At 49.0% G+C, this 140,254-nt stretch overlaps 4 protein-coding genes, 1 long non-coding RNA gene and 1 pseudogene across 14 annotated transcripts in view; 2 read left to right on the top strand and 4 right to left on the bottom strand.

The window, feature by feature from the left end:
- Nucleotides 1–39,761, bottom strand: part of ADGRA2 (adhesion G protein-coupled receptor A2) — a 46,364-nt gene extending 6,603 nt beyond the window's left edge. For 2 of the 3 annotated variants that reach the window (XM_015145160.3, XM_077943435.1), the window contains exons 1-13: nucleotides 38,796–39,761; nucleotides 22,193–22,264; nucleotides 8,557–8,628; nucleotides 8,205–8,276; nucleotides 7,979–8,050; nucleotides 7,525–7,688; nucleotides 6,640–6,853; nucleotides 6,020–6,184; nucleotides 4,082–4,280; nucleotides 3,450–3,599; nucleotides 3,159–3,320; nucleotides 1,855–2,079; nucleotides 1,486–1,702 (exon numbers count right to left, since the gene is read on the bottom strand). In XM_015145160.3, the coding sequence (XP_015000646.3) occupies nucleotides 1,486–1,702; nucleotides 1,855–2,079; nucleotides 3,159–3,320; nucleotides 3,450–3,599; nucleotides 4,082–4,280; nucleotides 6,020–6,184; nucleotides 6,640–6,853; nucleotides 7,525–7,688; nucleotides 7,979–8,050; nucleotides 8,205–8,276; nucleotides 8,557–8,628; nucleotides 22,193–22,264; nucleotides 38,796–39,061 (2,050 nt within the window). In that variant the 5' untranslated portion in view covers nucleotides 39,062–39,761. The remainder of the gene's footprint in view (nucleotides 1–1,485; nucleotides 1,703–1,854; nucleotides 2,080–3,158; nucleotides 3,321–3,449; nucleotides 3,600–4,081; nucleotides 4,281–6,019; nucleotides 6,185–6,639; nucleotides 6,854–7,524; nucleotides 7,689–7,978; nucleotides 8,051–8,204; nucleotides 8,277–8,556; nucleotides 8,629–22,192; nucleotides 22,265–38,795) is intronic. The other variant, XM_077943436.1, reaches the window with a different exon arrangement.
- A 17,320-nt stretch (nucleotides 39,762–57,081) lies between these two features.
- On the bottom strand, nucleotides 57,082–79,257 carry PLPBP (pyridoxal phosphate binding protein). 4 transcript variants are annotated; one of them, XM_077943432.1, is made up of 9 exons: nucleotides 79,039–79,257; nucleotides 76,373–76,480; nucleotides 76,260–76,295; nucleotides 75,651–75,726; nucleotides 66,740–66,856; nucleotides 64,548–64,682; nucleotides 61,677–61,819; nucleotides 60,808–60,906; nucleotides 57,082–59,184 (listed from the first exon to the last, which is right to left on the bottom strand). In XM_077943432.1, the coding sequence occupies exons 1-9, from the start codon at nucleotides 79,240–79,242 to the stop codon at nucleotides 59,053–59,055; spliced, it is 1,050 nt and encodes a 349-aa protein (XP_077799558.1). In that variant the 5' UTR covers nucleotides 79,243–79,257; the 3' UTR covers nucleotides 57,082–59,052. The 4 variants fall into 4 exon arrangements, with proteins under 4 accessions (XP_077799558.1, XP_077799559.1, XP_001089087.4 ...); XM_077943433.1 differs by having other exon boundaries at nucleotides 78,789–79,152; XM_001089087.5 differs by lacking the exon at nucleotides 66,740–66,856.
- Nucleotides 79,258–84,717: 5,460 nt separating this feature from the next.
- On the bottom strand, nucleotides 84,718–106,382 carry ERLIN2 (ER lipid raft associated 2). Of its 4 annotated transcripts, none has more exons than XM_015145058.3 (12): nucleotides 105,547–106,382; nucleotides 104,946–105,067; nucleotides 102,261–102,342; nucleotides 100,899–100,945; nucleotides 98,316–98,377; nucleotides 98,036–98,161; nucleotides 92,506–92,579; nucleotides 92,285–92,343; nucleotides 91,633–91,724; nucleotides 90,384–90,473; nucleotides 88,579–88,658; nucleotides 84,718–88,179 (listed from the first exon to the last, which is right to left on the bottom strand). In XM_015145058.3, the coding sequence occupies exons 2-12, from the start codon at nucleotides 105,050–105,052 to the stop codon at nucleotides 87,979–87,981; spliced, it is 1,020 nt and encodes a 339-aa protein (XP_015000544.1). In that variant the 5' UTR covers nucleotides 105,053–105,067; nucleotides 105,547–106,382; the 3' UTR covers nucleotides 84,718–87,978.
- LOC698255 (STING ER exit protein pseudogene) lies at nucleotides 93,427–95,587 on the top strand (annotated as a pseudogene). The gene has a single exon (XR_001446635.3). The product of XR_001446635.3 is annotated as an STING ER exit protein pseudogene (transcript).
- Nucleotides 105,439–108,203, top strand: LOC114680229 (uncharacterized). The gene is made up of 2 exons (XM_028852564.2): nucleotides 105,439–105,596; nucleotides 106,179–108,203. The coding sequence occupies exons 1-2, from the start codon at nucleotides 105,556–105,558 to the stop codon at nucleotides 106,681–106,683; spliced, it is 546 nt and encodes a 181-aa protein (XP_028708397.2). The 5' UTR covers nucleotides 105,439–105,555; the 3' UTR covers nucleotides 106,684–108,203.
- Nucleotides 108,204–109,474: 1,271 nt separating this feature from the next.
- On the bottom strand, nucleotides 109,475–125,452 carry LOC106999727 (uncharacterized). Its single transcript, XR_001446623.3, has 3 exons — nucleotides 125,034–125,452; nucleotides 115,667–115,797; nucleotides 109,475–109,898 (listed from the first exon to the last, which is right to left on the bottom strand). It is a non-coding gene; the product is annotated as an uncharacterized LOC106999727 (long non-coding RNA).
- Nucleotides 125,453–140,254: the final 14,802 nt, after the last annotated feature.

The following is a 140,254-nucleotide window of genomic DNA, read 5'->3' as shown; positions in this document are numbered from 1 at the left end:
CGGGATGGAGGGAGGACTAGGAGGAGGCGTTCCCAGTGGGAGAGGGGCTCCCGGAGCAGGCCCTGGACTCCACGGACCCCTCACCTACCCACCTCTCCCCACACACTCCCACAGCCCACGCGGCTGCAGACACAGGGCTTTCACCTTCCTCAGGCCACCTTACTTGTCCTTTAAGTCTTAGTGGTTTTCGGGAAAGGCCTCCCTGGCCTCCAACTAGGTTGGACAGTCCCTCATCCTGTGCCCTCCAAAACACTTCATGCAGCTGCTCACTTATAATGAGCTGCACTTACAATGACTTGTCCACTGCCTGTGCTCTCTGCTGAAGGGTGTGTTCCTCAAGGACACAGCCATAGCTGTCTGTGCACAGGTGTGTCCCAGCTCAGGCACAGTCTGGCACATACCAGATACTCAGTGAGGATGCATGACCTGACAGCAAGAGTCTGCACTAGGAACAGGACGGAACCCAGGGTGGGGCGGCAGCGCCTTCTGGGTGGGCAAAGGGGGTACAGCTGCATCGCTAGGACCCTAGAGGGCTCATGGAGGGAGGCAGACGTCCTGATGATGGGAAATGGCCCAAGACTTTGAAGGGGCTCTCTGATGTGCAAAGTGCAGTTTGCGGAAGGTGAATCTGGTGACGGCATGAGGGATGGACTGAAGGTGGAGGTGCGGGGGCCAGAGATGGGCTGGTGTCAGCGTGGATGGTGAGAGCAACAGTGGAATCACCAACAGAAAGAAGGCAGGTGTGGAGGTTGCTGGTCCCGGGGGAAAGATGGAACGATAAATGGGGGACTGCAGGTGATCTATCTGCTTTCTGGGTGCCAGGCCCCCAGCTGGGTGGTGAGTCAGACACTCAGTGTCTGCTCATGTTGTTATTCCTCTGCCCTGGTCTCCGCCCTTCCTTGGTGTCTCTGGAACTCCTGATCATCCCTCAAGGCCCATCTGTGTCAGTCCCACCTCCGCCACGACAGCTGGAGCCATGTTGCCTTTTCAGAATGCTGCTCACCTGGGCTGCCTGTGCAGCAGCCGCCTGGAACCTCTCCTGTGGCTGCCCTGGGAGGTTACTTCACCCTCTACTGCTTAGGTGGCCTCTGGGAGCAGGGACCATGGCCTAGATGTTTTTATTCCTTCCAGCACCAACGACAGCGCTGTTTCTAGCAGGCGCCCATTCAGCATTACTTGTCTGCGCATTGGGCCCGTGGGGTGTGTGTGTGTGTGTGTTGGAGACGGCTGTGCTCATAGCCCTCTTGAAATTGAACAAATCTGGGATATAGAAGGCAATGTCTTCCTGAACTTTTCTCCTCCAAACCCTTTCTTTATGGGGTATCTCTGCCCTCTGCCCTGTTGGGAAAAGGTGAGGGCCGCAACATCCTGTCTCAGTTCCACTAGGGCACTGGGGGGCTGTGGGCCAGGGAAGGGCAGGATGAAGGGGTACAGGGCAGACACACGAGAGGCAACCTGGGCAGGGCGGGGAGTTCAGTCCCTTACTGGTTCCTGCGAAGATGACGGGGGTGGCCACGCCACGCCTCTTGCCAGGCCCAGGAGCTCCAGGGCGGGAGGCGTTGCTGTGGCTGCGGAACAGGCGGCCATTTCGGAAGACGAGCAGTTGTAGGGTGCAGTCTGGAGGCACCGGGGGAGCCAGGGCAGCCGGAAGGGATGAGAACAGACTCGGGGGCAGCTGGATGGAGGCCAGGGCCACGCTATTCTGGGGGGACATAGGAGCTCCTCAGAGACACCAGGACCCCCTAGAGCACTGATGTCTTGCAGCCCCCTCCTCCCATTCCTCTCACTGCCCCCACCAGGTACCTGCATCTGGGTGCCTCCCGTCTCCCACCCCCACCCTCCCCCAGCGCCCACCTTGATGTGGAAGGACGACAGAGAAACATTGGGCCTCCCGGTGGTGCAGCGGAAGCGGAGCTGCTGGTCAGCTGGGGGCTCGGGCTCAGGTCGGGGGTTCTGGCCAGGGCTCCCTGGCTGTGCGCCCGGCACCCCTCCCTCCCTCCTCTGGAAGGCTGTGCAGGTCAGGCCCACGTAGCTGTGCGGCTTGATGAGGTAGGCCTCCAATGCCACGTTCCTCGCATTCTGGGGACAGGGACCTTGTCATCCCACCATGGCCTTCTGCTTGGGACTGCACATTCCCTCTCAATGGACCTGCTCAGGCTGTAGTCCTCCCCTTCAATCCTCAGTCTTTTCAAAGCCACCTCTCTCTCTCTCTGTCTTTTTTTTTTTTTTTAGAGGAACAGGTTCTTACTGTGTCACCCAGGCTGGAGTGCAGTGTCACAACCATAGCTCACTGCAGCCCACAAATCCTGGGCTGAAGTGATCCTGCTACCTCAGCCTCCTGAGTATCTGGGACTACAGGCATGCTACCATGCCCATCTAATTAAAAACATTTTTTTTTTTAGAGATAGGGTTTCACCATGTTGCCCAGACTAGTCTCAAACTCCAGGCCTTAAGTGATCCTCCCACCTTGGCCCCCAGAGTAGCTGGGACCACAGGCGCATGCCAACACTCCTGGGTAATTTTTGTATTTTTTATAGAGACCAGGTCTCTCTTTGTTGCCCAGGCTGGTCTCCAACTCCTGGCCTCGGGAGATCCTCCCGCCTCGGCCTCCCAAAGTGCTGGGATTACAGGTGGAGCCACTGCACCCAGCCTCTTGCTCACCTCTTAACTATGCCAGTTCCGTTGCCCGACTCAGCTGTAGAGCAGGCTCCATGTCTCGCCCCTTTGCATCGCCCCAAGGGCCTAGCACAGTATCTTGCACATACAGGCATACAGGATGCTCTACTGTGGTTATCGGATTGGAGCCCTCGCCTTCTCTCAGGGAACTTCCATTACTCTTCACTCAATCCCGAGTGCTGTCTGCCCTGCCACCAAGCCCTGCTCCCATCCCTTCTAATCCTTTCACACTTCCTCCTGCTTATTCCCGTCAGGCTGGCCCTTTGGCTCAGTTCCCCACCACGGAGTCTGGCATCACTTTTCCAGGGTCATCGGCCACCTCTCCTAAGCACTGCCCCTGACAACTTGGAAGTGAACCCCACGGCTCAGAACTTTGTCACGTCTGCTGCTCTTGCTAGCTGGGGCACAGCAGGTGCACGCCTGAGAGGGAGCGCCTCCCTCCTCTGTATGCCAGGGTCACCCCCAACGCTGACCCCCATTACCACCGAGATGTGCTGGGCATGAGGACTGAGGGCGGCACCCCCAATGCGCTCCAGGGCGCCCACGATGCGGCTGCAGGCCTTGTCCTCGCGCTGGGCCAGCCACAGCAGGTGCTCATCCACCAGCATCAGGTTGCTGGCCATGTCCACCATCACCTCTACCAGCTGGGGGGACAGGGGAGTTGCTGAGGGCAGGGGCGGGGCTTGGGAGCCAGGGGCTGGAGTGAGAGACAGGCTTGAGCAAATGAGGGATGGGGGCATTTTGCGAGTTCCCGAGGTCCAGCTGAGTCTCACCTCTTTGATCTGGTCGACATAACCCAAAAATTTCTGGATCATCTGAGCCACATAGACTACATCCATCATGTCTGAAAAGCTGGCAGCCTCAGCTGTGTACACGCGCAGCTGGTGAGCCAGCGTCAGCGCATTGGAAGCATTGATGGGCATCTGGAGATTGGGGGAAGACAGAGGATCATCCCGCCTGTTCCTTCTGCCCCTGAACTGCCCCTGGGGACCCTCTGCTCTGTACCAGTGCTCAGTGCCTGGGGACAGGAGTCCAGCCTACTTGCTGGGTCTCATCAAGCTAGGAGGGCCGGGGAGGCTGAGACCATCACTGCCCAAGGCCACCACTGCCAGCACCCCTGGTGTAAGGATAGTGGGACTCTGCTTTTGGTGGTGGTGAGTAAAGGGGCGTGAGGTGTCCGGATGGGGACAGAGGACTTGTGCCCTTCCGCACTGTGGCCTCTGTGTCTGAATCCCTCGGCAGAGGGTGGCTAGAGGAGAGGAGCCGGCTCCTGGCTCTGCATAGGCAGGGACGAGAGGCATAGCCCAGCGGCCCAGAGACCAGGTTCTCCTTGCTCATTAGGTTGGTTTCTCCCTTCCCTGTGCCCCCGAAGCAGAGCTGGTGGGGTGCCCCAGCCCCTCCTCACCAGCACGAAGGTGTACAGCACCCTGGTGATGTCGTTGGTGTAGAGACAGTGGGAGTAGTCCCCAGGCTCCCAGCGGCCAGCACGGTCACACCGGCGGGAGGCTCGGGTGCCCGGGGCACCTCCGCCCAGGGGCACTGAAGTGAAGGGATACTGCAGGCAGGACTGGTAGGCTGTGATGCCAGCCAGAGTTCGGGGCCACCTGGGGGCAGAGGCAGGAAGTTGCCGATGAACCAGACTTCTCAGAACAACAGCCCTTCTCCTGCCTTTAGAACTGTGAGGCCGGACTCCTGGGGGCCTTGGGGAGGGATCCAGGAGCGGGGTTCAGATCAGCCTTCCAGGGGTTCCCAAGTTCCACTCTCTTTGTTCTGACCGGGCTGTCTCAGGTGATAGGGGGCTGGACTTTAGAGTTCTGAGTTTAAATTCAAGTTCTGCCACTTATTTGCTATGGCTTAAGGCAAGGCATTTATCCTTTCTCGGAGTCAATGTTCTCAGCTGTACAGTGGGGAGAATAATAGCTTCCCTGCATAACAGAGAGGGTCACTGGGATCTTAAAAGGTGATACTCTTGGCCGGGCGCGGTGGCTCAAGCCTGTAATCCCAGCACTTTGGGAGGCCGAGACGGGCGGATTACGAGGTCAGGAGATCAAGACCATCCTGGCTAACACGGTGAAACCCCGTCTCTACCAAAAAAGACAAAAAACTAGCCTGGCAAGGTGGCGGGCGCCTGTAGTCCCAGCTACCCGGGAGGCTGAGGCAGGAGAATGGCGGGAACCCGGGAGGCGGAGCTTGCAGTGAGCTGAGGTCCGGCCACTGCACTCCAGCCTGGGCGACAGAGCAAGACTCCGTCTCAAAAAAAAAAAAAAGAAAAAAGGTGATACTCTTTGTGGACGAGCTTTTGCAAACTCTGAATGTAAGGAAGCAAATAAAAGCCTTTTTGTGGCCAGGCACAGTGCTTGAGCCCAGGGGTTTGAGACCAGCCTGGGCAACAAAGTGAGACCTTGTCTCTACAGAAAGTAACACAATAAACTAGGCATAGTGGCTGCGCCTGTAGTCCCAGCTCCTCAGGAGGTGGAGGTGGGAGGATCGCTTGAGCCCAGGAATTCGAGACTGCAGTGAGATACGATTGTGCCACTGCACCGGAGCCTGGATGAAAGAGCAAGACCTTGTCTAAAAAAAAGTCACAGTGGCTCAAGCCTGTAATCCCAGAACTTTGGGAGGCCAAGGCAGGTGGATCACTTGAGGCCAGGAGTTCGAGACCAGCCTGGCCAATATAGTGAAACCCCATCTCTACTGAAAGTACAAAAATTAGCTGGGCGTGGCGGCACAGGCCTGAAACCCCGGCTACCGGGGAGGCTGAGGCAGCAAGATCATGCCATTGCACTTCAGTGTGAGACTCTGTCTCAAAAAAAAAAAAAAAGTCTTTTTGTGCAGCACATCTCAGATGGTAATTTTGTTTGTTTGTTTTTGAGATTGAGTCTCGCTCTTGTCGCCCAGGCTGGAGTGCAATGGTGCAATCTCAGCTCACTGCAACCTCTGCCTCCCAGGTTCAAGGGATTCTCCTGCCTTAGGCTCCTGAGTAGTTGGGATTACAGGCGCCCACCACCATGCCTGGCTAGTTTTTGTACTTTTTGGTAGAGACGGGGTTTTGCCATGTTGGTCAGGCTGGTCTCCTGACCTCAGGTGATCCGCCTGCCTTGGCCTCCCAAAGTGCTGGGATTGCAGGCATGAGCCACTGCGCCCCACCTCAGATGTAAGTTTATACATAAAGCCTATCTATTTGATAGCAAGGCTTCAGGCTGAATGACAAAAGGAAGACTTTTCTCCATCTTTAGGACCCAATGGAGACAGCGGATGGGGAAACTCTGGCCACCTGTGATGTCAGGGTGCAAGGGTGGGGTTGGGGGCTGGGCAGCCCTCTACAGGGCGGAGCAGGCCAAACCTGAAGTCCCCGCGGTTGTTGGCGACACGCTCGGCCGGGCAGTAGGAGGCAGAGGTCTCCAGCACCACGATCTCCACCTTCTTGCTGGCGTTGCCCTGGGCCGTGGACACGGTGCACTCCCACTCGCCTGAGGCCCACACGCCGATGTGAGACAGTGTCAGCTCACTGCGGATGGCAGGCGGAGCTGGCTCGTGAGTCATCCTTGGGCCCAGCCACGTCGCCCTCCCTCAGCACCATCTACGACACTAGCTGCAGGTCCTTTTTTCTTTGATGAAACAAGGGATGCAAGTACACACTCCTTTTATTCTGCTTGGCCTTATGATACTGTTTTTTTGAGCTTCGATTTTCCCCTCCTTATCATGGAGCCGAGAATATCTCTCACAGATGGGAGCCACTCTATACAGTGTAAGAGCCCTAAAGAGATATCAAGTATCATCATTTTGTTCTATCAGATATTTATTTCTAGCCTCTATCCAGAACATTGATAACTTAGTCCAAGCTTTCCATAAATATACATGCACATTCTCCCGGGAACACATCTGGGTGCAGCTGTTTTGTGGGGTACAGCAGGCCCCCCCATCCCCATGCTGAGGCCTGAGGAGGGGCAGAGCGGCTCCTACCTGGTGATGAAGGTGCAGTCGTGGATGAGGCTCTCGGTCAGGAGGATGCCCGCCTGCTCGTCACCCTCCACAGGGGCTCGGTTGTGGTACCAGCGGATGCGGGTGTCATTGCCCAGGTAGCTGGCAGAGCACTGGAAGGGCAGCCGATCCCCCTGGAACACCACTTGGCGTAGGGATGGGATGAGATGGTGTGTGTGCAGCTCCAGGGCCCCCTCTGTGGGAGGAGACACCAGGCGTGAGGCCCGAGTGCACACGCGTGTGAGGCTGCATGTGTGAGCGAGAGTCCAGCAGGATGGGGTGGGACGGGGCGGGGCCTTCAGCCTGTAGCCTGCTCCAGCTGGGAAGGGAAAGGGGTCAAGAGAAAGTCTCCAGGGATAAGGGTAAAGGGGAGGGACAGGCAGTTTTTGGACAAAGAATGCTCCTTTCTTAGTACACATGTTACCCCAAGAGGTGGGGCCAGATGAAAACATGAACAAGCAGCCTCAAGGGGGCTTAGAAAAGCTGATGGAAGACTGACCCCGAGACACTGAAGGAAAAGGGATGCCCTGGAGAACACGCCCAGCACACAGTCACAGGCGGAGTGGGGAGAATAACACCGGCCCCGCCTCACGGGGAGGGTCACTGGGATAGTAAATGTGATTCTTTTTGTGGGAGAGCTGTTGCAAACCAGTCCCTTTTTGTGCTGGGCAGCACATCTCAGATAGTGATTTATACATAAAAATAGGGTATCCCTAAATGCCAGAGCAGGACTCAGCGCTGTGGTCTTTTGCAAACTGCAGTACAGAGGTAAAAATCTGTGGGTCTGAGGGGAGGCTCGTGTCTGGGCCCTGGGTTGGTGGAGAGGCAGGGTCCCTGGTAGATGTGTAGTCGGGGGAACTTGCTCACCGCAGCAGAGCTGGGCCTCCTGGAGGCTGCCCAGGGCCTGGGCATGCAGGGCGCTGGGGTAAGCACAGAGTGTGCGCTCCGACAGCTGCAGGGAGCGATTCTGGGCCCAGGGCAGCAGCCAGCGCAGGCGGCAGTCGCAGGTCAAGAACTCGGTGCCCAAGTCCCTGCAGGGTAGGCAGAGGGGTCACAGAGCAGAGCAGAGGGGGCGTGGGCTCATGAGTGGCCTGGGGCCCCAGGGAGGGACAGGGCTGGAGGGGTAGGAGGGGCAATCTCGGGTCTATGTGCGCCGTCTCTGCCCCGGGCCATCGCAGGAAGGTGATCATGGGGGCATTTCAGGCACTGTCTGCTGTGCCCACTCGTGAGGCCAGTCACAGTGGTCACGATGCTTATACATCCCTCCTGGGCAGAGGAAGGGACAGGGGTCTGGGTCCTTGCGCTAGGAAGAGATACTCACACAACCTTAAGGGCTGGCAGCTCATCAAAGACCCCAGGTTGCAGACTGGAGAAGATGTTTCCAGATATGTTTCTGCAGGAGACAGGGGACAACTGAGATGGGGTCTTAGGGTCTCCATGGGCTGGCGGAGGGGAGCAGGTGCGATGTGGAAGGGTTGGGGGCCACCTTTTACTTCCTATGTGCTTCCTCCTTCTCCTCCCTCCCCACTTCTCATCCCATCACTTACAGTCGGAGAAGCCTGGGGAGGCCCCGGAAGGTCTCGGAGGTGAGACAGCCAATCCGGTTGTTGGAGAGATCTCTAGAGAGACACAGGCAACCTCAGCGAGTCGGCCACGCGGCAGCACGCGGGTCCACTTGTGAGGAACACATGGGTGGGGCCAGGGCTTGTGTGGGGGGCGGGATGAGAAAAGAGATGAGGTTGGGGCCAGGGCCGCAGCTGGACTGGAAATGGCGGCTCCTTGGACCCCAGCCAAGGCACCTGAGTGGAAAAGAGGGGCAGGTGTGGGTGGGTGAGAGGAAGGGGGTGGGCATGGAGCAGGAGGGGTGACTTTCTCCCTCGGGAGGGGCATGCCACTCACAAGCGCTTCAGTTCCCCCAGGCCCAGGAAGGCGCCCGGCTGCACTGTGCTGATGATGTTGTTCCTCAGGTCCCTGCGGAGGCAAGCAGGCAAGCACAGAGCCCTCACACCTCTCCCCGCTGGGGCCGCCCTGCTCCCCTCCCCAGGAGGGGTCCTCACTGCCACCGCGGTGCTGTTGCTGGGTTTCTCAGGGACTTGACTTCCTGCTAAACCTCTGCTCTCCTCAGCACTGGGTGGGAAGTGGGATTAAAGAACCACTCCCGATCAAGGCCATCCAGGCCAACATGGTGAAACCTCGTCTCTACTAAAAATACAAAAAAATAAAAAAGAAAAGAAAAAATAAATGAGCCGGGTGTGGCAGTGCGCACCTGTAGTCCCAGCGCACCTGTAGTCGCAGCTACTCGGAAGGCTGAGGCAGGAGAATTGCTTGAATCTGGGAGGCAGAGGCTGCAGGGAGCCAGGATTGCACCACTGCACTCCAGCCTGGGCGACACCTGTAGTCCCAGCTACTCGGGAGGCTGGTCAGAACGGAAGGAGGACGAAGAAGCCAAGAGATGGGATCAGAAGGGCCTCGGACAACATGGAGAACGCCCTGGATTGGGAGTTAGGAGGCCTCCTTTCCCACCCTGCCCCACCTCCAGGCTGCCCTGCGGGTTACCGGGGTTGCCCTGGGAAGCATTTGAAAATAGGCGTCATAGTCTTTTGTAAATTGCTATATAAAGGGAGAAGCTTCTTGAGCCTGGCCTTTGTGGGCAGGGGAGGGGGCGCATGGGAGGGTAGTTTTTTGTTTTGTTTTGATTTTGAGGCAGGGTCTCTCTGTCACCCAGGCTGGAGTGCAGTGGTGTGATCATGGGCCATTGTAACCTCAAATTCCTGGGCCCAAGCCATCTTCCAACCTCTGCCTCCCAAGCAACTGGCACCACAGGTGTGCACCACCACACCCTGCTAATTAAAAAAATTTTTTTTGTAGAGACAGGGTTCCACTATGTTACTCAGGCTGGTCTTGAACTCCTGGGCTCAAGTGATCCTCCCGCCTTGGCCTCCCAAAGTGCTGGGGTTACAGATGTGAGCCACCACGCTCGGCCAAGGGGGGGATTTTTTATGGCTATTTTATCCCTGCGCCCATCTCTGTCTGACAGGCGAGGAAACAGGTCAGGGGTGTAAGTCCTGTCCATCCTCCTCCTTCAGATGAGGAAGCCAGTGAGGTGACAGCTTGTTCAAGGTCCTCAGTCTTGTCTTCTCCATGGGTCTCCGCAGGAGCCCGCAGTGCTGAGAGACAGGATAGAAGGGGGCTCTGACCCCCCAGGGATCCCAGGGGCCACGCCTGGCCTGGAGGAGTGAGCTGCAGGTGAGCCCACAGGCTTCCAGCCCCGAGTCTGTGGCTCAAACTCCATGACGGCCATGGCACAACTCTCTGCCCCCTTCGTCACCTGCCCCCGGGGCTGCAGGGACAGTGCTGAGGAGACAGTACCCACCCACAGGGGACCTGCCTGCCCTAACCCCAAACCTGCCAGGGCAGCCTCCTGGGCTCTTGGGCCAGGCAGGACCACAGAAGACCAAGGTGGGTGCCTGCTCAGTGGCCTTCTCCCTCACCCTGCACAGCCAGGGACAGGTGCCTAGAAGGCAGGGTGGGCGGGGCCAGTTGCCCACCTACTCAAAGGCCAGCCGGCTCTTTCCTAAGCTAAACCAGGACGGGCTTCAGGCCCCATAGAGCTCACGAGGCTCACAGCCCAGCCGGCCTCCCTGTCCTGGGTCTGAGATGGAGGCAGTGGCCTCTTGGCTCCCACCCAGTGGCAGGAGATTGTGAGGCAGCAGGCAAGGCTGGGTGGACCCCCGGAGCAGGCAAGGGTGAGGGACTCCTGTCTGAAGGTCTGTGGCGGGAAGACAGGAGATCCACAGAGATGTCTGGGGCCCACCTGCTTTCCCAGGCCCTGCTACCCCTCAGCCCAGATGGAGGAGGGGGTCGGGGTTGGGGCTGAGGGGACTCTTGGCCCTGCCACCCCTCAGCCCAGACGGAGGAGGGGGTCAGGGGTAGGGGGCTGAGGAGAATCTTGGCGCTGCCCACCACAGCCTCATCGATGTCTCTGGGCAGGAGGGGGTTAACCAAGCCGGCTACCCGATGGGAGGAGAGGAAATGGGTGTTCTGGACGGGGAGATACTGTCCCACCAGGGGGCCTGTTTGTGCACTGAGGGACAGAAACACCGTGCACAGCCCTTCCCACGGCCAGGGGAGCCCTCACCCTTAGCTCCTTCCCACAAGAAGGACTTGAAGGACTCAGACGGCCTCCATGACCCCAAGTCCCTGGAGAAGGAAGGGAAGGGGCCACCAGAAGGGGCCAGTTCCCTAGAGGAGGGATGGCCTCCACGCTGGGGTGTGCTGGGAGGTGCCCCCAGTGGGGCGCATGTAGGGATTGTGCCAGGACACTGACCCTAGGCCCCTGGCCGAGGGAGAGGGATACAGGATAAGAATCCTGGCTGCCAAGGGGTGCCTCTCCGGCCCAGCCCCCACCGTTTGCCGCCAGACCCCATCCTCACCGCCGGCCCCACTCCGGGGCTGTCCCAGCATGTGCCCTCTGGCCCCTGTTGGGGTCTGGCCATTCTCAGGGCTCAGCCTCCCACCCCCACGTGGGGGACGGGCAGAGGGAAACACATTCCTCATTGTGTCACTTCCCTTCATGGGCTGCCAAGGGGCTTAGGCACAGCCCCCCTTCCCTCCCCGCTCACTTGTGTTTATTCTCATTTCCTCCTTGGCCCCCCTTGAAAGCCCCCACCCGCCTGCCCCACTGATGCTCTGCAGATGGGAGCAAGGCGGCGCCCAGGCCCCAGCCCCTCTTCCTGCCCTCGATTTCCTGCAGCCCAGCCATGCTGGGGCCTTGGAGAGGGCACCTCCATCTCCACGGAGGGTGGGCATGCCTTCTCCCTTGCCTTGAGCCTGCCTGGGGAGGAGCCTCGGGGTGACCAAGGCAGGCCCCAGGAGTGCCCTTGGGAGCTGGCCTGTCTCGGCTCCCTGGGCTGAGCGCTAAGAGCCTGAAGGACCCATGGGAAACCGATGCTGCCTGGTCCCTCTGGGTAAGAAGCTGTGTCTTCCCTCGGGGCGGAAGAAATGCTACCACAAGACTTGGACATTTTTGGGACCTGCAAGGTTCCTATAGATTGATTGTTTTGAGCCTTTCTTGCTTAGCACATCCCTTTGAAGATCTGTGAAGGCCATGAACTTCTACCCAAGAAAAACTCACCATACCCATCACTGTGCATACAATTTCCAGAGGGGTGTAGAGCCCAGGTTAAGAAGCCCCGGCTGGGCGTGGTGGCTCACGCCTGTAATCCCAGCACTTTGGGATTTAAATATTTATTTATTTATTTATTTATTTATTTATTTATTTTGAGACGGAGTCTCGCTCTGTCGCCCAGGCTGGAGTGCAGTGGCGCGATCTCGGCTCACTGCAAGCTCCGCCTCCTGGGTTCACGCCATTCTCCTGCCTCAGCCTCCCGAGTAGCTGGGACTACAGGCGCCCGCCACCGCGCCCAGCTAGTTTTTTGTATTTTTAGTAGAGACGGGGTTTCACCGTGTTAGCCAGGATGGTCTCGATCTCCTGACCTCGTGATCCACCCGTCTCGGCCTCCCAAAGTGCTGGGATTACAGGCTTGAGCCACCGCGCCCGGCCTAGACGCAGGGTGTTGATGGCACTTCCCCTCCCTGCTACCCACTGCCCCTTGACTCCAGGCCACCCCCTCCCTGTATCTCTGTCAATATGCAGGAGGAGGATTCCCCTAAGGCTGATGTGGAGGGAGGATTCCTGAGAGTAAATCATGCCCCATGCCCTTGTTGGGAAAACAGAGGCTTTGGGAGCTGAGTGTGTAAGAGTGAGTTTGTGAGCAGAAGCAATGAAAGGAGGAGGAGTAACGGATGAATAAAAGTTCAGAAAAAGCAAAACGGGGTGAAATAGGAAACAAAGCAAAGATTGTTAAGTTGGACTTAATAACAACTTAAACATTTTACACCTTTGGCCAGGTGCGGTGGCTCATGCCTGTAATCCCAGTACTTTGGGAGGCGGAGGCAGGTGGATCACCTAAGGTCAGGAGTTCAAGACCAGGCTGGCTAACATGTTGAAACCCTGTCTTTATTAAAAATACAAAAAAATTAGCCTGGCATGGTGGCGGAAGCCTTGTAAACTCAGCTACTCAGGAGGCTGAGGCAGGAGAATTGCTTGAACCCGGGAGGTGGAGGTTACAATGAGCCAAGATCACACCATTGCACTCCAGTCTGGGCAAAAGGAGCAAAACTCCACTCAAAAAAAAAAAAAAAAAAAAAAAAAATTGCATCTTAAAGGATACCATCAAGAAAGTGAAAGAGAACACAGAATGAGAGAAAATATTTGCAAATCAGATCTGATAAGGGATGTCTATCTAGAATACATACAGGATTTGTACAACTCAATAGCAAAAAGACAAATAACCCAGTTGAAGAAAATGGGCAAAGGATCTGAATAGACATTTTATCCAAGAAGACACACAAATGGCCAATAAGGCCATGCAAAGATGCTCAACATCACCAGCAGTAAGGGAAATGCAAATCAAAGCCACTTTACACCTACTAAGACAGCTATAATAAAAAAGAGGGACTCCAGCAAATGTTGATGACAATGTGGAGAAACTGGAACCCTTGCAAATTATTGGTGGGAATGTAAAATGGTGCAGACACTTTGGAAAACAGTTTCACATTTGGGTTACCATATGACCCAGAAATTCCACTCCTAGGTATATCTCCAAGAGAAATACACAAACATCCACACAATAACCCATAGCTGAATGCTCACAGCAGCATTGTGCATAGTGGCAAAAAGTAGAAACTGGCCACATGTGGTAGCTCAAGCCAGTAATCCCAGCACTTTGGGAGGCTAAGGCAGGAGGATCACTTGAGACCAGGAGTTCGAGACCAGCCTGAGCAACACAGTGAGACTCCTATCTCTACCAAAACAAATTGGCCAGGCATGGTAGTGCATGCCTGTAGTCCCAGCTACTCAGGAGGCTGAAGCAGGAGAATTGTTTGAGCCCAGGAAGTCAAGGCTGCAGTTAGCCATGATCATGCCACTGCACTCTAGCACTCTAGCCTAGGTGCCAGAGTGAGATCCTGTCTGTCCAAAAAAAAAAAAAAAAAAAAAAAGGCTGGGTGCGGTGGCTCACATATGTAATCCCAGCACTTTGGGAGGCCAAGGCGGGCGGATCATGAGGTCAGGAGTTCGAGACCAACATGGTGAAATCCCATCTGTACTAAAAAATACAAAAATTAGCTGGGCCTGGTGGTGTGCGCCTGTAATCCCAGCTACTCAGGCGTCTGAGGCAGGAGAATTGCTTGAACTCGGGAGGAGGAGGTTGCAGCAAGCTGAGATCGTGCTGCTGCACTTCAGACTGGGCAACAGAGTGAGACTCCATCTCAAAAAAAAAAGTAGTATTCACCCAAATATTCAAGAGATGAAGGGATAAACAAAATGTGGTGTAGTCGTACAATGGAATATTATCTGGCCATTAAAAGGAATGAAGTACTGATACGTGCTATAACATGGGTGAACCCTGAAAGTACCATGCTGAAAGAATCGAGTTATGAAAGATCACCTATTGCATGATTTCATTTATCTAAAATGTCCAGAACAGGCAGATTTGGAGATCTATAGACAGAAAGCAGATTAGTGGTTGCTTGGGCCTGGGGAAGAGCGGGTGGAGGAATAAGGAGTGACTGTTAATGATTCAAGGTTTCTTTTGTGGATGATGAAAATGTTCTAAAATTAGATTATGGTGATTACACAATTCTGTAAAATATACTAGAAACCACTGGATTGCACACTTTTTTTAAACGGGTGAACTTTTATGGCACATAAATTATATCTCACTAGAGCCATTAAAGAGCATGTGAGTTTTTATGACCGTGTCTGTGTGTGTGTGTGTGTGTGTGTGTGTGTGTGTGTGTGTGTGTGCGCGCGCGCGCGCCCACATACAGGCAGGGTGGGGTGGTAGAGAGTCAGCTCCCTCTGGCCCTCACAGACCTCCCTGCTTGTGGGTTTGAAAACCAAATTATAGGTTTGGAGGCCACAAAGCAGCCTTCCCTGGGCCTACAAGACTTCCAGGGTTCACTAGAAAGTGGGGGCTGGCTGAGAAGTGGGCCAGGACACCCTGCAGGTATAGAAGTGTCTAGGGGAGGAAGGGAGAGGTTCTGGTCCCATCCTCCAGGTCCCTCTTGTCTCTGATCCAATCCACAGGTTATTTATTGAGCACGTACCCCATGCCAGGCACGGGGGCTACTATGGCCAACAAGCGGGCTGTCCCTGAACCTATCAGCCTCCCCTCCTGGGCCTCAGTGGTGCCGGAGTCCAGGCAGCTTCTCTGCGGCATTCCTCCCCGGTGTTGTTGGGGATGGGAAGAGGGGGGAGGGACAGAGCCCCGCAGCCTTACCCTTGGCCCCGCCCATAGATTAATGGAAGCCACCTGGCGTGGGGCGAGCCGCACTCCACCCCCAGGCCCCCACTTTCGTTCGTTCCCATGAGCATCTGCTTCTAATGAGCGCCTCAGCACCCCTGCATACCAGCCCCCGGGGCTCATTAATCTCATTAAGTAATGACAAATCATCCCAGGGCTGACCGGGCTCCCCTCCCCAGCCTCTTTCCTTTAGCCATGCACAAGCCTCTGGGGGCCGGTGTCCACACCGACCCACACGCTGGCAGGCATGCAGTCTCACTCCCTTGGCTCTCTTGGGGCTGTCTGCCCTGGGGCCGGCTTGGTCCCTGGTCTAGAGGCATCTTACTGTGACTGACACCCTCAGTCCAGAAAAGTCTTCCTGCGGCCTGCTCCCCATTGCATGTGCTTGGTGGGGGATCCCGGGGAATGAATCACCAGCTGTACTTGGAGCACGTATATTTTTCAGCTACACAATTGCCTGCTCAAGGCCGGGAACTCTAGGCAAATCTATGCAAATGACAGGCAGCCAGGGTAACATCTAGCAACTGGGAACTCTGCAGAGGGGAAGGGAACTGCCTGCCATGTACTGGAAGCCTGTGCTGCCGTGTGTTCTGTGTAAGGAACTCCTCCTCTGTTCCTGTACAACTCCTCATAGCCCCATTTTCCAGGTGAGCAACCCGGGGCTGGGAGAGGCACTGGAAGGTAAAAGAAGGAGGGATGATTCCACTCCAAGCTGCTTTTCACACCAAATGGAGTCCAGTGCTCTTTCATCAGCTCCTCTCTGCCCCAAAATTCTTTCCTTTAAGAAACAGGCTTGGCCGTGCTGGAGGGTGGTGGGAGAGAGAGAGGGCTCAGAGGTGCAAGGCGGGGCTTCTGTACACTCCCTGGGCGGCCCAGGAGGTGTTTCTGCAGGGCTCTGTTTCCTGTCTTTTTTTCTTTTGGAGACGGCGTCTCACTCTGTCGCCCAGGCTGGAGTGTAGTGGTATGATCTCGGGCTCACTGCAACCTCCGCTCCCAGATTCAAGTGAGTCTCCTGCCTCAGCCTCCCAAGTAGCTGGAGTTACAGGCACTCGCCACAATGCCCTGCTAATTTTTTGTATTTTTAATAGAGATGGGGTTTTACCGTGTTAACCAGGAGTGTCTCGATCTCCTGACCTCATGATCCACCTGCCTTGGCCTCCCAAAGTGTTGGGATTACAGGCGTGAGCCACCGTGGCCAGCTCAGGTCTTCCTGTCTGTCCTACCTGGCTGATAAAGGTGTGTGCCCCCCATCTCCACCCCTACCCCCAACCTCTCTGGACCCAAGTCCTCCATACGATCATGTCTGACACATTCCCACTGGGCATCCGCTCTGTGGCCCCTTCCTTGCCCACCCTGCCCACGCTGGCCTCAGGATCCTGCACCACACAGATCTACTCCCAGCTCCTGTCTAACAAGGTGACCCCCTCACATACACACAGCCCATTTGCAAAGGCCCAAGGGGCTCTCAGCCAAGGAAGCCATGCAGGCACATTCTGCAACAGCCTGGACCTTCCGTTTCAGTTGACAGACTGGGCCCCAACCCTCCCACGGGACGTGCTGCTCATAGACTGTGGGATGTTAAGTTGCCATGGCCTCAGCCGCCCAAGCCTAGACATCTGAGTTTGACAGGACAGAGGGATCAGTGTTTCCTGAGCACCAACTACATGCCAGCCTGCACAGTCTTATTCCTGATGAATAGGCCCTCAGTCTAGGGGTCATCTTGCCCACTGGCACCTAACCCTGGATGAGCATGAGAATTGCCTGTATAGCGTGTAAAAAATTCCCAGGCCCCATGGGATAGATGAATTAGAATCTCCAGGAGGGAGGCCCAGCATCTATATTACCCAAGGGCCCTCTCCTTCTGGGGGATAGTGGTTGTGATGGTTAGTTTTGTGTCAACTTGGCCAAGGCTATAATACCCAGTGGTTTAATCATACATGAATCTAGATGTCACTGTGCAGGTATTTTGTAGATGTGGTTGACATCTTCCATCAGCTGACCTCATATGAAGGAGATGCTCCTGTATGATGTGGGTGGGCCTCATCCAATCAGCTGAAGGCCTTAAGAGCAGACATTGAGGCTTCCTAGAGAAGAAATTCTGCCCCAAGACTGTAGTGTCTGATCCTGCCTGACTTCTCAGACTGCTGGCCTGCCCTACTGATTTGGGGTCTGCCAGCCCCCATAACCATGTCAATCAATTCCTTTTTTTAAAAATGTCTTCGTGGCCAGATGCGGAGGCTCATGCCTGTAATTCCAGCACTTTGGGAGGCAGGCGGATCACTTGAGGTCAGGAGTTCGAGACCAGCCTGGCCAACATGGTGAAATCCCGGCTACTAAAAATACAAAAATTAGCCAGGTGTGGTGGCACGTGCCTGTAATCCCAGCTACTTGGGAGTCTGAGGCAGGAGAATTGCTTGAACCTGGGAGGTGGAGGTTGCAGTGAGCCAAGATCATGCCACTGCACTCCAGACTGGGCAACAGAGCGAGATTCTGTCTCAAAAAAGAAAAAGGCCAGGCGCGGTGGCTCACACCTGTAATCCCAGCACTTTGGAAGGCCAAGGTGGGTGGATCACAAGGTCAAGAGATTGAGACCATCCTCATCCTAGCCAACATGGTGAAACACTGTCTCTACTAAATACAAAATACAAAAATTAGCTGGGCGTGGTGGCATGTGCCTGTAGTCCCAGCTACTTGGGAGGCTGAGGCAGGAGAATCGCTTAAACCTGGGAGATGGAGGTTGCACTGAGCCAAGATCATGCCACTGTACTCCAGCCTGGTGACAGAGTGAGACTCCATCTCAAAAAAAAAAAAAAAAAAAAAGAAGTATTTGTATATATAAATACAGCAGTGATCAGTGACCATGTTGGAGACCCTGAGCTCCTCCAGCCCTGAACAAGCACCATCCCTGTCCTGCTGCCCACGGTGCACCCTTCTGCCTAGATGGCCCCTCCTCTGGAAAGCCTGGCCCTGTCACTGGGTTCTGTGATCATCTTCTCCCTATGGGCGCTGTGGGTGTCCCACACACATCCAAGGATCATAGAATTTTAGATCCATAATGCACATCCCGAATCACCCCGTATACCCCAGCTCTTCTGACAATGAGGAATCGAAGGCCACCCCGGTGGCCACCCCGGCATCACACCCTACTTGTCTCCTGCCACATCCCCCTGGCTCGCTCTGCCAGCTCACACTGCCCTTCTGTTTCTCAGACTCCCCAGGCATTCCCTGAACCCAGGGGTCTTGGCAAGGCCTGCTCTCTTCATCCTTCCTGAGAGCTCCAGGCTTCCTTTCTCGTCCCTTCAGGTCTCAGGCCCAGGCATGTCATCAGCAAGGCCTTCCTGACCTCACTACATAAAATAGCACCCCTGGCCCTCTGGCTTTCTCTCCTCCTTACCCTGTCTTGTTTTTCTCTGCTGCGTTTCGGCCTCCAGACACACCACACATCTATTTGCTATTTTCTGGGTCCTATCAGTAGAGGTAAGGGCCAGGAGGGCAGGCACCTGGTCTCCTGTGCTCACTCCCAATGCCTAGAACAGAGCCTGGTACATAGAAGGGCTCAGTGAGCACCTACAGAATGAATGGTTGGGGTGACTAGCACAGAGCAGGAGCTGGGACTCAGCGTTTAGAATTCCCATTCTAGCGCTGCTCCTACATCGCACGACTTGGCATCAAGCCAGATGCCGCCCCTTGTGAGCTGCTGTTGCCCTCGTTCTTCTGATTGCCTGCCATGCTGAGGGTGTACTTGCTATGCAGCCTCTGGAGCCTTGGTGCTGGAGAAGGACAGGCCACCTTTTCATCTTCATCAGAAAAATGTGCTCTCATAAGACTGAAGGATGAGGAGACAGGAGCAAGGCTGAAGAAGGGGAGATGTCAGTGAGGCCACCAGGGGCTCTGAACAGCACCTTCTTGCTTGTGCTAAGGAGGAGGAGGAAGAGCCACTGCGGGAGATGCCAGCCTGGGAGGGGCAGGGCAGGGGCTGAAGAGGCCACTGAGGCTTGCCTTCCTCCAAAGACCCCTGGAAGGACATCTGGTTTCCTGTGACTCAGCCCTCCAAGACCAAGCCTGGGCTAAGCAGAGGATGCAGAGCTCTCGAATGCTTCGCCACTTTCCCTCTTTGTTGACACCCAAGAGAACTTTTATTTTTATTTATTTATTTATTTAGAGACGGAGTCTTGCTCTGTCGCCCAGGCTGGAGTACAATGGCACAATCTCAGCTCACTGCAACCTCTGCCTCCCAGGTTCAAGCAATTCTCCCTGCCTCAGCCTCCTGAATAGCTGGGATTACAGGCACCCACCACCACGCCTGGCTAATTTTTGTATTTTTAGTAGAGAGAGGGTTTCACCATGTTGGCCGGACTGGTCTCGAACTCCTGACCTCAGGTGATCCGCTGGCCTCGGCCTCCCAAAGTGCTGGGATTACAGGTGTGAGCCACCACGCCTGACCTATTTATTTATTTATTTAGAGAGACAGAGTCTCACTCTTTCGCCCAAGCTGGAGTGCAGTGGCACAATTATGGCTCACTGTAGCCTCAACTTCCCCAGCTCAAGCGATTCTCACCTCAGCCTCCCGAGTAGCTGGAACTACGGGTGCATACCACCATGCCTGACTAATTAAAAAATTTTTTTTCCTAGAGACCAGGTCTCATTATGTTGCCCAGACTGGTTTTGATCTCCTGAGCTCAAGCAATCTGCCTGCCTCCCACAGCTTTGGAATTACTGGCATGAGCCACCATGCCTGGCACCAAGGAGACTTTTAGGTAGCAGCTTGGTGGCAGCCCTTTCTCTGCATCAGGACCACTGTCTGTGAGCCACAGAGAAGATGGTCAGAGGGACCTGGGCATGGAGCCGTGTGCGACTCCACTCACTGTCACCATCCCAGGTCCCCTGCTATCCCCAGCTTGTCCCAGATTGGTAGACAGCCTGCTCTGCTTTTCTGCCCAAATATGGGATTTGTGCCTTCCCACTCCCAGGAGCCCAGCCAGGCCATCACTCTTTCCTCACAGCTTCAGGGGTTCGGGGCCAGAGGCTTTCCCTTCCACAGTGGAATGGGTGTCATGGAGGCTCCGTCACAAGACTGCTGTCATGGTGAGAGATCTCAATACCATGTCACATCCATACTGTGTCTCCATTACCTGTGAACACTTCTTTGGACTTTGCTGACACCTCCTTTGAACTTGACAGGAGCCCTAATCTATGTGTGTGTGTGTGTTTTGCTTTTTTTTTTGAGACAGAGTCTTGCTTGGTCGCCCAGGCTGGAGTGCAGTGGTACGATCTCGGCTCACTGCAACCTCCACCTCCCGGGTTCAAGCGATTCTTCTGCCTCAGCCTCCTGAGCAGCTGGGACTACAGGCACGCACCACCATGCCCAGCTAATTTTTGTATTTTTAGTAGAGACGGGGTTTTACCATGTTGGCCAGGCTGGTCTCAAACTCCTGACCTTGTGATCCGCCCACTTTGGCCTCCCAAAGTACTGGGATTACGGGTATGAGCCACCGTGCCCGGCCGTGTATGTGTGTGTGTGTGTGTGTGTGTGTGTGTGTGTGTGTGTGTTTGAGATGGAGTCTCGCTGTGTCACCCAGGCTGGAGCGCAGTGGTGCAATCTCAGCTTACTGCAACCTTGGCTTCCCAGGTTCAAGAGATTCTGGTGCCTCAGCCCTCCGAATAGCTGGGATTATAGGCATGCAGCACCATGCCCAGCTAGTTTTTGTATTTTTAGTAGAGGCGGGGTTTCACCATGTTGGCCAGGCTGGTCTCGAACTCCTGGCCTCAAATGATCCACCCACCTCGGCCTCCCAAAGTGCTGGGATTACAGGTGTGAGCCACTGCGCCTGGCCTGAGTGTGTGTGTTTTTAAGAGACAGGGCCTTACTCTGTTACCCAGGCTGGAGTGCAGTGGCACAATCATAGCTCAACCCCACTCCTACTGTAGTCTTGAACCCCTGGGCTCAAGCTGTCCTCCAGCCTCGGCCTCCCAAAAGTGCTGGGATTTACAGAACCACCACACCCAGCCCCCAATATACTTAATTCTAATATACATAGCATTGTTTGTGGTCTCCCCTGGACTGCAATCGCCTGGGCTCTTTTTGAGTAGGCGTCACACCTAACTCTTTTGTGTCTCCCACTGCACTGACCCAAAGCTTTTGGGCAAAATGGTGCTAGAGGGGCCAAGGGCCCTCCCTGTCGGAGAAACTAGGAAAGCCTAGCAGGATGGGAGCAGAGATGGGAGAGGGGATGGGGCCGTGAGAGAGAAAGCAAGAGTCAGGCTCTAGGAAAGGTGGGAGGCCCAGGCTTCCTCTTTGGAGGGGCAAGGACCCAGAGCTGTGGTCCAGGCTGTGGTCCCTGGAGTGTACCAACGGAGCAGGGAACTTAGACAGAGGGTGGTTCCATTCTCGAGTCTGGCAGCTTCAGTGACTAGCCCGAGTGGCTGAGTGAGGTCTCTCACCCAGAGCTTACCCTACCTCTCCACCAGCTCCCCATGCGGAGAGGGCAGGCCTTCTGTGTCCCCCTATTTCCCTAACAACTCACAGCCACCAGCTCCTCCTTGATAACCCTCTTCCCCACTCTGGCCCCACCAGACACAAGGGCCCCAGCTCTGGGAATGAGGTTCCAGCCGGCTAGCAGGGCCCTGGCAGCCCCAGGGCCAAGGCCAGCCTGAAGGCTGCAGCTGCCCAGGTGGCTCTGAACCAGGGTTGGGTGGGCTGGAGTGGGGGAGAGGCTTGGAAACGATCAGCCTTCCCCACCCTCAGCCCCCTTGGGGCTTTGTTTGTTGATTTGTTTGTAGGAAAGGCGGAAAAGGGCCGCAGTCAGTCGCTTTAAGCCGCCTTCAGCCCTTTTATGCTGGGCCCCCAGTTGGGAGGGGGAGGCCAGCTGAGGGCTCGGCCCTCACAGCTTATTGCTCATTAAAGAGCGTTAATGAGCTTCTCAGAGCCCCTCCCCTCTTCTCTCGCCCTGTCGGGCCGAGGAGCTGGCCTCTCGTTCCATACCAGCTTCTCTGGCTTCTCCTTGTTGGCCAAGCCCTGGGCAGGGTCCCATTGGGTCGAACTCCCGGCCCTGCTCGGCCGGCAGGTTCTAAAGTCACTCAGTGACCAGCATTCCTCCTCCTCCCCGGGGTGACCCCTTGCCGTCATGGCCAGCCCGCTCCTCCGCCCCACCTTCCCCAGCACTTACAGCTTCTCCAGCAGCGACAGTCCCAAGAAGGAGCCATTGCGGAGCCCCGTGATCTTGTTGTTGCTTAAGAGCCTGAAGGGACAGAGAGAACACAGACAGGAGAAGGTGCTGTTACGTGCTGGGCATCCGCTTTCACCACTGGTGGGGCCAGCCTGCATCTGTGTCAACGGCGCCCCCTGGAGTTGTGCGAGGCAGCAGCCCCACCCTCTACTCCCGGAGATTATAGGGAGAAGCCGGCCAACGGTCCACCTAGCCCCAAGTCAGACCTTTCTGCCCTGAGTCTCCCCCAAGCCGGGCTCCGACGTGGGGCTCTGTGTGCAAGTGGGAGGTGGGCTGAGCAGGTGGAGGTGATGCTGTGATGCCCCGTTTCCATTCTGGAACCACAGGGTTGACCCTCAGTGCCCCGTCATGCCCTTCACAGTTTCATCTTTGCTCAAGCCCTTCACCCAACATCCCAAGAAGAGTGGTGGGGAGAATGGCTTGAACGGGGCCAGGATGCCCAGCAGGTCTGGAGGCAGGCGGGAGCTGCCCTTCCTCAGAGCTTTGCGCACTCTTACCTGTGAGCTGAGGACCTCACAGGCCCCCATCTCAAAGGGCCTGCGTGCACAATGGCCGCACCCTGGCCTCCCAATCCTTCTGAAGCCTTGGCAGAAAGCTGATGGAGCCCCGAGTGTAGGGGAAGCCAGGCCTCAGCCTCAGTCACTGTGCCCTCCGGGTTCCATTTATTTATTTGTTTGTATTTAGGGGAGGAGGAAAGGGGCCCCAAGCGACTGAGAGAGACCGAATGTCTCATCTCCGCCCACCCACTCAGCCTTTCTCTGCCAAGCTCCCTGCTGGGAGGAGGGAGATCCAGGCCAGCCAAAGGGCTCATCCCCCAGTTAATTGCTTATTAGAAAGCTTTAATGAGCCTCTCCGCCCAAACTCTTGCCTGCCCTGGGCTGAGGCAAAGGGTCTCCCTTCTTTGGTCTTAAGGGTAGAGAACTGACCTGGGAAGGCCGGAGGTGCAGGCCCTGGGCCTTTCCTTGAGCGAGCAGCCTCCAAGCTGGACTGGAAGGGAGAGGGAAGTGGGAAGGAACAAGCCCCAAGAGGAGCTGGCAAAGAGATGAGCCTCGAAGCTTCCTAGAAGTGGTGGGTGAACAGATCAGGGGCAGTGGGGAGACCCCTGATGGCTGACATTCCAGCTGCTCCATCTTCCATTGGCTTGTGGAGAAGACAGTGGCCAGGATGGAGGGAAGCATGGAAAAGTGTGGAAGGGGCTTTCTAGGGCCATGGGAGGGGTGGAGACCTCATCTCCTTCCTTCCTTCTCCCCACTCCATAGATCCCTCCCACCCATCCAGTGCCTGCCTAACGGTCCCTCTAATGGTGACATTTCCTGGTGGGAAGTGATAGGTAGCGGGGTAGGTTGGCGGGGTTTCCAAAATGCTTACACACACACAAACACACACACACATGCACAATGTTGATATGTCAAAAAGTACATCACAGTATTCATTATATGGGATATTAGACCTTCTACTAACTCATTTTATTATTGTATTTATTATTCTCATTTTACGGGTTAGGATAGTTTTATTTTCACTTCATACATGGGGTGTTCGTGGTAATCATAATCTTGACCATTCTTAGGGCCTCTAAGAGGCCTTTAAAGATCTCATCAGGCGCTGGTGGGGCTGGGGTGGCCTCTGAGCGGTGACAGGCTCTTTAAAAAATTAAAAAAAAACTTTTTTAGAGACGCGGTCTTGCTCTGTCACCCAGGCTAGAGTGCAGTGGCACAGTTAGAGCTCACTGCAGCCTCACTCCTGGGCTCAAGGGATCTTCCTGCCTCTGCCTGAGTAGCTGGGACTACAGGTGTGAGCCATCATGCCTGGCAGGTAACAGGCTCTGACTTTAAAGTCAAAGCCTGCCTCACTCCACCCCCAGTTCATGCCCTTCCTATACCCTAGAGTTTACATTAAATGTTGGACAAGGGGCTGGGTGCAGTGGCTCATATCTGTAACCCAGCACTTTGGGAGGCTGAGATGGGCAGATCACTTGAGGCCAGGAGTTCAAGACCAGCCTGGGCAACATAGTGAAACTCTGTCTCTACAAAATAAATAAATAAATAAAAATAAAAAAAATTAGTTGGGCCTGGTGGCATGGTACCTATAGTCCCAGCTACTCAGGAGCCTAAGGGAGGAGGATTGTATCGCTTGAGCCCAGGAGTTCGAGGCTGCAGTGAGCTATGATGGCACCATTGCACTACAGCCTGGACAACAGAGTGAGACCCAGTCTCAAAAAAAAAATAAAATAAAATAAAAATTCTGCAACTCCCAATCCTCAATATTAAAACCTGAGATCTCAATTTGAGAGCTCTGCCCAGCCTGGGACAGAGGTGGTGTTGGTGGGGGTGGTTCCTCACATTTTCCCAACTCTTTAGCCTTTAACCCACTTCAAATACCCCAGATTCTTTAACAGAGAGCTGACAACAACAACAACAACAACAAACTATTGCAAGTGCATGTCATTTTCAGTTTTCTTTTTTCTTTTTCTTTTTTTTTCTGAAACACAGTCTCGCTCTGTGGCCCAGACTGGAGTGCAATGGCGTGATCTCAGCTCACTGCAATCTCCGCCTCCTGGGTTCAGGTGATTCTCCTGCCTCAGCCTCGAGAGTAGCTGGGATTACAGGTGCCCATCACCATGCCTGGCTAATTTTTGTATTTTTAGTAGAAACAGGGTTTCACCATGTTGGCCAGGCTGGTCTCAAACTCCTGACCTCAGGTGATCCGCCTGCCTTGGCCTCCCAGAGTGCTGGAATTACAGGTATGAGCCACTGCGCCCGGCCCATTTTAAATTTTCTAGTAGCCACATTTAAAAAGTTTAAAAGTTGGACGGTGCGGTGGACTCACGGCTATAATCCCAGCACTCTGGGAGGCTGAGGTGGGCAGATCACCTGAGGTCAGGAGTTTGAGACCAGCCTGGCCAACATGGCGAAACCCCGTCTCTACTAAAAATACAAAATTAGCTGGGCGTGGTGGCGCATGCCTGTAATCCCAGCTACTCGGTAGGCTGAGGCAGGAGAATCACTTGAATCTGGGAGGCGGAGGTTGCAATGAGCCGAGATTGCACCATTGCACTCCAGCCTGGGCAACAAGAGCGAAACTCTGTTGCAAAAAAAAAAAAAAAAAGTTGGCTGGGCGCAATGGCTTACATCTGTAATCCCAGCACTTTGGGAGGCTGAGGCAGGCAGATCACCTGAGGTCAGGAGGTCAAGACCAGCCTGGCCAACATGGTGAAACCCCATCTGTATTAAAAATACAAAAAACTTAGTCGAGTGTGGTGGCACATGCCTGTAATCCCAGCTACTTGGGAGTCTGAGGCAGGAGAATCTATTGAACCCAAGAGGGGGAGGTTGCAGTGAGCCAAGAACGCGCTATTGCACTCTAGCCTGTGTGACGAGAGTGAAATTCCGTCTCAAACAACAACAACAATAACAACAAAACAAACAAAAACACACACACACACAGTATGAAAGTTTTTTGTTTTTTTTTTTTTGAGACGGAGTCTTGCTCTGTCGCCCAGGCTGGAGCGCAGTGGCATGATCTCAGCTCACTGCAAGCTCCGCCTCCCAGGTTCACGCCATTCTCCTCCCTCAGCCTCTTGAGTAGCTGGGACTACAGATGCCCGCCACCACACCCGGCTAATTTTTTTGTGTTTTTTAGTAGAGATGGGGTTTCACCGTGTTAGCCAGGATGGTCTCGATCTCCTGACCTCGTGATCCACCCACCTTGGCCTCCCAAAGTGCTGGTATTACAGGCATGAGCCACTGAGTCTGGCCTAAAAGTTCATTTTGAGAATATATGTTATTTAGGCCTGGTGCAGTGGCTCATGCTTGTAATCCCAGTGCTTTGAAAGGCTGAGGCAGGAGAATTGCTTGAAGCCAGGGGTTCAAGACCAGTCTGGGCAACATAGCAAGACCCTATCTCTATAAAAAATGTTTTAAAAAGTAGTCAGACGTGGTGGCCTGCCTGTAGTCCTAGCTACTTGGGAAGATGAGGAAAGAGGATCGCTTAAACCCAGGAGTTTGAGGCTGCAGTGAGCTGTGATTACACCACTGCACTCCAGCCTGAGTTCGTTCGTTCGTTCTTTCTTTCTTTCTTTCTTTCTTTCTTTCTTTCTTTCTTTCTTTCTTTCTTTCTTTCTTTCTTTCTTTCTTCCTTTCTTTCCTTCCTTTCCTTCCTTTCCTTTCTCTCTTTCTCTCTTTCTTTCTCTCTTTCTTTCTTTTTAGAGAGTCTTGCTCTGTCGCCAGGCTGGAGTGCAGTGGTGCGCTCTCAGCTCACTACAACCTCCTCCTCCTGGGTTCAAGCGATTCTCCTGCCGCCACCTCCCAAGTAGCTGGGACTACAGGTGCACTCCACCACGCCCAGCTAATTTTTGTATTTTCATTTCAATATATAATCAATATAAAATTATTAATGAGATACTTTCGTTTTGATTTTGGTAGAAAGTCTCAGGACTCTGGAATGTCCTACTACTCTATTCTCTGCCAACACATCTCAATTCAGACCAGCTGCGGGCCAAGTGCACTCGTGTCCGACTGCAGGGCGGAAGCACAACGACAGATCAGCAGATCAGGACCTGCCCCAGAGGAGAGCAAGGAAGAGCCTCTGGCCCTGAATATCTTAACTCTGGGACCGGCTCCCATCCTTCCCCAGGCCGCCCTGAGCCCAGACTTCATGCAGGTTGGGTCTCTCTCTCTCTCTGTCTTCCCTCCACCCCACCCTTCTCTCTCTGAGGCAGCCTCTGTGTGTGCTGGGAGGCAAGGGCTGGGTTGAGTGGGGGGCAGCTGCAACCCACGCTTCCGGTTTGGCTAGCCCAGCACCAACTGCAGCCCTGAAAGTCTTGAAATGAGATATTTTCTTGCTGCAGAGAACATGGTCCTGATGCCCCACCCTCTGACCCACTCGCAGACGCAGGCACCAGGCAAAGGCCTTTCTCATCCTTCTCCTCCAAGGGCCCCCCTTCTTGCCGAATTTCCAGCTCTTGAAAAGACCTCAGGCAGATCACTGTGTGATTTGAGTCCTCAGATCCAGCACTGGATCTTTTGGCCTTAACCTGGAGAGGTCTGAGGAAGTTTACTCTAGACCTAGATTATCCAGAGAGGGGCCTCCACTGACATTGAGCTTGATGGTTCTGTTCTCCACAGGGTGCCTTGTGGTGGGTCTATCTGGGGAGAGGAGGGAAGGCAGTTTTAGACAGACAGTGCACGGTTTTTTTGTTTTGTTTTGTTTTTTAAGAGAGACAAGTCTTGCTCTGTTTCCCAGGCTGGAATGCAGTGGCATGATCACAAATCACTGCAGCCTCCACCTCTTGAGCTCAAGCAATCCTCTCACCTTGGCCTCCCCAGGAGCTAGGACTACAGGCATGCGCCACCATGACTAACTAATTAAAAAAAAAATGTTTTTGTAGAGGCTGGGTACAGTGGCTAAATGCCTATAATCGCAGCAGTTTGGGAGGCCAAGGTGGGTGGATCACTTGAGGCCAGGAGTTCAAGACCAGCCTAGCCAACATGGTAAAATCCCATCTCTACTAACAACAAAACTTAGCCAGGTGTGGTGGCACGCACCTGTAATCCCAGCTACTCTGGAAGCTGAGGCAGGAGAATTGCTTGAACCCAGGAGGTGGAGGTTGCAGTGAGCCAAGATCATGCCACTGTACTCCAGTTTGGGCAGCAGAGCAAGACTCTGTCTCAAAAAAAAAAAAAAAAAAAGAGAAGTTTTTCTAGAGATGGGATCTCACTGTGTTACCCAGGCTAGTCTTGAACTTCTAAACACAAGAAATCTACTTGCCTCAGCCTCCCAAAGTGCTGGGATTATAGGGATGAACCACTGTGTCTGGCTGGGTCTGGCATTTTTATGGGCAGGTAGGAAGCTGGGCATTACAGCACTGCTGATAGGGATGAACATGCGCGCACGCGCATGCACACACACACACACACACACACAGAGCTTCATCCAATGGGCAGAAAAATGTTCCCACCACTCTAGGCTGTCCCCTGGGAGGCAGGCAGGCAAAGTGGCCGCAATTGGGCAGAGAAGGAGGGAGCCGTGGACCCACAGCTCCATCCAGCACAGACACAGGGTCAGCCTCAGCCTTCTTCAACCCCCCCAAGACAGACACCTCCTCAACCTGCTCCATCCTCTGGCCCTAAAACCTCACGGGGGCCAGCCAGGTGGATTTCCTGCCCAACCACACTAGCTCTGCCCCAGAGCCCTGGCTGGCCTGGCCAGGCATCTTCAGCTTCTTTCTTCCCTCCCTCCCACGCCCTTCTCCCACTCCTAATGTCAAGCTTTTCACAGGAAGGAGGGCCAGTCCCTGGAGTCTCCTGTTCTCTACTTCAGAGTTTGAAATCTGGCCAGAGAGAGGGGGCACACCAAGTCCATACCAGAACTCTCTCCCAGCTGGGGTACTATTTTGGGGGAGAGAAGCAAGTCGAGTTCCCACTAATGAGGCTGGAGGCCAAGGGAGCTAGCGGCTGGCGTCTACAGAGAGGCTCTGTGGGCTCTGGGCAGCCGCAGGAACATACCAGATACCACCCCGACATCAAAGATGACCCTGCAGGAGTCACGTGGGCACATAGCACATGCCTGAACTAAATGTTTCTCACATGTGCAGGAAGAGTCATGCGTGTCAGCCCCCTGCCAACCACTCAGACCCAATGAGCTCCTCTCTGTACCTGGGGAATCCATACTCCCTAGGGAGTCTGATCCTGGGGCCTCCATCAGTTCAGGCCGTCACTAGGTTCCTAGAGGTTCCTAGAGTCTGGGAGGCCCCGTCTCCAACACCTCCCACTGGCGGCTTGGCCCTGTCTTAGGGAAACCATCATAGAGCAGGTAGGGGGCGGTCTGCTTGCTGATGCCAAAAAGCCCTGGGGCTCGAACCCCTACCGAAATCAGAGCTCTCAGCCTCCCCTGCAGGCGCTGTGCCTTTGAGCATTTCCAGGGCCCAAAGAGATGCCTAAAACCTAAAAAAGAAGCATTGCCTCTAAAATATAGATGCCACAAAGACGGAAATTAACAAATGCTTAATGACATAATTACCCAATGTCATACTATGTCATTAGCAATAATTATTATGTTCGATGACGGATGTGGGTACATTTTAGTATGGTTGATACGACAGTAAGACCTCCAAAAGTGAGGATGCTCGCCGTGCACAGGCCCTGCTTCAACACACAACCTCAGGCGAAAGGCTGGCCTGTGGCTTCTCGTCCCTCCGTGGCTGCCTTCACATGCATTTAGCCTGACTGCAAGAGACATAAATGTTGGTGAGGACATGTAAGGTGTCCTGCCCGCTCCTGCACTTCCCTGCCACCCTTCCCTGGGCTGGATGCCTGTCCGGTCAGCCTTGAACACCGACTGGCAATAGAAGGAGGCCTAGGGAAGGGCTTTAGGGGGTTGGGTCCTAAGACCGCCCCTGAACCCAGCCTGGAAGCTGGGTTGTCCAGGCAGGGCTGGAGGCCCAAGCCATGAGAGAAAACAGAGCTGCAGTGAGTCCTGCTCCACCCTGCCTTCTCTCATAGGTCTGGTCTCCTTTCTCTAACCTACCCTTGCTACAAGGGCACCCCAACTTTGTGGTGAGCAGGGGAACCAAGAAACTGGGGCTTGGATGGGAAGGGAATCTGTGGCTTCGGGACATAATCTGGAGGCAGAAGCCTAAGAAAATGGACTACGTGCCAGGCACAGTGGCTCACATCTGTAATCCCAGCACTTTGGGGGATGAGGCGGGTGGATCACTTGAGGTCAGGAGTTCGAGACCAGCCTGGCCAACATGGTGAAACCCCGTCTCTTTTAAAAAATACAAAAATTAGCCGGACTAGGTGATAGGCATCTGTAGTCCCAGCTACTAGGGAGGCTGAGGCAGGAGAATCACTTGAACACAGGAGGTAGAGGTTGCAGAGAGCCAATATTGTGCCGCTGCACTCCAGCCTGGGTGACAGAGTGAGACTCGACTCTGTCTCAAAAAAAAGAAAGAAAAAAGAAAAAGAAAATGGGCTGCGGGTATTTATTGGGGGTAATCAGTATGCCTTGATGGGGATTTGGGGTTACAGCATCCTGACTTGAGCACAAGGAATGTAGTCTGCTGTAATTACCCACACTTATGTATTCATTCATTCATCCATTCATTGCTCAGAGCTACCTAACAGTCACTGTGCACTCAGCCTTGTGTGACAAGGCTAGTCCTACAAACATAAATCATATATCGCATATCTACAAACTTCCACTCATAGGAGGTGGAGGGAGATGTGTCCAACAGGAAGATGGAATGTTCATCTACGTGTGTTGTGTCCCCCTGATTTGTGCAGGCTGGGATATTACCCCCAATTGACCTTAAACATTTCCTCCATGCACAACCTAAAAGCCCCCCAGCGGGGATCCAAGCTTCTAGGTGAAGAAAGCAGACCTCTTTGAGGGATGGATGGTGATGGAGGTCTCACTGTGTTGCCCAGGTTGGTCTTGAACTCCTCTTGCCTCAGTCTCTGGAACAGCTAGCATGCCATCATGCCCGGCTAACAAAAAAAATTTATTTATTTTATTTTATTTATTTATTTATTTTGAGATGGAGTCTCTCTCTGTTGCCCAGGCTGGAGTGCAGTAGCACGATCTCGGCTCACTGCAACCTCCGCCTCCCAGGTCCAAGCAACCCACCTTCCTCAGCCTCACGAGTAGCTGGGATTACAGGTGCGTGCCACCAGACCCAGCTAATTTTTTGTATTTTTAGTAGAGATGGGGGTTTCATCATGTTAGCCAGGATGGTCTTGAACTCCTGACCTCGTGATCCACCCCGCCTCGGCCTCCCAAAGTGTTGGGATTACAGGTGTGAGCCACCCCGCCCGGCCAAAAAAAGAAAAAAGAAAAAAAAGAAAATTTAGACACGGATCTCTCTGTGCCCAGACAGGTTTTGAACCCCAGTCACGCTATGTTGCCCAGACTGGTTTTGAACCCCTGGCCTCAAGTGATCCTCCTGCCTCAGCCTGCAGAGTAGCTGGGATTACAGGGAAGCGCCAACACACATGGCGCAGACCTCTTTTAAAATACAAACAAACCCAAAAGGATTGAAGTTATCAGTCTTTTCTACCTAAGTAGATACTCATCCTTGACCTTTCCTCCCTAGAAGCTGTATTTGCTGCCCTGATCCTGTCTGGCATTGTGAGCTGGTACCTGTCTCCAGGAGACTGTAAGGACAGAAGGGCAGAGCCTGGGTCTTTTGCCTCCTCCCATGGGGCGAGGATACACTGTAGGCATTGGCTGAGTGACAGGGGCAGAGTTCCAGGATGGAGGGGCTGTTTGGTCAACAGAGTTCACTGCTGAGCCCTGGGTTTCCCCAAGGCAAATGGCAGTTTTTTTCTATCTCCAATTCCCTCTCTCTCCCCAACACCTAGGAGATAGCATCCATCCTTCTCTGAGTGAGCCTGGCTCCACAGTACAGCCTTTCTGGGACGCCACACCCATAGGGGTCACATTGTCTGAAGCTACCCAAGGTGGTGCCAGAGAGGAAGAGGAAACAGTTGGAAGGGCGTTTTAGAGACCATGGGTTGTACATTTGCTGGGTTAGACTGATTTCAAATACTCCATGCGGTGCTTCTGGACAGGGACCCCGTGAGTACGCTTGTACTTGTTAGGCCATTATGGGATCGGGGGAGCCCCTTTTCCCTGGCTCATGTATCCATGTGGAGGAAAACGGATTACGGCATCTGCCCTGTCCCATCTCCAGGGATGGCTCCTCTGATTGGTGAGTGTGCAAAGAGGCCCCTGCAGAGCTGTTTAATGTGGGGGCTCTCCCTCAGCGGGGCTGGGAGTGGGACTCAGATGTCCCCTGGGTGGGCAGCTCTGACTAAACTCATTGCTGCTGAACCTCTAAGCTAGGTCTTCCAATCTAGCTTTTATCAACAATAAACTTGTATTTTGATCTCCTATCTGCTAACCTATTCTATAGCTCAGCAACCCTCCTCAAGTGAAGACAGGAAGTACTATTTTCGGGGTCAGGCCCCTTAAACTCCCAGTCCCACGTGCCCGCATTTTCATCAGAAAACACCCTTGCCATCAGCAGAGTGGGCAGGTGTGGCCTCCAGGGCCCCTGCTGCCTGGGGCAGTGTCACTGTTTGAGACTGAGGGTGGTGAAGCTTTCAAGAGGTCTGAGAAGCTTCAGAGTCCCCAGATCTCTCTGTCCTGCTTCCTCTCCCTTTCTCCTGTAGATGCAGCTGCCCTTGGTGGCATCGTCTCTGGGTTCCCACCTGCACAGACTAACAGCAGAGGGGATGGGAGGCAGGAGCCCTGGGGTCTAGTTAGAGCTGCCTGGCTAAGAGCAGCGTGTGTGTGTGTCTCACCGTGGGCAGGTTGGCCCCTCCCTGGGGGCAGACCGGAGACCCCACACCTTATCTTTGATGGCCTTTCCCATCCTGGACGCTGAGTCCCCCGAAGCCTGAAGTCATAGTTTCTGCCTCGATACACAATTCCCCACAAGGCTAGGAGCCCTGGCAGGGGAAGAGAGGAGGAGAGGGAGGAGCAGAGGCGGTAGAGGGGGCCCTGAGACTTTCTCTTCCCTTCCCAGCTGGGAGATGTCTGGCCCCTCGGTTGAGGCTGGAACTCCCTCCCCAGGACTCGCTCTCCCACTCTGTCCATTGCCTGCTCCTCTGTGACGGATGGGGCTCCCGCGCCTCACCTGGCCCCATCCATCCTGCACACCTCCCTGGCTCCCAGGAAAGGGGTGGGAGAGCTGGGAACTCTCCTGGGAGGCTGCTGGAGTGACCTACACTCCACAGCTTCTCTACCCCCTCCCCCCATTACCCAGTCCTGAAAGCAAAGGAATGTTCTGGAGTTTGGGAAGGATGGGGGCCCCCGGAGGAGGGAGGAAGGGGAGGAGGCAGCTTCGTCCTGTCAGTGTCTGAGCTGTAAATAGAACAGAGCGGCTGGGCTGGGGGAATGAAAATAAACAGCCCCTCTGAGCAGCCCTTCCCAGCGGTTACCGGATCTTCCTTCTGGTCCCCCAGTCCGGGGCCATTTCCCTCCTCTCCCCACCCTTGCTCTCTGGCTGCTGCCAGGGAGGCTGGGGCAGCCTCTACCTCTGGGGTGATAGGGAAGCTAGCGGTGTCTGGGTCCAGCCTGTGTGGCGTCCGGGAACTCTCCTCCCCTCTCTGGGCTTTGCTGAGGGGAGCAGCCTGTGCCTCCATGGAGTGGAAGGACAGTGATCAACTCAGAGGTGGCTGGAACTTACTCTCCATCAGGAAAGGGTTCTTCTCTCAATGACTCCCATGTGGGATAAACTTAGAAACACTCTTTCTCTAAAAACATGACCCCGCATTGAAGGGTCAATTTATGGTCAGGTTCAAATTACATTGGTTTGCTGTGCCTTTGGGGGAAATTCTCAGACTCCCCCCCAGGACGAGGGGTTGCCAATCCCCCCCGCCCTAATCACAGAGAGGAGAGCCGTGGTAGCCAGCAGGAGGGGACTTCGCTGGCTTCAGGGGTGGCTGGGTTCATGCACATGCAGGAGTAACTCTGGCCAAATAACACATTCGGGGTCTTGGACCCACTGGGGGCGGAGTCACAAGTGCCCCCTTAGGAGCCAGCATGATGGCCTCTGCAGTGTCTTTCATTCAACCAGTGAGCCCCAGAGCGCTCTGAGCTCTGCCCAGGGTTCTCCCTAGGATGGGACCCTGACTCTAACATTCTGCAGCAGCGGGAGCCCTCAGGGGAGCGGCTTCCAGGCCCCAGAGGACAGATGCGTGGAATCCCTGGATCCTGAGCTAGCGACCTCCAGCTTCTCCAGTGGGTGGTGGGGAAGAGTCCAGGAGAGCCTGAGGTTTCTGCTGGGCCCCTCCCTTTGAGAAGGCAAGGTCCCAGAGCCCAGGTGGGGGTGCCGCAGCTGAGACCTGCACCCCTCGGTCGGGAGGGGAGTGGGTGCTGGAGTCTCCGGGCTTGCCGTTGCCTTCTCTGTCTCTGGCCTCTTCCCTCTCTTCTTTCCTTCTTTTTCTTCGCTCTTTCCCCCTCCCCCTCTTCTCTCACAAAAGCTCTCTGTACACAGCCACTTCCTCTGGCTGCTGTCTCTGCGCCCAGACCTTATGAGAACCATATGGGGGAAAGCTGGTGGAAGAGAAGGGGGTGGGGGCGCCGGCCTGGGCCTGTCCCTCCACCAGCATCCTTGTCCTGCCCTCGGGCCATGTGCACAACGCTTGGCACGCTTTGCTCAAATACCCCTAACTGGATCCCGGTGGCTGTAACAAGGGGCCCTGAAGGGAGCCCCAGCCAGCAGCTGGAGGTCCAGAGGGAGACCTGTGCTCAAGAACTACTTCCCTGAGGCCCATCTTTCTCAACTTCTCCCACCAAGACCACTGAACTCCCAGCAGAAGAACCCAGCCCGTGCTGGGCACACCTGCGGCAGACAGCCTCTTCCCTAGGTGGGCAGCCTGCGTGGTGGGCACTCCCGCCTTCCAGAATGGTAGGCCGAGCAGGTTGAGGGTTTGCCTATTCTGGAGAAATTCAAAGTGACCTCTCCTTGCCCAGCCTGGAATGTTCTCAGGTCAAAAGGGCTCAGATCCTGCTGGGAAGGAACCGGGTTTTTTAAAGCATCTTTTGTGTCTAATGGGTCCCAAGTCCAGCCAGGTGAGCAGCGAGGCCCTCACCTGGCAGGAATGCAGTGCCTATCCTGGCGCCAGCCCGGATGTCAGCGAGGCACCCTTCCTCTCCTGGCCTCAGTTTGCTCAGCTGTAAGATGTGGGACTGGACTTCCTTATCGCTAAGATCCTTTGGAGCCCAGGCTGTCTGGGAATTTATGACACTGGCTGGTATCCTCGGAGTGTCTGCTCAGATGTCCTAGGAGGTCTTTATAGATTTCCTTCTGGAGTTATCTACAAACAGTCCTTTCCTGGAATTCCTTATCCTCATCCCCCTTCCCCCTCACTCACTCCCAGAGCTGAGAACCTCAGCCTTCAGCTGCTGCCGAGTAATAGTGGGGCTCACAGTGGTCTGCACCTTCCTCCCACACCCAGGTTCTCCCTGTCATAAGCTGCCCCCTGTGGGATCTTTTCCCTCGGGGAGGCCCACAAAGGCTTCTGCTCTCTGTTCAGAAGCATGGGTGCCCACAGCTGCCCTGCAGACTGGGCCGGGAGCCTGGTGGGGGGGTGGGGTGGGACAGAGGGATCAGGAAGGAAGCCAAGAGCTCAGCTTTCCTGGAAAACTGCGAATGAAAATCCACTAGAGAAAAAAATGCAAAGGATGGGGGAGAGGGAGGATGCAAAAACAGAAGGCAGAGTTGAGATAATGGGTGGAGGTGGCGGGAGGGCTTTCCATGGGGTAAACAGGACTGTGAATGGGGTGGCCTCTGACTGCAGGAAGGCTTTCTCAGAGCGCAGGAGGAGGCTCTCCGCAGACAGGGACCCCGCCTTCATGCCTGAACAGTCCCCAGCACTCGGGCTCCCCAAGGATCAATCCTGAGTGCCCCAGGGCCCCATCTTGGAGGGAAAAAAGGGTCTTCCATGGGAATGTTGGGGAGATGGGGAGGGAGGATAAAGCCAAAATGCAAAAATGAATGGCTCCAGTTTTATTTGCACCAGGTGACAAGCTAAAAGGTGAAAAGGAAAATGTTCATGGCAGAAAAAAAAAATACACGAAGCACGAAGGAGGAGTTTGGAAGTGAGTCTGGCCATTTGCGTGCGGCGGCTCTCAGCTCTTGTCGTCTGGCTTTGCTGCTGGGCAAAAGAAGCGGCAGCCCCCTCCTTCCCAGACGCAGGGGCTCAGAGGGTGATACCCCAAAGACCAGGCACTTTGACACACCGAGAGACTTTAGGGGCCTCAGAACTTGGAGCTCAGAACCAAGATCCTGCTAATTTATCTTGTCCCCTGTTCCCCCAGCGCAGGGACGGGGCACTCTCCCTGGAATTCCCTTACCTGATGGAGTAAAACGTCTCCCTGAAAGAAAGGCAATGGTCTTAATACCTCCTCCCTAGAGATCTCAGCAAATAACCAAGAAAGAGCAGGAGAAGAGTCTGGGAGTCATCATGGCACCCAAACAGATTTCTCATCTACTCAGAAAGCTCTGAGAGATCACCCGAGAGGCGTGATCCGCATAAATCCGCATAATGAAACCACCTTTGCTTCTGTGCAGCTCACCTTCTCTGGAGTCCCATCACCTGCCAGCCACCTCCCACCTCCCGGTCCATACGTCTCTCCCCTGTGGAGAGAGCATTTCAGCCTTACTGACTCCCGTGCACACGTGTGTGCATAACAGTAATACATGAGTTACGCTTTTCTCTTGTTAACCTGGGGTTTTTGTTGTTGTTAGAGGGCTGTTGGCTGTAACCCTTCTCCATGGGGAGGAGACAGATCATCCCCTTTCAGCCCCTACACACACCTTCTCCTGCTCCTTCCCTCAGGATGTATCCTGGGGTGGGTGTGGGGGTGCTTGAGAGACTGAGCCTCAGAGGAAGGAACCCTTGCCCAGCTTCTGCCGAAGGAGAGCCTGGGTTCTTTTTCCTTCTGAAGCCAGCTGGTGGGGATTAGGGGGTGCCATGAGGATGAGGATTATGCAGAGTCTGGCAGGAGAGCTAAGCAGTAGGTCTGTGGCTGGGGATTCCATTACCCTCCAGGCTGAAGGACCCATGGGCTCTCCAGGGCATTCCTGGCCTGCCCTGTCTGTGTCCCTGTGGGGACGTCCAGAGCCAGGCTCGGGGGCTGCTCCTTAAAGGGTAGCCCATCCCAAGCCTGATGGGTCAGTGGCCTGAGAGGATTCGGGATGGGAGGGTGAGCTAGGGGTCACCTTTGCTGCCACCCGATTCTAATGTATTCTTACCAAGAGTTGGCCCAACTTTCTCCGTGGAGTGGTGCGAATAGGAATTAACCATGGCCTGATCATTCTAAGATGTACTGCAAAACTGCCTTTCTATCCACTGCCTCCCCCACTTCTTTCTGCCTTTGATATGTTAGGATTCCCTAACCCTGACACAGAGACACGCAGAGAACACACATCCCACATATGTGCATGAGTAGACACAAGAGCACACACAGCTCTCAGCTCTGATTATTATGCAGCTGAGACTCATGCAGATGCTACCGACTATTCCGCAGAGCAAGCATTTTTCTCCTCCAGAACTAAGTGAGCTGGGGAATGCCCAGGCCTGCCTGGACCCTCAAACCCCAGGGGACACTCAGAGAGAGCTGCCCTGAACAGCCACAGGTGCCTTCCCTGGCCACGGCCTTAGCCCTGAGCAGCAGGGAGGCAGCAGCCAGCAGACACACCGCCTCCACCCCCAAGGCTTACACATGCACATACACACACACCCGGGCCGGGGAAAATGCCGGCCGGGCGGCCAGCGTCAGAGGCTGACCAGTTGTGTCCTGTCAGGAAGCGGGCAGCCTCTGAACTCACCCAACCAGAGGCGTTACTGTATTGTTCTGGACACAATCGAAAAGACTGGGCCAGCCCCGACTCCGGGCAAGGGGCGGTGGAGAAACGGTTGCCACTGGGGTCAGGAGGACAGGGAAAGGGAAGCGGCTCTTAGGCTGGATTTGGGACAGGAAAGGAAGCAGCGGTCGCGGGGGCCCGACCCTCGAGTCCACGGCGTGCGTGGAGCTGCGAGCACGTGGTCGGCGCAGGAAATCTCTGCGGTGGGGAGGGGTCGCCAATGCTCGCGCGGCTGCTGGGACTTGCGACCCCCTGTAGGAGGCTTGGGGTCGGGTTGCGGCGCTGCCGCGCTCGCTGCCAGCAAAGCAAGGGCGTACTGAGGCCCTGACTGAGAGGGAAGTCGCCGAAGGAGGCCGGGGTGGGCTGCGGTGAGGGAACCCCGCTTCCCCAGCCACGTTTCTTTATTCGCAATCTGCGCGAAGTCAGTGGAGAAACAGCCAAAGCTCGAGTTACTTCCAGGGGAGGCAAAGGAGAGGCAAGGACGCGGGACCCAGCACAGAGCTCACTGCACAAACTGCGCTGCGGGAGAGGGGCCTCTAGAGGGATAGGGACGCCAGGGTCTCCTGCAGCCCAGAAGCGCCCGCATTCCAAGGGCCGACTTTTCCGAGCCCAGCCTCCCCTTGCCCTAAGGAGACGGACTGGAAGCGGCGCTGGCAGGCCAGGGGGTATGGATGGGATGACCCCAATTGAGGGACAAGGCCAGCCAGGTAAATCCGGAGACTCCTCCAGCCCGGTCCGGGACGCGTCCGCAGTGGTTAGGACCACAGCCCCCTCCTGGGCCACTGGCGTCGATCTTTCCTGAGCATTCCCCGCTCTCACCCTTCTCAGGTCCCCCAGAGTCCGCAACCATAGTCCAGGCTGGAAATCTGGGGCGTGGGTGCCCTGCAGGCGTGCGCTCCACTTCACCTGGGCAGGTGAGTGGGCGCCTGCGGTGCCTTTCTCTGGGGTGCGCCTGACCCCCGCAGCCCCTTCCCGCCTCCGCGCTCCTGGAGCCCCAGTCTCTCTCCTGCTCCTCCAATCTTCCCCTGTGGGCGCCTGGACTCAGGCCTGTCCAGGAATCTCTGAAGTGGGGGGATAACCCCCTTCCCCCTGCTCCCACCCCTCCCGTCTCGCTTCCCTTCGTGCCCCGTCCCAGATCCGGCGGAGCTGGCCTGGTAGGGTACTCACAGGGTAACGGTGCCATTAGGCAGAAGGCCGGGCTCAGGAGGCTCCGGGAGGTCTCCGCCGCCGCACACCACCCTCCGGCGAGCCGGGCCAGGGACGCCACCGCTCAGCCCCTTGGGCCGCTCCCCCGAACACTTGCAGCTGCGGATGGGTAGCGGGCAGCCGGGCGAGCCCCGAGCCTCGGGCGCCAGGAGCAGCAGGAGCCACAGCAGCAGCGGCAGCAGCAGGCGCGCGGGCGCCCCCCGCATCCTGCGTTCCCTGGCGCCCATCAACCCATCGCCCCGCGGGGACCCACAGCGCTGGGGCCGGGCTGCGCTCCGGCCGGAGGAACCCAGGCGTGCGGGAGGAGTGCTCAGCGGGGGCCCGGGGCGCCCGAGGGCGTGGAGGGGGGCCCTGGGCGGAGGCGAGCCCCGGGGTCCCCGCCGCCGCGCCCCGGGGGCATGTCCGGCAAGCGCCCCGGCGGGGAGGACGCGGGCGCGGCTGTCAGCGCAGCGCGGGCAGCCCCCGGCGGCGCGACCAGAGTCTCAGCACCCGGCCCTCGGGCCAGTGGAGGCCCGGCCCCTCCGCGTCGCCTGCTCGCTGGGCGCTGGGCTGGGACCTAGCGGATCGCGCCGGGCTCCTGCTGCCGCCACCGCCGCCGCTCCGTGCCATGGATGGAGGCAGCTCCGCGCCGCGCAGCTCCCGCCGCCGGTCCCCGCCCGCCCGGGCCTTCCGCGGGGCCCTAGCGCCGCCCGACGCGCGGCCAGGCCGAGGCCCTCAGCCGAGTGGGGGCGAGCCAGCTGGCTCGAGGACCCTGCATCTCCGCGCCCGCCCTGCACCAACACTCCTTTCCCGATCGTCCCCGTCCCCTGGGCCAGGACCCTTCCTTTCCGCAACCCATCTCAGACCTCTGAGCCGACCACCACCACCTTCCACAAAATTTCCCTCGCCCGTGCTGGTGCAGCTTGCACCTCCAGGCTGCTGGGGCCCTCCTGGACCCGCGGGCTTGGACAGAGATGTCTAGGTCGCCCTGTTTTGGAATGAACTTGGTGGACGGCTCTGAGGTTTCCCTTGGCCCCTGACACGATGATCAGTCTGGAAGTCGGCTCTCACTCTCCCTCCAGCTCCGGTGGAGGCCGCCGCAGGAGGATGGCAGCCGAGACGAGGAGGCAGCAGACCCTCCTCCGCTGCGGTGACCTCGCTCAGCGGGGGGTGCATGTCATTCGGCCAAGGAGAGGTCAAAGGCCAAGGCAGACAAGGCTAGACTGGGCCTCTTACATTTTCCACAACGCTGTGTGTGTGTGTGTGTGTGTGTGTGTGTGTGTGTGTGTGTGTGTTTCAGGGACGGTGAGTGGGAACAAGGGAAAAGTAGATGAGCAGGCTTTGCAGCAGGGTGTGGAAAGAGCCCTGAGCAGTGAGTCTGGAGACCCCTACTCCAGACTGGGCTCTGCCTCTTATTACTTTCTGAGCTTGGACACAGCCCCTAGCTTGCTGGGGTAGCTGATCTCTGGGGTTGAAATGGGGCTCTGCCTGCTCCCCAGTTTATAGATGTAAATCGTGGCATTAGAATGAGAGAGTGTGGTGGGGGGGGAGGGGCACGTGGTTTCCAAAGGCAGAGGACTGGTGGTGGCAGGGGTGACCTTGACAACTAGTGGTGGGTATAAAGCTGCCTGCAGGCTGGGCACGGTGGCTGACACCTGTAATCCCAGAACTTTTTGAGGCCGAGATGGGCAGATCACTTGAGGTGAGGAGTTTGAGATCCACCTGGCCAACATGATGAAACCCTGTCTCTACTAAAAATACAAAAATTATCTGGGCGTAGTGGTGGGCGCCTGTAATCCCAGCTACTTGGGAGGCTGAGGCATGAGAATGGCTTGTACCCAGAAGGCGGAGATTGCAGTGAGCTGAGATCGTGCCACTGTACTGCAGCCTGGTGACAAAGTGAGACTCCATCCCAATAAATAAATAAATAAATAAATAAATAAATAAATAAATAAATTTTTAAAAAACTGCCTGTAGTACACTGGAACCAGGACTGGAGACAGGCAATAAGTAGTGCAGCCCAGGGGTCTGCTTTCTCTGTTTCCCTATAGAGGCTCACCTTTCTGCTGCTTAATAGAGCTGCCAGGATGGGGCAGGACTCCTTTTTCCCCTCCTTCACTCTATGACCCAAGTGATCCCCAAGGTGAGCGCCACCTTCTTTTGTGAGCTTAGCCCTGCTGGTGTGTGCGGTGCCTTTTCCAGGGCCCCTGTGCCTGTCAGCCAAGCCTACCCTGACTATGCAGGTAAGTCTTTCTTGCCGGCTGGCGTTGGCAGCAGGCAGAGGCCTAGACGTTGGCCTCTTCACTTTCCCTCTCTGGCTCCACAGATCTCCCCCAGTTGCAGGCTCTCTGTTTCCTTGAACTTCCAAAGATAAATAAATAGTGATTGCAAATGGAGAAAGGGAGAAGGGGAATGGACTCCCCCAGCAGGAGCCCTCGCAGGCAGCAGCCCAGGCTGCATTCCTCAGGAAAGAGCTGACAGCAGAGCCACAGCCCATAGGCAGGGCTGTGCAGCCCTCCTGTTCACAGGCGAGGAAGACTCCGAGATCTCTGGCCTGGGTCATATAGCTTTTCTGTGATTTCCTTTTGCTAAATGAAGACACTCAAAGTCTAAAGAGGAATTCTACTGGAACACCCACTCCTGAAGGCTGAACAGAGGCCAAAGGCCATTTAATGAGGCGAGGCTTCCCCACCGCTAGGAATGAAATGTCTGGCGGAGACATTTATAAAACACTGGCCTGTCTTGAGGGTCACCACATTTGACTTCTTACCCACCCAGGGAGGTGATGAAGTGGAGGTTACTTTCTTATTTTGCAAGTACTGATGAAGAAACGGATTCACTGAGACTAACGTCCAAGGGTAGGAACTTACTTTCTGATTCCTTTTTTTTGTGTATGTGTGAGACAAGGTCTCACTCTGTCACCCAGGCTGGAGTGCAGTAGCAAGAACACTGCAGCCTCAATCTCCTGGGTTCAATTCTCCCACTTCTGCCTCCCAAGTAGCTGGAACTACAGGTGTGTTATTGTACTTGGCTAATTTTTAAAAATGTTTTGTAAAGATGGGGTCTCACCATGTTGCCCAGGCTGGTCGCAAACTCCTGGACTCCAGCAATCTGCCGGGCTTGGCCTTCCAAAGTGCTGGGATTACAGGCGTGAGCCACTACTCCTGGCCATGAGCATGTTCATCTGTTTGTTTGTTTGTTTGTGACGGAGTCTCTCTCTGTCGCCCATGCTGGAGTGCAGTGGCGCAATCTCAGCTCGCTGCAACCTCTACCTCCTGGGTTCAAGTGATTCTCCTGCCACAGCCTCCCAAGTAGCTGGGATTACAGGCGCCTGCCACCACGCCTGGCTGATTTTTGTATTTTTAGTAGAGACGGGGTTTCACCATGTTGGCCAGGCTGGTCTCGAACTCCTGACCTCAGGTGATCCACCCGCCTTGACCTCCCAAAGTTCTGGGATTACAGGAGTGAGCCACCGCGCCCTGCCATGAGCATGTTTTAATCCTTTTTTGTGCATATTTCTAGTATACTGTGCCCAGCCATGGTTCCTTTTTAAGTGCTTTCTTCTCTGAGCCACAGAGAGCCTTTCCCCAGGGAAGCTTCCTACAGACCTCTTTTCAGAGATGCAGGGAGGAGTGAATGAATTGCTCACATCAAAATATTTTTGTTTTGAGGTTTGTTTGAGATAGGAGAATTACTCAAATTTAGTTCCAGACCTCAAAAAATCTGCTAGGAAGCCTGACCAATTAAACACACCTTGATCGGAGGTGATAAGCTCTTCAGTGGCGATCACAGAGACAAGGCTGAATTAATTCCGACCAGAGCAAGGGAGAGAGGACTTGCCGAAAGAGTCTGTTTAATCTGGGTAAGAATGTAATCTACCAGACTCTCTGAGACCTTATTCCCAGAAGAGTCTAGGGGCTCATATCTGCCATCTCCCTCTCGAAAGAAGTTTGCTTTTGCTGGGAGCTAGCTTTTAGCTGATCTCTCTGAGACTGAGCGGATTGGAGCTACCATGGGAGGTACATAAGGAAAGCAGACATCCACTGAGTGCTTATTATGTGCCAGGCACTTGTTGAGTACATTTCGTAAGAATTAGCTCATTTAGTCAGGCATGGTGGCTCACGCCTATAATCCCAGCACTTTGGAAGGCTGAGGCAGGCAGATCACCTGAGGCCAGGAGTTCAAGACCAGCCTGGCCAACAGGGCAAAACCTCGTCTCTACTAAAAATACGAAAATTAGCCGGGCATGGTGGCGGTGCCTGTAAATCCAGCTATTCGGGAAGCTGAGGCAGGAGAATCACTTGAACCTGGGAGGCAGAGGTTGCAGTGAGTCGAAATTGCACCACTGCACTCCAGGCTGGGGGACAGAGTGAGACTCCATTTCAAAAAAAAAGAATTAACTCATTTAGTTATCAAAACAGAGTGAGGACCTTTTTTTTTTTTTTTTTTGAGTCAGAGGTTTCCCTCTTGTTGCCCAGGCTGGAGTGCAATGGCATGGTCTCAGTTCACTGGAACCTCTGTCTCCTGGGTTCAAGCGATTCTCCTGCCTCAGCCTCCCAAGTAACTGGGATTACAGGCACCCGCCACCATGCCCAGCTAATTTTTTTTGTATTTTTATTAGAGACGGGGTTCACCATGTTGGCCAGGCTGGTCTCAAACTCCTGACCTCAAGTGATCCGCCTGTCTCAGCCTCCCAAAGTGTTGGGATCACAGGCGTGAGCCACTGCGCCCAGTGGTCAGGACAATTTTCTTTTTTTTAACAGACAGGGAACCCAAAGAGTACCTCATCCAAAAATACATAGCTAGTAAGTAACAGAACCAAGATATGGACTCCTGGAGCCAGAGTCGAAAATTTTTTTGAGATAGGGTCTCTGTTGCCCAGGCTGGAGTGCAATGGTACAATCATAGCTCACTGCAGCCTTGAACTTCCAGGCTCAAGCAATCCTCCCACCTTAGCCTTCTGAGTAATTGGGACCACAGGCATGTGCCACCATGCCCGACTAATTTTTTAATTTTTTGTAGAGATGGCATCTCGCTATGTTGCCCAGGCTGGTCTCAAACTCGCAGCCTCAAGTGATCCTCCCGCCTTAGGCCCCACTAAGTACTGGGATTACAAGCATGAGCCATGGCGCCTGACCAAGAGTCCAAATTTTTAACTGCTGTACTGTGTCATTTCTAGGGAGGAGAAGAGCTCACAAGAAATCTCCCAAGAGTTTTACTTCTCCTTGTGGGTTTTTCTTGACAAAGTCTCGCTCTGTCACCCAGGCTGGAGTGCAGTGGCATGATCTCAGCTCACTGTAACCTGCACCTCCCGGGTTCAAGCGATTCTCCTGCCTCAGCCTCCCGAGTAGCTGGGATTACAGGTGCCCGCCACCATGCACGGCTAATTTTTTTGTATTTTTAGTAGAGATGGGATTTCACCATGTTAGCCAGGATGGTCTCGATCTCCTGACCTCAGGTGGTCCACCCGCCTCAGCCTCCCAAAGTGCTGGGATTACAGGTGTGAGCCACCACGCCTGGCCCCTCTTGTTGTTTTTTTTATTTTGATTCTCTGGCCTTCTCTGAGCCAAACCTTTAGAGATGTCCACTCTTAACCCATAGCTGGTAGTAGAACCAAGACACACTTGACTTTTTCTCTAATAGAGTCCAGAAATGGAGAAACTTCCTCAAGGAACTTCACTACTAAGCTGGGAGAAAGTAATGGGTGGATAAAGAATATACACAGACTTCCAGGCGCAGTGGCTCACGCCTGTAATCCCAGCACTTTGGGAGGCCTAGGTGGGCAGATCACGAGGTCAGGGGATCCAGACCATCCTGGCCAACATGATGAAACCCCATCTCTACTAAAATACAAAAATTAGCCGGGCAAGGTGGTGCATGCCTGTAATCCCAGCTACTTGGGAGGCAGAGGCAGGAGAATCCCTTGAACCAGGGAGTTGGAGGTTGCAGTGAGCCGAGATTGCGCTGAGGCAGGAGAATTGCTTGAACCCGGGAGGTGGAGGTTGCAGTGAGCCGAGATCGTGCCATTGCACTCCAGCCTGTGCAACAAGAGTGAAACTCTGTCTAAAAAAAGAAAAAGAAAAGAAAAGAAAGAAAGAAAAAAAAAAAGAATATACAGACTCTAAGCGTGCAGAGGTGTCAGGGGTGACAACAGCTAACAAGCTCCCAGCACCAGGCCCTCTTCTCTTCTGCTGTGTGTTAGAGGGCCCCACCCAGGCTGTTCACCCTTTTTTTTTTTTTTTGAGAGAGGGTCTCGCTCTGTCACTCAGGGTGCAGTGCAGTGCTGTGACCATAGCTCACATCAGCCCTGAACTCCTGGGCTCCAGCAATCCGTCTACCTCAGCCTCTCAAAATGCTGGGATTGCAGGCATGAGCCACCATGCATGGCCTTACCTTTTAATGCTAAGGTTTTCTAATTTCCTTCTGTGTCTTGTTGTCTTCCAGATTTTAACAACCAGACTCAGGTCAACAGTGGTTGAGATAATGGCCCATAATTGGCTGGAGAATGCAAACGTGGCATTTCTCCAGGGTTCCATTAGCTCAGAATGACAAGGTGACCCCTGCCCTCACCTCCCTCGCAAGATGGCTCCCCAGGGCTTCCTCTGAGCTCTCGTCCCTGTCCTGCACCTCCCTGTGGGGACAGCTGAGCTGCTGGTCCTGTTGGAGCAGCATGAACACCTTGCTGGTGTCCATGATGGAGAACAGCTCATGAAGGAATGAATCAGAACCGTTGGATGCTATGCAGATAAATATTTAGGCCTGTGAGGGCTTCTCTTTGGTGATCTGATTCCACCACATACAAGGTACCTAAGCATAATTCAGACATTCCTGCAGGAAAGGGTCATAATCTCTGTCGCTATTAAAGTCCAATCTATCCTTTAAATGAAATCTACTCACAGTCCTGCAGATGAGGACTACTTCCTGCATGATGACCACAGTGGCTAAGAGACTGAGGCAGGAGAACCGCTTGAACCAAGAAGGGGGAGGTTGCGGTGAGCGGAGATTGTGCCGTTGCATTCCAGCCTGGGTGGCAGAGCGAGTCCGTCTCAAATAAATACACAAATAAATGGCCCCTGTGCTGTCTCTGTGGAGGATCAAGAGTGGTGGGACCAGTGGGGGAACAGGAGACAGTGAGGAGGCCAGGCCCACAGGCCGTGGAGGCCTCTTGGACAAAGGGGATGAGGAAGGAGGTGAAAAGGGGCTGGATCCTGGTGTAGTCTGCAGGCGGAGTCCCATAGGATTTTCCAACACATGGGAAGAGGGGTGTCAGAAGCATTGGTCAAGAATGTCCTCTTGTGGTCGGGCGCGGTGGCTCAAGCCTGTAATCCCAGCACTTTGGGAGGCTGAGACGGGTGGATCACGAGGTCAGGAGATCGAGACCATACTGGTTAACACGGTGAAACCCCGTCTCTACTAAAAAATACAAAAAACTAGCCGGGTGAGGTGGCGGGCACCTGTAGTCCCAGCTACTCGGGAGGCTGAGGCAGGAGAATGGCGTAAACCCGGGAGGCGGAGCTTGCAGTGAGCTGAGATCCGGCCACTGCACTCCAGCCTGGGCGACAGAGCGAGACTCCGTCTCAAAAAAAAAAAAAAAAAAAAAAAAAAAAGGAATGTCCTCTTAGGTGTTTGCCGTGAGCCATGAGAAGAATGGAATGACCTCTTCCTAAGCTGGAGAAGACTCAGGAAGGATAAGATTTGGGGAGGAAATCAAAGAGTTTGACTTGTCCTTCTTCTAGGTGCTGCGGATTTCATGGTAAACAAGAAAGACAGAGTCACTGCCCTCGTGGAGTTGACAATCCAGGAGAGGCAGCTATTATTGATACTTTTTTTAGAGACAAGGTCTTGCTCTGTCTCATAGGCTAGAGTGCAGTGGTGTGATCATGGCTCACTGTAACCTCAAACTCCTGGGCTCAAGTGATCCTCCTGCCTCAGCCTCCTAAGTAGCTGGAGTATAAGCACACCCTACCACACCCAGTTAATTTAAAAATTTGTGTGTGTGGAAATGGGGTCTCGCTATGTTGCCCAGGCTGGTCTCAAACTCCTGGCCTCAAGCAATCCTCCCACCTCGGCCTCTCAAACTGTTGGTATTACAGGCATGAGCCACTGCGCCTGGCCCTGAAAGGCAGTTATTGAGCAAACACAGACACACATGATTATAATTCGACATTGTGTCAGTGCTGTGAAGGGGAAGGGGGCATTAGAGAGGATCGGGGCAGAAGCCCTCAGTTTCCATGAGGATCAGGAAAGGCCTCTCTGAGGATGTAATGGCTAAGTTGACCTGAAGGATCAACAGGTGTTAGCCAGGTAAAGAAGGCAGCGGGGAGCCTTCCCTAATTCCAGGCAGGGAAGAGCTTGGCACCTTAGACAGAGGTGAGATCTGCCTTGCTGGAGGGAGCAGAGGGGAGAAGGAGGAAGAGAGCCAGTGAGGGCTATAGGCCTGGCCTCCACCCTCCCCTCCTCCTCCTGTTCCTCCCCAGTAGCTCCCAGGCTCCTTGGAGCTCAGGGGAAAGTGTGGCTTTCTCTTGCCCAGGGTCTTATGGATGGATCAGGACTTGGGACGCTTTCCCATCCGCAGCCTTACCAGGCCACAACAGGGAGGGTCTTTTCGGGGGGTTGGGGGGGCCGTGCCCATCCAGGCCTGGCTTCCCATCTGATTTCAGGGCTCCTGGGGGCATGGTCTGTAACCTGTTCCAGGCCCATGCAAAGGGCTACTCCATCACCAGCCTTTTTTCCCCAGAGGCAGCCAAGATGATGAAGCCCTGCCGCAGGCCAGCACCCCTTTCCCTGAGCCCCATGGGGTTAGACATTCAGGTCTCAGAAGGATGGAGGCAGCTCTGGCCAAGAGAAGGGTACGTGCGAGCACGGGGGGGGGGGCGGGGTGGAGAGAGGGGGGCGACAGAGGGGCGAGAAGGGGTTACGAGGCCAGCATTTTTGCACAGGTTAGTGGACATGTGGCTTTCACTTTGTAGAAAACAAAATAGAAGATGAGGGGGAGGCACTAAGGCCCGTCACGTGCGGTGTCTGGTTTAACCCTCACACCATGCCATATGTGGTTATTGCCTTTCACAGATGAGGACGTTGGCACTCAGAGAGGGTGTGTGCATCTGTGCGTGTGTGCACGTGTGTTAGGGTGGGGAGAGAGGGTGTGTGCATGTGTGCGTGCGTGCACGTGTGTTGGGGTGGGGAGAGAGGGTGTGTGTGTGTGTGCGTGTGCATGTGTTGGGGTGAGAGAGGGTGTGTGCATGTGTGCGTGTGCATGTGTTGGGGTGGGGAGAGAGGGTGTGTGCATGTGTGCCTGTGTGCGTGCACATGTGTTGGGGTGGGGGCTTTATTTGGTCTCGCTCCTTTCTGTGATGGAATGGGGTCACTTGATGGAGGAGCTGGGGTGGAGCCTGGGCTCCCTGATGGCTGCTGCTCCCTAATGACCGTGCTCACAGCCCCTGCTGTGGTGCCCTGCGGAGGGTGAGTGTTGGCAGGTGCAGATCTCTGCTCCCCTGACCCGTCTGGACCCCCATACCCTGCAGGAGGCCTGAACCACCATGGAAGGGAATCGGAGAGGAGCGCAGAGCCGGCTGGTGGAGAAAGTTGCAGGCATTCTTCCAGGCAGGAGGAGGGGTAGGGAACACCCCGGGCAGCTTGGAGCGTTTGGGGTCATCCCCAGGGCACTGGGCCAGGTGGGGGCTGGTGCGAGTGAAGGGTGGGAGCCCCCTCCCGGGCATGTGGCGGGGAGCCTGAGGTTGAGGCCAACCTCAAAAGTGTGCCTGCCTCCAGCTCTCACCACTGTTTAAGAAACTCATTTTTATCGAAGCGACACACACATGTGGCTAAGAAGTGGACCAGCCTGGAAGAGCTTGTGATGAAAAGGCCGCGGGCCCTCCCAGTCCTGCTCCCCAGAGGCGTGGAGTTGGACAGTTTCTGCTTTGAGTTCTCTGCTCTTTGTTGAAGCAGTCACGGAACGGGCTTAGTGCCCTGAGAGATCGACCCTGTCTGTGGGTGGGTTTTCCAATCCAGCATTTAGGAGCTGCCCACCAGGCCTCCTGGTTTTCAGAGCTGTGGCTGTCCGCAGATTTGCCACCAGCTTCTCGGAGTCACCGTTGTCTTCTTTCCACAGACCACTCCACCCACCCCGGAGCACTCGGACCCCAACCCCCGTCACGCTGCAGCCTGAGAAGTGCCCTCATTAGCACACAACCCCGGCCAATGGCAGCTTGGATTTTTAATTTGCTGGAAAAGTCCATCTACGCATGGAACCTCAATTCCTAGCAGCAGCTGGACTCTTGATGGCTTGCTGGGGCTGACTTTTTTTTTGTTTTTTAGGGACAGGGTCTCATTCTGTCACCTAGTCTGCAGTGCAGTGGCACCATCATAGCTCACTACAGCCTCCAATTCCTGGACTAAAGCGATCCTCCTGCCTTAGCCTCTAGAGTAGCTGGGATTACAGGCATGTGCCACCAATCCTGGCTAATTTTTAAATTTGTGTAGAGACAGGGGTCTTACTACGTTCCCCAGGCTGGTCTTGAACTCCTGGGCTCAAGCAATCCTCCTGCCTCAGCCTCCCAAACACTGGAATGACAGGTGTAAGCCACCGTGTGGGACACGCTGGTCCTTTTGTGTGTGTCTCTCTTGTCATCTCTTTCCCTTTCTCCTCCACCTTTTTTTTTTTTTTTTTGAGACAGAGTCTCGCTCTGTCACAAGGCTGGAGTGCAGTGGCGCTATCTAGGCTCACTGCAACCTCCACCTCCTGGGTTCAAGCAATTCTCCTGCCTCTGCCTCCCCAGTAGCTGGGATTACACGTGCCCGCTACCATGCCCGGCTAATTATTTGTATTTTTAGTAGAGACAGGGTTTCATCATGTTGGCCAGGCTGTTGTCAAACTCCTGACCTCAGGTGATCCGCCCACCTCAGCCTCCCAAGGTGCTGGGATTGCAGGCCTGAGACACCACGCCCGGCTCCTCCACCTTGCTCGGTGCTTTCCTTCGTCCTTTCCTCTCCTGCCCTCTCTCTCTCACTCTCTCTCTCTGGCCTCAGGGGGCCCTGGGTCTTCACCCGGATGGAGAAGGCCAGGCTTCTGTGCAGGCAGTTGTGGGCTCTATTTCCTAAGCCCTGTCAGCTGCCCTGTGCCCCTGGAAGGCCTGGGTTGAGGTCAGCAGAGATGTGGGAAGAGGAGCCCCTCTGTCTAGGCCCCTGTCCTGTGCCTGCACTTTGAGGAGTTTGGGTGTGTACTGGAGTTTGGATGCCCAGGGCTTGTGAGCCAGAGTATTTGGTTTTGGTTTCACTCTGGGCTGATTTTGCTGCTTTTAGGCCTCAGTCTTTAGTTCGGTCTTTAGTTGAAAGCTGGGGAACACTCGGGAAGGCTTGGATGTCCATGTTTGGGTAGCATTAAGGGGAAGCGGGGCCTTTCCCCCTCTCCGCGTCCAGGCTGGTTGTGTCAGCTGGGCTCTGTGAGTGCCATGAAGGGAGCTTGGCTTGAGGACTTGGAGTTTCATTTGCCTCGTGGAGGGTCCTCCTTCCTTCCCAGCCTTAGAAGATCAGGTTTCATGTCTGTAGGCCCAACAGTGTTTCCGACAGTCCTTATCTGTTTGGGCCATCAGAGCTCCACCCCATTTCTCCAGGGAGGTTCAAGCTGACTGCAAAGCCCAACACAGCTAGAGCCAGCAGAACAGCCGACCTGAACTTTCACCAGTGCCAGGCTTTGTGTGAGGCACTTTACACATATGGCCACATTTAGTCTTCACAGTGATGCCATGAGTAGTTACCCTTAAGATCACTCCCATTCACAAAGGAGGAAACTGAGGCACCAAAGGGGCTAAGTATTTGACCTAAGATAATTTGATAAAGAACAGATTTGAGATTCAAAGCCGGACAAACCAGTGCCAGAGTCTTAGAGCAACTACTGTGTCTGTGTGTGTCTGTGCGTGTGGATATGTGTGTATATGTTTGCATGTATATGTGTGCCTGTGTGTATGTGTGTGGCTGTATGTGTCTCTGTGTGTATATGTGTGCCTACATGTATATGTGTGTATACATGTATATATTTGTGTATGTGTGTGGCTGTATGTGTATTTGTGTACATGTGTGTATATGTGTGAGTGTGTATATAGGTGTCTGTGTAAGTGTGTTTGTCTCTGTGTGTATATTTGTGTATGTGTGTGTATATGTATATGTGTATGTGTAGGTATGTGTGTGTGTATGTGTATATATGTGCTTTTGTGAGTATATGTGTCTCTGTGTATATATGTATCTGTGTGTATATCTGTGTCTGTGTGTCTGTATCTCTGTGTATCTCTGTGTGTGTATCTGGATCTGTGTATATCTGTGTGTGTCTGTGTATCGTGTATCTGTATCTGTGTATATCTGTGTGTATCTGTGTATCGTGTATCTGTATCTGTGTATATCTGTGTGTATCTGTGTATCGTGTATCTGTATCTGTGTATATCTGTGTGTGTCTGTGTATATCTGTGTGTGTCTGTGTATATCTGTGTATATCTGTATATCTCTGTGTGTGTATCTGTATCTGTGTATATCTGTGTGTGTCTGTGTATCGTGTATCTGTATCTGTGTATATCTGTGTGTATCTGTGTATCGTGTATCTGTATCTGTGTATATCTGTGTGTGTCTGTGTATATCTGTGTATATCTGTGTGTATCTGTGTATCGTGTATCCGGATCTGTGTATCTCTGTGTATCTGTGTGTGTGTCTGTATCTGTGTGTGTATATCTGTATCTGTGTATCTGTGTGTGTGTCTGTATCTGTGTGTGTGTATCTGTATCTGTGTATCTGTGTGTGTGTGTGTATCTCTGTGCATGTATCTGTAGCTGTGTATGTGTGTGTGTATCTCTGTGTATCTGGATCTTTGTATCTGTGTGTGTGTATTTGTGTGTGTACCTCCGTGTGTGTATCTGTATCTGTGTGTGTATCTGTATCTGTGTATATGTGTGTGTGTATCTGGATCTTTGTATCTGTGTGTATCTGTATCTGTGTGTATCTGTATCTATGTGTATATCTGTGTGTGTGTGTGTGTGTGTGTGGCAGCTCCCCACACCTCTCACAGGCTACCTCCTTACTCCTGCAGCCCTTATCCTTGTAAACGTGTTCTCCAAGTGACTGCATAAAGCCCTTTTGACGACCGGTTCCTTGACACGGACACAGTGAGAGCCCTGTTCCCCATCCCCACCCCTGCCCCAGGCCCTGGGCCTCAGCTCAGAGGCCCAACCAGCACCCTGGCTGCCAGCATGGGCCTGGGCCTCACGGTTGAGCCCAGCCCTGCTGGGGATAGCACACTCCGCTGCTGGGGCCTGTGCACAGTCTTGGAGACGGGCCCATGATCGGTCATGACGGGGCACACAGAGCCTCCTGCGAAGCCCCACACCCTGGGAGGGGAAGAGGTGTTTCTTTCAGGCCTGGCCTCCCAATCACCAACCTGGAGCAGGACGAGAGCTGTACGCAGGCAGCACTGTCCCCCACCAGAGGGTTCTGCAAGGGGCTGCCCTCTACAATGGCACCGGCCCCGAAGTCCCAGTCCCTTGTCCTGGCCGCCTTAGGGTACAGGCAGCTCCTGCCTCACACTCCTGGCTGGCCACAGCAGTAAAGCAAGGCAGGGCCACCTAGAGTTCTTTGGTTTGGGGATCTTCCTTTCACCAGTGGTTTGTGGGAGATGGATGAGAAGGGTGATGAGAGCGAAAGTAGACAGAGACAGGATACAAAGAGGAAAAAAGAGAGAATGAGATAGAGGCTCACCCAAGGTGTCCCAAATAGGAGGACACCTTCCCCTTTCCTCCATGCAGGAGATGCTCCCGGGGAACACGCAGCCGAGGGAGAGATGGGCTGGCCGGGGTTCCAGGCCCTGCACAGCGGCTATCTCTGCACGATGGTGTGTGTGGGGGCCCTGCAGGATCAGCTGCAGTTCTGTGAGCCAGTGGCCCAGCTGCTCACCCCTCCCCAGAGCCCTCGCCCCTCCCAGCTGAGGAGCGCTGCTGTCAGAGGCTGACCCTGCGCATCTCTGGCTTTATCCTCCCCGCACATTGAAACTATGAGGCTTCGGCCCTGTGACTGCAGCTTGCCTAGCTCCACGGGTCAGAGACAAGTCTGGAACATGGCGCTTTCATGCAAACCAGACCTGGCCTCCCCCAGCCCCTTACTCCCGGGGAAGGGGGGTGGGCCAGGGCCCTTGCTGAGGCTCTAGTTTCAGAACTTTGCAACTACTGTCCTTCATTCTGATCTCTCTGAAACGTTTACGAGGCTGCCTTCCACTCTTGCCGCTTGCTCCACCCTCAGCCTCCAGCGGGACTTTGAGTCAGTGCTGCAGAAAACAGGGAATTTGAGGGGCCCCAAAGTCCTGGGCTGCTCCATCAAAGCAGCGAGCACCCTTCAGTACCTCATGTTCTAGGGAAGCCAAATCAAAGGCAAACCATGAATTCCTCTTGCTCACGGCCAATAAAAACCTTGCTCCAGTGCCGGTTTCCTTTGCTGAAATCAGATATCTTGGTAATAAACAAGTCCGAAAGGCAGGGAAAAGCTCTTGCTTGCTTCTTTCTTCTGATTAGTTTTTCTTCCTTAAAAAAAAAAAAAAAAAAAAAAAGTTTCTCCTATAACAGGATGCCTGCCCCAGAAACTTGAGCACAGAAGGCCGCCCTCTCCTGCCCTGCTTCCCTCACTCCTCCAGAACCTTCCCCACTGGGCTCCTGTGGGGTGGGGGTTGGGGCTTGGCTTCCCCAGGACTAGACTGCTTAGCTCAAAGGCAGGTCAAAGGGGCTGGGGAGAAGAGGCCTTTGCTGCCTGGGGAGTTGGCTGCTGGCTCACAGTCTTACAGCAATAGCTGACTTCTCAGCCTCTGGCTGGTGGCCGGCAGCAGTGGGAAGGCGGAGTTTTGACGAAGTGGAACTCCCCCTTTTTTTTCTTTTTCTTCCTTTCTTTCTTTTTTTTTTTTTAAGAGACAGTCTCCCTCTGTCACCCAAGCTAGAGTGCATCACAGCTGGTGTGATCACAGTCACTGCAGCCTCACTCTCCTGTGCTCAAGCGATCCTCCCGCCTCTGCCTCCTGAGTCACTGGGACTGCAGGTGTGCACCACCATACCCAGCTAATTTTTAAATTGTTTTTAGAGACAGGGTCTTGCTACGTTTCCTGGGTTGGTCTTGAACTACTGACCTCAAGCAATCCTCCTGCCTCAGCCTCCCAAAATGCTGGGATTATAGGTGTGGAGCCACCATGTCTGGCCAAGGAACCCCTTTTCTCTAAGGCAGTTCTTCTGAATTCCTCTGAGTGTGCCATGGGGCTGTGGAAAGCCCCGCACTGCGGGATTTAGTGTGGTGTCCACAGAGAGGTAGATCTTGGGCATCAGAGGCGCTGGGAGGGCAGAGGCCTTGGGCTTTTGCTTCCTGGGACTGCCTTGCCCTCACGCATCAACCCTCTCCTGGGCCCCTGCCTGTCCTTGTCCAATCCCAGGGCAAATGTAACTCCACATGTGGCCTGCTGCGAAGGAGTGCCCTCCCCTGAGGTGCTGACATCTCTCTTCTTCCCTCCCAAATAGGTTTTTAAGTGACTTTGCTGTCAGAAGATGCTATTCTGTTTGTTTTTCCTCTGACACTATCTCTCCAGAGAGTTTCTGGTCAAGAGAATTATGTGGAGGCTGCAGATTGCGAGAGAATTGCGCCTAATAGGGAACAGACAGACAAGACAGCTTTCATGTCTAGCCAAGTTTCTTTCCCCTCCTCTTTCTCTCTCTCCCCCACTTCTCATCTTCCCTTTTTGGCTTCAAAGTTGGCCTTCATTTGGGCTTGTTTCTTCGGTACATCTGGTGAATAAGGTCACACATTGATTTTATTTTGGAGATTGGCAGCCGGGTCAGGCTTAGCTCTGAGGCTGGAGAGCGGCAGGGCTGCTGGGAGGGCGGGTGCTGGAGACGCTAGCCGTGGATAGCACAGAGCTAGCAGGCGGTGTCTCCAGGCAGCTGGTGCAGATGGGACCATTCGAGAAGGCACCCCGGCACTCAGAGTGGCCTCTGCTCCCTGTGATCTCAAGGCTCAGGAGTGTGGGCTTGTAAAATTTATTTTAAATACAAGAAAAGTGCCAAAAGCCCCTCCTGCTGTCCCCACCGTGTGCCGTTTCAGCTGATCTGTGCTGGACTTTAGAGGAAAAAAAATGTGTTAGCTCTGCGGTCCCTTGAGGCTTCAATGTGATTATAGAAGAGGAACTTAAGTTTAAGGACCCTTACCTTGTAAGTAGCTGCTCAACCACACAGAGCCATAGTTTACACATGTTGGTGCAAACTGGGTGGAAAAGGAAGCCCTTTTCTTTACCTATATGTTCCGTAAGGGGAGGGAGGACAGATTAGTAAAACATTTTGGTAGACGGTCTGGATTCTTTTGTCCTTAGTCATGAGGCTGATGTAATAGCATTCAACTGATTTCATGGTAAAGACAGTCACAGTTCCCAGAAAAATCCTTTCCCCTTGCACCACTGAAGACATTCCACTCCTACTGCAGCCCTTCAGGAAATGGTAAGCGAGTCCTTCCTCCTTCAAAGCTTTGGTGGAATGCACAGGGCCACTTGTTTTCTGAAGGATGAAGATGTCCTGGATTTTAAGAATGTCCTGTCTGACCTCATTCCTGTGTGTCCAGCCTTAAGGAACAGAATTCACTGCTGGTCCAGCTTCAGGGGGAAGGCACAGGGTTGCACACTCTGAGCCCTGCAGCCTGTGAGATTAGCTTGAATCATGAGGAATGAGCTTGGGAGGGAGATGGGATGATGAGAGGGGAGGCCAATCCCACTCATGGCTGGGTTTAATGATCTCCTTCCTTCTCACCCCCACTGGCTGTGGTTTCAAAGTTTGTTCTGCATTAAGATGCATCAATTCTCAACTGTTCCAATGGAATAGAAACACACACTTATTTTATGGTAATAAGGCTCATTTAAATGAAAGCTGCACATCTAAGAATATGCCACTTATCAATTATTAAAGGTAGAGATAGAAGATACCAGTGTGGAGTAGTGACCATGTTCTGGGCCAGAAAGTCAAGTCCTGAGTTTATTTCTTGTCCGGCCACCAACTCACTCTGACCTCAGACCAGGAGAACACAGAACCTTCTCTGGGCCCCAGTTCCCCATCCACAAAGGGACATTGCCTATCAGCCTACACAAGTGTACCAGCTGTTGTGATGGTGAAATGAGAGAATATAGAGAATAGTGCTACATATGCCATCAATGTTAAACAAAAGGGAGGGGGGGTACCATTTGAGTATTAAGAGGTTGCTTTGAGAACTGTGACAGATTCTGTGAGGAGCTCCCCAAGAGATCAAAGCCTTGATGGACTGTTGGGAGGTTTTGTGGCATCTCAAGCCTTCTGAGGCTGGCTTCAGGGCAGACAAGGGCCCGGCGCCCTCAGAGACTGCAAGGCTGCACAGGTGGGTCCATTCCAGGAGAGCAAGCCGTCCAAACTCCAGGAACTGGCTGTCATGAAAATCTGGAAGAAACCCAACCTCCCACCCATCATGTGTTAACGAAAGACAAACTCACAACCTGCCTCAATTTTCTCTCTGCAAAAGATCCCATCCTGCTGGGGTCACTCTGGACACACTTTGGTGTCCTTCCCTTATCTAGAGCTGATTGAGCCTTCCCTGGCTTTCCTCCTTATTCGCTGTTTTGGTTTTTTTTTTTTTTTTTTTTGAGATGGGGTCTCACCTTGTCGCCCAGGCTGGAGTGCAGTGGTGCGATCTCAGCTTACTGTGACTTCTGTCTCCCAGGCTCAACTGATCCTCCCACCTCGGCCCCTGGAGTAGCTGGGACCACAGGCATGCGCCACCATGCCCAGCTAATTTTGGGGGAGGGTATTTTTGGTACAGACAGGATTTCACCATTTTGCCCAGGCTGGCTGGTATTGAACCCCTGAGGCTCTGCAAGTCACCCTATCACTTGAGTCATGTCCTCTCTGGCCTCTACGAGACTGAGTAAACCAGGAGTCCCTCTCAGGGTAAATTGCTGACAGTGGAGAGCCAGTGCTTGTCCCTCCGGTTAGCCAATGTCGCCATCTAGAGGCAATTCAAAAGTCTCTTGAAGCAAGGGGTAACGTCTATTTCTGTAATTCCTGAAATGTCTTTTTTCTTGCCCTTAGAAGTTCAGAATCCCTCTCACCCACGGTGTAGCATTGGCTGCGTCTGTAACCGTGGGGAAGCCCTCCTCCAAAGCCCAGCTGGCACGATGCCAAGGCACCAGCACAGCTGCTTCCTGTGGGTTCCAATGCCCCCTCCTGTTACATTCACTCACTACACCACATCATAAAAAATAAATCTTTTAATTGCTTTGTAATTGGCACAGATGGTATAATTCAAACTCACATTTTTTATTTAATAGACTCTGAAATATCACACTGTAGCTCTCACTGAAATAATACAGGAATCATAATCTTTAAGTTTACAAAAGTACATTCGGCAGCAGCATCATGTTTGAAAGTTACTTGTAAAATCAGACTGGGGCTTGAAAAAATAAGAGAAAAAGCCATCTGGAAAATAAAAAACAAGCCATACTGAAGCCATCTGTCATGACTATTGGAGAATGGTGTTTTTGGGTTTTTTAAAGATCTTGTTACTTTATTAAATGATCCAGAAGAGTTGCACAATTTTGGCTTGTAAATACAGCGGGGAAGCTGTAACTGTGCCTGGAAAGTGCTCCTCAGGACAAGGAACGTCAAAGTCAGGCTTTGTTGAAACCATGTGCCTGAACAGGCTTTGAAGGAATCTTTCGTTTCTTAGGAGTAATGATATTCCCTGGTTTTTGATTAAAAAAATCATCCTAAAGAGATTATAGTGGAGGAGATAATCATTAAACGCTCATCACTGTAGGTCCCAGAGGAAAAACTCAAAAAGTCCTGTCTCTTAAGGACGATGTCAGAAAGGCCCAATTCCTGCTTATGTTATCCCTTAATTTCAGGGATACCACAGACTGGCAGTGACACAAGCTCTCACTACCAAATTAATTTTTTTTTAAAGAGACAGGCTGTCTCTAAAAAAGGTGTGTGGGGGGGTATTATCTGTATATTAAAAGGTTGCTTTAAGAAATGTGACAGCATCTACGAAGAACTCCCCAAGTGATCAAAGCCTTGATGGACTATTGGGACATTTTATTTATGTTTTATTTTTTTAGGCAGGAGTACAGTGGTGCAATCATACCTCACTGCAGCCTCAAACTCCTGGGCTCAAGTGATTCTTCCACCTCAGCCACCATGCCCAGTTAATTTTTAAATTTTTTGTAGAGATGGGGTCTCCTGATGTTGCTGAGGCTGGTCTTGAACTCCTAGGCTCAGGCGATCCTTCCACCTCTGCCTCCCAAATTGCTGAGATTACAGGCATGAGTCACCGTGCCTGGCCAGCAACAATTTGTGTTTTGAGAATTAACCCGAGCCATTTCCTGAAGTTACCTGTACTGCCATTCCACAGTTGGGAGTATCTTCACATATCTATCGGCTAGGGAAGAATCTGGGGGCAGAAATCACCTTATTCCAGAGCAGCAATCTATACAATGTAGTAGGAGTTTGTAGGGAGTAGTTAACCATAAGGAATTTCCTATTAAAATGAGATGAAAAAGGGGAATCCCTCTGAATTCCACGATTAGAGGCATCAGTGACCAAATTTTAACCTGGAAAAGGCATTCATGGATCAGTTCATGCTCCTGGGCAGAATTCAATATTGGACACGATTCCTAGCTATTGATTTGGTATCTGTTCTGCAGAAATGTTTGAATTTCTCAAACTCAATCCAAAGTCACTGCTTGAAGCAAGCTTCCTATGTCAGAGACTAAGCACAGATGGTTTCCATCAACACACGTGATCATTAGTGCTCTCCACAGGTCACAGGAGAGCAGGACTGTGCTGGGACACAGGGAATATCGAAATGAAAATCTAGGTTAGCCGGGCGCGGTGGCTCAAGCCTGTAATCCCAGCACTTTGGGAGGCCGAGACGGGTGGATCACGAGGTCAGGAGATCAAGACCATCCTGGCTAACACAGTGAAACCCCGTCTCTACTAAAAAATACAAAAAACTAGCCGGGCGAGGTGGCGGGCGCCTGTAGTCCCAGCTACACGGGAGGCTGAGGCAGGAGAATGGCGTGAACCCGGGAGGCGGAGCTTGCAGTGAGCCGAGATCCCGCCACTGCACTCCAGCCCGGGCGACAGAGCGAGACTCCGTCTCACAAAAAAAAAAAAAGAAAATCTAGGTTAGTGCATAGTTAGTACTCTCAGTATTCCCTGGCTCAGTGCTCCTGTGCCACCTCCAGCGGCGCCTTCACATCTGCTGCGCACTTGTCCGGGGTGGGTTTCTTTGAGTAATCCCGCTCTCCAAAAATGATGCTTCCTATTCGGACATTTGTAGATCCTACTTCAATCTGTAGGAAAGAAGAGAAGGTATCGAGGATCAGGTTTAAAATAATAAAATGGAGCCAGTGCTGAAGCTGTGCCCCCATTCTGGCTCTCAAGAGCCGTCTATGAAGAATAATAACAGCCAAAGATGGCTTCGGGGTGATGGTTCTCCTCAGAGATTTGACCTCTGAGGGCGTATACAGGAAACAAGTTGGGTTTCTCTAGATTTCCAGTGGTTGGGGAGTGTGGCTGGCACTCAGCTAGGTGCAGGTCAAGGACATTAGACGTCCAGTGTGGGATGCAGCCGCACAGCACAGCACACCCACCTTTCCAATGTGCCACGGTCAGTAGATGAAAAAAAATCCTTATAATTATCTGATCAAATTCCATTTTACTTACCAATGCAATGTATTTTTGCACTGTTTTAAGAAATACAATTTTCCAGGAATGCAAATTTATATTTTGATTTTTGAAACTTTATCAAGTTATTTGCTATTTCAGAAAATCATGTATTTGCATTGCCAATCTAGCACACTTGTATCAGTTGATATTTACAGCTGTTGATGTACACATAAGATTGTTGGTGAATCTACACGTAAGAGTAAGCCTCGGATGGGTGTGGTGGCTCATGCCTGTAATCCCATCACTTTGGGAGGCTGAGGTGGGTGGGTTACCTGAGGTCAGGAGTTCAAGAACAGCCTGGCCAGCATGGTGAAACCCCATCTCAACTAAAAATACAAAAATTAGCCGGGCATGGTGGCAGGCGCCTGCAATCCCAGCTACTTCAGAGGCTGAGGCAGGAGAATCGCTTGAACCTGGGAGGTGGAAGTTGCAGTGAGCTGAGATTGCGCCACTACACTCCAGCCTGGACAATAGAGCAAGACTCAGTTTCCAAAAAAAAAAAAAAAAAGATGAAGCCTTAGGCTGCTTCATTGTGATTTGCTGTGATACAGCCAGGCCCACGCACTTATGTAATGATATGCCTTTCCAAAAATTATAGCTTAATTTCTTATTTTCCTTTAGACTACAATTATGGAATTATGTTTATAATTTATGGAATTATATTTATAATTAATTTCTTATTTCCTTTAGATTATACTTATGGAATTATATTTTGTTTTAAAAGTTCAGATGTCAGGCTATAATTTCTATACATTTCTTTTACTTTTATTTTATTTTTTATTTTTTTTGAGACGGAGTCTCGCTCTGTCAGCCAGGCTGGAGTGCAGTGGTGCGACCTTGGCTCACTGCAATCTCCGCCTCCCGGGTTCAAGCAATCCTCCTGCCTCAGCCTCCCGAGTAGCTTGGATTACAGGTGTGCGTCACCATGTCCAGCTAATTTTTGTAGTTTTAGTAGAGAGGGGGTTTCGCCATGTTAGTCAGGCTGGTTTCGAACTCCTGACCTTGTGATCCACCCGGCTTGGCCTCCCACAGTGCATGGATTACAGGCGTGCGCCTACCTCTTTTCAAAAAAGAAAGGGCATGGGGAATGGGAGATGCTGGAATAGCTGAGACCCTGAGACTGGGTACCCTATTACCATCCCAAGGCATTTCTGAGGCTTCTATAGCAAAGATCTGCTCCTGTGTCAGCCTCTCAGACACCCTACTCCCACCCCTCGAGGCAGACAGGGCACTGGCTGAACACTTACCGCGTGCTGGAAATCCACGGACATGCCCATGCTTAGCTCAACCTGGTCAGCAGGGATGTTCAGCTTTTTACACAGCTCCTCCCGGAGGGACAGTAACAGCTGACAGAAAGAGACGACACCTATTTTACTCCTGCCTTCTCTAATGATGCCCAAAAGTGGCTGAATCTGAACTTCTCTGACAATGGTTATGTATTCCTTTTTTATTTTTTATTTTTTTTTATTTTTTGAGACAGAGTCTTGCTCTGTCTCCCAGGCTGGAGTACAGTGGCGTGATCTCGGCTCACTGCAAGCTCTGCATTCCGGGTTCATGCCATTCTCCTGCCTCAGCCTCCCGAGTAGCTGGGACTACAGGCGCCTGCCAGCACGCCTGGCTAATTTTTTGTATTTTTTTTTTTTTTGCAGTAGAGATGGGGTTTCACCGTGTTGGCCAGGATGACCTCAATCTCCTGACCTCGTGATCCACCCGCCTTGGCCTCACAAAGTGCTGGGATTACAGGCGTGAGCCACCGCGCCCGGCCGGTTATGTATTCCTTATGATTTCAAGGCCTGTCAAAATTGTCAGAAGTTACTGAAAGGGATTTTTGCAAACTATCCCACTTTTGAGAAAACTATTAGTCACTGGAGAGGAAGAAAGCTCATATTCTCTAAAGACTATGTTTTAGCCAAGTTCAAGTTGAGTTGAGAAAGGTTTGCAGGGCTTTGGGAACCTGTTCTTCCCTTTTCCTTCTGAGAAGAGTTCTGAAGAGGGCTAGAACACTCGACAGGCAGTGTTTGGGATTTCTCTGCAGTCCCCACTGCAGCCAGCCCTGCAAAAGCACTCCAGCCCCTGCTTCTTCAGCACATGAGCAATCTCCCCGACCCCCCAGTACCTGGAAGTCTGGATTTGGTCCTTGACTAAGATCATGCCCAAAGCTTCCTATGGTCATCAGTCCCACAAACTCCAGGCTAGGACACTTGGCATTTATGTGCTCCACGACGGCTATGGTCTCTGAAGGTGGGAGGCCATGTTTACCTTCACGAAAAGAAACGGAAAACAGGTATACTGCAAGGGTAAATGGCCAGAGGAAGGCTCCATTTTCCTCCCTTCTTTATGACAGAAGAGGTGACCCCCAACAAGAGAATCTCTTGAAAGAGCCTCAAGTCCTAAAGAGTAACTTTATACTTGGGGTTTTCTATGCTGCTCTGCTTCTGGTCAGGTTCCAGATGTCTCAAGAAGAGCTATCAGTTGGATTATCTTTCCTCCATCTCAGGATTTCAGCTGAAAACAGCTAGGAGACATGGAAAAGAAAAAACCTTGCTTTTTTGGGATACCAGGAAGATTTGCATTGCCAAAATGCCATTTGAACCTGAGAATTACTTTTCTAAATCAAGAATTTTTATAGTTTTATTAATTTAATGGAGTTGCAAAAAATTTAAAATAAAGTACATGTTAAACATTTTTGGCTATATATTTGCAAAGTTTAACTGAACTTTCTAATTAACAACTGGAGGAGAAATCTGCAGCAAGCAATTATTTGTTACACAGTTATAAGAGCAATTGAGGCCGGGCACGGTGGCTCACGCCTGTAATCCTAGCACTTTGGGAGGCCAAGGCGGGCAGATCACAAGGTCAGGAGATCAAGACCATCCTGGCTAACGTGGTGAAATCCCGTTTCTACTAAAAAAAAAAAAAAAAAAAAAAAATTAGCCAGGTGTGGTGGTGGGTGCATGTAGTCCCAGCTACTCAGGAGGCTGAGGCAGGAGAATGGTGTGAACCCGGGAGGCAGAGCTTGCAGTGAGCCGAGATTGCACCACTGTACTCCAGCCTGGCTGACAGAGCGAGACTCCGTCTCGAAAAAAAAAAAAAAAAAAGAGCTATTGATATTGTCTTGCTCCCATTTATTAGGTGAAGATGCCAGTAACATTTACTTCAGTCTTTAACTAGGGCATATTATAGCTAATTATCAAGAAATGATACAATAAATACCTGATCTATAGTTGATTTCGGATTTCTATTGATAATTGGGATTTAAACCCAGGCAGTCTGACTCTAGTACATTATCTAGAAAACAGATGCCTCCACTGTGTTCCTGCATACTAAGATTTGGTGAATACTGGTGCTTTGATGGTTGCAATCGAATACCTGATCTGTATACATTTATTCTTAACGAATAGCTAACAACATGTGTAGGGCTCCGGGCTAACAGTGTTGCCTGGATTATCACATTCAATCCTAACCACACCCTCTGAAGTAAGCATTATGATATCACTGCCAGAAAAGGAAACTGAGGTACAGAGAGATTGGGTAACTTATCCAAGGTTACAATACTGGAAAGCAGTGTAGCTCAAACCCAAGGTCTGTCTGATTTCAAAGTCCATGCTTCTATTCACACTATGTTACATTGTTAATCCAAGCCCCATAAAGATATTCATTGACTGGTGCTCACAGTAATTTTTTTTTTTGAGATGGAGTCTCATTCTGTCACCCAGGCTGGAGTGCAGTGGCGTGATCTCGGATCACTGCAATCTTCACCTCCGGGGTTCAAGGGATCCTCCTGCCCTCAGCATCCCGAGCAGCTGGGACTATGGGCACACACCACCATGCCTGGCTAATTTTCGTATGTATAGTAGAGATGAAGTTTCACCATGTTGGCTAGGCTGGTCTCGAATTTCTGACCTTAGGTGATCCACCTGCCTCATCCTTCTCGAGTGCTGGGATTACAGGTGTTAGCCACCGCACCCGGCCCACTCATGGTAATTATCTTCCATTCTTTCTTAATGCAACATTAAGTAATTTTTTTAAGATCTAAGAGTATTTATATACTCTTAGGTCTTAAAAATTTAAAATACTCCTTGCAGGAGTGATGGTGACCTTTGGGGATTTTCAGATGAAAGTCACAATCCCAGGCCAGGCGCAGTGGCTCATGTCTTTAACTTCAGTACTTTGGGAGGCTGAGGTGGGTGGATCACCTGAGGTCAGGAGTTCAAGACCAGCCTGGCCAATATGGCGAAACTCCATCTCTACTAAAAATACAAATATTAGCTGGGTGTGGTAGCGTGTGCCTGTAATCCCAGCTACTCGGGAGGCTGAGGCAGGAGAACTGCTTGAACCCAGGAGGTGGAGGTTGCAGTGAGCTGAGATCGCGCCACTGCACTCCAGCCTGAGCGACAGAGCGAGGCTCCATCTCAAAAAAAAAAAAAAAAAAAAAAGGCCTATTGCAGTGGCTCACGGATCACTTGAGAGGTCATGAGTTCAAGAGCAGTCTGGCCAATGTGGTGAAACCCTGTCTCTACTACAAATACAAACATTAGCCAGGTGTGGTGGCGCATGCCTGTAGTCCTAGCTACTTGGGAAGCTGAGGTGGGAGAATTGCTTCAACCTGGGAGGCAGAGGTTGCAGTAAGCTGAGATCACGCCATTGCACTCCAGCCTGGGCGACAGAGCGAGACCCCATCTCAAAAAAAAATCAGAAAAAAACAAAATGCAAAACAAAGTCACAATCTCCTTCTTGACTCCCCATCCATTCTTCTTCCCCTAAAATTAAGATATAATGAACCATGATGTAGTAAAGAATGATATACAGACTGGTTTGCATGTCATTATGCTACCTAGATCACACATAAAACAGCCTACTTAGAGGCCTGTGATCCTGTGATTTGTTTCCATAACCTTATCCATCGGACACTTGGGGCCACCCATTCTCCCTGAGCTTCAACCATCCTAAGGGAAGAAAAATCTACAATTCAGGTCTGGTCACTTACTCTCTTCTCCGCTGGTGTTAATCTGGACCATAACCTTTAACCTTTCAGGAGAACCTTTTTTCTGCCAGGAACTGTTCACTTTGTCTGCCAACTTCAGAGAATCCACTGTTTCCAGCATGAAGAGATTGGGGACAGCTGTAATGAGACAGAGGCAAGGTAGTATTCCTTATTTGCTCTATTGCAGCAAGTAACATGCAACAAATCTCTGACTTGTTAGAGGAAGAAATATGCCAGGCAAAGAAAAACACAGTGAAATCTCAGTTCCTCTAAGAAGACAAATGTGACAGTTTTACTAGATACAAGTTCAAATGTCAGACCATCCCTGGCTAATCAGCAAAGGTAAATAAGGGGAACACTGACATACATGATCAGGCAGCATATATATCCATATGCTTCAAGAAGCTGGTAACAGACAGATTCCTAGTAAAAGGCTTGATCTATGTCTCAGTTCAAACTGAGAAAAACAGGTCAGGATGACAGTGAAGAAAGGATAACCAGTGGAAGCCAAGATGCGTCCCCAGCATATCACCACATTCTTCAACTTTCTGGGATGAGGGTATTCTTATCCAACAAAGACATCACAATGACCCCAACACTGGCCGGGTGCAGTGGCTCACACTTGTAATCCCAGGTGGGTGGATCACCTGAGGTCAGGAGTTTGAGACCAGTCTGGCCAACATGGTGAAACCCCATCTCTACTAAAAAACTGCAGCAATCCACAGGACAGATTACCACAGTTTACATAACTATTCCTCTTGTTAATGGACGTTAGATTGTTTCTTATTTTTTATTACAAAAACAAAGCTTGGATATAGAAGTTGGTGCTATGTACAGGTATTTCAGATGGGTAGTTTGCAAATATTTTCTCCCATTCTGAGTTGTCTCTTCACTTTGTTGTTTCCTTTGCTCTGCAAGAGCTTTTTTTCTTTCTTTCTTTTTTTTTTTTTGAGACAGAGTCTTGCTGTGTTGCCCAGGCTAGAGTGCAGTAGCACAATCTTGGCTCACTGCAACCTCTGCCTCCCGGGTTCAAATGATTCTTCTGCCTCAGCCTCCCAAGTAGCTGAGATTACAGGTGCCCACCACTACACCTGGCTAATTTTTGTATTTTTAGTAGAGATGGGGTTTTGCCATGTTGGCCAGGCTGTTCTTGAACTCCTGACCTCGTGATCTGCTGGCCTTGGCCTCCCAAAGTGCTGGGATTGCAGGCGTGAGCCACTGCACCCAGCCTGCACGAGCTTTTTAACTCGATGTGATCCCATTTGTCCATTTTTGTGCTGGTTGCCTGTGCTTTTGGAGTATTTACTCAATACATCTTTGTCAAGGTCGGGCGTGATGGCTCATACCTGTAATCCCCATGCTTTGGGAGGCTGAGGAGGGCAAATCACTTGAGGCCAGGAGTTCGAGATCAGCCTGACACAGTGAAGCCCTGTCTCTACCAAAAAATACAAAAATTAGTCAATGTGGCTGGGCATTGTGGCTCACGCCTGTAATCCCAGCACTTAGGGAGGCCGAGGCGGTCGAATCACTTGAGGCCAGGAGTTTGAGATCTGTTTGGCCAACATGGTGAAACCCTGTCTCTATTAAAAATACAAAAAAAAATTAGCCAGGCATGGTGGCACATGCCTGTAATCCCAGCTACTCGAGGCTGAGGCAGAATTCCTTGAACCTGAGAGGCAGAGGTTGCAGTAAGCCGGGATCATGCCACTGCACTCCAGCCTGGGTGACAAAGCAAGACTAGAAAGACTAAAAAAGAAAGAAAGAAAATATACGTATATATTTGGCTTCAAGTGATCCTCCCACCTTGGCCTCCTAAAGTGTTGGGATTACTGGTGTGAATCACTGCATCTGGCCTCAAGAAGCCTTTATGGAAATGAATTGAGCCGTGAGGTTGAACGAGTAAAATGGATCATCCAGAAAGGAAAATAGCACTAAAACAACAGTTCTGTTAGGCTTTCCTGCCCCTTCTATGCCTGCTGGCTCCTTCCCCCCTCCCTCTTCCCCTCCCTCCTCCCATCACCTTTACTTATTTCCAACATGGTCGGGTGCAGTGGCTCACACCTGTGATCCCAGCACCTTGGGAGGCTTAGGCGGGTGGATCACCTGATGTCAGGAGTTCAAGACCAGCCTGGCCAACATAGTGAAACCCCATCTCTACTAAAAACACAAAAATTAGTCAGCATGGTGGGGCGCACCTGTAATCCTAGCTACTTGGGAAGCTGAGGCAGGAGAATTGCTTGAACCCAGGAGGTGCAGGTTGCAGTGAGCCGAGATCACGCCACTGCATTCTAGCCTGGGTGCAGAGTGAGAGCCTGTCTCAAAAAACAAAAAAAAACAAAACAAATTTGTCCAGACTAATGTCTTGGAGAGTTTCCCCAATGTTTTCTTTTAGTAGTTTCAGGTCTTAGATTTAGATTTAAGTCTTTAATCCATTTTGATTTGATTTTTGTACATGGTGAAAGACAGGAGTCTAGTTTTATTCTTCTTCATATGCATATCCAGTTTTCCCAGCAGCATTTATTGAAGAGATTGTCCTTTCCCTAATGTATGTTCTTGGCACCTGTGTTAAAAATAAGTTCTCTGTAGATGTACACATTTATTTTTGGGTTCTCTATTCTGTTTCACTGGTCTATGTGTCTGTTTTTATGCCAGTATCATACTGTTTTGGTTACTATAGCTCTGCAGTATAATTTGAAGTCAGGTAATGTGATTCCTCCAGTTCTGTTCTTTTTGCTCAGGATGGCTTTGGCTATTATGGGTCTTTTATGGTTCCATATAAATTTCAGGATTATGATTTTCTATTTCTGTGAAGAATGTCACTGGTATTCTGATAGGAACTGCACTGAATCTGCAGACTGCTTTGGGTAATGAGGTCATTTTGAGAATAGTGATTTTTTCCAATTCATAAACCTGGAATATCTTTCCATTTTTTCATGTCCTCTTCAAATTCTTGCATCAATGTTTTATAGTTTTCATTGTAGAAATCTTTCACTTCTTTGGTTAAGTTTATTCTTAGGTATTTCATTTGTAGCCACTGTAAATGGGATTACTTTCTTGATTTCTTTTTTTTTTTTAACTTTTTTTTTTTTTTTGAGATGGAGTCTCGCTCTGTCGCCCGGGCTGGAGTGCAGTGGTGCGATCTCGGCTCACTGCAAGCTCCACTTCCCAGGTTCACGCCATTCTCCTGCCTCAGTCTCCCGAATAGCTGGGACTACAGGCGCTTGCCACCACGCCCGGCTAATTTTTTGTATTTTTAGTAGAGACGGGGTTTCACAGTGTTAGCCAGGATGGTCTCGATCTCCTGACCTCGTGATCCGCCCGCCTCGGCCTCCCAAAGTGCTGGGATTACAGGCGTGAGGCACTGTGCCCGGCTACTTTCTTGATTTCTTTTCCAGATCATTCACTGTTGGCATACAGAAATGCTACTGATTTTTGTATATTTATTTTGTATCCTGTAATGTTACTGTTCAGTTATAATAGTTTTTTGGTGGAATCTTTAGGTTTTTCCAAGACTCTACAGTTTTAGAATCTCCTGGTAAGATGAAGGAGTACTCATTTACTTACTCCCTCAAATCACTGGATCTTAGCAGTCTTTAGTGATTTTGTATTTCTCTGTTTGAGGATGAATATTTTTCATTCGATTACTGGCCTTTTGTATTTTTACCCCTTGTAAACTGCCTCAATTTTTGCCTATTTTTTTTCCTATAGATTAAACAAAAAGATTTGTAGCTCTTTATGTATTCTGGATATTAACCTCTTCCCTCTTCAAAAATATTATTTTTCTCCCACTCTGTGCCTCCCTTTTGCTTTGACATGCAGAAAGCTTTACTTTTTGTGTGATCAAATCTGCTAGTTCTTCCTTTTGAATTTTTTATCATTATTATTATTAGATAGGGTCTCCTCTGTCACCCAGGCTGGAGTGCAGTGGCACAATCACAGCTCACTGCAGGCCTTAACCTCTCGGCTCAGGTGATCCTCCTACCTCAGCCTCCCAGGTAGCTGGGACTACAGGCACACACCACCATGCCCAGCTAATTTTTTATATTTTTAGTAGAGACAGGGTTTTGCCACATTGCCCAGGCTGGTCTTAAACTCTTGGGCTCAAGTGATCTGCCTGCCTTGGCCTCCCGAAGTGCTAGATTTACAGGCATGAGCCACTGCACCTGGCCTAGTTGTTTTTTATGGTTTCCAGATTTTATGTCTTGCTTAGAAAAGCCCAAGAAAATAAAAGTATTTTCCTGTATTTTATCTTAATATTTTTATAGCTTTATTTTCAAGTTAGATTATTTAATCTAGGTGGAATTTACAACTCAATAATGAAAAGACAACTCAATTTAAAAAACATGCAGAGAACTGACTAGACATTTTTCCAAAGAAGACATAAAAATGGCCAATAAGCCTATGAAGAGATGCGCAACGTCATTTGTTATTAATGAAAATCAAAACCGCCAGGCGCGGTGGCTCACGCCTGTAATACCAGCACTTTGGAAGGCCAAGGCTGGTGGATCATGAGGTCAGGAGTTTGAGACCAGCCTAGCCAAGATGGTGAAACCCTGTCTCTACTAAAAATACAAAAACATTAGCTGTGCGTGGTGGTACATGCCCGTAGTCCCAGCTACTTGGGAGGCTGAAGCAGAAGACTCGCATGAATCTGGGAAGCGGAGGTTGCAGAGAGCCAAGATCGCACCACTGCCCTCCAGCCTGGGCAACAGAGTGAGACTCCGTCTCAAAAAAAGACAAAAAAAAAAAAAAAAAGAAAATCAAGGAGATACCATTTCACATATTTTTTGAATCCAACATATCTCCTTTGTTGACTTATTAGCTATAACTCCTTACTGTGTTATTTTATTGGTTGCTTTGGGGTTTAACTTACAACAGTCCACCTTCAAGGTGTGTTATACTACTTTACACAGTTTAAGAACTTTACACTAGTGTGCTTCTGTTTATCCCCTTCTTTCTGTTATCGGTGTCATGCATTTTGCTTTTACATAGTTATAAATCCCATAACACAGTATTTTGTTTATATAACATGTAATAAGATAACAGAGACCCAGCCTTCAGGTAGGATTTATCCTAGGAATGCAGGGTTGGTTTAACATTTGAAAATCAATAGGCTGGGGCACGGTGGCTTACGCCTGTAATCCTAGCACTTTGGGAGGCTGAGGCCAGCAGATCACAAGGTCAGGAGTTCGCGACCAGCCTGGCCAATATGGTGAAACCCTGTCTCTACTAAAAATGTAAAACATTAGCCAGGTGTGGTGGCACGTGCCTGTAATCCTAGCTACTTGGGAGGCTGAGGCAGGAGAATCGCTTGAACTCGGGAGGTGGAGTTTGCAGTGAGCCAAGATCACGCCACTGTACTCCAGCCTGGGTGACAGAGTGAGACTCCATCTCAAAAAAAAAAGAATATCAATAAATGTGATTCAACATGTTAACAAACTAAAAAACCGTATGATCACTTTGATACATTAAATGCAACTGACAAAATTCAACATCTATTCTTGACAAAATCTCTCAGCAAACTAAAATTAGAAGGGAAATTCCTCCTTATGTGCCCACTCTCAGCACTTCTATTCATAAAGAAGTAAATAGGGAAATATACAAAGAAGTAAACTGTCTTTACTCATAGATGACATGATTATTTATGTGGAAAATTCAATGGAATCTACAGAAAAGCAACTAGAACATAAGTAATTTTAGCAAGGTTACAGGATACAAGATCAACATACAAAAATCAAGTATATTTCTATATACAGGTAGAGTATCCCTTATGTGAAATGCTTGGGACCAGAAATGTTTCAGTTTCAGATTTAGGATTTTTTCAGACTTTGAAATATTTGCATATACTTAACAAGTTTAGCATCTCTAATCTGAAAAATCTGAAATCCAAAATCTTTTTTTTTTTTTTTTGAGACAGGGTCTCACTCTGTCATCCAGGTTGGTGTGCAGTGGTGCAATCACGGCTCACTGCAGCCTTGACCTCCCAGGCTCAAACTATCCTTCCACCTCAGCCTCCTATTTGGGACTACAGGTTCGAGCCATCATATCTGACTAATTTTATTATTTTTTGTAGAGATGGGGTTTTGACATGTTGCTCAGGCTGGTCTTCAACTCCTGGGCTCCAATGATCCTCCTGCCTTGGCCTCCTAAAGTGCTGGGCTTACAGGCATGAGGAACTGCATCTGGCCCAATGAACTTTTCTTTTCTTTTTTGTTTTTGTTTTGAGACAAGGTATCATTCTGTTGCCCAGGGCTGGAGTGCAGTGGTGAGATCTTGGCTCATTGCAGCCTCAACCTCCTGGGCTCAAGCGAGCCTGCCACCTTGGCCTTCCAAGTAGCTGGGACCACAGGTGCGTGCCAGCACACCCAGCTAATTTTTTGGTATTATTTGTAGAGACAGGGTCTTGCTATGTTGCCCAGGCTGGTCTCTAACTCTTGGGCTCAAAAGATCTGCTTGCCTCAGCCTCCCAAAGTGCTGGGATTACAGGCATGAACCATCATGCTTGGCTCCAATGAGCATTTCTTTTTTTTTTTTTTTTTTTTTTGAGACGGAGTCTCGCTGTGTCGCCCAGGCTGGAGTGCAGTGGCTGGATCTCAGCTCACTGCAAGCTCTGCCTCCCGGGTTTTTACGCCATTCTCCTGCCTCAGCCTCCCGAGTAGCCGGGACTACAGGCGCCCGCCACCTCGCCCGGCTAGTTTTTTGTATTTTTTAGTAGAGACGGGGTTTCACCGTGTTAGCCAGGATGGTCTCGAACTCCTGACCTCGTGATCTGCCCGTCTCGGCCTCCCAAAGTGCTGGGATTACAGGCTTGAGCCACCGCGCCCGGCCGAGCATTTCTTTTAAGTGTCATGTCAGTGCTTAAAAGTTTCAGACTTTGGAGCATTTTGATTTTCAGAAATTTGAAATTAGGATGCTTATAACCTGTACTAGCAACTATCAGAAGTTGAAATAGAAAAATACATTTACAATAGCATAAAAAATATACACACTTCGGAATAAATCTGAGAAAAGATGTGGAAAATCTATACAATGAAAACTATAAAATATTACTGAGAGAAATTAAAGATATAAATAAGTACTAAGGTATACCTTGTTAATGTGTTAAGAGAGTCAATTTTTTTAGTGTGTCAAAATGTTCCCCAGTTGATCTAAGATCCAATACGATCCAGCAGGCTTTTCTTTTTTTCTTGTAGAAATTGAAAAGCTGGTTTATATGGAAATGTAGAAGACCCACAATAGCTAAAATAACTTTGAAAAAGAACAAAGTTGGAGGTTAACAGTACCTAATTTCGATAATTATTTTAAAGCTCCAGTAAATCAAAGTAGCAAGCTACTGGTATAAAGGTAGACAAATAGATCACTCATTAACAGAGGAGATCAACATCAACAGACAGTCCAGAAATACATCAAAGGATATCTGATTTTTGACAAAAATGCAAAGGCAATGCTATGGAAAAAGGATAGCCTTTCTAACAAACAGTTCTGGAACAACTGGATATTCATGTGCAAAAAAATGAACTTGGATCCATATGTTGTACCATATACAAAAATTAACTCAAAATGGATCATGAACCCTAATAAGACCTAAGACTATAAAGCTGCCAGGAGAAAACATAGGAGAAAATCTTTGTGACTTTAAGATAGGCAAAGATTTCTTAGACATGATGGCAAAAGCACATTCTTTAAAACAAAAACAAAAACAAAAACAACTGATAAATTGGGCTATTCCAATTAAAAACTTTCACTTTTCAAAAGACAAGCCATAGACTGAGGAAAAATATGTGCAAAGCACCTATCTGATAAAGAACTCATATCATATCTGATAAAGATGGGCCGGGTGCGGTGGCTCACGCCTGTAATCCCAGCACTTTGGGAGGCCGAGGCGGGTGGATCATGAGGTCAGGGGACTGAGACCACCCTGGCTAACACGGTGAAACCCCATCTGTACTAAAAATACAAAAAATTAGCCGGGTGTGAATTGTAAATTGAATATGTAAAGAACTCCCTTGTCTCAACAGTAAGAAAATAATCCAATTAGAAAATGGGCAAAATACTTTTAATATATACTTCACCAAAGAAGATATACAGATGGCAAACATGAAAAGTTCAACATTACTAGGCATTAGGGAAATGCAAAGACACTACTATATACCTATTAGAATGGCTAAAATTGGGCCGGATGCAGTGGCTCACACCTGTAATCCCAGCACTTTGGGAGACTGAGGCAGCCAGATTGTCTGAGCTCAGGAGTTCAACACCAGCCTGGGCAACACGGTGAAACCCCATCTCTACTAAAATACAAAAAAAATTAGCCGAGTGTGGTGGTGTGTGCCTGTAATCCCAGCTTCTTGGGAGGCTGAGGCAGGAGAATCACTTGAACCTGGGAGGCGGAGGTTGCAGTGAACCAAGATTGCACCATTGCACTATAGCTTGGGCGACAGAGTGAGACTCCATCTCAAAAAAAAAAAAAAAAAAAAAAATAGAATGGCTACAATTTTAAAAGACTGACCACACTAAGTGTTGACAAGGATGTGGAGGAACTTGAACACTACAAGTAGAAATGTAAAATGGCACAATCACTTTGGAAAAGTTTGGTAGTTTCTTAAAAAATTAAGCATACATAATGGGTACACAGTTTCAGTTTTGCAAGATGAAAAGAATTCTGTGGATAGATGGTGGTGATGGTCACACAACAACGTGACTACAAAATGCCACTGAACTGTATGCTTAAAATCATCAAGACGGGGCGGGCGCGGTGGCTCACGCCTGTAATCCCAGCACTTTGGGAGGCTGAGGCGGGTGGATCACAAGGTCAGGAGATTGAGACTACCCCGGCTAACACGGTGAAACCCTGTCTCTACTAAAAATACAAAAAATTAGCTGGGCGTGGTGGTGGGCACCTGTAGTCCCAGCTACTCGGGAGGCTGAGGCAGAAGAAAGGCGTGAAACCGGGAGGCGGAGCTTGCAGTGAGCCAAGATCGCGCCACTGCACTCCAGCCTGGGTGACACAGCGAGACTCTGTCTCAATAAATAAATAAATAAAAATTAAAAAAAAACTCAAGACAGTAAATTTTATGTTTGTTATTGCAGTTATAAAAAGTTAAACACTTAACTTGTGACTCAGCCATTCTATTCCTATGTATTTATTCCAAGAAAAAGGGAAATATGTCCATACAAAGACCTGTACACAAATATTCATGGCAACTTATTTGCAACAGTCAAAAATGAGAAGCAATCCAAACGTTCATCAACAGGTGAATGGATAAACAAATTGTGATATATTTATACAATGGAATACTACTGAATGATAAAAAGAAATGAACCTTTGATACAGGTATGAACATGATGAATCTCTACACTGAATGAAAAAAGTCAGACAAAAAGAGTTATATACTTCACGATTCCCTTTGGATAAAACTCTAAAAAATGTAAACTAATATACATTAACAGTGACAGAACGCAGGTAAGTGGTTCTTGAGGAAGAGAAGTGGGACGGGTAAGAGAGGGATTACCAAGGGACAGGAGGAAACTTTTGGGGGTGATAGATATACTCACTGTTTGTCGTGATGGTTTCACAGGTGCAAACATACATCACAACTTGTTGAATTCTATACTTTAAATATGTGCAATTTATTGTAAGTCAATTACCCCCAATAAAACTGTTACAAAATAAATACAGGTTATTTAAATTTTGATACCTTCAGGGAAATCAGTTCAGTTACTAAAGATCTCCATGTCTTTCTTAATTTTATTTTACTATGATTCTTGTTTTTTTTTTTGAGACGGAGTCTTGCTCTGTCACCTAGTCTGGAGCACAGTGGCGTGATCTCAGATCACTGCAACCTCTGCCTCCTGGGTTCATGCAATTCTCCTGCCTCAGCCTCCTGAGTAGCTGGGACTACAGGCATGCGCCACCACGCCCTGCTACTTTTTGCATTTTTAATAGAGTTGAGGTTTCACCATGTTGGCCAGGCTGGTCTTGAACTCCTGACCTCAGGTGATCCGCCCACCTCGGCCTCCCAAGGTGCTGGGATTATAAGCGTGAGCCACTGTGCCTGGCCTACTTTACTATAATTCTTTTTTTTTTTTTTTTTTGAGACGGAGTCTCGCTCTGCCGCCCAGGTTGGAGTACAGTGGCTGGATCTCAGCTCACTGCAAGCTCCGCCTCCCAGGTTTATGCCATTCTCCTGCCTCAGTCTCCCGAGTAGCTGGGACTACAGGCGCCCGCCACCTCGCCCGGCTAGTTTTTTGTATTTTTAGTAGAGACGGGGTTTCACCGTGTTAGCCAGGATGGTCTTGATCTCCTGACCTCGTGATCCGCCCGTCTCGGCCTCCCAAAGTGCTGGGATTACAGGCTTGAGCCACCGCGCCCGGCCTTTACTATAATTCTTAATTTTACTTTATTATATTTACTTTACTGTATTGTATTTTATTTGCTGTAGCCTTTTATTTAAAGGAAAAAGAACAGAAACGTCTCTTTTGCTAGTTAAAAAAATTTATGGGCTACGATTCTTTGTAATTTTTCAGAAAGACCACCAAATAATAATAAACATGACGTTGGGTAGGTTTCCAAGTATATATAACCCAGACAATTGTGAATTCATTCTGTTCTTGGCATGATGTTTTCTCTTTTTATTAATAACTCAGATTTTCGGCCGGGCGTGGTGGCTCACGCCTGTAATCCCAAGCACTTTGGGAGGCTGAGATGGGCGGATCACGAGGTCAGGAGATCGAGACCATCCTGGCTAACACGGTGAAACCCCGTCTCTATGAAAAATACAAAAAAAAATTAGCCAGGCACGGTGGCGGGCGCCTGTAGTCCCAGCTACATGGGAGGCTGAGGCAGGAGAATGGCATCAACCCGGGAGGCAGAGCCTGCAGTGACTGGAGATCACGCCACTGCACTCCAGCCTGGGCGACAGAGTGAGACTCTGTCTCAAAAAAAAAAAAAAAACCAAAAACCAAAAAACTCAGATTTTCCTAAAGAAATTCCAAAAACAAATGGTGAATTGGGGCTATTCTAAAAGTTGCTTTCTCTTCCACAAAGGGTAGTATAAGCAATACAATGACAGAGCAATTTTGTCTTCATATTTAGTTTTATCTTACCCATCAGTTTATTGACATTTTGTTTCTGTAGATGGCCAATGAAGTGCCATTTGATCTCAGGACACAAAGACAGAATCTGAGGAGAAAAAGGTAACCATGTGTAACTCAGATTTTACAGAGGCCTTGCAGGCTCAAATGCCTCGTGCATTCCCTGTCACCTTTCACATTCACTCTCTGTTCCTTAAATGTAATAAACTATCACAATCTTCACCTGGCCTCCTAACGAGGTAAAAGGATAGAGAAAAATCTAAGGCTTCTGTTTTGTCTTCCTTCCTTGTTCCCATCAATTCCCTCCACCTTTCAGATATCGCCCATCAGGGATGAACTGATTTAAGCTTCCAAATCTTGAAAAGATCCAAGATTACAGCAAGCTCCTGAAACCACCATTTCCAAACAGCCACCAAGGAGAAAACGATAGTCTGAACAAAGAGAAAAATCTAGCTGAGAATTACTTGGGGCTCAAGGTGAAAGTTGACATTTCTATCCCTGGCCCAATCTAAAGTCAGCCATCCTAAAATTGCCATACAACTCAAACACCAAGATGGGTCTAATTTTCAACTAACGAGCCAAGATTTAGATATAAATTAAAGAATTCAGCTATCTACTTACTTTAGGATTTGATGCTTTTTCTAGCAGTTCCTGAACCTAAAAGGTCAAAACAGAACAAGTCAGAAGCCTGGCAATCATGATGCTTCCAAAGGGCTTCAGGAAAGGGCTCTTACGTAGTTCTCGCCGAAAGTGCGCTGCCCATGTCCATAGGCCTCGACCACCATGTCTGCAGGTTTGGTTTTGCTGACTGCCACTAGCCGGGGCTGGATGGCTGGAAGATCCTGCCAAGAGGGAAAGAGCCATATGAGTGAATGTTTGGGAACAGTATCCCAATGAATCCCATAGGACAGATCCTGTAGGATAGATGGGCATTGATCTCAACTTGGCATTAGGCAAGATCTATTTTTTCAACACTGTAGGCAGATCAATATCAAATAGTGGTGATCAAATGTTTTTTAGGGGCATGGCATCTCAATCTAATATGTTAGCGATGTCAATATATACCAGAAGAAATTTCTCTCTCAGGAGAGCTGGGCAAGTTAAAGCAGTATTTCCTATAAGCGTGGTCTTTGATCAACTGCATCGGCATCACCTGGGTGAGAATTTCCTTTTTTTTTTTTCTTTGAGACAGAGTTTCGCTCTTGTTGCCCAGGCTGGAGGAAAATGGTGCCATCTCAGCTCACTGCAACCTCTGCCTCCAGGGTTCAAGCGATTATCCTGCCTCAGCGTCCTGAGTAGCTGGGATTACAGGCATGCAACACCACGCCTGACTAATTTTGTATTTTTAGTAAAGACAGGGTTGCTCCATGTTGGTCAGGCTGGTCTGGAACTCCCAACCTCAGGTGATCTGCCTGCCTTGGCCTCCTGAAGTGCTGGGATTACAGCGGTGAGCTACCGCGCCCAGCGGAGAATTTCCTTTTTAACAATCTCTCCAGATGACTCTAAGACATACTAATGTTGGAGGCTTAAGAATCACTTCATTAATAGAAGGCTGCACTCTGAGTAAAAGAGAGGTCACTTCTGGCTTCTGAAACCCAAACATTAGCAGTTCTGGGGACTCATTCTGGTCCTGGTGTATCATTACACAATAATAACACTGCCCCATTTACTCTAAAAGTGGCCCACTTAGGTAACTAAGTAATTGATTGTTCAATCTGTGAATTAAGAACCGGCGGCACAGCCAGGTGAGCCACACACCTGTAATCCCTGTACTTTGGGAGGCTGAGGTGGGTGGATCACCTGAAGTTAGGAGTTCGAGGCCAGTCTGGCCAAAATGGTGAAACCCCATCTCTATTAAAATACAAAAACTTAGCTAGGTGTGGTGCCGGGCATCTGTAATCCGAGCTATCTGGGAAGCTGAGGCAGGAGAATCGCTAGAACCCGGGAGGCGGAGGTTGCAGTGAGCTGAGGTTGCACCACTGCACTCCAGCCTGGGTGACAGTGAGACTCCGTCTCAAAATAAAACAAAAAACAAAACAAAACAAAACAACAACAACAACAACAAAAAAAAACAAGAAAGAAAAGAAAAGAAAAGAACCAGTGGCAGAACTAACACTGTGACATAAAAAATTCTGGATTCAGGATTAGATCTATGTGACATCCTCTCATGAACACTACACAAAGAGTAGGGGTTCTACGCGTTTTGCTGCCACCCAATCCACATAGAAACAGTAAGAGAAGAGATTCATTTATCCTTGCACGATTCAGTCTTCTTGTATCCATCACCCCCTGAAGTTTTCACAGAATCACAGTGTTCTCAAGGACATGAAGGAGTCAGATCAATTAGAAAAATGTCTCCTTTTCCTTCCTTCCACAGGGATGCGTAATTAGCCTCTTCTGAGTCCAAGTCGTGACTACTGGGATTATGCTGATGATTGACGTTTTCCAGAGAGTTACCCGAACAGGCAGCCCATCTGCCTGAGAGTTCTCCTGAGAGAACCTCCAGGGTGATGTTTATTAGGGGAAGCCCTAGATTTTTCTTGGAGAATCACAGAGAATCACAGAATAGTAACATCTGAAGAGAGCTCAGAGCTTTCAGAGCTGAGGGCCGGAGTAGTTACCTGACTTGTTCAAGGTAAGGTCTAAGGAACAGTGAAGGAAAGACTATAATACAGGTCTTGTCTTCAGCCAGCATAAATGCTCGATCAGAGAAACCCGTGAACTCTTTGTTAAAGGTCAGTCTCATTCCACCACCATTCAGCTTAAACTTGCACTGAGGTGGGCAGATTGTGATTCTTGGTCTAATCAAAGTCCAAGAGGAGGTAAAATATATACATACAAAAGACGAAATCTGCCCTTAACCAGCTTGGGATTGGACTGCCCCCTCCTGCCCCCAAAACAAGTGCCGCTCTGGTGCCAGCGAAGTCCGGCCAGTCCACCCTCACCTCGGCCTCCGGGCGGCACTGGCATTTCTTGGGCACTTAGCAGGTGAGACGCTGCCACACACGCGATCTCGGGCGTGTCTGGCCTCCGCGGGGTGCTCTTGTACCCCCGTCTCCCCTAACGGTCCGTGGGCACAGGCCTGGCCCCCCTCGCATCCGCCAAGGCTGTCGACCCCGAAACGACGCGGTGCCCAAGTGGCCACGATACCTGGACAATAAGTCATTTTCCCGAGGTAGCGGTACCCCCTGCTCCAACGAAGCCAATCTCCAGAAAACCTAAGAGACTCTGGGTAAGGAGGCTGGGAAAACCGTTCGCTAGCCTTTCCGTGGCCCTAGGCGGCCGACCGGACCCGCCTCTCCCGGAGACCCCTCTGCGTCACCGTGACGACCCATTCCCACGCAGGTGTCCCTCTTCTCAAGGCGGCCGCCCACCGTCCCCACGCAGCCTCCTTCCTCACCCGCGGCCGCCGCGCCACCGCCTGCTGCACGCGCTCGTTCACCGCCCGCAATGCGCATCCGACTCCCAGCTCAGCAGACATGCTGCCAGCTCTCCACATCCCCCGGGAAACGACGCCGAGCCCCAGGCCCCTGGCAGCCCTTGGCACACACCATCTTCCGGTTCCGCCCAGCTCGCGCCGTGTAAACCAATCATTGCGCACCATCGAGTCGTCTCACCCAATCAACACCCATGCAGCGTAGCGGCCCGCCCCCAGGCGGCGGCCATCTTGAGGAGGTCACTCCCGAACCTGGAAATGGGAGCCTGGGGGCCGAGGTTTTGCGTACCTGATTCCAAGGGCCGCTCGCCGTGTGCTCTCCTCTTTCCTGCCCCTCAGCCGCTGCCGTCCCCCCACCTCCAAGGGACTTTTGTGAGGCAAAAACGCATCCTATACTCGGGGGGTCCTGTTCCCTTTCAAAACGCCTTGCCAGGCTTGCCCGTTCCCGGCTTTCTGGGCGCGAGGACACCAGGATTAGAAGCCACTGGGGCGGGAGCCAGGGCTTTTCTCTGTCAGATGATGCTTGCGAGGAACCCCTAAGGGACACGAAAGGAAACTCTTCTTTCTTCTTTTCCCTAAAGACACGGCGTGATTCAAACGTATCGTTATTTTTGTCATCCTTCAGACCAGTGCTGTCCAAGAGAAATAGAACGCGATCCACCTGTGTAATTTGGAGGTTTCTCATAGGCACATAAGTTTAGAAATTTTAATGATATACTTTATTTAACCCAATATATCCAAAGTAAGATTTCAACATGCAATCAATAGATAAACTAAATGCAATATTTTGATTCTTTTGAAAATCGTACGTGTTTCTGAAACCCGGTGTAGTGTTGACTTGCATGTGCCTTAATTCGGACCATCCCTATTTCAAGAGGTTAGCGGCCACCTGCGGCCAGTGCTGCCTCATCAGGGGACACAGGCAGCATGATTATTACTATTATTATTATTATTGAGACAGTCTCGCTCTGTCACCTAGGCTGGAGTGCGGTGGCCCGAGTCTGGGCTTACTGCAACCTCCGCCTCCTGGGTTCAAACGATTCTCCTGCCTCAGCCTCCCGAGTAGCTGGGACTAAAGGTGGGAGCCACCGCGCCCAGCCCACAGGCAGCTTTAGATGCTCTAGCAGGAGCTCAGCACATTCAGTGGATTCTTTTTTTGAGATGAGGTCTCACTATGTTACCCAGACTAGTCTGGGACTCCTGGGCCCAAGCAATCCTCCCACCTCCGCCTCCAGGGTAGCTGGGACTACAGATGCAGGCCACAACGCCCTGAGTTTCATTCTTGAGTTCCCTTCTGTGGACAATATGGTTATAAACTTGATGAGGAGTCAGACCATAAAAAGATTAACACAGAATGCTACATAGTCAGGTGGTGAAATAGTAGGTGCTATGGGGAAGGAGAAGGAGATCAATTTGGTTAAGGAAAGCACTCTTACCTGCAATTTCTGTTGAAAGATTCTCAAACATTAATTCAACTTAATGAAGTGGGATGCTGTTGTATTAGAGAAATGGCTAATGTTTTTTCTTCAGGTGGTCTTGTCTTGAGGTGATGGGGTTTATTAGAGCTTTCCGGAAAGAAGGGGCAATATTCTTACTCTCTCCTCTCACATTTTTTCACCAGACTCCCAGGAACAGAGATAGAATTTCACATCTTCTGCTCTGGGAAAATCACAATAGGCAGAACCTCAGGTCCTTAAAATAAGGGACTTCTTTTTGGATGTCTCTGGTCATTTACCCTGGTAGACATTAACTGGGTTATCTTCAAACTAGGACTGCCGACATTAGGAGTAGTTGTGTTCAAATAAAATGTCTCTGGACTTGATACATTTGCAGTCCAACCAAAATGATAAAAAATTTGAAATGACCAGAATGGCCCTTTGTGGTGTGAGCATAATAGATACTTGCTGTAGAGACACAGGTGGGAAGGAGCGAGTCAGCAGTGAGTGATGGGGAGGACAGGGGATCACAGTGACGGGATGTGTAGAGGAAGGATTGGGTGAGATGAAACACTTCAAATGATGCGCTATTTGGAAAACATTTTAAAACCACAAATACCTCACAGATCTAGGGAATGTATAATCCAGGTGTTAGGTCACTATGACAAGTAGTCGTAGCTTCATTTACTAGATTGGGCCTCTATTCTATTTATTTATTTATTTATTTTTTTTTTGAGATGAAGTCTTGCTGTGTTGCTCAAACTGGAGTGCAGTGGCGCCATCTTAGCTCACTGCAACCTCTGCCTCCTGGGTGCAAGCGATTCTCCTGCCTCAGCCTCCTGAGTAGCTGGGACTACAGGTGTGCACCACCATGCCTGGCTAATTTTTGTATTTTTAGTAGAGAGGGGGTTTCACTATGTTGGGCAGGCTGGTCTTGAACTCCTGACCTCATGATCCACCCGCCTCGGCCTCCCAAAGTGCTGGGATTACAGTCGTGGGCCACTGTGCCCTGCCAAAGGCCTCTATTCTTTGAATTACAAGGCAAGGTCATCCTCCCACCCCCTTATCCATTCAGTGAACATTTATTGAGGCATTACTCTGTGAAGGAACCCTAAGAGAGACCAGGCTGAGTAAGACAGGCTTTATTGCCGATTTACTTCCAATATGCTTTTCATCTCTGACATTTGTGATCTTATGAAAATGGAAATGGAGACAAAAAGATCATGGTGCCCCCAGTCCCATGGTCGTTTCACATTCCAATTTCTTTTTAGTTGTACTTTTGAATTAATTTCATTTCACTTTTTCCCGTTTTTTCCTTATTTTCTTTTTTAGTTTCTTCTCTTCCTCCTCCTGGGACATCAACCATCCAAGTTAACCTTTCATCCTCCCCTACAACCTAATCCTTGAAAAATACAAGTCCAAAATCATTTCATCACCAGTAATTGTCTTTAAATTGCTCCAATAATTTGCGAGGATAAAGGGGAAAAGAGAAAGATTAAAAAGCCAAATGCCCAGAGAAATAGATTTTATAAACAATCTAAAATCCAGTATACTTATTCACCATCAATGCCATCAAGCTTTTAAAACACCCTCATAGTCTAGAATAAAACCAAATTACGAGAAAAACATATATGGATTTAAAAATTATTTCCTTCTGAGCCTACTGTGATTCTTTTGGGGGGATAAAAAAGTAAAATGGAAAATTGCTGTTGCCTGGTTACTTAGCTCTAAAGAGAAATGGAGAAATAATGCCCATGTCCCATCCCAGTTTAAATGAATTCAGGTAGAGTAGCCCATGACAACAAGCCCTTGGCAAACATGCCATCACATCTGGCCTTTGAAATGTCTATATAGATAGTAGAACCCTAGATCTAGGGAAGACTTAGGGAGGTTTCATACAGAAAGAATGACATTTAAACCATCCCAAACAGCACAGAGTCTGCACAATTTCTGAAGACCATCAGAGAAGAATATTTATTTTCTATTTGCAGGTAACTACTCCTCCCCATGTGAAAGTTTAGCAAGCCTGATCTTTCTTTTTTTTTTTTTTGAGATGGAGTCTTGCTCTGTCTCCAGGCTGGAGTGCGGTGGCACGATCTTGGCTCACTGCAACCTCCGACTCCCTGGTTCAAGCTATTCTCCTACCTCAGCCTCTCAAGTAGCTGGGATTATAGGCACACACCACCACGCCCAGCTATTTTTTTTGTATTTTTAGTAGAGATGGGGTTTCACCATGTTGGCCAGGATGGTCTCCATCTCCTGACCTCGTGATCCGCCCACCTCGGCCTCCCAAAGTGCTGGGATTACAGGCGTGAGCCACCGCGCCCAGCCTTAGCAAGCCTGATCTTAAGTAAATTCTTTAAAAATCCTCCTTTATTCGAGCAAATTTCCTCTTTTAAGCTACCATTATGTAACTTTTATAATCGTGAAGTCATTAAATGTCCCTTCTGCCTTTTCTGGGATCAACCTATGAGCTTTATTTCTTTTTTTCTTTTTGGTTTTAATATTTTCTTTCTAGCTTCTTCAAATTTTTTTCCTTTTTAAAATTGGAGCCCAGAACTGGACAATTCCTCTCAACAGGGCCAAATCAGGTTCTTTTCTTTTTTTGAGACAGTTTTGCTCTTGTTGCCAGGCTGGAGTGCAGTGCTGTGATCTTGGCTCACTGCAACCTCCACCTCCCAGGTTCAAGTGATTCTCCTGCCTCAGCCTCACAAGTAGCTGGGATTTCAGGCAAGCGCCACCATGCCCAGTTAATTTTGTATTTTTAGTAGAGATAGGGTTTCTCTATGTTGGTCAGGCTGGTCTGGAACTCCTGACCTCAGGTGATCCACCTGCCTCAGCCTCCCAAAGTGCTGGGATTACAGGTGTGAGCCACTGCACCCGGCTTCTTTTCTTTTCTTTCTTTAAACCAGGTCATTTTCTACACAACATTTTTGTAGAGGTGTGTATCCTCAATACTGTGTTTGCTGCATTGCAATGTCATTCCCTTCTTCTATGTGCTATCCTATTTGTAATCTTATTCCATTTTTTTTTTCACATGTTTGGCTTTCTACTTAGTGGTTCCCATTTAATAGCTGTGTGTTTTTTAGCCCATTTCTCCAGATTGAAAATAAGTTGTTTTTGAATATATACATGCAAGGTACAGTGTGAAAGCCCTTCATATGCATTATTTCATATAAGCCACTCATTTTATTAATGAAGAAACTGAAGCTTAGAGAGGTCAAAAAACTTACTCAAGACCACACACCTAAGAAGTAGTGGAGCAGTGATTTGAACTTTGGCAGTCTAACTCCAGTAACTACACTCTTAATGTACCTATTCAATTGTTAAGACCATATTATTTGTGTAGCAGGCTCTCAAATCAATAGAAAAAGCTTGGGAGCCCCGTTAAAAAAACCTGAGAAAGCCTGGGCTAGGGGTGCCAGACTTAATAAGTAAAAATACAGAACAACCAATTAAATATGAATTTCACATAAACAACAAATTCTTTGGTATGAGTATGTCTCATGCAGTGTTTAGGACATATAGTACCTATACTAAAAATTGTACATTGTTGAAATTCATATTTAACTAGGTATCTTATGCTTCATCTGGCTACCCTAAGCTGGGCAGCTTTCCAGAGTAAAGACTGGGAGTTCGTCCACTGAACTGATAACAAAATGAGTTTTAGTTTACTTGAAAATATCTTTGTCCTTTGGAGCTGAATTGCAGTGGTGTGTGAATTGTTTACAATGATAAATCTCTATAGCACCTACCAAGAATTATGCCATGTTCACAAATTCTGTATCGATAATGGGGCTAGATTTTCATCTGAGTATATTTTTAGAGAGATCTTGTACTTAACTCACTAGTTGGGGATGTTTCATTTCTTTATGTCACCTAATATTAGCTATTGCTAAATTTCACTTTAATAAAAAAGTAGATACAAAGACTCATTTTACTTAGCAAGACTGCAAATAAAACTAAGACATAAATTCACATGGGACTGTTAGTATTGTCCAAAACAATTCCTCCAGCTATCAACCTAAGGCAATCAATCCAGCAGTATCATTTATAGAATGATTACTAAAACAAGAATCATTTCTCAGTTACAAATGGGGTCATTAAGCCCTTGGGGCTTTTTGAAAGTAGAAGTAGTTTGACTATTTAATCATCAGTCTACACAAAGGCAGAAATAAAAAGGAATGGAAATACAAACACAAAATGATTGGTTATTACCTCTTTTATAAGGAAACAAGGAAAAAAAAAAAACAAACAGTGGCTAGAAACAACAAAAAAGCAGTGGCTAGAACCCTACTGAATAGAGCTTAAAGAAGTACTGGTTACATTCACAGACACAGTAGCCACTAGCCAAGATATAGTTTATCTCCATCAAACTTAAATAGATAAAGTCGGTAAGTATGACCATCTTACTTTCACTATTTACTCTCTTTAAATAGTAAAGGTATCAGTTTTGAAAGATACATAGAACCACAGGAACAGTGAATGATCATTTATAAAACAGCTCCTTTTCCTGAATCAATATATTGCTAAAATTCTTTCAGTAACCCTCCCTTTTTATATGATCACAGATCCCTCTACATCTATTTTATTTTCCTTATATAAAAATTATTAATAAACTTTGGTTTCCTTGCAAACATTCGGTCCTTGTATTTTAAAAAGTGATTAAAAACTACTGAATATGAATCACTTCTGCAAAGTTTAATGAGTGAGAAACATTCAACCAAGGTGATTCCTCCTTGGAAAATCCTACAAAAACTGAATTTTATAAACAGTTACTTATTTTGATAGATGTTCCATTTATAAATAGCAGCCATGACTTCACTGTCTACAAAATTGCAGGTGTCACATTTTACATGTTTAGAATTCAAATGTTTTAAGATTAGATTTTCTAGTAAGAGTTAAAATAAAAACAAAGTTATACAGACAGATGGGTTAGTTGTCCTATGCAAAGAAAACAGCTGATTTCCATGATTTTGCTATTTAGACAGATAAGAGACAACCATTGGAATGACACTAATGTGTAGGATAACGTATTTTTTGTTTAAAGAGGAAATGATAGAAACTTGGGGCGGGGCAGCTGCAGCAGGACTTGACTCTACTGAGGCTCTTTTGTGGTCATGGGACAAGCTATCGCAGGATGTTAGTACCGGAGAGGCCCTCGAGTTAAGACCTGAGCAAAGTGTGCTATTCAGAGAAGCTGAGCTATCCCTGCTCCCAGTTCTACTGTGGTGAATTGGTGTTTTCTGAGGCCTAGGCAACAAGAGCTCAGGGTAGAAGGAGCAGACATTTTTGGGAAGTGGGGATGCTGGGCATGTCATGTTGCTCTAATAAGTGATTAATAGCACAGAAATGGGAGGAAGATGGATGTATTTTAAATGGATACCCCCTATGCTGGTCTTGGGAAATGACCACCTTTTTTTTTTTGAGACGGAGTCTCGCTCTGTTGCCCAAGCTAGAGTGCAGTGGCGTGATCTTGGCTCACTGCAACCTCTGCCTCCTGCATTCAAGGGATTCTCCTGCCTCAGCCTCCCAAGTAGCTGGGATTACAGGTGCCTGCCACCAAGCCCAGCTAGTATTTCTATTTTTTGTAGAGATGGGGTTTTGCATGTTGGCCAGGGTGGTCTCGAACTCCTAACCTCAGGTGATCCACCTGCCTCGGCCTCCCAAAGTGCTGGGATTACAGGCGTGACCACCATGCCCGGCCAAGGGAAATGACCACCTTCTGAAAGGACTCTGGAGCACATTAAAATCCATCACTCCCAGGCACATTTTGTTGCCTGCAAGAACTGTGCCCAGGACCGGAAGTCCCAGAGGTCAGAATAGAGAAGGGCAACTTTGAAGTAAGGGGAGCTAACACTGTATGTTTCTAGGCAGGCTCAATGCTCCCAAAACTCCTGAGCAAGCTGGTCCAAGCTCTGGGACCATTCCTTAAACCAGAAGTCTGGGCATGGGCCCAAAAAGAAGGCAGGGACTGCTGCCAGAAAGGACCATTCACAGATACACCTAGGGAAGAGGGGTACAGGAGTTGGCAGGGGGTGGGGGGGTCAGCTCGTAACAGGGCCGAGTCCGAAGCCAGAGGTGGTCATGAAGGGCACTAATATGCTTGCAAGTTAACTCCAGATAGCTGCCCTCCACTTAATTCTAGACACAATCCATGGGCTATACAGGTTGGACACCCCCAGCCCCTCAATCTCAGGATATAAGAAAAACTTTTTGTTCAAATTTGCTCTCCCCATCCTGAATCTCCCAGGGCGACTCAAAATGTTCTGACTAGTAATGAAAAAGAAAACCCTTTGAATGGATTTTGGCACAGCCATTCCAACCTGGGGACTTGGGCATGAACTCTGACTTGCTCCACACAGCTGTCCCTGGAGACCGAATGTTCAGCCTGACTTGTGTTGCTGCCTGCAGCCCTGGATTTAAAAACACAGGCTACTTAGTGAATAGAGTCCTTTTATCACTAAGTCAGACCCACTCCCTGCACAAGCCACAGGCATTAAGACCAGGACATCTCTTGACTGATCGTTCCTCCTCCTGCACACATGGTGTCAGACCTCTTCACTGCAGAATCTCTACAACAATAGAAAGACACTTCATCTCGAGGTGCACACATAACCTGTCAGGCAGGTCCTGCAGTGGCTGAGAGATAACAAGGATCCCACTCCAGCAGCTGTTAAGACACCTGAGTTGTTTGTCCCTGTCTTCTTGATACTGAGTGGAACTAATGAACGGAATTTTTGAGAAGAAAAAAAAAAATCACAGGATAGGTGAAAAGATGCAGAAATAATTGAGTGGTGGTGATCAAGCTCTGACTCTAGAAATGTAGTCAGAAACCACCACTCTGAGCCCTAGGGCAAGGAGCAAAGTGTATACAAAATCTTGCAAAACCTAGCACCAGTACTTCCTTATGAGGGCTCAAGAAAGCACGCCTCTAAAATAACTCACACACATGCGGACAAGAATGCCAGGAAGGTCGAACGTTCTCTGCAGCTGTTTCTTCACAGCTCTACTGGCAAACTCACAGGCACATATTTGCTCAGTTGCTGAACCTCACCCACAGACATCTCCCACCTCGGAGGCAGAGGTGAGAACACTGGACTGCATTTTCCCAAATAAGGGAAATCAAATCAGTTGGAGGTAACACTCTACATTTCTCCCCCTCCTTAATGATAGCATCCCTAATTAAGCCAGCCTCAAAGGATAAAATTAGTGTCTAGAGGTCAAAGGTCAAGCCCATGGTTTACAAATCTTATTGGAAGTCATATAAACTGCTTACCTGAAATAAAACCCCCCATCAGTCCCCACCCTCCCTTCCCTGGAAAGGGAGTAGATTTAAGTTCATTTCTTCTTTTTCACCACAGTAATTGGAAGACAGAGAAGGTAGTGGGGGAGGCAGGAACATTCTGATTCATCTTAAAAAATAAAGATCTGCTTAAGTGTCATTTGCAGTCGTATCAAGTTTTTTTCAATTCTCCTTAGTGGCCGTCTCCAAGGGCTCATCTTCTAAGCCAAAGCTTAGCTTGTCAGCTAGCCCCTCAAACTGCTTGCTCACACTGCCCGCAGAGTCCATGAACATGTTAGGAATGTCTTTGCCAAAGTAAATCTTGCTGTTGGAAGCAATGGCCTTGTACTTCATCAGCTGAAGATATTCAGGGGTTAGCTTCAGCTGTTTAAAAAAAAAAAAGTATGGAAGACTTAGGTGGAACCATGTTAGAGAAGACGGGGGTGGTGCCCCTTCAATTTTCCTATGACGAGGTTCTCTGTCAAATATTTATGCCCCTACGTACTTTTTGTGGTCTCATTGTTACATTTCTGTAAGAGACAGTCATCTCAGATCTTGGAGCAGAGTTGCAAAAGTTAAAAGTTTCCATGTTTAACACAAAATTAAACTAAACTTCTATCAAGGCATGTCCAAGAAGGAAAGTACTTGCACCACACAGCACACGTGTCCTCAGTTCTGGCCATGAAGGGCTTTGGGTGGTGGTAGGCACTCAACACTGGAAACTCTCCCACAATACAGACCCAGACCCAGACTCCTCTTTATCAGGCTGTGCAGGGTCTTTACCTTATTGGCTTCGGCTATTTTCATAGCAGTGTAGCACTCAGCATCCGCCTTTGCCTTCTCCCGGGCCAGAAATGCAGCATCTGAGGGGGAAGGAGTGCGGTGAACTTGGTGAAGTGCTAAAACTGAGTTCTTTGCAGGAAGTGCAGAGGCTATGGGAAGACTCTGTTCTAGTCCCTGGAACTTCGCCCCGATTGCCTCTGTGACCTGGGGGAGACTGCTTTGTCCTCTGTTTTACATGCATTTTCCCCTATTGTACAGGTTGTTGTAAGGATTAACTAAGATGAAAAAGTGTTTTGAAAGCATCTCCCTTTGACAGGGGCAGCAAGTCTGTGGCTATGGCTCAAACATACATGTTGATAGCGCTATGGAAGAAAGCAGTGTTAGCCAGAAGCGCTTCCTGTCTTACTTCTTTTGGAGATCCATGTCTGTGAAGCACAGCAGTGGGACCCTGCCTCAAGCTCTAGGCCAGAGCTTGCCACTCCTCCCTCTTGTGCTACACAGCAAAAGCAGGAAAGCTCAAAGGTGGCTCTAAGTACGGCCAGAGGTGGATCCACCCTAAAACTGAATGCCATGAACATAACATAGTTCAGTCCCTCTCCAACTTCAATTCCCTTTTATTTCCATCAATCATTTCAAAAAGGTCCTAATTAACAGTGATTAAGCTGGCGCGATTCTGAGAGAGAATTACATGCCATGGTCCAGACCAACACGTGTTTGGATTAAGACCTATTTAATTCCACTGTGTAAGCCATATTCTTCCCTAATCAGCTCTGAGACTAGCTTTCTGTCAAGCTGATAGAAAATTTTTGATATTTACCTCCTTGCCTTGGGAATGGGCCAGCCTCATGTGAGAAATATATGTAGCAACATGTCTGGGAGAAAGGTCAGTCTGTGGGTGGGTTCTCACTGCGTGCCCTCAGTGTGACCCCTCGTGGAAGGAGCTTCAGTCCAGCCAGGGTTCTGGCTGCCATGAGGCCCCCTCAGCTGGCCTGAGCACTTGATGACATGTATTTGTGAGAAATAAAAACGTGTTGCTTTGCTAAGAGCTCCCTAATGAGGAGCCACTGATCTGTGAAATCCTAACTGGCTCCTCTATGGGCCCCTGCAAAGCCTGACAGGCCCAATAATGAGTATAATTAGACATAACACTTTGTAGCCGGAAGCTGGGCCTTGAGGTCCCAGTTTTGCCTTGGAATTTGCTTGAAATAAGCCACCCCAAGAAGAGGTGGGCAGTGGGAAGGAGGTGCAGGCTTAGGAGCAGGAACAGAAGGTGAATGATATTCAGAAAAGCCAGCAAAGAAAACCTTTCTCTCCAGCTCCTGTCTGACAGGTGCTGAAAATCTGTCTTCTTCAAACCTGGCTTACTATCTGCATAGACCTGGAGAACAGACTTGGAGCCCAAAACCATGGCGCTGACCAACTTTGGAGCAGAAGCAGCTAAGGCAGTGGGGAGAGCCAACTGCTGAGAGTACGCTCCCACCGCTCCAAGGCCCCGCTAGCCTGGGAACTCCAAGACAGCAGGTCTACGGGACTTCCTTTTTCTCATGCCTAACAAAATGCTGGGCACATACTGGTAGTCAAGCCACATTTGCTGAATGAACAAATGCTCTCTGAAGTAGAAAATAGATGCTAGCCTGGCCACAGTCGCTTCAAAATTCAAATCTCCGCATGGAGAAAAGCTGCTGTTGTGCGGAGATCATGACATCCTTGAGCACAGTTAAAGGGCAAAGGCAATGGCTCCCCTACCCACTGGCCCCAGGGCGTGGTCTGAGGAGGACTCAGGCATGACAGCCACTTCTGCTTACCTTCAATTTCTGAAATCTTCTTCTCAGTCTCCTTCTCCATCACCTTCTGCCCGTAGGTGATCTCAGCCACCTGGGCCACTTTTTCTGCCTCTGCAAAAATGATAGTGAGGAAAGACTTAGGGTTCTGGCATTTCAGAGTTTGACTAATTTCACCTTTCACCCGAGCTGAGTGTCCTGGTGGGCCAGCTTGGCTGGAGAGCCCCCAGAGGGCAGCTGTGAGGGCACACATGGGCAGAGTGGGATGTGCCAGTGAGCACAGCCCCCTTCTATCGGTGTGAGATAGTAACCGAGGAGACCTGGGCCCAACGCAGGAAGCATGAGCCCTAACTTCACAAGGGAACTTCTCCAAAGGAATATTCTATAAGAATGGAGTACTCTAGCAGGGTTCTGCCTGGCCCTTCACTGTAGACAGGGCTCAGGTTGGTTGTTGATAATACAGCGCAGTGGCTAAGACCATAGCTTCTAGAGCCAGTGTCCTTGGTTTGAACCCCAGTTGCACCCCTTACTTGCCATATGCCCTTGGGCACGGCATTTTACCCCTCTGTGCTTCGGTTTGATAAAACGAGGTTAAGGATAATACAGAACCTACCTCACACAGTGGTTGTGAGGGTTGACTTAACCCACATATTAAGTGGTTAGAAAAGTATGTGGCTCACAGTAAGTGCTTAATTAAGTGTTAGCCATTATTATGAAGAATTAACAGCCTGGGCGCGGTGGCTCACGTCTGTAATCCCAGCACTTTGGGAGGCCGAGGTGGGCAGATCATGAGGTCAGGTGTTCGAGGCCAGCTTGGCCAACATGGTGAAACCCTATCTCTACTAAAAATACAAAAATTAGCCAAGCGTGCTGGCACGCGCCTATAATTCCAGCTACTCAGGAGGCTGAGGCAGGAGAATCACTTGAACCTGGGAGGTGGAGGCTGCAGTGAGCTGAGATCATGTCATTGCACTCTAGCCTGGGTGACAGAGCAAGACTCCATCTCAAAAACAAAACAAACAAACAAAAAAAACAACAAAAAAAAACAGGCGGGGCTTCTTTCATTTAAGAAATAAGTGGGAACTCAAAACTCATTACCCTTGGCCATGATCTGACAATTTCAACTTTGTTTCTGGGAGTCTACCTGCCACTCCTGCGCTGTGGAAGTGGTTTGGAGGACCATGGGGTCTCACCAGGCCTCAGCCTCCTTGCATGTTCCCACCACCCCCAGCCCTTCTGCCTGGAAAGGGGGATCACAGAACCACATTCAGACCAATGAGCGCCTTCTTCCGCTCTGTCTCTGCTTCCTTTTCCACCACCTTCTGTTTCTGGGCTGCAATAAGAAGCTTTGTCTTCTCGCTTTCCCTGAAGAGGAGAAAAAGCTGTGAGGCAGCTATGGAAAACTCAGGAGCTTCACTGTCCCCAGGAGAAGTCGAATTCTTCTGCTGAAGAGAGGCAAACTCCCATTTCCTACTCCTCCTGGAAGGCTGTTCCATGGCCCAGGTAAAAGCTGATCTATAAAAGCTGACAGTAACATAGCTCTTCTCCTCCCAAGTAACTCATTTGTGGAAAATAAAACATAATTTAGTAAAATACACCTGCCTGTCCACTTACTGGTGTCTTGCTCCTGTCTACGCCTTGGGCATGAGTCACTGAACACAAACAAGGCCCCTTGGCCCTTTTCAAAACATCGCTGCTCTACAGGGCTTATCCTGGTGTTCTCAATCACAGGCAGGGAGCCCCAGTGGTGGCCCTGACGTGCCTGCCCAATCTTACAGTGCAGTGGGCTGTGGCAAATCCTCCAGCAAGGGGATAACTGAGAAGCCTGGCAGCTTCAGTTACCTCTGGGATGGGATGAGGTGGGAGGTGGGAGGTGGGAGGTGGGAGTCAGTGGTGGTCACAGCCCAGGCAGAGGGTATACTCACATCAACTCGTAGTTTCTGCGGATTGCCTCTGGTATGTTGGGCTTTGTTACCCGCACAGCCTGGAGAGAGATTAAAACAGCAGCTGATGGGAAAGTGAGGGTAGTGAGGGGACACACACAGTTCCCACTGGGCCTTGATCTTCCTGCACAAAAAGGACATTCCTTGGGAGAAGGGATGCAGTGTCAGAGAGAGAGGGGCTGCTCCCATGCAGCAATGCTTACTTGAATGACCAGCCCAGGGGCCATGGAGGTCAGGTCCTGCTGCAAAGCCAGTTTGAGATTTTCATCAATCTGATCTGGAATAAAGAAAAGACAGAGAAAAAGGAGTTGTTACACTTTCTAGATGAGGGAGGGCAGGATGAGGGTAAAGTGCAAGTTTAGTCACCAGCTCAAGAATGTACCCTCCCAAGGGAGTGTGCTTATCAAAGCCCACAAATCTAAAGATCCCCTGCCCAACTTCTGAAGCAGCCTACGCAGGCAGCCCTCTACATGGTGAATGCAAGGGCATTCTATTTCTGTGCCTCAAGATAAAACTCAACCTTTGTTCTGAAAATACTAACCATGCCCTACAGCGGGTGAGAGCTTAAAAAGAAAAAAAAAGAACAAACAATTCTAGCACATTTCTTGCGTGAGGCAGCAGCCTTTCCCTAGACAACAGCAGCCAAAGAGAAGGAAGGTTCAGTTTCCCTGAAGAAGGAAGGTGGAATGGCTATTTAGGTTTTGTGGAAAGAGCTGAGCACATTAAATCTAGTAATTTTAGAAGTTTCTAAAAGAAAAACAGACTTTGACGTCAAGGAGAGCCCCAAGGAAGACTGTTTCTATTAGGAACTCCATCAAACAACAGTAAGGGAAAATTAAAATGTACAGTTCTGGAAACGAGCCCCAGGCTTTTGATGTGCTGTTTGCGTTGGTCCTGATTTCTTTGTCTGGAATCCACATGAGTTGTTTCACAGACAAATGTAGGAACAGCTGTAACCGACTCTCCCCCTGCCTTCCTTTCCAGCTGCAATCTCAGAAAAGCAGCACCAAAGCTGCCTTCTCTGGCCTGGGCTTCTCAGGTTTTAGAATCCCCTTCCTTGCCTTCTGCCCATGAGATCCTCGATAAGATCCTGGCGGGGCTTAGAGAAAAAGACTAAGTGAAATCAGGCTGGGACTTGTACACCACATCTCTGCTTCGCTGTCAGCTGCCATCTGCTTTAAGTAGTCCTTTTGTGGTCACCTGTGCTCAAATAGCCTCTGAAGAAGAGAAAGTCTCCGTCCTTTTACTGATGCCAAAATGGAGGCCCATGGAAGCTGGCTAGTAGCAAAAATAACAAGCTTGTTTAATTGGTGGGCCTTGATTGTTAGGATTTTAAGACAGTACTATCAGTAAACAAGGGACCGTAACGTTTCTACATATAGGATGTGCTCTCACAAGCCTGAGCACCGAAGGAGAAATGCCATCAAGTCGGCACCTCCCACCTGCTAGGGGTCAACCAATTTAACAACTAGAACTAAATATTACATTTCATATTTTAAGTAATTTTAAGTAGAATACCAGTCAAACTTTAAATGGCCCGTGTCCTCCATAAGCTAATAACGTCATTCATCAGACCAAATTATATCTCAGTCAAGGTGGAAGCCTGTGGCCATGGGCTAGTAGCTAACCGGGAAAATGTGAAAGAAATACTTTTCAAGGTGTTTTAGTAATACTGATGTTCATATGTTATGGAAATGTTGATAAATGCCATTTAAGTTATATTATTAAGGTAGCCGCAGGGAAAAGGCGAACGGCGCGCTCGTGACGTCATTTCGCCGCGACCCTCTTGGCGTAGAGTTTTCAGGTTGCTCCTGGAAACCATGCCGAAAGTAGTATCTCGGTCAGTAGTCTGCTCTGACACTCGGGACCGGGAGGAATATGACGACGGTGAGAAGCCCCTCCATGTGTACTACTGTTTGTGCGGCCAGATGGTCCTAGTGCTGGACTGTCAGTTAGAGAAATTGCCTATGAGGCCCCGGGACCGGTCCCGTGTGATTGATGCTGCCAAACATGCCCATAAGTTTTGTAACACAGAAGATGAAGAGACTATGTATCTGCGGAGACCTGGAGGCATTGAACGACAGTACAGAAAGAAATGTGCAAAGTGTGGACTGCCGCTCTTCTACCAATTCCAGCCGAAGAATGCTCCTGTTACCTTCATTGTGGATGGAGCTGTAGTTAAGTTTGGCCAGGGCTTTGGGAAAACGAACATATATACTCAGAAACAAGAGCCTCCTAAGAAGGTGATGATGACCAAACGGACCAAAGACATGGGCAAGTTCAGTTCTGTCACTGTGTCTACCATTGATGAAGAGGAAGAGGAGATTGAGGCTAGGGAAGTTGCTGACTCGTATGCACAGAACGCCAAAGTGATTGAAAAACAGCTAGAGCGCAAAGGCATGAGCAAGAGACGACTACAAGAGCTGGCTGAACGGGAAGCCAAGAAAGCGAAAATGAAGGGGACCTTGATTGACAACCAGTTCAAATAACCAGGCTTTTTTTCTGAGCCCTAGACTGGAGGCAAGCATTTAGATCAGGAGACAAAGTAATTTCTTGATTACATAGACTGGTTCCTATTTATGTATTAGCAGAAGGCTTTATGTTGTTTCCCACTGATTCTCCTACATGCAGTGAGGTCTTTTAACTGAGTGCATTTGACCTGCTTTCTAGGAGATGAATTTTTCTCTATTTTTTTGTTTTTTTTTCTATTTTCTCTATTTAGGTTTTCTGTACTATTTTTTTTGTCCATTTAATGCAAACTTATTCAGCTGTGTAGAAACTTTATGAATAGATCAGTGCTTGAGTGTCTCCAGTCTCTAAAGTGGCTGGTTTTATTCTTTCTTCAAAGTTAATAACATGTTTCAAGATTTTTGGACAAAATATTATGGTGTGTCATAGAGAAAAGCAGCATGAATTGTATTTAAGTATAGCAAGTCAGATCCTTTGAAGTGACTCTGTCTCTGTTCTTAGAAGGGTTCTTGGAATTGGCCGTGGTTTGAATCTTTCACTGTCAGAGGAGACCCATTAAAAGCCAGAATCTGCTTTCTTTACTTCACACACTGAAGCTATAGGTGAGCCATCCCATGTCAGACTTTATACTCAAAGAAGGAAAAGCCAGATTGCAGTGAGGGAATAGGACAGCTGAGATCCGAATGAAAATGGGGTCTCAATAGGTAACCCAAGGGAGCTACCCTCTAGTCGGACAGCTAGTACTGCTTCCTTGCATGGACACATGGGAGGGAGATGTTATAGATTAATAAATAAATGATAGTGAGATAAACAAAATGATCTGCTGGGTATCTTTTACTTTACATTTGCTATTTGCAGAGGAGTGTTGTATATATAGGTATTATTTTATGTCAGACTGCTTCAGTGATACCTATATCCACGTGTTTGTATCCATGTTTTTATCCAACTGTATTAAAAGGTGTTGGGACAGGAAAAAAAGTTGTATTACTAAGAACACACAAAGAGGTTCTTCAGGTAAACTTCTGAGTAAGTATTAGATAATACTTTAATAACATGGGCAAAGAGGATGTGGCAGAGTAAGAAGTGATGAAAATTATGCAGCTTCATGTTTAAAGTCTGGGCTATGGGAGTCCTGAGAGAAGGAAAGTATAGAAGAACCTTCTGAGTTGAAGGGCCAGGACTAGAAACATGAGCTCCTCCTTTATGGATATGACAGATTCTAAGCCAAGTAGTGCCTGCTAGCAAGACTGAGATGTAAAAATAAAAAAAAGTTTCAAAGCAAATATATTTCCCCAGCTTCTCCATACAAGCAGCTGTACTTCACTAAGCTACCAACTTTAGCCGTAAGAAAGTAAGTTTTCTAATGAAAAACAAGTTTGTATTTTAATTTTCTCTCCAGGGACATTGGGGATCCTTGGTCTTTTGTTTCAGTGCTTTGAAATGTTCATGTAATGGCACAAGCCCTAAGACAATGGCTAGAGAGAATTAATATTTTATACAATTCTATTAGTTTGAGGTTAAAAAAAAATCAATGGCAAATTTACCAACTTTTTCTTTTTTTTTTTTTTTTTGAGACGGAGTCTTGCTCTGTCGCCCAGGCTGGAGTGCAGTGGCCGGATCTCAGCTCACTGCAAGCTCTGCCTCCCAGGTTTACGCCATTCTCCTGCCTCAGCCTCCCAAGTAGCTGGGACTACAGGCGCCCGCCACCTCGCCCGGCTAGTTTTTTGTATTTTTTAGTAGAGACGGGGTTTCACCGGGTTAGCCAGGAGGGTCTCGATCTCCTGACCTTGTGATCCGCCCGTCTCGGCCTCCCAAAGTGCTGGGATTACAGGCTTGAGCCACCGCGCCCGGCCCAACTTTTTCTTAAAAGCACACTGAATCCCAAACCGATAAAAGACTACAAACCCTATAAAATGAATTTAGATTCATTTTCTACTGCAGAAACATTAAAAGTAATTTGGATGATTTCCTAAATCTTAAATGGTGCAAAAGGTGGTTTGCTTAATTATGATTGTTGGCGATGTGGATGATTCCTCCTGTCTGCTATGAAAAATGTTCTCGCTCAGGGTCCCTTTTATGAAGATTCCTGGGAAAAATCATTTTCCAGTCCTAGTGTCAAGAATAGTTATACTTGGTTAAAAATTCATTTACTTTTGGCATTGGCTATTAGAGAATTTCTGGCAGTGAGTTTAAACAGAATAGTTGACTGCAAACAGGTTGTAACAGTTACCCAACTGTGTCCTTCCTTTGCTGCTAAGTCAGGTTGCCTTTATTTTGAAAAAGGTAAAAAGGACAAAGGCCGGGCGCAGTGGCTCAAGCCTGTAATCCCAGCACTTTGGGAGGCCGAGACGGGCGGATCACGAGGTCAGAAGATTGAGACCATCCTAACACAGTGAAACCCCATCTCTACTAAAAAATACAAAAAAAAACCTAGCTGGGCAAGGTGGCGGGCGCCTGTAGTCCCAGCTACTCGGGAGGCTGAGGCAGGAGAATGGCGTAAACCCAGGAGGTGGAGCTTGCAGTGAGCTGAGATTGCGCCACTGCACTCCAGCCTGGGCGACAGAGCAAGACTCTGTCTCAAAAAAAAAAAATAAGTACAAAACATATCTACTTAGGCACGTGGAGTCTTTTTGTTTAAAGTGTTTTTCTATTTGTCACTACAGGTACAGAGTAAAAAAATAATAATCACAAAGGTTCTGGGAACTGGAAGGAACTATGGTTCTCATCACACTTCTAGAATTAGGAATCATGTCTTTTTCATCACCCATTCCTGGGGGCCCTCCATTCAGTGTGGCATGGTGAGAGGAATGCTGAAGAGCCAGGAGAGGAAAGCTCCTGTTTCAGCTCCACTACTAACTGGCACCTGGCTCTGCGACTTTCTCGCTTTGGGTCACGGTACCCTCATCTTAAAATGAGGATGCTGGGCTGGAAAATCTCTGCAGTTCTTCTAGAATGGATCTTGTCTTCATTACTGAATGACAGTTTAGGGACAGTGGAAACACATTTCCACTCCAGCATCTGATTGAGGCCAGAAGTGAATACTCTACTCCACTACGATCCCTGTGCCCAAAGCTCCAGCCCTCTAAGGATCTTGTTGCATTGCCATCAGCACTCTCCAGGAATTCCTTTGTGACCAGCTCCTGAGCACGAGATTCTTTAACATTTCCTGTCCCTAAGTGCCCATCACACCCTGCAGGCAGCCAGGCACTAGGCAGTGGAGACACATGGGCTTAAGCATGGCACGCTCAGGAGAGACTTTCTTACCAAACAGCTCAATGTAGACCTCTTGAAGTGTGTGCACACTGCAGAACTGGTTCAGTTCGTGGTGGATCTTGTTGAAGATGAGGGCCTTGTCATAGTCGGCAGTATAGTTCTTCACTATATCATACACTGAGAGGGAAGGAGAGGGCTTGGCATAAGAAAAGGCAAGACTCAAAATGCCCTCAGACACAGCAGCTCTCCTTTTCCGAGGTGCTACAACAGACACGGGAGTGGCATGCTGGGGAAAGTGAGCTGGTGGTGGGAATAAACTGTTAAGACGTACCTGCGTTTGGGACCAGGAAGTTCACCACTTCAATTCTGTCAAAGTAGATCATCACACCACCACTATTGGAGGGAGAATGGACAAGAAGTCACTGGGAAGCTCTGGGATATGGTGCAGTCCCCCAGGGCGATGGTGTAAGATGTGGGCTTGGCAGAAAAGGAGTAGAAGAGTTCACAGGAGGTTGTAAGGCAGCTTGGATCTCCAAGCAGGAGGTTCTGCAGGGCTCATGGCAACAACATACTCTCCTGAGAAATCACACTGCCTAGGAACATCTCTACAAAGACACGAGTGAGACTTTTGGGGAACAGTATGAAAGAGTAACTCATATCTTTGGAATCAGCAATGCCTTTTGATTAATCAGTTGCACAGAAAAGACTAAGGAGGGTCAAGGTGAAGTTTTTAGAACTTACAAGGTTACTATGGAATGTTATGGTCAATGTTTCTTAAACTGTCTTCACTATTACTTTAGTGTCACACTCCCTTTGCCCTCAAATGTTTATTATAAAAAGATTTCAAACATAGAGAAGCTGAAAGAATAGTACAACTAACATCCATATCCAGACACCTGAGTTCAACACTGATAACATTTTACCTTATTTATTGGCCTTTTTTTTTTTCTAAACATTTCAAAGTAAGCTGCAGTTAGGATACTTTATTCCTTTACTTTGGCGAGCATGGTCTAAAATGATCATTCTCCTACACACTCATTATATCATTCTCAAGCCTAAGAAAATTAGCAGTAATTCTGTAATATCACCTAATACCCAGTCCCTATTCAGATTTCCCCAACAGTTTGTGTTATGGACTGAACTGTGTATGCCTCGCCCCCGGATTCATATGTTGAAGACCTAACCCCCAATGTGACTGTATTTGGAGATTAGACCTTTAAGAAGGTAATTAAGGTTAAACAGGTTATAAGGATGGGCTGTGATCCAACAGGTCTGGTATCCACCAGACACCTTTTTCTCTCTTCTTGCACACAAGAGGAAAGGCCTTGTGAGGACATGACAAAAAGGTGGTCACCTGCAAGCCAGGAAGAGAGGTCTCACCAAAACTACCCCTGCTGTTACCCTGATCTTGGACTTTGGGCCTTCAGAATGGTGAGACAATATCTATTATTTTAGTCCCTTGGTGTGTGGTCCTCTGTCATGGCAGCCTGAGTGGACTCACACAGTTCCCATTGTATCTTTTATAGCTGTTAATTTTGAACCGGGTTCTAATCAATGCTCACCCTTGCTTCTGTTTATGTCTCTTGTAAGTCTCCATTCAATCCAGCATCCCTCTAAATACGACCACTTTGTGAAGAGATCAGGCCTGTGATCTTGTGGGATGTTCCAATTCCGGATTTGTCAGAGTGTTTCTCTGTGGTATTCTTTGTTACTCTATCCCAGTTTAAACTCTCTTTGCTTTCCAGTGGGACTGCTATAGTAATGTTCTCTTCGGATCTCTTTGCCCTGAAGGTCTCCCCTAACTTTATGACATTCTCCTTAGTTATGCAAAAGTTATCTTCTTGTATCAGGTCATTTATCTGCTAAAAACCTTTGTGCGTCCTCACTTCTTTTTTTTGTTTTTAACATTAAAATTTTATTTTTTTTCCTGACATTTAAGTTCAGAGGTACATGTGCAGGATGTGCAGGTTTGTTACATAGGTAAATGTGTGCCATGGTGGTTTGCTGCTCAGATCATCCCATTACCTAAGCATTAAGCTCAGCATCCATTAGCTATTCTTCCTGATGCTCTCCCTCTCCCCACCTCCTATCCACTGACAGGCCCCAGTGTGTGTTGTTCCCCTCCATGTGTCTATGTGTTCTCATCATTCAGCTCCCACTTATAAGTGAGAACATGTGGTGCTTAGTTTTCTGTTCCTGCGCTAGTTTGCTGAGGATAATGGCTTCCAGCTCCATCCATGTCCCTGCAAAGGACATGATCTTGTTCCTTTTTATGGCTGCATAGTATTCCATAGTGTATATGTATCACATTTTCTTTATCCTGTCTATCGTTGATGGGCATTTGGGTTGATTCCATGTCTTTGTTGTTGTGAATAGTGATCCTCACTTCTTTTTTTTTTTTTTTTTTAAAGACGGAGTCTCGCTCTGTCGCCAGGCTGGAGTGCAACTGCATGATCTTGGCTCACTGCAATCTCTGCCTCCCAGGTTCAAGTGATTCCCCTGCCTCAGCCTCCCTAGTAGCTGGGACTACATGCGCGTACCACCACACCTGGCTAAATTTTTGTATTTTAGTGGAGACGGGGTTTCACCATGTTGGCTAGGATGGTCTCGATCTCCTGACCTCGTGATCAGCCTGCCTCGGGATTACAGGTGTGAGCCACTGCGCCTGGCCAATCCTCACTTATAATAGAATAAGTGCAAACTCCTTATTACATACGGCATTCTAGCCCCTCCTGAACCTTCTGTGATTTCCTCTACTGCACTCCACCACCTGGTCAAATCAATATAGGGAGCTACGAGACAGGGAATTAACCAAGAAAGGGTGCCTCCCTTTTCACTGTCTCTTCCTGCAGCCAGCCAGATAGCCTTTTCTCTGACTTATTTGGGCTTAAAAGCTTTATTCTGGGTACCTTACCTAGTCCCACAAGGTACATTCTTCACCTCATCTGTCTGGAGTGTGGTCTGGAAACAGAGGAAACATAAAGTGCTAGAGATGGGCAGTGACAAAGTAACTTACGTTTCAGAATCCTAAATGCCTTTGTCCTGGAATAACCATTTGGGTTGAGCATTGCCTTCATTAAACATGATTACCCCACCTAATCCTCCTTCCTCATAGGGTTGCTAAGCCAAGCAAAGGCCCCTGCCCCAGCTGTAAGTAAACCACCACACAAACAAACTGAGTAATAATGGTTTAGTGAAGACGACACTGGATTGGGCACCTTAAGACTTATGCTTGCTTCTACCTCTTCTATTTATGGTAGGCACTGTCTATCCCCTCAGGGGGATATGTTCCAAGACCCCCAGTGGATGCTTGAAACTGGGGAGAGTACCAAACCCTATAGCACATACCTATGATAAAGTTTAATTTATAAATTAGATATAGTAAGTGATCAACAATAATAAAATAGAACAATTATAACAATATACCATCATAAAAGTTATTTGAAGGTGGTCTCTTTCTCAAAATATCTTATTGTACTCTAGTCACCTGTTTTCAGACCATGGTTTATTGTGGGTAACTGAGCCTGTGGAAAGTGAAATAATGGATAAGGGAGAGGGCTACTGTACTAGTTTTGAAACAGCAGATTACTTACTTAACCTGTCTCAGACCCTAACAGCTGCCCAGCCCATTCTCAGGATTACTACAAGACTCAAATGAGACAATGTACCTGAATGCACTTTGAACGCCACAAAGCCTGGTAAACAGCACACGAAACTTACAGGGAAAATGCCTAGCAGGTATCCCAAGACATTCTCCTGCATCAGTGTAAAGTGTAAAATCTTGTTATTCTTCTTGGCTGGACATACTTCAGAGATGGCGAATCTAACTTAGCCAGGCTTTTGATCTGCCACAACTAACCTCACTCCTATTTTAGATGTCACCTCCCCTCACTTAGTTCAACTCCTCCCCACTCACTGCAAAAATTATGTTCATATTTCTGAATTCAAATAAGAATCAGCAAAATTACTATGTTTTCTTTCCATCTAACATGGTAGCTTGTGATTTAAAACATACACACATACACCCCGACTTTTCCTTCCATATACTCAAAACAGGTTCTTCTCTGGCTTTATCTTGAAGGAATAATCCCCAGCCTCATTATATATATAAAAAATATATTTATATATATAACATATATATATATATATAAATTATCCTTATATTGTTCTCTAGAATGGCATTTTACTCATTCAATGGCTAAATAATTTCAAATCATGCACTAGTTAACATCCCAAATTTGCAGTCATCCAGTCATACCACAGAGGACAAGCGTACCTGCACAGACTTATATGATGTGATGAAAGGCAGCATGAGATGGAAACCAGGGCCGCTGGTCGAAGTCAGCAGGGCACCACCTCTGCAGAGGAGGGGGAGAGACAGGCAGCTTCAGTTTGGCAAGAAGGCTCTATTAGATCAATATCATGAGGGTCAACTTTCCCTTCAGCCCTATAAACACATAATAGAGAGTGACATGTGCTGGAGCCATGGCCACAGATCCCTTTCTTCCTCTCAGCTAGATCCTAATATTCTAGGAAGCCTGATGATAAAACATAAAACCACTGTTCATGCTTTTGCAATGAGAAAAATAGGCACACAGGCTAAATGGAATAAAGACAGCAGAGGCCGGGCGCGGTGGCTCAAGCCTGTAATCCCAGCACTCTGGGAGGCCGAGGCGGGCGGATCACGAGGTCAGGAGATCGAGACCATCCTGGCTAACACGGTGAAACCCCGTCTCTACTAAAAAAAATACAAAGAACTAGCCGGGCGAGGTGGCGGGCGCCTGTAGTCCCAGCTATTCGGGAGGCTGAGGCAGGAGAATGGCGTAAACCCGGGAGGCGGAGCTTGCAGTGAGCTGAGATCCGGCCACTGCACTCCAGCCCGGGCGACAGAGCGAGACTCCGTCTCAAAAAAAAAAAAAAAAAAAAAAAAAAAAAGACAGCAGAATCCGCTAGTGCAGTCCCAGCGCTTTGAGGGGCTGAGGTGAGAGGATTGCATGAGCTCAGGAGTTTGAGACCAACCTGTCTCAAACAGTGAGACCCTGTCTCTACAAAAAAAGAAAAGGAAAAAAATTAGCTGAGTGTGGTGGTTACATGCCTATAGTCCCAGCTACTTGGGAGACTGAGATGTAAGAATTGCTTGAGCCTGGGAGGTTGAGGCTGTAGTGAGCCATAATTGTGCCACTGCACTCCAGCTTGGGCAACAAAGTGAGACTCTGTCTTAAAAAAAAAAAAAAAAAAAAAAAAGACAGCAGAATCCATGGGTATACTTAGATAACAGGCACTCTGGCCAGGCGCAGTGGCTCACGCCTGTAATCTTTGGGAAGCTGAGGTGGGTAGATTACGAGGTCAGGAGTTCAAGGCCAGGCTGGCCAACATGGTGAAACCCCGTCTCTACTAAAAATACAAAAATTAGCCAGGCATGGTGGCAGGTGCCTGTAATCCCAGCTACTTGGTAGGCTGAGGCAGAGAATTGCTTGAACCCAGGAGGCGAAGGTTGCAGCGAGCTGATATCTTGCCACTGCACTCTAGCCTGGGCAACAGAGCCAGGCTGAGTCTCAGAAAAAAAAAAAAAGAAGATGAAGTCTGTTTTACTTTGTCATATCTGTTGGGCTTGTGGCAATCCATAAGGGCAGTTAAGTCCAGTAATGTGGTTATCAACTACCTGCACTAATGCTGGAGTCCACTGACATGACCAACCAAAAGAATAATTTGAAGTACTTTATAAGTAATTGAAATATATGTTTTGGCAATAGAGTTACCTTTCTAATCAAGTTATATGTAAATGATAAAGTTAAAAGCCTTTTTGGGGAACATGTAAGCAGATCATGGGGAGAAAGAATTAAAGGAGAGAGGAATTCCAGAGTTTTAGAACTTGCTGTTATCAATCCAGAAATAAGCATCACAACAGCACATATAAGAAGAGTTCACAAAGACATAAAGCAAAAAACTTGGTCATGGAGATTATTAAAAAGAAAGCAACCCGACTTATAAGTGCTTCTTTGCTTTATATTATGCAAAGAATTAAAAAAAACCAATAAAACAAACAGTGACATAATGGGCTCCTAAATTTATTGTAGGAACCACTATCCTAAGGCTTGCTTTGACTGACATAAGTCAACCTGCAGGCTCTTTCATTTTTCGTGAAATGTTAATATTATTTTAATTTAGTTTTAGAGACAGGGTTTTGCTCTGTCACCCAGGCTGGAGTGCAGTGGTGTGATCACTGCAGCCTCAAACTCCTGGGCTCAAGTGATCCTCCCACTTCAGCCTCTCCAATAACTGGGATTACAGGCACATGCCACCATGCTCAGCTAATTTTTTACTTTTTGTAGAGATGGGCTCTCACTATGTTGCTCAGGCTGGTCTCAATCTCCTGGGCTCAGGTGATCCTCTCACCTTAGTCTCCTGAGTAACTAGGACTACGTGTGCGTGACACAGAGTCGGCTAATTAAATTTTTTTATTTTTATTTTTTAGAGATAGGGTCTCACATATTACCCAGGCTGGCTGAAATGTTAATTTCAAAAGAGTATCCTAAATTAGCAGAGTAGGCTACCTTCTCAAGTTGCCATCAAGAACTGGGACTCAGCTGGCTTTTGTAAAGGTAACCTAGCAGTGTAGAGCTAAGACTGCCAGAGGGATGTAGGAGAAAACAGTATTTTAGGGATGATCTGTGAGGAGCACCAGTTTCCTTTAGATTTTGCCTCTAAATCTATATAAACATTTATTAATCACCACCCATGGCATCATCTTGGACTACTAAGCGAAGTTCTAAATTTACATATATGTGTGTGTGTGTATTCTCTTTTCCATGGTTACTGACATAAAAAGCTCAATCTGAAAAGACTCCCCTGTTCAAGGAAATATAAACAGAGATGTTCAGCAGTATCTGCTAGGAAAGCAGTGACCAGGAAAGGGAGCTATTTAACAGAAGTTGCCGACTTTGCCCTGTCTCTGTCTTACCTGTAATATACCCCAATATGTCCCTCTTCTATCTTGTGCACAGCTGAGAAGAGAGATGCACACAAGAAACTGGAAGCCACAGCCACAACTGCTCCCAACTGAGCCATCAGTGAGCCTTTATCCTAGGGAAAAGACACGGGAAAATGTGTGTGGTCCAACGTGCAGGAGAAAAGGCCGCAACAGCCAGAGGACCTCACCAAGCTGAGCTCCCTGCGAGTGACTCATATTCAGCCTGGTGTCGTGTGAACACAAGGCTAGATCTACAACTCGCTTCCTCCTCGTTCTCAGTCAACGTTCCCCTTTCCTCAACTGTGAAATCAGGGCCCCCACCGCACTGAGGAAGCACTGGCTCCGGATACAGCCGTTGCTCAAGGGAGAACCCGTGCCAGCTGGGTAGGGTTCAGAACACAGCCTCATCTTCCTGTGAACACGAATGTGCTGTCACTGAATCTTTCATACTAGTAGTAGGGAAGAGAGGCAGCTGCAGTACTTTGGCCCAAATTACAGAGGATGCCAAATGACAGGCAGTTGTGGCTATGTAATTCTGGTCAGAGCCTCCCACTCCTAATTGCCTGCAGTTTCAAGGGAAACCATTATTTACTCCTTTCAGATGCTGGAGTGGCAGAGCCAGCAGGCGAGCCGAGTTTCAAGGTAGGATTCGCTGGCCTCGCATCCACCTTCCCAGTTATTCCTTTGGCCCTAAACAGGACAGGGCTCTGAACAAGCCTGAAGCCACACTCCCCCCGATATACTTTGGCACTTTGCACCTGACAGATCCCCAAGCCCGTGGTCAGAGAGAAAGGCAATGTCCAAAACTGCGAGCCTCTGGGCTCCTGGGTCCAACCGCGTTCAGGCACCAGGACGCGGAGGAGTTGGATCCTGAACACTGAATGATCTGGAACTATGGTGACTGACTGCAAAGTTCAGCTGTGCGTGCGTGGGCCCGTGAACGCAGGGCGTGTGGATTCTGCCTCCCAGGTCTAACGTAACCCGGGCGCGGACATCTGCGAGGCGCTTATTTTACCGTGGCGGCCTCCGGCTACCGATCTGCAGTTGCGTCCTTTCCTGCCAGCGCCCTTCCCTCCCCGAAGTCACTCGCGCCCCTTCCCCGCCCCGTTCCGAGAGAGGGTCAAGCGCCCTGGGCTGGGGCTGCGGCTCCAATAGCCTCCGCTCCGTCCCCCTGCGGCTCTCAAGGAAGGGACGCGACAGAAAAGGGTTTCTGTGTCTCTCCAGGAGCGGGCCGGCGGAGGGAGAGAAGCTGCTGGGACTGAGGCTCCCGAGGGTGATGGGTCAGCCCCGAACCGGAGCTGCAGCTAGGCCCAGCGCGCGCACGAAGGGGCGGGGGCCGCGTACCAGGCTGTCCCTGCAGGCGCTCCGTACTCGTCCGAGCCCACGAGCAAGAAAACCGTCACACCCCTCAGCACGCGACTTCCTTCTGGGCCGTCGCTTCGATGACGCCATCAGTTCACGCGAGAAGACCACACCCCCGCCCCGCGCTCGCTCTGCGCCCCGCCCCTCGCGCTTCCAGCGGTCAATGGCCGCAGCTGGCCGCCAGGGATCGCCCGCGACTTGGTCCGTGCGGTCCTGTACCTCTGTTTCGGGTGTCGGGCCTGGGGCTGGGGATGAGGGCGGTGTAGGTGGGAGCGCCCCGAGAGCGAGCGGCAGGACGCGCGTGACCCGGAGTACTGAGACCCAGGGCGTCCTTTTCCAAGGCGTTGACTTTGGGGATTGCTTCTGATTTCCCTCTGCATTAGGCCGAACCTGGTTCGTTTTGTTTTTTTTTAGAGACAGGGTCTCGCTCTTTTGCCCAGGCTGGAGTGCAGTGGCACGATCATAGCTCACTACAGCCTCGAACTCCTGGACTCAAGCGATCCTCCCATCTCAGCCTCCTGAGTAGCTGGGACAACAGGTGTGCGCCAGGACACTTGACAATTTTATTTTTAGTAAAGACAGGGTCTCGGTATGTCTGGTCTCAAACTCTGGCTTCAAGCAATCCTCCTGCCTCGGCCTCCCAAACTGCTGAGATTACAGGTGTGAGCCACCATGCGCTGCCTTTTTTTTTTTCCCGCCTTGATAAACTACTAGCGAGCTGTAACTGTTTTCCTATAGCACAGCTGAAATGAAACAATCTTTTCAGTGTACAGATTAGCATCATTACCTCACTAATCAAAAATCCCTACCTTGAGTTCTTTATATTTTTCTGGGAGCTTTGGCCATTGCGACCCTGCAACACCACAAAGTATATTAACAAGGAATTATTCTAATTTTAATGAACGGAATCTAAGAAGTTCAGCGAGGTTCAAGGGTAAAAGCCAAGGAAAGCTTCCTTTGTGTTTCCTTAATATCTTGAGTTCATTGCTTTTTTAACTCCTGCCACAGTGCACAGCGGCTTGTGCACTTCGTCTTTCTAGATAAACTGTATGTTCCCGGGAGAGCAGAGACTGACTTTCCTTCCGCACCCCCGGGCCTTAGGTGCCCAGTAAATACAGACTGAAGGCAAACGTGGGACCAGGCCTGGAATCCAGACTTTGTGTCTCCTAGGCTAAGGGCCTCACGTTTTCCTCAACCTGCCCTACTCACCAACATCACATTGGGGCATTTCTAATTCAGCCACTGAAGTTATTAGTTATTTTGTTTGCAGAAAAGAAAGAGTCCACTTAATTATAGCCTTCAGTAAAAGAAAAACTTTTACACCGGGAAGATGGCAAGCCGGTGGTGTTAGACAGATTTAAGACTCAGGAAAAGGGAAGTGTGTTTTTTTCCAGGCATGCCTGCTTGGGATTGGCCCGTTTACCTTTCCTGGGTTTGCTCTGGGTGTTGGGATGTTTCAGCATTACATAGTGAAGCCCATAAGAGGGTTACATGGTGCTGTCTGGGAGCTCTGTGCCCATTTCCATAAATGAAGACCTTTCCTCTGTACTCTATTCCTGCATCCCCCACTCCAAACAGAAACAGCTGGCCAATCTCTTGATCAATCCTATCAGAACCTGAGTTTTTTCTCTCCATGTTCAGTGATATAACTCAGCTGGGCATACTTAATACATGTTTATTTAATAGTTGAGTAAGAAAAATGGAAATATTAGGGTTCATTAACCCATGAAATAGGGGCTAGCCTGCAGCATCAAGTATTTGAATTACTTGTAATTTAAGAATTTCCTTTAACCAACCTCTGGCAACCCCCGACTCTTCTCCCCTTCCCATAAATATGTACTATTATTATGTGTCAATTAAAAATAATAAAAATTTCCTCACATTAAACTTTGGAGTGAATTGTGGGTAGAAGTTTTGGGATTTTGTTCTTAGGAGTCATTTTACCAGGCCTGAGTTATTTAGTTGTGGACCTGCCTAAAGGCGGGGGGGCGGGGGTAGACTTCATGATGTACGAGTACATGATGATCTAGTACTTCTGAAAATCTCTTTCTTAAGAGACCTGTGATTTTTATGTTACCCAGCAGATGGATTTGTGATGATTTGTTTAACAAAAATGTTTACAATTTCTTTCCCTCCCTCCCTCCCTCCCTTCCTTCCTTGTCTCGCTCTGTCACCCAGGCTGGAGTGCAATGGCACAATCTCAGCTCTGCAACCTTTGCCTCCCGGGTTCAAGCGATTCTCTTGCCTCAGCCTGCTGAGTAGCTGGGACTACAGACGCATGCCACCACGACTGGCTAATTTTTGTATTTTTAGTAGAGATGGGGTTTCACCATGTTGGTCAGGCTGGTCTTGAACTCCTGACATCAAGTGATCCACATGCCTTGGGCTCCCAAAGTGCTGGGATTACAGGCGTGAACCACCGCGCCTGGCTAAAATTTTATTTTTTAAAAAATCTCGCAGTATAGAGTAGTGATTTAGCTCAGATACTCCACAGTCAGGCTGCCTTGTTTAAATCCTGGAGCCTGCCTCTTAGTAGTTCTGTAACATTGGAAAAATTATCTGTGCCTCAGTTTCTTCATCTGTAAAATTAAAGTAATAACGGTATGAAACTTATAGGACTGTTGTGAAAAGCATACACAACATTTGGTATATTTTAAGTGTTCACCAAGTATTAGCTGTTGCTATTTTAAATAGCAAATTCCCTTAATGTGTTCTTGCATGTTTGTCGGTTATTATTGCAGATTATTAATGTGACACAGGGCGAGAGAATGATAAACTTTAAGTTGAATGGTATTAAATAATAACCAAATGAAGGCTTATCAGAAGAAGAGATAAAGGCTTCTGAAATTATACCTCAATGGATGGATATTTACAATACAGATTTCATAAAGCTTTATTGAATACTGTCTATGTATCAGCCCCAGTACTTTACTTTTTCTCATTTTATGTAATCTTTAGGTCAGCCCTTTGAGTTCAACTCCATTTTAGAGGAGAAAGTTGAAGCTTAGAGAAATTAAGAGATTGTCTAAGATCACGAAGATGATAAATTGCAAAGGCAGAGTTCAAATGATCCCAAGTCTATTTCTTTTTTATACTGAATGAGTTAGAAAATGATTCAATTTCACACACACACACACACACACACACACACACACACACACACACACACCACATTTATTTCACATGGAACCTTTCAGGAATGTAGATCAGTGGTCAGAAATTGTGAGACTTTTCTAATTAAATCGGGCCAGTTCATTTTGCAGTTGTAGGTTGAAGCAGGTTAAAAAATACTGTCACCTAGCAATCTATAGTTTTCTATTTCTATTGCTGTTTGTTGGGTCCTCTTATCAAGAAAATTGTTAGTGAGAGTGTCATTCCAAAGAGAGAAGAGACCCTTTCTTTCACAGGGGATTTGTAAGTCAATTTCACAATTAGACTTTTTAAGTCAATAACCAGGTTAACTCCAAAGGATTCAGGCAACTCTTAAAATCTTTTGCTTCAGTTCAGTTCAGTATCACAAGAGTAGAAGTTGCTGGAAAAAGTTTCTGTTTGATTTAAAGCTTATCTTTTTTACTTTAGGCTCTAAAACACGGAATAGAAATAATCTTTTAGAATGTTTGATTCCAGTAAGATTTTGGTGAGCTTATGGGAAGAGGAATGAACTGTATCCTTAGTTATTAAGGGGGCTCAGAAATTTTTCCTCTTTTCTTTTTTTTCAATTGCAAAAACCCAGGATTGGTGCCTTCTGAGAACAAAAGCATATTTGCCTGGGGCCAATGATATTTCTTCAAGGCAATTGGGTAAAGGGATCAAAGAGCCATCAGGAAAAAAATTGAGTTGAAAGTCAACTAGGGGGCACCTAAAGGTCATTTTGTGATTACATGTTTTTATAGCTTTATTGAGATATAATCGACATATAATAAACTGTTCATAAAGTCTACAATTTACGTTTTGACTTGCAAACACCTGTGAAGCCATTACCACAATCAGTATGATGAACACATGCATCATGGCTCCAAATTTCCTCATGCCTCTTTGTAATTTCTCCATCTTACACCCCTTTGGGACACCCCCTTTTCGATTCTCAAAAGACCACTGATCTGCTTTTGCCACTCTAGTGTGCATTTTGTAGAATTTTATATGCATGGAATTGTACAGTATGTACCCTTTTTAGGAGGGGAGGGTCTGGCTTTTTTGAAAACCCAGAATAATTATTTTGAGATTCATCCATGTTGTTGAGTCTATCAAGAGTTCATTCCTTTTTATTGCTGTGTAGTGTTTCAATGTATAGCTATACAACAATTTGTTTATCCACTCACCTGTTGATGGACAGATAGCTTATTGCCTATGATTTTAATCCAACTCATTTATTTTACTTGTAGAGAAGTCCAAGGAGAAGACGTCTCCAGAAAGGGGGCTTGGCTAAGGTTCCTACTGCATTTGGGGGATGATGAGAAGAGTAGCCTGTGACCCTGAGATTGTGTTCCAACAAGTCTGGCAGTTGCATTTTGGCTTTGGCCTGATGTGCCTGGGATGACCTTTCCTTTGACATCTCTAACCCTCCCTCCAACTCTGAATTTATAATAACATTAGGATTTTTTTTTAAAGACTGTATGAAATTTTATCTACATATACTTATCTACATATCTCTCCATGTCATTGATAGACTTCTTTTTTGTTATACATAAGAGAAACCTTGTATACGGCGATGTGAGTCTCAGAGGATAAGGTAACCCATGTTTATTCTAGGCCAATCTTTTTTCACCTGGTTTCTTAATCTCATCCCTCCTCTTTCCTCAGGGACCTAGAGCCTTTAATTATCTCCTCTTTCTACCAGTTCTTTAGCCACAGCCTATAATCTTGTGCAATTTCTCCACGCCCTTCCCTGTAAGCCTCTCCGTTGATCCTATGTAAGCCTCTAGTTCTTACCTGATTTGTCTCCTTCCCTTTGAGCAAAGTTTCTTGAAAAAGTAGCCTACACTTGATGTCATTACTTCCTCACTTTCCATTCCCTTGTTCTTAACCCTTCAGTCGCCTTCTCTGATGCACGTGGTGCTGTTGATTGGTTCCCTGAATTCTTAGACTCTTCCTCTCTTGGCCTCTGTGAATGATTCCCTCCCTCCTGGGTTTCCGTCTACTTGTCTGAGTGTTCCTATTTTTAATCTCTGCTTGAACTCATCTTCAACTATTCCTCAGAACTCTGTCCTTGACCTACTGCTCTTCTTTCTTTTCCTTTTTTTTTGTGTGACGGTTTTGCTCTTGTCACCCAAGCTGGAGTGCAATGGGGCAATCTCAGCTCACTGCAACCTCTGCCTCCTGGGTTCAAGTGATTCTCCTGCCTCAGTCTCCCGAGTAGCTGGAATTACAGGTGCCCACCACCATGCCCGGCTAATTTTTGTATTTTTAGTAGAGATGAGATTTTGCCTTGTTGGCCAGGCTGGTCTTGAATGCCTGACCTCAAGTGATCCACCCACCTTGACCTCCCAAAGTGCTGGGATTACAGGGGTGAGCCACTGTGCCCGGCCCCTACTGCTCTTCTTTTCTCTATCTTCTCTTTCTGGAAGGCCTCTTGTGTTCTCCGTATTCTAATTATGTGGTCGCTGGTGATGCTTCTAAATGCATATTGATAACCACAAGCTACATACTAGAATACCATTTCTTTGGATTTTAGACAGGGAGAAATGGGTCATCTCTAAAACGGAACTCATAGTTCCCTTCAAATATCTTCCTCCCCCTAAAGATGCCACCATTCACTCAACCATCCAGGCTAGACACTCAGCCACTGTCTTTAATCTGCCCCATCCATCGTAATTATTCCTTGACCCTGTACTTTCCTCTCCAGGCAGTTCAGGGCTTTATCACCTGGATTATTGTAATAATCTAATGTTAACCATCTCCTCACCCCCACCTTCCATTTGCCCTTAAATCAGTGTGTTGTCCACAGTGTACCCCATGTGTTCTTTGATGGATACCTTTTCTGCTTAAAAACACCATAATAGGCTTCCTACAGAAAAAAGTTCAAATCCTCTTAACTTTTCATATAAGATTTTTAATGATGTGATCCCCTACCTATACCTACAGCTTTTATGATCTTATTCTGCAGTCTTTTTTTTTTTATTTTGCTAGACCAGCTCTTATTCACCTATCTTTCTTTCTTCTTTTTCTTTTTTTTTTTCCCTCTGTCGCCCAGGCCAGGCTGGAGTGTAGTGGTGCGATCTCGGCTCACTGCAACCTCCGCCTCCTGGGTTCAAGCGATTTTCCTGCCTCAGCACCCCGGGTAGCTGGGATTACAGGCGTGTGCCACCATGCCTGCCTAATTTTTGTATTTTTAGTAGAGACGGGGTTTACACCATGTTGGCCAGGCTGGTCTCGAACTCCTGACCTCAAGTGATCCAGCCACCTAGGTCTCCCAAAGTGCTGGGATTACAGACGTGAGCCACTGTGCCCAGCCTTATTCATCTTTGAAGACCCTTATAAGTGTTTCTTATCTGTGTCCACAATATCCTGTGTATTCTTGTCTTACAGCACTGATTATAATCCACTGAAACATTCTAGTTTTTGTCTGTGCTTCTTACAAGACTGTAAGATCTGCGAGGGCAGGAGCTTCGTCTGTTCATTTTTGTACCCGTCCCACCCCCCGAAGGTCTAACATAATTCTGGCATACAATAAGCACTCAATAAGTGTTTGTCAACAAAAATAATAAACATCCCATGACCTTTTAGAATGTAAAAGCGCTGTCAGTTACACCAGCTCATTGAATGCTCGTAATAGTCCATGAGGGTAATAGCACCACAACTCCACTTCACAGATAAGGATACACAGGAGAGAGGGCCTCAGCCATTCCTCAAGGTCACAGGCAGATCAACTGATTGTAAATCCAGTGTTTTTTTCCCTTACATTTCTGATTTTGGAAAATGTCAGTGTGTTAGGACAGAGATTTAGTTTGACCCTGTAAACATTTATTGAAACAACTATTATCTATGAGCCACAATCCTAAGTGTGAAAGCAATGAAGGAGAGTGGAGAAGACCACTTATGCCTAGTAAGGTTCTAGATACTCACAGTCTCCCTCCCTCCCTTCCTTCCTTCCTCCCTCTCTCTTGCTCCCTCCCTCGCTTTCTTCCTTCCCCCTCTCTCTTTTATTTTATTTACTTAGTTGAGATCCAGGGACTCTGTCACTCAGGCTGGAGTACAGTGGCACAATCATAGCTCACTGCAGCCTTGAACTCCTCGGCTCAAGTGATCATCCTGTCTCGGCCTCCTGAGTAGCTAGGATTACAGATGCACGCCACCATGCCTGGCTGTATTTCTGTAGAGATGCGGTCTCACTGTGTTATCCAGGGCAGGTCTTAAACTCCTGGCCTTGAGCAATCCTCCTGCATTGGTCTTCCAAAGTGCGGAGATCATAGGCGTGAGCCACCGTGCCTGGCCCTTCCTTCTTTTCTTTCATTCTTTCTTTTTCTCTTTCTCTCTTTTTTTCCACGCTGTGGAGTAGAGGGGCTGGCTTGTGCATTGTAGGACATTTAACAGATTCTCTGGCCTCTATCCCTAGATGCTGGTAGCAACACCCCCATCTCGTTGTGACAAGCAAATATGTCTTCAGGCATTGCCAAATGTCCCCAGTCGTGTGTGCGTGAGACAAATTTGCCCCTAGCTGAGAACCACTGTGGTGTGGATAGACTTAAAAAGGAGGGGATTAAGAATAAGAGGGCAAGCTTTGCTTCCCAAAGTGTGGCAGGTGTTACATGGATGCAGTTCTGTATGGGCTAAGAGTCAGGGGAGTAGGGGAGGGAGAGAAGGAGATGTTAGGAGTGTGTCTGCATGGAAGCAGAGGCCAAAAGGAGTTCTGGAAGAAGATAGAAGATGGGCGAGTGGTGTTGAAGGGTGGGGTCCTAGAGAACCCATGAGAATAGGAACGTTGGCTATGTAATGGGAGAGGAAGAAGTTGTGTGTGTGTGTGTGTGTGTGTGTGTGTGTGTGATCTACATCTCAGCTCATCCTACCCAACCAAATTCTAAAGAGGAGAGTCAGTTGTTCTTTGGAAGACCAGACTTGGGGAGAAGCCAGGCTATAAATCCTGGAGGGGAGGACTTTACTGCCACTTAGAAATCAGGCCTGAAACACCCATAATGTTTGTCAGTCCACATTTTAGTGTTCTTAAGTAAGTGTGCAGGGTGTGGGGGATGAAATATGGCAGGTATTTGATTTAAAAAGCCTGCACAGATTTAATGTCCTGATAAAATGTATTAAATCTTTTAAGGTTTTAATGAATCTAGTATGTGTTTCATAAATCAAGAACTCTGCTAAGCCGTCTTCTGGTTTAATAAGAGTAAACTAGGAAATTGCTCTGAGCAGAAGCAAAATACATTTATATCACACTGAAAAGTAATAGATTTTTAAGCTGAGGGGGTCTTTCTGGGCTTTTTATGCTGTTTGCTTATTATGTTGCTCCAATTCCTTCAAATATTAAACCACAGGCAAACATGTGCTTAACCATATCAAGATGTGAACTAGCACAAAGGTAAATATTATTTGTAAGAGAGCAGAAAACAAAGCCAGTATTTCCTTACCCTTAGACCTAGGACGACGTTGATTTCTGCACTGACACCTGGCTTTGTGTATCTAGGTGTAAGGTGGTTGGTTAAAAATCATTATTAACTATTATTAAATCACCTTTCCCAAGTTCTCTCACTCCTCCATCCTCACCCCCTTAGCACATCTGCCAGATTGAAGCCGTGAGTGTATAAAATACTTCTTGAATTTTACAGCTGGCTGTGGAATGGCCTTGTTAAACCTGCTGGCCAGAGTGTCCAAAGCAAGTGTTCAGAGATCCTTCTGTCATCTTAAACCCAAGGGCCGAAATGTTCGCTTTCGTTCTTTTTCCTTCCTTCCAGCTCCATTGCTCAAGCTCGAGTGGGAATGGGAAAGGGGCTTTTGGGGGTGTGGGTGTAACAGATGGGTATCTCTGAGCAGGCTGGGGCTTGAAGCCTCACTACCCAGCTTCCTTGGTGGATGGGCAAGATTCTGGGGTGAGATGGTGGTTCAGAGAGTTGGGGGGAGGTGGTGTTGGAGGAATGAAGGGGGGTGGGGCTTGAACATTCCAGTGCACAAAAGCTGGCAGGGCTTGTGAGCTCTGCAGGGGAGGGAGCGGGCCCGTAAAGCTCAGTGTGGAGAAGCCTGTCCAACCTCATTAGCTGTCACGGGCAACAATACTGATCTGGCAATAGAGGCGATTCCAAACCTGTTGGTCATTAATCACCCGCCTGACAGTTGCGAATGGAAGTGGAAAAACCTCATCCCCCCTCCACCCTTCCCCTCCTCCTGGGCCCAGCTCTGGAGTTTAGAGTTACCTCTTGGTGTATCTGTGGTTCGCGGCTGTGTGCTGGGTCCTTCCCCCTTGGCTTTTTTAGGGGGTCGTTTTCAGCACGGAGAGGCTACAGGTTGGCCAGAGGCTGGCAGACAGTGATTCGGGGCACAGAGACTGGGGAGCAAGAAAATGAAAGGTAGTGGCCTCCGGAGTGGGGACCTCGGCTGTGACCCCTCTGGGATCTAGGGCTGGGACTTGGCAAGCTCGTGGAGTCAGGGAAGGCTGTCATGAGCACCCAGGCCTCATCTTTCCACACCCGCCCCCTCGTTCCCTGGCACACCCTTCTCTCCCTCCTTCAGCCACTAGGTGCCAACATATTTTCCTTTATGTTCCTTTTCCCTGCCCTTCCCACCCTCCCTTCCCTTCCCTTCCCTTCCCACTATTCCCAAATAAGCAGATCCTGCTCGCAGGAAAAGTTTTCATCTCAGTTTTTTCGGTCTCACTCTGAATTTAAGCCTCGTTTCCTTTCTCAGAGGAGCTCGGCTTTTCAGCCCCATCTCTAGCTGTGGCAGAGGGGAAGAGTGATGTTTGGTAATAGTGATATTGATACTTCATGTGTGAGAGTGCAGTCAGGGCAGTGGGAAGAGAGGCCTGGTCTGCACAGGTGCCTCTGAAATCAATCAACAGGAAGTGCTGCTTAGTTTCTTGGTCTGTCTCTAAGTTTTCTACATAAAGGAGGGAGGAGAGGAGAGATGGAGCAGAGGACATCTACAGACCGGACTAGGATGAGGACTTCTGTCACTTTCTTTTTTTTTGAGACAGAGTCTCGCTCTGTCGCCCAGGCTGGAGTGCAGTAGCGTGATCTTGGTTCACTGCCTCCCAGGTTCAAGTGATTCTCCTGCCTTAGCCTCCGGAGTAGTTGGGACTACAGGCACCCACCACCACGCCCGGCTAATTTTGTCACTCAAGTTTCTTGCATACTCTTCAGTGCATGTGAGCCAGGTTACATTTAAGAGAGAAGATTCAACTTCTGCTCAGTTTCCTAGGATGTAGAGGGAACAGGAGTGTAAGGAATTAGCCAGGAATTCCTGAAAGAGTAATGTCAAGATAATTTACACACTTCTTAGCTCTTCTGCTGGGCAGGCATGAGCGAGTAACCTGAGTGCTAATAACCAAGGAAGGAGAGAAATTGCAACAAAAATTGTCAAGTGGTCTACACGAGTCCTCTAGGTTTTCCAAATGTCTCTGCATTCCGTGGGTGCAGATGACCCCTGGCCTTGGCCACATTTGTTGGTGCCTTCTGCTCTCTCCATAGCTTCTCTGACCTCTTGCTACTCATTATAGCATTAGGCAGAGGATGGACACATCTGTCCACAGTTCATCCGTCCAGGCTACCCTGACAAAGACAAATTCCCATGACAAACTCATAGGAAAAAAATGGAAAGGAGGGATAGTCACAACTACAGCATTTTAGGCCGGCTTCCCAATTTATCATATACCCCTTTATCCTTTTGTTTTTTTGAGACAGAGTCTTGCTCTGTCACCCAGTCTGGGGGTCTTGCTCTGCCACCCAGGCTGGAGTGCAGTGGCACAATCTCAAATCACTACAATCTTCGCCTCCAGGTTCAAGTGATTCTTGTCCCTCAGCCTCCTGAGTAGCTGGGACTATAGCTGTGGGCCACCATGCCCCGCTAATTTTTGTATTTTTTAGTAGAGATGGGGTTTTGGTATGTTAGCCATGTTGGTCTCAAACTCCTGGCCTCAAGTGATCCACCCGCCTGGGCCTTCCAAAGTGCTGGGATTACAGGCATGAGCCACCACGCCTGGCCTCCTTATGTTTTCTCTAATACAATGATTGTTCTTAATTCCAGCTACACATTAGAATCACTTGGCGATGCCTGGGCCACATTCCCTGATAATCTGATAACATTAGTCTGGGGTAAGGTCCCCAAAAGGAGATTTTTTTTTTTTTTTGAGTCGGGGTCTCATTCTGTTGCTGAGGCTGGGGTGCAGTGGTCTCATTATAGCTCACTGCAGCCTCAAATTCTTGGGCTCAAACAGTCCTCCCACCTCAGCCTCTCGAGTAGCTGGGACTACAGACATGCACCACCACACTTGGCTAATTTGTAATTTTTTTGTGGAGATAGGGTCTTGCTTTGTTGCCCAGGCTGCTCTTGAACTCTTGGGCTCAAGTGATCCTCCCTCTGCCTCCCAAAGTGCTGGGATTGCAGTCATGAGGCATTATGCCCAGCCAGGGAATTTTTGTTTTTGAGACAGGGTCTTGCTTTATTACCTAGGCTAGAGTGCAGTGGCACAGTCACAGCTCACTGAAGCCTCTACCTCCCAGGCTCAATTGATCCCACCACCTTAGCCTCCTCAGTAGCTGGGACTACAGGCACGTGCCACCATGCCCAGCTAATTTTTGTATTTTTAGTAGAGGTAGGATTTCGCCATGTTGCCCAGGCTGGTCTTGAATTCCTGGTCTCAAGCAATCCACCGCCTCGGCTTCTCAAAGTACTGGGATTACAGGGTTAAGCCACTGTGCCCAGCCAGAGATATTTGGGAAAAGCTCTTCAGGTAATACCAGCCTCAGCTTGGGCTGAGAAGACTGGTGTCATATTTGTAAACTCATCATGGCAGTTCACACCATGGTATCTTTGTTTCTGAGATTTACCTCTCCTGAAAGCCACCTTCCTTTTTTCTCTGCCTATTGAGTAACCGCTTTGTGCCACATGTACTAGGTGCCACTACTTGTGCTGTGCTTGGCACTATTTATTTATTGTTTATTTTTTGAGATGGAGTCTCATTCTGTCACCCAGGCTGGATTGCAGTGGTGCAAGCTCAGCTCACTGCAACCTCTGTCTCCCAGGTTCTAGCGATTCTCCTGCCTCTACCTCCCGAGTAGCTGGGACTACAGGCGTGCACCACCACGCCTGGTTAAGTTTTTGTATTTTTAGTAGAGATGGGGTTTCACCATGTTGGCCAGACTGGTCTGGAACTCCTAACCTCAGGTGATCCACCCGCCTCAGCCTGTCAAAGTGCAAGGATTATAGGCATGAGCCACCGTGCCCAGCCCTTGGCCCTGTTTAGAAGAGAGAAGCAAAAGATGTGGTTCTTAGCTGGGGAAATGACATGCGCACACACAGAACAGTGCTATGTAAAGGCTAAATGATCTGAAACAAAATATAGGAGCTACAGGGGCTCAGAGGAGGGCTGGAGTAATCAGGGAAAGTGGTGAGGAGGAAGGGGACTCGGGTGGATAGCATTTAGGTAAGTGTGCAGGAAAGGCGGGGGACTTCAGGCAGAGGGCCAGCGTGAGCAGATGAGTAGAGGCTGGAACAGCACGGCCTGTGCTAGGGACAAGGAGAGGGTTTGCTTGACTAGATGGGAGGCTCAGCTCAGGTCCTTTCTCCTCCTGCAGCCAGCACTCATCCGTCCAGGGTTCCTGCAGCATCACTGCAAGTTCCACTTAGTCCTGGACTGCTGTGTACTGCTCAGTCACTTTCATGTGTATGTCACTAGTTATCTCAATCAGATATACAAGCAACCGGAAGGCAGGGAGTATACTTTATATAAGTTGGGACTTATTCAACACAATGCAATGCAATTCAAGTCAGTTCAACTTGATGCAATCCAATCCAATTCAATTCAACATGTTTTTATTGAGTACCAGCTATGCGCCTGTTCTAGGCTTTTGAAACTCAATTAAACAGACAAAGATACTGGGCTTCCTGAGCTTAGTTCTCACAGGAGCATACAGACAAAAAGACATACTATAAATAATATTAGATAAATTAGATATTATGGTAGAAGGTGATAAACACCAGGGAATAAATGAGAAGAAGGCCAGGGTCCTGGGGCTAAGGAGTGAGTGTGTCCATGCATGTCTGTGTGTCATTAAATGGAAGTTATTAAGTGGAAGGTATTAAGCAGAAGACATTACAAAAAAGAAGGCACTATTAATAGAGGTATTAAATAGAAAGTCAGGGTATGTCTCGTTAAGAAGGTGATAATTTACCAAAAACATAAAGGAAATGATGGGGCTGGCCAAGTGGATTTCTGGAAGAGAAGTTTCCAAACAGAGGACAGCTAGAGAATGGTCCTAAACAGGAGCATCCTAGTGTGTTTGAGGAATGGCAGGGAGGCCATGTGGTTGGAGCCAAAGCTGGTGAAGGAGATGGTGGGGTGGAAGGAGATTGGAGAGGGCCCAGGGAGCTAGGTCTTAGGAGCCACCCTGTGGACTTTGGCCACTCCTCCAAATGAGATGGGAGCTCTCGCGGGTTTTCAAACCAACGAGCAACTTCTGTTTCTAAAAGATCTTTTGGCTGCAGTGTTGAGAATAGATGATGGGAGTTGGGAGGTGGAGAGTAGGACCAGGGTAGAAGAAGATCTGTTAAGAGACTGATTTTTACAGGCACAGCTGAACCTGTGCAACTCAGAGAAAGAAGACCTTCAGCGGATTCATGTTGGAAGGCCACACAGGACTATCATGTGCTTTTTAAGAACTTCACTATAAGACACACATTATTTAGATTTTTGACCTGACTGAATAAGCCTGATCATCCAGCTTATTCACCAGGGCTGGCTTCAGGAGAGACATTTCCCCTGCTAATCACCACATAAAGATTTGTAATTGTCAATTAAAAATCTGATGGTTTAAAGATAGCGTTCAAAACGTTCCAAAGAGTTTTGAGCAACACAACATATTAGAATGAGTGTATATCCTTCCAAAGGGACATTTCAAATGGGACAATATTTATTTTGATATCTGAGTTCTGCTATGTTTACTTTAAAAATTTTAGTACTTTATAGTATCTCTTCTGTGTTCTCTAACTATTGAGTGGAGGGTTGGCATTCAGCACACAGTATACTTAAGAAGAGCCTGGGGAATGGAACTAAGCCTTGGGCGTGTTGATATGTGTTTATTTGCAAGGCAGTATTAAAAATTCAATTTGAATTTCCAAATACAACTAATTTTGAGGGACCAAACTACTTTTTTTCCTTGAAAGAAGTAAGATATATTTAAAAGAGGTTCTTTCCCTTCCCCTCCTAAGAAGTAAAGGTAACTGCTTTTCTGTTAAGCTTCTTACTAGTCCATTTAAATGAATGAGCAGCCAGGGGGGTCATCAGTCTGTCCCCAAGTCAACAACATTACTGAGCAGCTTCCGTGGGTGTTAGTTATTGAGAGGGGATTTAAAAAATAGAGAGGCTGGGTGCAGTGGCTCATGCCTGTAATATCAGCACTTTGGGAGGCCAAGGTGGGCAGATCACCTGAGGTGAGGAGTTTGAGACCAGCCTAGCCAACATAGTGAAACTCTGTCTCTACTAAAAACACAAAAATTAGCCCGGCATGGTGGTGCACACCTGTAAGCCCAGCTACTCAAGAGGCTGAGGCAGGAAAATCACTTGAACCTGGGAGGCGGAGGTTGCAGAGAGCCAAGATCACGCCACTGCACTCCGGCCTGGGTGACAGAGCGAGATGCCATCTCAAACAACAACAATAACAACAAAAAAACCAAAAAACAACAACAAAAAACCACCTCCATTTTGCCCTCATGTTGCTCCCAATCTGGCAGGGAAAACAGACCATGAAACAAAACAACACTAGAAGGACACATACTGCTGGGGGATTAGAGAAAAGAAGATTCTTGGCCAGGTGTGGTGGCTCATGCCTGTCATCCCAGCACTTTGGGAGGCCAAGGCAGGAGGACTGCTTGAGGCCAGGAGTTTGAGATCAACCTGGGCAACACGAGAAAACCCAGTTTCTACAAAAAAAAAATCCAAAAAGTTAGCCAGGCGTGGTAGCACATGGCTGTAGTCTCAGCTACTTGGGAGGCTGAAGTGGGAGGATCTCTTGAGCCCAGGAGGTTGAGGCTGCAGTGAGTGGTGATTGCACCACTGCACTCCAGCCTGGGTGACAGAGCAAGACTCTGTCTCAAAAAAATAGATAAAACTAAAAAAGAAAAGGAGACTTCTTATTCCTCTGTGTGTCATATATATGTGTAGTTTTAAACCTTTTCAATGTTTTATAACATCCATGATCTCATTTCATTTAGGCCCAGTGATAATTCTCTGAAATAAAGTCACAGAGAGTCACAGCTGCAGAGGACCTCAGAGATCATCCATTTTATCCAATCCCTTGATTCTATATGGAGGAAACCGAGGCACGGATATGGAAGGTGCTTTGTCATGGTCACACAGAAGCAGAGGAGCTGGAACGGGAACCGGGGCCCTTGGTTCTATCCACATTCTTTCCTACACTTTCAGAATGGGGAGGGCAATTGGATTGAGGCCACAGGAGCATTTAATGAAGCTGAGAGGAGCCCAGGTGGGGACAAGGTGATGGTTCAGGACGAGGATTTGGGAGGTGGGGTCACTGCAGGGACATCCGGAGGCCCAGAGTCACACGGGGAAACATTAGCTTTTAATTATCATTTTCTGAGGCTGCCCCTCCCACAGTTAGGGTGTCTGGAGCGGGGGAATCAAGCCGGCAAGGAATGCCTGCTGGAATGAAGGCGGCCAGCGGTCATTACAGGGGGCCTTAGTCATGAACGGAATTCCTCAGCGTGGGGCGCTGACGTTCCAACCACTGGCTGGGAGCAAAGGCCTGCACGTGGGACACCCCAGGAGCAAGGTGCTCGCCCCTTCCTGTGACCCGAGCCCTCCAGCGCACGGGTGGCGAAGCATTGCAGAGCCACCCAGGACCTTTCAGCTGCGGCCAGGCCCAGGCCCAAGTGCTCAGGCCCAATAATGTCCTGCTGTCCTGCCACGCCCCATGCCCCAAGGCGTCCCAGCCCTGGTTCAGGGGCCATGCAGGGAAGTGAGGCAGGGAAGGCATGGGGAACCCTGGTCTCCTGGGAGGAAAGGAGACCCAGTGGCATTTATTATTTGTTTAGTTTAGTTTTTTAGAGATAGGACCTCTAAATCCAACTAATTAGCAAACACATACACAATTTTTTTTTTTTTGAGATGGAGTCTTGCTCGGTCACCCAGGCTGGAGTGCAGTGGTGCAATCTCGGCTCACTGCAACCTCTGCCTCCTGCATTTAAGCGATTCTTCTGCCTCAGCCTCCCGAGTAGCTGGGATTACAGGTGCTTGCCACCACGCCAGGCTAATTTTTTGTATTTTTAGTAGAGACAAGGTTTCACCATGTTGGCCAGGCTGGTGTTGAACTCCTGACCTTCAGCGATTCTCCTGCCTCGCCCTCCCAAAGTGCTGGGATTATAGGCGTGAGCCACCGCGCCTGGGCTCTACGCAATATATATATATATTTATATATATATATATATATATATATATATTTTTTTTTTTTATAGAGTTTCGCCCTTGTTGCCCAGGCTGGAATGCAATGGCGTGATCTCAGTTCACCGCAAACTCTACCTCCCGAGTTCAAGCGATTCTCTTGCCTCAACCTCCGGAGTAGCTGGGATTATAGGCATGTGCCACCACATCTGGCTGTTTTTTGTATTTTTAGTAGAGATGGGGTTTCTGAGGTGATCCGCCCGCCTCAGCCTCCCAAAGTGTTGGGATTACAGGCGTGAGCCACTGCACCTGGCCACAATGATTTTTTAAAAAAATCATAATATATATTTAAAATAGAGAAAAGTAGAAATAGCCTAAGAGTATCACGCAGTCATCAAAATGCTGAGGCTGTATGGAAAAAAAAGCTTAAAACATAATGGTTAGCAAAAAAAGGAGAATATTATATATACAGTGTTATGTGTATATATATGTATACACACATATGCCATGGTCATATCTATATTTATATATAAATATATACATATAAATGTATAATATATAAATATAAATATATATATATATATAAAAAATGTACTCTATTCTTTTTTTTGAGTCAGGGTCTCACTCTGTCTCCCAGGCTGGAGTGCAGTGGTACAATCACAGCTCACTGCAGCCTCAACCTCTTGGGCTCAAGCAATCGTCCAACCTCAGGCTCCGGAATAGCTGGGACTTCAGGCATGCGTCACTGCACCTGGCAATTTTTTTTGTTTTAATAGCGATCGGGTCTTGGGATGTTGTCTACACTGGCCTTGATCTCCTGGCCTCAAGCAATCCTTCTGCCTCAGGCCTCCCAAAGCACTGGGATTACAGGCGTGAACCATCACACCTGGCTGTGTTTCTTGTAGTAGCAAAGTGGACACATGTTGGGACTACCAGACACCAGGTCAGGCCTGGCTTTTGTGTGTGGCTTCTTGACCATGGCATTTACAGCAGCACTCCTCACACTTGAACTTGACTTAGGGGATTTTGTCAAAATGCAGATTTAGAGTCATGGATCGGGATGGGGCCTGTGAGTCTACATTCCATTTTAACAAGTTTCATTTTTTGGTCGGGCGCTGTGGCTCAAGCCTATAATCCCAGAACTTTGGGAGGTTGAGGTGGGCAGATCACTTGAAGCCAGGAGTTTGAGACCAGCTTGGTCAATGTGGTGAAATCCCGTCTCTATGAGAAATACAAAAATTAGCTGGGTGAGGTGGTGCACGCCTGTAGTCCCAACCACTTGGGAGGCTGAGGCACAAGAATTGCTTGAACCCAGTAAGTGGAGGCTGCAATGAGCCTGGGCCACTGCACTCTAGCCTGTGTGATATAGCAAGACTCTGTCTCCAAAAAAAAAGTTTTATTTTTTAATTGGCACCTAATAATTGTACATATTTATGGGGTCCATATGATGTTTTGATAACTGCATACAATGTGTCATGATCAAATCAGGGTAATCTGCATATCCATCACCTCAAACATTTATCATGTCTTTGTGTTGGGAACATTCCAAATCCTGCCTTGTAGCTATTTGAAAATATACAATACATTCTTGTTAATGGTCATCACCCTACATTGCTATAGAACACTAGGATTTATTCCTGCTCTCTCCTATGTAGCTGTAACTTTATGTCTGTTAGCCAACCTCTCCCTCCCCAACCCCTGCCCTCCCCACGCCTCTAGCGACCACAGTTCTACTGAGTGCATTTCTAACGGGCTTCCAGGCTGGGCATGGTGGCTCACGCCTGTAATCCCAGCACTTTGGGAGGCTAAGGCGGGTGGATCACCTGAGGTCAGGAGTTCCAGACTAGCATGGGCAACATGGTGAAACCCTGTCTGTACTAAAATACAAAAAAAATTAGCCGGGAGTGATGGTGCATGTCTGTAATCCCAGCTACTTGAGAGGCTAGGCAGGATAATCACTTGAACCCAGGAGGCAGAGGTTGCAGTGAGCTGAGATTGTGCCATTGCACTCCAGCCTTGGCGACAAGAGCAAAACTCTGTCTCAAAACAGAATAAAATAAAATAAAGGGCTTCCAGGTGATGGTGACACTACTGGTTTGAAAGCCATACTTAGAGGAATGAGCCTTTCAAAGGGGAGTCCATGGGAATGAATTCATCCCAAACCTCACCTGAATAAAGGTCTTCTCAGTGCTTTCCACTGAGGGTCCCATTTTTCGGACCCCTTTGCATGCTCCCTACCTTTTCTGGATGCTTGGGTCCCCGCTGACCCCTCCAAGCACTTGTGGCACTCACTGTCTGCTCTGCTCGCTTGGTCCCTTTAGCATCCCACGTCTCTGCTGCTTTGAGTGCCTTTGTTACGAACACTTCCTGCACAAGGTGGCCAGCTACCTGTGCCTCACTTGCTTCTGTTCTTGTAAGGTCCAGCCACGACACTGTGGGGACAGCCAGGATCCCACGAACACTGATTCCTTGACTCCATCTGCCCTTGTGCAGCCAACAGCTCCTTTCCTGGGCCCTGTCACCTTGCTCAGTTGGCCCAGAGAGCCCCTGCTGGGCCAGTCTCTCTGTCCCTATTGCCTGGGACTCTGTTTTTAGAACAATAAGGTGAATTCTGTTCATCTCCTAAGAAAGCATTGAGTTCCGGAATGGGGGAAACATACTTCTCTCTTGGCAGAGGAGGAACCACCCAGTCAGGCGGGCCAAGGCCCCATTGATCAGAGTCCAGTGAAAAAGTGGCTTCTCAGGAGCCCTGGATGCTGGCCCACTTCGAGACAACTTCTTCTTTCAACTTCCTTTCATGTGTTTTAACTTCACAAACATGCCAGTTTCCAGCTGCTCCTCAGAGACAGTGGTGGTGATGGTGGTGGGAAGGACACCGCGGCAGGGGTCAGACGGAGCGGGGGGGGGAGGGTGGTGGGGGGAGGTTTCACCCTATTAGGGACATTTCTGTTGGGGACCAAGGTTATCTCGCAGATGACTCATGCGATAACATGGTTACATGCATTAAAATATAGATGCCCACAAAGGGCACAATTACTCACAGAGACCTTGCCCCTTTCTTTTGCTCTTTATATCTCTCGATTCTCTCTCTCTTTCTCTCTCCCCTCCCCTCTCTCTCTCTCTCACACACACACACACACACACACACACACACACACACACACACACACAAATACTTAACCAATTAAGTCCGTCGAGTGCTATTTGCAGATGATGGTGTGGAATTGTGCTGGAGTTGTGTCCGGCCTCATTAAATGTCAGGATTAACAATACAGCAGTTGGCAATCAAGGCTGCTCTGTGGCTGTTAGTCATTAATCACCATCTGACAGTCCTGAATTGGAAACGAGGAGCCTGTTCACATGTGCTCTGTGTACCTAGTTACCCTCTTGGTAATCAGTCTCGGAAAAGTTTTCTTTGACTCCCTGCCTGCAAGGGCCTCTGTCCTGGCAAGGAGGCACAGGGTCACTGGGCTTTCTACCCTCTCCTCCTCCTCCTCCTCCTCCTCCTCACTGGGAAAAGAAGTTGAAGTCCTGAAAAAACAAGGGGAGAGAGAAGCGTATTGTTTTTGGCCTGCTCTTTCCCTCTTAGGCCTATTTTATGTAGCCTTGTTTTTATATTCTGGCCCAATGGCCAGGAAAATTCTTTTTCTCCCTGAAGAAATCCTAAAAGACAGCAGGGAGCTCGGTCCTGTTCCAAGAGCTGCTGGGGTAAGTTTGTAAAGTGCGGTCCTTCCCCAGCTGCTCAGGTGTGGACCTCTCTCGGCGAGAAGGGCCACTTGACTCATTTCAGGTATTGCTTCTAGCTACTTGGGCCTGACTTTGGGCAGGTCTTCTGGCTCCCTCTGCAAAATCGAGAGGAAGGACTAGTTTCTCTTTGGGGTCCATTCTCAGGACCTTGCTTTATTCATTCATTCATGCATTCAAGAAATATCTATTGAGAACCCGTTACCTGCCAGGCACAGACTGGGCACGGAGGCTACAGTAGCGAACACACGGGCATAGCCTGTGCCCTCATGGTGGTTGCCTTTGCGGGGGAGATAAGCATCTGCCACAGAACCCCATACTGTGGCAGGGAAGCACTCGAGCCCTGGACTCTCACTGTGCATTGCCTGGCTGCCAGGCCTTCCCAGGGTGTCAATCCTGAAGCTGCCCTTCCTGGGAAAATGTTCTTATTTCAGAGCCTGCCTGACCTGGCTCCTTCTCCCCTTCAATGGTCTCCTGTCTCATTCCCTTCAGATGCTGCCTCTGTTTTTCTAGAAGCTGGCTATTCCCAAACATGTTGGGGGGACACTGATGTATTAACAGGGCTGTCTTCTCCCTCCATCCCTTTCCTGGGCATGGATTATGGTGTTTTTTTTCAGGATTTAATTCCTTAATTCCAAGGACTGACTCGAGGGCATCATTTCAGCTGCCATGGCGAGTTGGTAGAGATGGAGGTCACTGACCACCCTGTGCCCAGGGAGTCCTCTCTGCCTACCTCTAGGATTTGTAGCCATGCCTAGAGTCCTTAGTGTGAGTCCTCTTCCCCCAGGACCTTCCTTCCTGTTCTGGACAGGGGAGGCTGACTGGAGAAGAAAGTCTTCTGCAATAGCCAGGCCTTGGGCCCTCAGTAGATGGCACGCCGTCTTCCTCTCCTTCCTGATCATGGCTACCTCTTCCTTTCCTTTCCTTTCCTTTCCTTTCCTTTCCTTTCCTTTCCTTTCCTTTCCTTTCCTCTCCTCTCCTCTCCTCTCCTCTCCTCTCCTCTCCTCTCCTCTCCTCTCCTCTCCTCTCCTCTCCCCTCCCCTCCCCTCCCCTCCCCTCCCCTCCCCTCCCCTCCCCTCCCCTCCCCTCCCCTCCCCTCCCCTCCCCTCCCCTCCCCTCCCCTCCCCTCCCCTCCCCCCTCCCCTCCCCTCCCCTTTCCTTCCTTTCCCTCTTTCTCTCTCTCTCCTTCCTTCCTTCCTTCCTTCCTTCCTTCCTTCCTTCCTTCCTTCCTTCCTCTCTTTCTTTCTCTGTTTCTCTCTCTCTCCCTCCCTTCCTCCCTGCCTTCTTTTCCTTCTTTTTCTTCTTTTCTTTCTATGGGGAGACTCCCACAAGATGCTCTCGTCACCCAGGTGGGAGTGCAGAGGCGCATTCTTGGCTCACTGCAACCTCCGCCTCCTGGGCTCAAGCAATTCTGCCTCAGCCTCCGGAGTAGCTGGGATTACAGGCACCCACCATCAGGCCTGGCTAATTTTTGTATTTTTAGTGGAGATGGGGTTTCACCATGTTGGTCAGGTTGCTCCTGACCTCCTGACCTGAGGTGATCCGCCCGCCTCAGCCTCCCAAAATGCTGGGATTACAGGCGTGAGCCATGGTGCCCGGCCTCTGATTACAGTTTCTATTGTTTCTCCTTTGAGTTTCACCCCCCAGGTCTCTTCCCTCACCCACCATATGACTTCAGTTCAAAGGCATTGACACAGCTTTTAGCCCTTTAGTGGTTTTTAATGAATGGAACACTGCAAGCATTTGTAGAGGCCCTACCGCATGACTGGCACCGTCCCAGGCTCAGAGGACACACAGAGGAATAAAATGACTTTCTTGCCTTTAAGTAACATATGGCCCAGTGGAGGGAGAGGAGAGGCACTCTCAAAGAGAAGAACTGTCAGGGAGATAAGGAGTTCAGGATATACAAAGCAAGGGGAAACTGCGACTTCTCAGGGTAAAAATGAGAGCTGTGACTATGTGAGGAGGGGAGCTGAGGAAGAAGGAGCAACTCACTGCCAGAGCTCAGTGTCCAGGAAACAGTGAGTAGTTGCGCTTGGCTCTTGTCATGTGTTCTGGTAGGGGCAGTGGAAAGATACGTCGGGGACATCTGGAGAGGACTCAAGTACTAGGTGAAAAATTTGGCCCTATTAGACAACGCGGAGCCGGTGAAGGCCTATGCACCTCCAAAAGTAAGAAACATGCTCTTGTATATTTCATGAAACACTGTCTTTCTGGAAGAGAGAAGGCTTGAGTTGCTCTCCAGCTTCACACTCCCAGCAAGAACCTTGTACTTATAAACTGATTTGTGTGACGATTATTTGAATTTTTGTCTCCATGAGCAACTGTCTACACCACAGCTGTAGGAGTTGGACAAGTTCAGGCTCTTTCCTGGGGCTGCCCTGAAACTCACTGAGAGATCCCATCCTGTACAGACTCAGTCTCTGTTCCCCCACTCCCTTGCCTTGGTGCTCAGATGCCATGCCTTGACCACCCCGGTTTTTTTTTTTTTTTTGAGATGGAGTCTCACTCTGTCACCCAGGCTGGAGTGCAGTGGCACGATCTCGGCTCACTGCAACCTCTGCCTCCAGGGTTCAAGCGATTCTTTCACCTCAGACTCCTGAGTTGCTAGGACTATAGGTGCACACCACTACGCCCAGCTAATTTTTGTATTTTTAGTAGAGATGGAGTTTTACCATGTTGTCTAGGCTGGTCTCAAACTCCTGACCTCAAGTGATCAGCCCACCTTGGTCTCCTAAAGTGTTGGAATTATAGGCGTGAGCCATTGCGCCTGGCAACCTGGACCACCCTTGGCTTCCTTTCCCACTCCCAGCTCTTCATTCTTCTGGTTCCTCCTGGGCTTTGCTGAGTTACTGAATTTAGTTCTTCCATGAAGGCACAGCTGAAAGGGAAATCACCTTCACGCAGGGGAATCTGCCTGGGGTTCATGTGCGGCTTTCCCCAGCTTGACACACTCTTCTCTCTGTACCTGCCTTACCGCACTCACCCATCAGACCTCAGCTTCAATGCCGCATTCCTAAAGAGACTCTTCCTGACCTTAATCAGGAGGGGTCCCTTGTTGTACCCTCTGTGTGTGCACTACACAACACTTTGTACTTTTTCTTTGTCTCTACTACAACTTATAATTGTATATTGATTTGTTTACTTTTGTCTCCTTATTAGTCTGTAAGCTCCATAAAGGCAGGAGCTGCATGTCTTTTCTCTCACTATTATAGCCCCAGAATCTAGCCCAGTGCCTGGCGTGTAGTAGATGCTCAGTAAATGGTACTGAACAAATGAATGGGTGGTCTTGGGTCCATCTGTGGGCTGGATGATCTCAGAGCTGGTTTGGCATCTATCCAGTAGCTTGGGGTGGGGAAACCATATAATTTCCCCCTTTCTCTACCTTTCCATCTCTCTCTCTTCTTCCTTCATTCCTTTTTTTTTTTTTTTTTTTTTTAAATGAGATGGAGTCTCGTTCTGTTGCCCAGGCAGGAGTGCAGTGGCGTGATCTCGGCTCACTGCAAACTCCACCTCCCGAGTTCATGCCATTCTTCTGCCTCAGGCTCCCGAGTAGCTGGGACTATGGGCGCCCGCCACCTCACCTGGCTATTTTTTTTTTTTTTGGTATTTTTATTAGAGACGGGGTTTCACTATGTTAGCCAGGATGGTCTTGATCTCCTGACCTTGTGATCCGCCCGCCTAGGCCTCCCAAAGTGCTGGGATTACAGGTGTGAGCCACCATGCCTGACCTTCCTTCCTTTTTAAAAAACTGAAACAGGGTCTTGCTCTGTCACCCAGGCTGGAGTACAGTGATGCAATCATAGCTCACTGCAGCCTTGATGTCCTGGGCTCAAGTGATCCTCTTGCATAAGCCTCCGGATTAGCTGAGACTACAGGTGCATGCTACCACACTCAGATAACAAAAACATTTTTTTCTAGAGATGTGGTCTATCTATATTGTCCAGGCTGGCCTTGAACTCCTGACCTCAAGCAATCCTCCCTCCTTGGCCTCCCAAAGTACTGGGATTACATGTATGAACCACTGCACCTGGCCATCTTTCTTTCTTTTTTCTTTCTTTCTCTCCTTTTCCATAAGGGAGAGGGAGAGAAAAAAATGGGGAGTGAAGAGCATAGGCTCTTGGGAAGCCTCCCTCATGGCCTGGCCATGTGGGTGACAACCCAACAGGGACCCAGCTTCTCCTCTGACAGAGGTACCCTGGGCTTGAAAAAGAAATCTATGAATGTTCCAAAAAGAAACAGCAAGTTCTGAACCCCACTTGCCCTCCACCCACCTGTTCCCAAAGGTTTCTGAGCTTGAAACCCCAAAGAAGTTGTGGGCACCATGGTTTTCCCTAAGTATGAATGAGCTGCTGGCTGCTGGGAAAACAGGGAAACAGAAGCGGGTAGGGGAACAGAGTCTAGAGCAGGGGTGGTTTAAGGCACCAGCAAAGATGGAAAGTTAGCATTAAGAGTGCATGGGAGAGTTGGGCGCGGTGGCTCATGCCTGTAATCCCAGCACTTTGGGAGGCTGAGGCGGGTAAATTATTTGAGCTCAAGACCAGCCTGGCCAACATGGTGAAATCCCGTCTCTACTAAAAATACAAAAATTAGCCAGGCATAGTGGCGCATGCCTGTAATCCCAGCTACTTGGGAGGCTGAGGCAGGAGAATTGCTTGAACCCAGGAGGTGGAGGCTGCAGTGAGCTGAGATTGGGCCGCTGCATTGCAGCCTGGGTGACACAGCTAGATGGCCTCAAAAAAAAGGGGTGCATGGGAGAACACCCTCATCTCCTTACCCCTCTTTCAAAGTGCTCTCCCTGCTGAGTGGGCTTGAGGGGTGTAAATGAGAGTGGAAGGAGACACAGAAGTGGGCGTAGCTCTCAAGGTTCGTGGGGGCGAGGGAGGCTCTTCACCCTAATAGTGACTCTCAACCCAGGCTGGTGCCACCGCCAAGGGTGTCTGGATTATTCTGATGGTCCTCATGGTTGAGAGGCATTACAAGAAATTGGTGTCTTGAGACTAAGGATGCTAAACCTTCTACCCTGCACAGAAGGGTCCTGCTCAATAAAGAAGTGTCTTGCCCAAATATCAAGAGTGTCTCCTTGAGAAATACTGTGGGGTAAGTGAAAAACAGGGATTTTGATGCTGTATCCCTTTGGGGCCTTAGACACTCCATGGTTTCTGTCCCTAGAGCTCCTGAGTTGCATAGAGAGAAAGCAGAGAGGCCTGTCCCTGACCATCAGGGCATGGGACGTACACTGAAGGAGAGCCTGGGTCACTGTCCCCTTCTGTTCCTTCTCCACCCTCCCTCAGCGCCCCGCCACTCTGCACAGATTTCTGGCAGTCCTGGCTCACTTAGCCAGGCCTCACTCAGCCGTGATGCTTAACTTTTTCCATATGCAAAGGCTGCTCCACTTCAGAAACACAAGAGAGGGCCATGGGAGATGCACAGCCAGAGGGGCTGTGGTGGAGGTGAGGGGCGGCCTGGGGAATGGGAAAAGTTTTTTGGGGGGTGTCACCATGTGGGGAAGCGCTGGGGAAGTCCACGACAACACGTTCTAGCCTGTTTGGAGGCTGGCTGTTGGCACCAGGAGAAATCCATCCCGCAGAGCCAACCCTCATTAATCATCCGGGCGGCTGAACTGCCAGCTCCTTTCAAGATCTTTCAAGAAGGGTTTTCACCCAAAATAGAGTTGAAAATGTGCTGGGCCCTACTCAGAATCTCATCAGTCTGGGCATTATGGGAAGTGTCAGGCGGACTGTGACAGACAAGGCCCACTCTGTTCAAGGGGTCCTGACTCCCACAGCCTGTCATATCAAGCGCCTGATCAAATTTGACAGCTTCATTTGTACCTACAGAATAGATAAAAGGGGCTGTTCATTGAAACAAATGGAGGGGAAGGGGTGGGGGAGGGAAGGGAGGTGAGAGTGAGAGGGAACGTGTGTGTGTGTGTGTGTGTGTGTGTGTTGGCGGAAGAATGGCATTGGGGAAGGGGCAGGAAGGGGAAGATTATGGTGAGGGGCAAGAGGTGCCAAGAAAGATTCTGTCTAAGATCATTTTCTTCTCCAATACTTTCAAAGAAAGGAGCGGGGTCAGGCGTAGCAGGTGAGTATCAAGAGGGGATGGGAGCGAAGGCCCCACCTGTTAGTGTGACCATCATGAGCCTCCTGAGACCTCCTCTCTGTGCTGTGTGCCCTGAAGGAGTCACAGAGCCAGGAGTGTGGGCCCTGGGGACAGGGGAGCCCACGGTGAGTGGCCGGGACTAGGGGAGTCGGACCAGCAAGCATGACACAGGTTTCAATTGCAGGCCCCATGCTACCTGTGCAGAGAGCCTTACTTTTCTCTGTGGCAGGCTCTGAATTGTGCCCCTTCTCTGCAGTGAGGCTGTTGCCCCTTCTTTGGCCAGGTTGCTGGGTGGCCGCACCTCTGCATGTGGCCCTGAAGACCTGAATTCCTTAAGTTATGCTTAGGGCACCTTTGTGCTCTCTGCACACAGAAGCTGGTTTGTATGAGTGGGAGAGGTGTCCCCCAATACAGCTTGCACTCTCCCGCCTTGGGCCTGGCTCTGGCTGCCCCGCTGGCCTCGAAGGCCTCTCCTTTCTCCTCTGAGGCTGAGTGAATGATGAGCCCTTCCAGCTCCAAGGGTGCTCTGAACACCTTATACTTTTTGTGGGTCCCCGTCACTTGTGATTGTACTTTACTTTGCATAACTAGTATGAGCTTGTACGGGTTTCTCCATTGATTATAAACAGTTTGATGTTTGAGGCATGTCCTGTGTATCTCCCGTCCTCCAATAGCATTTAGCACATATAATAGGTTCTTCAGAACTGCTCTTGATTGACAATTAGCATTCCACAAGTATATACTTACTGTAAGGCTCAACTGTGACCATCAGGAGGTGAGCCTGCAGTCAGGGGATTGAAGGGCTCCTTTCTGATCTATGGTCTTTAGAAGAGAGGGCCAGAGGTTAGCGGGGCTCCCCCTATCCTACCCCCAGCCACGTGGCACCTTTGGAAGATTTAGAAGAAGGCCCCCTCCCAGGCTCATGCAGTCCCAGGCCCAGTGTCTGTGGAGCCCCCAGTTGTTCCCTTAGCCAGATGCTGTCCTGTGGGGCATCGCCTGCACAATAGTATGTGGAGCGTGGCCCTGGCCACAGGTAGACAGGTTTTTATAACCAGATAGCCTTAGGAGGCATCTTGCCTCTACTGCTTACTGGTTTTGTGGCCTTAGGCAAGATACATCCAACAATAGACTTGTTGCAGAGAGTTGCTGCCAGGATTCAAGGAAAGCTTCTATGCAAAGTGCTCAGCACAGTGCCTGGCACACAGCAAGTGCTCAATAAATGTTAGAGAAAGAAAAAGGCTCATATCTGGTCTGCGATGCTCAGACTTCTTCATTTGAACTTACAGCAGCATTATATTGACAGCTCTTGTTTGTCTGTGACCATGGATCATTATCACTTTGTATCAATCCTCTGCTTTTTGTAAGTTTCACAGATGCAAGATGTTAGAGTCCAGTACATCAAAGGTGCCTATCCTTCTCGTTAGGAGGGCTTGTCAATATGCTGCTTCCATGCTAAAATAGGTGGTCCTTTGCAGGCCACCAGGTGGAGGTCTCAGTACTACAAAGTATGCAGAAGGTCACAAATATCTGTGAACTTCAGGGTCTCACAGGCCTGAGCCTTCTGTCCTAACCTTAGTGGAGCCAGCCTCGTCTGGCTAGAGCATTCCATCCTCAGATGCACTTGTGTTTCCTGCAATTTCAGATGTAAGCTTTTAAGTTTTCTCCAGGTAGGTAGGGCTTAGTGGGTTTGGAAGGGGCTTCTGTTTGGTAAGGTCTGGGAAGGAGAGTGGAGGAGAGTAAAATGTCCACAGACAGGGCAGTATCGAAGCTTCTGAGACAACAGCTGGGGTGGACTCACCTCCAGGCCTCCTCCTCCTCTGGGCACTGGGGAGAAGCAATGTGCCACCCCTGCAGTTAAGAAGGGCTGTGGGACCAGTGCTGGCTAGAAGATTATGAGCAGAGGTGACATATGTCATTTTTGGCCTGCAACATGTAATTGTTCGTGTGAGACGCTCTGGCTCTTCCTCTGTGGGTGTTCCTCTGCCAGTCAGTGGGCCTGATTAATTATGTGACACAGTTGATGCTTTCTGATGCATCAGTTTGGTTAGGCTGAACTCCAGTCCCCAGTTACCAAATCAAACGAGAATCCGGGTGCTTCTGTGAAGGAATTTTGCAAATGTGATTGAAGTCCCTAATCAGTTGACTTTAAGTTGATCAAAAGAGAAATGATCTAGGGTGGGCCTGACCTAATGAAGCAAGTCCTTTAAAAGGGGGCTTAGGCCTTCCTTGCTCTAAGAGACTCCACATGACTCAAGCCACCAGGGTGTCTTGTGATGCTGGCTTGTGATCTTCCCTTCCTGTCTGCCTGCCCTATAGATTTCCAACTCACTTAGCTAGCTGCGATTGCCTAAGCAAACACCTTGAAATAAATGTCTCCATATATTACTGCTTCTGCTTCTCTGGTTGAACCCTGACTGATAGAGGTCCCTGTCAATCCACAATGGACACACAGTGTAAGTGAAAAAACAGAAACAAAAAACAAAGAGGCCTTTTTTGTGTTAAGCCACTGAACTTTGTGTGTTAATTTGTTACCACCGTATAACCTAGCCTATACTCCTGATTACTGCAATGGCATTAATAGTCCTTAGCACATTATCTCTCTCTCTCTTTTTTTTTTTTTAGAGACAGGGTCTTGCTCTGTTGCCCAGGCTGGAGTGCAGTGGCACAATCATGGCAAACTACAGCCTTGACCTCCCTGGGCTCAGGTGATTCTCCCACTTGAGTTGCTGCGACCACAGGCGAGTACCACCAAGCCTCTCTAATTTTGCATTTTTTGTAGAAATGGGGTTTTGGCATGTTTTTCAGGCTGGTCTCAAACTCCTGGCCTCAAGTGATTCATCCACCTCAGTCTCCCAAAGTGTTGGGATTACAGGTGTGAGCCAATGTGCCTGGCCAGTGTGGGCTAGGATATAATGTGATATCTTAGTTTATACACCTATCTCCCATTTGACTGTAAACTCCTTGTGGCAAGGCCAGTATCTCCTCCATCTTTTGAATTCCCAGAGCAGACCAAAATACTTAGTAGGTAGTGGGTGCTCTGTAATGTTTACTGAATGAGTCAAACCCACTGCACTGACCAGCATTTCAGCTCTTTTTTTTTTTTTTTTTTTTTTTTTTTGAGACGGAGTCTCGCTCTGTCGCCCGGGCTGGAGTGCAGTGGCCGGATCTCAGCTCACTGCAAGCTCCGCCTCTCGGGTTTACGCCATTCTCCTGCCTCAGCCTCCCGAATAGCTGGGACTACAGGCGCCCACCACCTCGCCCGGCTAGTTTTTTTGTATTTTTTTTAGTAGAGACGGGGTTTCACCGTGTTAGCCAGGATGGTCTCGGTCTCCTGACCTCGTGATCCGCCCGCCTCGGCCTCCCAGAGTGCTGGGATTACAGGCTTGAGCCACCGCGCCTGGCCCATTTCAGCTCTTGTTTGGGAAAGGACCAATTTCTTTTGAATTGTACATAGTCAACTTGTCCCAACACACACAGGCACAGCCAGAACTTTCCAGGGGCAGGCCCCCTTATTCTATCTATCCATAGCATCCAGGCCCACCAACATACAAAGTCTGAAGCTGCTTGGCTAAGTGTAAAGAGTTTTAGAGTCAGAACCATAATAGAATCCTGGCTTCATGCTCTTTAACTGTGAGATCTTGGGCATTTTTTTTTTTTTGAGACAGAGTCTTGTTCTGTCACCCAGGCTGGAGTGCAGTGGCACAATCTTGGCTCACTGCAACCTCTGCCTCCTTGGTTCAAGTGATTTTCCTGCCTCAGCCTCCTGAGTAGCTGGGATTACAGGCGTGTGCCACTACGCCTGGCTAATTTTTGTGTTTTTAGTAGAGACAGCGTTTCAACACATTGGCCAAGCTGGTCTCGAACTCCTGACCTCAGGTGATCCGCCTGCCTCGTTCTCCCAAAGTACTGGGATTACAGGCGTGAGACACTGCGCCCAGGCTTGGGCAATTTACTTAACCTCTGTAAATTTTAGTTTTCATATAAAGAGAAACTGAAGATTGGTTGTAAGAATTAAATGTTCAGTATATATTCGTATATTTAACTGTGCCATGGTACACACAAAATGATGCTTCCTGAGATGCCCTAGGGTGGGCCTGACCTATCCTTTCTGTATTTTTGGTGGTGCCCATGTTTGAAGCAGGAAGAGCACAGCCACACTGATTCCTGTGTGAACTGACTACAAGCCCACATTATAGCTCACACCATGCATGCACATACAACACACCCAGGAGAGCAAACAGGATAAGGGACATGCAAGGGAATTCTCCAAATTGCTGTTTTCATTCTACAATTTGGCTCTGATTGGAACTCCAGAAGAGTCATTTTATTTTGTGTTCCAAAGAGCTGTGGAGATACCCACTGCCCATTCAGAGCAGAAGTTCCCCAACTGTGGTATAATTTTTGTCTGCTTTCCATTTCTTTTTTCTTGTTTTCCTGCTTTCTTGTCTTCCTTCCTTCCTTCCTTCCTTCCTTCCTTCCTTCCTTCCTTCCTTCCTTCTCCCCCATTTTTCAAAAGCTACTGGCTGTAGGCTATGAAAAATCTGATTCTTTTTGTAGACCTTGATTTAACCTCACAGCAGTCTCAAAATTATTTTAAATAATTCCTAACCCACTTAAGCATTCTGACATAGTCTCTGAAATCCCTACATCACCCTATACACAGCATTGCATCAAATTAAATAAAAATTTAATAATTCACTTTGTTGGAGTCAGTTCTCTGGGTGAAAAAAATCCACATTGCAATATTCTTCTTGTGTTCTGGCTGGGCACGGTGGCTCATGCCTGTAATCCCACCACTTTGGGAGGCTGATGCGGGCAGATTGTTTGAGCTCAGGAGTTCAAGGTTAGCCTGGACAACAGGGCGAAACACTGTCTCTACAAAAATTACAACAACAACAAAAAATTAGCCAGGCATGGTGGTATGCACCTGTAGTTCTAGCTACTCAGAGGCTGACACAGGAGGATTGCTTGAGCCCCAGGGTGGAGGTTGCAGTGAGCTGAGATTGAGCCACTGCACTCCAGCCTGGGCAACAGAGTGAGACCATGTCTCTCTCTCTTTGTATAAATATACACCCCCTACCCACTCATTGCTGAGGTGAAATCATGAGCCTTCTTTTCCTGGGTCTTCCCTGTTTGCTGTTCTGATAGGAAATTTAGAGTTGCATTTGATGAGGGTCAAAGACAGAGCATCCTAAGCAACTCTCACCATCATAATTTTAGATGATCATAGACTCTTCCAGTTAGAAAGGCCTTAAAGATTATAGGGCCCAACGACTTGATTTCAGAAATGGGAAAATAGGTTCAGAGAGATAAGTGACTTCTTCAAAGAAACACGACAATTAGGTTTTGAAACCAGAACAAAATCTAGGTTCTCTGACTCGTTTCAATGCCCTTTCTACTATGTGCATAGTGACTAGATGTTCTGGACTTTCCAGGAGAGCCCTAAAGCTCATCAAAGTACATGTATACCATTTGTCTCCATTTTGAAGTTCATAAAATATGGTCACTTCCAGGCGGGCACAGTGGTTCATGCCTGTAATCCCAGCACTTTGGGAGGCCGAAGTGGGCAGATCATGAGGTCAGGAGTTTGAGACCAGCCTGGCCAACATGGTGAAACCTTGTCTCTACTAAAAATACAAAAATTAGCCAGGAGTGGTGATGTGCACCTGTAATCCCAGCTACTCGGGAGGCTGAGGCAGGAGAATTGCTTGAACCTGGGAGGCGGAGACTGCAGTGAGCAGAGATTGCACCACTGCACTACAGCCTGGGCAACAGAGCAAGACCCCGTCTTGGAAAAAAAAAAGATATATATATATAGTCTCTTCCTCTTCTCTCAGCCAACAGGTTCAAATTATATTCTCTTAAGAAAAAGGCACCCCAGTTCATATGTAATCTAAATCTGCTAGCAGCTTTTTCTGTTTTAGGAAGTGTTAATAATGCTGGTGATATGCCACTATCCCAGGAAAACCTGGAAAGGTATTTTTCATTTAGGAAGACATATCAACCATTTCCATGCCGGGAATGCTGTTGGGAAGGAATAAGCTGATTAGGGAGAGAGTGGGTAGAAGAAAATTCAGATGTGTTTATATAGCCTTAATTAAGTCTGTTCCTTGATCTGCTCTAGAAATGGAAATTACTGACCCGGGGGCTCAACCTTCTCATCACTATAGAATGAGAACCTCACCCATCTTCAAAAGAGCACGGGCTTAGGAGGAATTGGGGAGGCCCAGGTTCCCTATATCAGCCCCAGTGAGCTCTCCTTTCTCCAGCTCCTGTGGCTGGCACGACCATCTGATCTGCACAATTAGCACCTTATTATATCCTATCCTCTTCTCCGCTGTCTGCACAGAATGATTTAGCACTTTCTCAGATCAGCAGAAATGCAGTTATGTATAATGCAATCTTGCTCCCTGTCTCACGGGTGCATCTTGTCTCCCCCAGCTCAATGGGGCAGGAAGTTTGTCTGAGTTTTCTTCTGCATCTTATGGTATCCAGCATTGTGCTGGGCACCTAACAGGAATTCTGTAAATTCTGTTTGCTTTGATGATGGCCACCTGAAAGTGAAATCCTCAAATAGTTAGGACTCTATTTTCAAGCTGCCATTTCTCAATTTTGGTCATTAGCTACATCTTTTGTCAAAACATGAAATGTACAAGTGGAAAGAAGTCGGTATCACTCTCTGCAATAGAGGTCACTCCACCTTCTTCTCTTTGTAAAGGTGGAAACCAGCTGTTGGTCTATCAATTTACTGCAATGACCCCTCTGCCTTACCCTGGACTCCAGGGGTGGCTCTGCTTATGTTTTTCCCCTTACCTAGCGTCAGCATTTCCCTCTTCTGCCTTTCCCTCTGCTGGGGGCCTTTCCTGAACTTGGACTCAGGGGCTGACAGCTGGTTTGGGGGGACTGTCGGAGAAAATGTGGGCATGCTGAGTGTCACAATAGGGCGGGCTTTGTCCAGGGACCATGGTGTGTCTCCACTGACCTTGGAACCAAGTGACCGGGGACGACCCAGGAGAAGCAGTTTCCTTCCCTCTCCGGGCTGCAGGTTTTTAATGTCTTCTTTGTTGGTCTGGGCCACTGGAGACTGAACTGAAGGGAGAGACTTTAGGCTGTTCCCTCCCTCCTGGACAAAATGGTGCATGCTTTTCCTGTTTAAACAGGGCGCAGTTGTGAAGTGCCCTGACTTCGCACACACCAAGGCCCGGCAACGGCTGCAATAAATCAATAGGAAAATAGAAGCTGCCAGTTAGACTAAACAAGTGCATTTGCAAAGACGGCTAGCCCTCATTAATCACTCTGACAGTCCTAAAAACACATTTCCCCTTTAATGACTGTATTTGGATAATCAGTGCTTTTTCCTCCTCAGTCAGAGTTTGAGTAACAGACAGCTGGTGTTATTACAGCCATTGGGAAGGGAGTGCTGGGATTAGGGTCGACGAAGAGCCATCCACTGGAGGTCTCCGAAAAAAAAAATGAAAATCGGGTTGGCTGCAAAGCTGTTGTTATGCAATAATGAGGGGGAGCTTTGTACTGCCATTGA

This window comes from Macaca mulatta, chromosome 8 (genome assembly GCF_049350105.2).
Source record: "Macaca mulatta isolate MMU2019108-1 chromosome 8, T2T-MMU8v2.0, whole genome shotgun sequence".
Lineage (NCBI taxonomy): Eukaryota > Metazoa > Chordata > Mammalia > Primates > Cercopithecidae > Macaca > Macaca mulatta.
Note: the sequence above shows the minus strand (reverse complement) of the source record. Positions and strands in the feature narration are given on the sequence as shown.

Bases quoted from the DNA above. Each gene is read 5' to 3' on its own strand.
- PLPBP (XM_077943432.1), bottom strand. From the start codon at position 79,242: ATGGTGCGCAATGATTGGTTTACACGGCGCGAGCTGGGCGGAACCGGA. The intron at 76,481-79,038 runs GTGAGGAAGGAG...CCCTCTTGGCAG, and splicing joins CGGTGGCGCGGCGGCCGCGG to GATCTTCCAGCCATCCAGCC. The intron at 66,857-75,650 runs GTAAGATAAAAC...TTTTTGAGACAG, and splicing joins AAATGTCAATAAACTGATGG to GCTCTCACTCTGCACCCAGG.
- ERLIN2 (XM_015145058.3), bottom strand. From the start codon at position 105,052: ATGGCTCAGTTGGGAGCAGTTGTGGCTGTGGCTTCCAGTTTCTTGTGT. The intron at 90,474-91,632 runs GTCTGAATGTGG...TCATTTTTGCAG, and splicing joins GCGGAAGAAGGCGCTCATTG to AGGCAGAAAAAGTGGCCCAG. The intron at 88,180-88,578 runs GTAAAGACCCTG...TTTTTTAAACAG, and splicing joins AAATAGCCGAAGCCAATAAG to CTGAAGCTAACCCCTGAATA.
- LOC114680229 (XM_028852564.2), top strand. From the start codon at position 105,556: ATGCTGGAGTGGCAGAGCCAGCAGGCGAGCCGAGTTTCAAG. The intron at 105,597-106,178 runs GTAGGATTCGCT...GTGTCTCTCCAG, and splicing joins CAGGCGAGCCGAGTTTCAAG to GAGCGGGCCGGCGGAGGGAG.